The 143,554-nt window shown below is 45.6% G+C and overlaps 5 protein-coding genes across 13 annotated transcripts; 4 read left to right on the top strand and 1 right to left on the bottom strand.

The window, feature by feature from the left end:
• Nucleotides 1-9,285: 9,285 nt before the first annotated feature.
• LOC121233049 (zinc transporter 5-like) lies at nucleotides 9,286-10,472 on the top strand. Its single transcript, XM_041121640.1, has 3 exons — nucleotides 9,286-9,464; nucleotides 9,698-9,820; nucleotides 9,926-10,472. Exons 1-3 carry the CDS (start codon nucleotides 9,361-9,363, stop codon nucleotides 9,951-9,953), a joined length of 255 nt encoding a protein of 84 aa, XP_040977574.1. The 5' UTR covers nucleotides 9,286-9,360; the 3' UTR covers nucleotides 9,954-10,472.
• A 30,831-nt stretch (nucleotides 10,473-41,303) lies between these two features.
• On the top strand, nucleotides 41,304-80,628 carry LOC121233038 (G2/mitotic-specific cyclin-B1-like). Its single transcript, XM_041121623.1, is given in 6 exon segments — nucleotides 41,304-41,340; nucleotides 41,739-41,917; nucleotides 42,362-42,502; nucleotides 80,136-80,155; nucleotides 80,157-80,241; nucleotides 80,518-80,628. Coding segments are annotated over 6 exon segments (573 nt in total).
• Nucleotides 80,629-81,531: 903 nt separating this feature from the next.
• On the top strand, nucleotides 81,532-97,713 carry LOC121233048. Of its 9 annotated transcripts, none has more exons than XR_005931838.1 (5): nucleotides 81,532-81,672; nucleotides 83,227-83,275; nucleotides 85,566-85,622; nucleotides 86,557-86,620; nucleotides 88,120-88,489. XR_005931838.1 is itself a non-coding variant. In XM_041121639.1 (5 exons), exons 1-5 carry the CDS (start codon nucleotides 81,890-81,892, stop codon nucleotides 96,812-96,814), a joined length of 270 nt encoding a protein of 89 aa, XP_040977573.1. In that variant the 5' UTR covers nucleotides 81,681-81,889; the 3' UTR covers nucleotides 96,815-97,713. The 9 variants fall into 9 exon arrangements, 2 of the variants coding, with proteins under 2 accessions (XP_040977573.1, XP_040977571.1); XM_041121639.1 differs by lacking the exons at nucleotides 81,532-81,672; nucleotides 88,120-88,489 and adding exons at nucleotides 81,681-81,932; nucleotides 96,758-97,713; XR_005931835.1 differs by lacking the exons at nucleotides 85,566-85,622; nucleotides 88,120-88,489 and adding an exon at nucleotides 96,758-97,713.
• Nucleotides 97,714-98,854: 1,141 nt separating this feature from the next.
• LOC121233047 (28S ribosomal protein S36, mitochondrial-like) lies at nucleotides 98,855-103,566 on the top strand. Its single transcript, XM_041121636.1, has 4 exons — nucleotides 98,855-98,975; nucleotides 99,737-99,800; nucleotides 102,006-102,208; nucleotides 103,475-103,566. The coding sequence occupies exons 1-4, from the start codon at nucleotides 98,937-98,939 to the stop codon at nucleotides 103,490-103,492; spliced, it is 324 nt and encodes a 107-aa protein (XP_040977570.1). The 5' UTR covers nucleotides 98,855-98,936; the 3' UTR covers nucleotides 103,493-103,566.
• Nucleotides 103,567-115,471: 11,905 nt separating this feature from the next.
• On the bottom strand, nucleotides 115,472-120,048 carry LOC121233045 (endogenous retrovirus group K member 8 Gag polyprotein-like). Its single transcript, XM_041121634.1, has 2 exons — nucleotides 119,504-120,048; nucleotides 115,472-115,832 (listed from the first exon to the last, which is right to left on the bottom strand). The coding sequence occupies exons 1-2, from the start codon at nucleotides 119,974-119,976 to the stop codon at nucleotides 115,694-115,696; spliced, it is 612 nt and encodes a 203-aa protein (XP_040977568.1). The 5' UTR covers nucleotides 119,977-120,048; the 3' UTR covers nucleotides 115,472-115,693.
• Between the last annotated feature and the right edge of the window lie 23,506 nt (nucleotides 120,049-143,554).

The following is a 143,554-nucleotide window of genomic DNA, read 5'->3' as shown; positions in this document are numbered from 1 at the left end:
TTGCCAGGGCTGGAGGGGTCGCGGTGCCTATCACCAAGGTCTGGGTGACCGCAGTGCTCATCATTTTGTTGTTAGATCCAGAGACCTTCTCTTCCCCTTGAGGGTGCTGAGTTGTATCGAACAGGGCTCGATAGGCATGGGCCAGGCCCCAGCACGTTGCAGTGATTTGTATCTCTCTGGAGCTGCCGGGGTGACAGCATACCTTTTCCAAATATTTTACTAGTTCTTCTGGATTCTGCACTTGTTCAGGGGTGAATTTCCAAAACACTGGAGGTGCCCACTTTTCTAGGTACTTGCCCATACTACCCCACACACCCTGCCACTCATAATTATCCAGCCTCGGGGCAGACCTCTGGGTGATCTTCTTAAATAGTTGTTTAACCTTAAACAAGAGCTGAACCACATTCAGGAGCATGCTAATTCCCAGCAGTAGGGCTAGGACCGTGCTGGTCTCAACATCCCAAGAGTATTCAAATTTTTCAAAATTCTCAAACACCATTGTAACTGGACTGAAGGAGAAAGGAGAGGGGAAGAAAGGTACCCCACCCATAGACTGGTTTTCCAAGGAGGAAAGGTAAATGGTATAATTATTAATAGTTTCCCACATGTAGGGAACACCGTTCGGAAGATCTCGCGATGTCACGGAAAGGTAGAAGGCTAGTCGTCGCCTCCCTATGACATATCAGTAATCCCACCTACCGTTGTTAGTATAAAAGGAATTAACTGCGCAATAAAAGACGAGTTGGCACTCACACCATGTGTGTTATCTGTCTCTTCCCTGGTCCGGGGCCGACCAGTGATCTAATCGTGGCACCTTGATATGTAGCACTGCTACATAGTGGTGACCCCGACGTGATCGGTCGCACAGGCGACGATGAGGCTTGCGCAAGCGATTAAGGTGTTAGCTGATGAGGTGGGTGCCCGCGGTTCGATTAGGAGGGGCCCCACGGGCGAATGCATCCAATGGATGCTGCGCCGGGGGGCATTGGGTCTCCTAGATAAGTTTTGAGCCCCCCAAATTGGGGAGAGATTCGGGAGTCCTTGCTCCGATCCGAGCGCGGAGCTGCTGAACGATCGCAGAGTTGGGGAAGGTGTAGAAGGTGGTCGCGGCGGGACGGGAGGCTGAGGCGTGCTGGCTGGCGGCGCGAGCTGCTGCGTCTGCAGGTGCAGCGCCGCCTCGGGAGCAGCGGGGACAGTGCCCTCGGGGACAGCGGGGACAGTGCCCTCGGGGACTGCAGGTCGGACTCAGACGGAGCGGGCGGCCGTGGAGCGGGGCTCGCAGAGTGGTCCGTCTTTGATCGCGGACATGGGCACGGAGGGTGCGGCGGAGACGGAGGTTTTTTCTGCAGAGGCGGCACCAGCAGGACCTGATGCGCCCCCCCCCAGTATCCACGAGAGGAGTTGCGGCGGGTGGTTCGGCAGCTCATGGGGAGGGACGGTTTGCAACGCCTCAGGCACAGGCACAGGGCATACGCGGGCCTGACTTTACGGCACTTGCAACAACTGCCTTGGCCGCTCTTAGGCGTGTCGCGGCCATGGATAGAGCGGACCCCCCTTGCGTGAAAGTTCGGCAGGGGATTGCCGAGAGGTTTGCTGCCTTTTTAGATCGGCTTCAGCTTGCTGTGTAGGCGGCAAACCTCCCGGAGGCGGCTAAAGAGGCGATTGTGCTTGAATGTGCTAGGGCTCAAGCTAACGCACAGAGCGCAGCGCTTGTCTCTCATTTGCCAGCGGGTTCGTCCCTAGGCAACATGATACGCCATGTACTGGAGAGAGAGCAACACCGGGAAGCGCGTCCGATAGTGGCGGCCTTGCAACAACTTTTGCGGGCGGGTACAGCCTGATACTGCTTTTGAGGAGGCAGTCTGTAAGCAGGCCGCTAATGAGCAGGATTCTGATTCTGATAATAATTCTTTTGTATCAGGCAGGGTGGACTCTGAAAAAGAGCCGGATTTATATCCCTCATTACCTCCACCGCTGCCTGCCGCGGCCGTCCCGCCGCTGCCTCCCACGGCCTCTGCGCGGCCGGGACCGCTGCCGTGCCGCCGCCGTCCCCCACCCCCCCACCCCAATCGCCTGGTACTCCCTCTCCAGGGTCTGCAGAACTTACAACGGAACCTGGCTTTGCTGCACTGCCTCTACCTCCTTCTCCTGCTAATCCCTCTAACTCTGTGCCTCTGTCTAATCCATGACGATTCACTTAATGATTTGGGAAAAAATACACATAGTTTGATGCAATGCTGTCGAGAAAAAGCTCTACAGCAAGGAGATACCATGTTTACTTTTCCTGTTATATGCACACCTGCCTCAAGAAATGCAAGAACCTCAAGAGTTAGAGTTGTTAGGATCAGTCATCATGAATCCCTGTGTGATGTTTAATTACACCCATAACACCACTGGAAAGGGTCAGAATGTAAACGCTATTTTGCCTGTATATAGAAATGCTACAGCTTGGTGTAACTATATCTATTCCAGAATATCACACTCCTTTTTCTATTCCAGCTGCTTTACCTACGAGGATGTTTTTAATTTGTGGGAATAGAGCGTGGGAGAGGAATTCCATCGAAACTTAACAGGAGGCCATGTAGCCTCGGACAACTTACGTTACTAACACCCGATATTAATATGATTCACAGTAAAAGGCTCACGATAACTGACACAGGTTTAACTGGATGGCTAACAAGTTTGGGAATTACGGGATGGTTGAAAGATTTGCTTATGCATGGCTTAGTTATTTTAATTGTAATATTAGCAGTTGTAATGATTGTACCACGTATCATAAAATAGTTGAACATATGATTGCAAAAGCATTTCATGTAACTTGGCTTGCATAAAAATAATTTAAAAAAAAAAAAAAAGAGAGAGAGGAAGAGACAGGGAAAAAAAAAAGATTAAATTAATGAAAACAAACGGCTGGAGAGGGGGAAGAGAGATGCGGCTGCGGAACACACAGACATGGCAGCTGAAGAGTGAGAACATGTAAGACAAATAACCCTGCAGACACCAAGGTCAGTGAAGAAGGAGGGGGAGGAGATGCTCCAGGCACCGGAGCAGAGATTCCCCTGCAGCCCGTGGTGAAGACCATGGTGAGACGGGTCGTTCCCCTGCGGTCTATGGAGGTCCACGGTGGAGCAGTGTGCTCCTGAAGGACTGCACGCCGTGGAGGGGACCCATGCTGAAGATCTTCATGGAGGACTGTCTCCCGTGGGAGAGATCCCACGCTGGAACAGGGGAAGAGTGTGATGAGTGCTGCCACTGAGGAGGATGAAGTGACAGAGATAATGTGTGATGAACTAATCGCAAAACCTCATTTCCCGTTCCCCTGTCCAGCTGTGGAGGAGAGAGTGATAGGATAGCTATGGTAGGTAACTGGTGTCCAGCCAGGGTCAACCCATCACATAGACAAAATGCATTATAACATAGAATGAAATTACATTGCAATTGGGAATTTCAAAATTCAAAAAAAAGGGCTCTGTGTAACACCTTTACAAGGGAATGAAAGTGTATATACGAAATTAGCAGAATAAGGTGTTTTTCAAAGAATTGTCTAATACTGTTGAATGCTTAAATCCAAAAACATGATTTGAAGGTTTAAATTTGTGTATCTGAATTTATATTGCTATTGGAGAATTATTAATCATTTGTGTGTTTGCAGCAATCAGAATCACCTGAGGAGCAGTACGAGGATTGCGTCAGTTCGAAGCCAGAGTCCTCGCTGCCTTCCTCGTGAATCTGATGTTCCTAAACAAAAAAGGGGGCAATGTGGGAGCAGCTCCGAACACCTGGCATTTGTTTTCAAGAGTGACCGTTAGAATTTGTCGTGCTGCATGTTTGCCAAGCCTTGAAGAACTAGTTTTACAAGGTCAGGTTGGAGGATGGCCTTGTGTAGGCCTGGGAAGATGTGGCTGAAGACAGTCACGAGTATGTCTATGGAATGTTTTTATCTTTAACTGTTCTGAGGACTGGCAAACATCCCAGCTGGGTCAGATATGCCCTCCTGTGCTAGTAGTATTGGCTGTGAGTCGTTAGTACTTTCTGGATCTTTGTTGAAACATATATAAGTTGGATTCTTTTGTGAAATAAAGGGAATCTTGCATGGAAAAAAAAAAAAAAAAAAGAAAAAGGCAAATTGTGGGAGATTTCATAGAAAATGGGGGAACATTTCTTTGAGCCTGATTATTTAGAGTTAGCATAAGTAGCCCGCAGTCAACATGAGTGGACCGGAGTACGCTCCCTTTAAGCCACTACAGTATTTGCATGTTACCGTAGACACCTATAGTAAATATATTCTCACTACAGCGCACAGGAAGCAGAATAGCTTGGCGGTTGTACAACACTGGCGTGCTTGCATAGCCCAACTGGGGATTCCACGACAGATCCAGACGGATAATGGTACAGCTTATACTGCGGAAAAGGTGAAATGATTTTGTGCAATCTGGGGTATAGCCCTTGTACATGGCATTCCTTATAACAGCACCAGGCAGGCCATTGTAGAACGCCCTGCTAGATCGTCTTAGGGAGGGGGACCACGCGGAGCCCTCCTGCTTACGGGATAATTCACCTGTTCTCTGTGCACAGCGTCTCCTGTTAACTGCGTTAACTTCATTAAATCAGACAATTCGGGGGGACCTGGACCAGATGACGGCGCAACGACATTTTACGGCTACGGAAGAGAAAGGCCCCTACCCGTTGGTCCGTGTGCGTGATCCCCAGACACGCCAATGGGACGGACCGTTTGAGCTGCGTTGCCTCAGGCGGGGGTACACCTGTGTACAGACACCTGAAGGGCTACTGAAATGGGTCCCTAGTCGCATGGTTCGTCCTGTCCTAACCTCATAGTGTTTTGAGTGTTTTTTCTTTACAGATTGCTGTTATCCTTTCCTGGCTTGTGATGTCTTGGGTATCTGCTACGAATTTCTGACGCTGGAGCAATTAATAAACAAGATAACAGAACTGCAGAAGCAAGAAGGCGCTGCAAGACCTTTATAGCAATTAAGAAAAATGTCATTTTGGCTTGGAGCATTTAGCTGCGGGATGGGGACTTAGGAGTTGGTTTGTATCTTTGTTAAAAATCGGGGTTTCTTTTATTCTTGTGTATTTTATTAGGTATAATGTTGCTTTTACTGTGTTTAATTAATTGTGTTCATAGATCTTGTAGGTCACCTTAGCCAACATAACAGGTCAAGATTCTCTGTGCACTGCAACCACATCACAAAGCCCGTGAACCAATAGACAGGATGGCTATGACTCGTGCGGCACGTCTGGCCAGCGACCGCATGTGCCATAGGCTCCCTATGTTTCAACTGAGGTGAATTTTAGCACCCGCTGGCCACGTGTGCTGAAATCTGTTCCTCTGCAAATGTACAAATACCGGGATTTTCCGAAGAGCATCGGGCTGGTGTACGGCAAGGCCATCGTTGCCTCTGTGGGGACGCCCACGTAGAGCTGGCACCTACCGATTGCTGGGCTGAGTTCGCGGATGGTGGTGACTAAATCTGTTAATGCTCTTTTAATAGGAAAAGGGAGGGGGAATTGTTGTGGGAACATATTTAGCTAACGGTCACAAGAGCATTCCAGACGCCTTTAGAAGGCCTTGAACAGAATAAACAAAAAGACAAAAATAAGAAAGATACCAATTAGAAAAACACAGGTGCATATTCCACGATAAAGAGAACTTTGCACAAACAACCTCAATTCAGCAGTTTATCTTGACCAATTAGACTGAGATAAGTCTCGTATGTTTAGTTAGTATGACCAATTATATTTTATGTTTATGCGCGTGTGCAGTGTTGATGCAGCCAATCATTGAGTGCAACTGGACGCGTGGACAGTGCATGAATAATGTGTGTAACCAATGGGAGCTAGTTGGACATGAAGAGGGGGAGATGTAGGGAACACCGTTCGGAAGATCTCGCGATGTCACGGAAAGGTAGAAGGCTAGTCGTCGCCTCCCTATGACATATCAGTAATCCCACCTACCGTTGTTAGTATAAAAGGAATTAACTGCGCAATAAAGGACGGAGTTGGCACTCACACCATGTGTGTTATCTGTCTCTTCCCTGGTCCAGGCCGACCAGTGATCTAATCGCGGCACCTTGATATGTAGCACTGCTACACCACAGATGGCTCCCACAGTATAAAGGTGACAATGCTGAGTGCAAATACCAGATTAATCCCACAGCCGATGACTTTATCATACCATAAACCAGAGTTATGCAATACATCAAAGCGAAAACCTTAATCCACCTCCTACGGATGATAAGCAGCAGAAGAGGGACTACATACAGCAAGCGAGGTGATGCATAACAGAACTTTAAAAACCAGAGCAACAACTCTAAGAACACATAAATCAACATAATGACCAGCGACTATTAGACCAATATAATGAATACTTATAACAAATTTCTTTTAACAAGCTCTGGTCAGGTTTGTCGTTATCTCAACCCTTCGTGCCCCACGTTGGGTGCCAAAATGGACTGTCGTGGTTTAACCCCAGCCAGCAACTAAGCACCACGCAGCCGCTCACTCACTCCCCCCACACCCAGTGGGATGGGGGAGAAAATCAGGAAAAGAAGTAAAACCCGTGGGTTGAGATAAGAACAGTTTAATAGAACAGAAGTAACTAATAATGAGAATGATAACACTAATAAAATGACAACAGCAATAATAAAAGGATTGGAATGTACAAATGATGCGCAGTGCAATTGCTCACCACCCGCCGACCGGCACCCAGCTAGTCCCCGAGCGGCGATTCCCCGCCCCCCTTCCCAGTTCCTATACTAAATGGGACATCACATGGTATGGAATACCCTGTTGGCCAGTTTGGGTCAGCTGCCCTGGCTGTGTCCCCTCCCAACTTCTTGTGTTCCTCCAGCTTTCTCTCTGGCTGGGCATGAGAAGCTGAAAAATCCTTGACATGAGTCTAAACACTACTTAGCAACAACTGAAAACATCAGTGTTATCAACATTCTTCGCATACTGAACTCAAAACATAGCACTGTACCAGCTACTATGAAGACACTTAACTCTATCCCTGCTGAAACCAGGACATATGACAAGGTGACCCGCTTAGTGGATGAGGGGGAGGCTGTGGATGTTGTCTACCTAGACTTTAGTAAAGCCTTTGACACTGTTTCCCACAATATTCTCCTTGAGAAACTGGCTGCTCATGGCTTGGACGGGCATACTGTTTGCTGGGTAAAAAACTGGCTGGATGGCTGGGCCCAAAGAGTTGTGGTGAATGGAGTTAAATCCAGTTGGCAGCCGGTCACAAGTGGTGTTCCCCAGGGCTCAGTATAGGGGCCAGTTCTGTTTAATATCTTTATCAATGATCTGGATGAGGGGATTGAGTGCACCCTCAGCAAGTTTGCAGACGACGCCCAGCTGGGCGGGAGTGTTGATCTGCTTGAGGGTAGGAAGGCTCTACAGAGGGATCTGGACAGGCTGGATCGATGGGCTGAGGCCAATTGTATGAGGTTCAACAAGGCCAAGTGTCGGGTCCTGCACTTGGGTCACAGCAACCCCATGCAGTGCTACGGGCTTGGGGAAGAGTGGCTGGAAAGCTGCCTGGCGGAAAAGGACCTGGAGTATTGGTTGACAGCTGGCTGAATATGAGCCAGCAGTGTGCCCAGGTGGCCAAGAAGGCCAATGGCATCCTAGCCTGTATCAGAAATAGTGTGGCCAGCAGGAGCAGGAAGGTGATTGTTCCTCTGTACTCGGCACTGGTGAGGCCGCACCTCGAGTACTGTGTTCAGTTTTAGGCCCCTCACTACAGGAAAGACATTGAGGTGCTGGAACGTGTCCAGAGAAGGGCAACCAAGTTGGTGAGGGGCCTGGAGCATAAGTCTTATGAGGAGTGGCTGAGGGAACTGGGGCTTTTGAGTCTGGAGAAAAGGAGGCTGAGGGGAGACCTTATCGCTCTCTACAACTACCTGAAAGGGGGTTGTAGTGAGGTGGGTGCTGGTCTCTTCTGTCAGGTGGCTGGAGATAGGACGAGAGGAAATGGCCTCAAGTTGAGCCAGGGGAGGTTTAAATTAGATATTAGGAAAAATGTCTTTACTGAGAGGGTTGTCAGACATTGGAATAGGCTGCCCAGGGAAGTGGTTGAGTCACCATCCCTTAGTGGTGGACTTGGCAGTGTTAGGTTTACAGTTGGTCTTGATTATCTTAAAGGTCTTTTCCAACCTAAACGATTTTATGATTCTATAGTTTTTAAATCTCAGTTTCACTCATCGTCTGTATGTCTGTGCACAAGGAATCCATTACTTCACTCTTCAGTGTAATATTGTCAGGTATAAAGCGTCACATACAAAAAACCTGCATTTCACTATAGAGGGAAAAAAAGGTCTCTATAAAACAATACAGTGCAAAATCACAAAGCTTCTTTTTGCATCAGACACCCAAGGCAGACACAAGAGAGGACCCACATGCTTTCCTGCACCCACAGTTGAAGACCAACCAAGATGCTTTGGGGACAGCAGACTGCAAGTGGCAGATGCCTCAGTGAGGGCAGCTGAATCCCACCCTGAAAGACTGTGGTGGGTTGACCCTGGCTGGGTGCCAGGTGCCCACCAAAGCCGCTCTATCACTCCCCCTTCTTAGCTGGACAGGGGGGAGAAAATATAACAAAAGGCTCGTGGGTCAAGATAAGGACAGTTTAATAAAGTGAAAGCAAAGGGCGCGCGCACGAAAGCAAAGAAAAACAAATGATGTTATTCTCTACTTCCCATCAGCAGGCGATGTCTGGCCACTTCCTGGGAAGCAGGGCTTCAGTTCTCATAGTGGTTGCTCCGGAAGACAAAAATGCCCCCCTTCCGTCTCCCTTTACTTAGCTTTTATATCTGAGCTGACGTCATATGGTATGGAATATCTGTTTGGTTAGTTTGGGTCAGCTGTCCTGGTTATGTCCCCTCCCAAGATCTTGCCCTGCCCCAGCCTGCCATTGAGGGGGGGGGCAAAAATGTTGGGGAGACAGCCTTGATGCTGTGCCAGCACTGCTCAGCAGTAGCCAAAACACTGGGGTGTTATCAACACCTTTCTAGCTACTAATGCAGAGCACAGTTCTATGAGGGCTGCTATGGGGACTATTAACTCCATCTCAGCCAGACCCAATACAAAGACTATGGCCAAAGCCTAACCCCTCAGGGCTCCTCCATCTGTAGGGACCACCCCTGCCGCTTCCTGCCCCCGCGCCCCAGCAGCGGTTCCGGCGCCCGCGGACGTGGCCGGCCCCACCTCCTGTCAGCCTCCTGTCCATCTCCTGCAGCGCTGGCTGGCTGCTGAGGATGAGGCGCCTCCGCGGCAGGGGAGGCGGATCGCACCGCGTCCGACTGCCCACGCTTACACCCCTTCCCTCGCACGAGTATGGGGCTGTGCCTGTTCCCCCGCTCCAGCATGGGGGAGAAGTACAGCAGGCAGGCCTTGGCCGTCGATGGAGTACTGGGGCCCATGGACGTGCCCAGCGCCCGGTAACAGCCACAGGGGTGAGGGGTGCCTCAGGCGAGCCTCGGCCTCGGTGGGCTGCCCCTCCCGCTGGGGAGCAACGAGCATCGCCCTTGAGCCTTCCAGGGACGGCTGCCTCCTCCGCATGAGGCGCAGGGTCACTGGGGAGGGGGGCCGCCTCCCCGCATTGGGTCCTGGGCCCAGAGAGCGATGGCATGTGCGTGGTCGCAGATGCAGACTGCCCTCTCCTCTTTTGCAGGCTGACTCGGTATATCGTCCTGCTGTGCTTTGCCAAGGTTTTGAAAGCTGTGGGGCTGCTTGAATCCTACGATCTTCTGAAAGTGGTCCACCTTGTGCATTTTTTCTTTATAGTGCAGCTGGGGTGAGTGCGCTGAGGGTGAAGCCTTGTCCACCACCGTTACGGCATGCTTTGTCTACGGTGTTCTTTGTCAGCATCAAGCTTATACATTTCATTGTGTTATTATAGATTAATCAAGGAGCAGAAGGCAGCATAGCGGTGGATCCAGGAAATATTCTGATCATAGCAGTGTTTTTCCTTCATATCTATGCTCACTATAATTTCAGAAACTTCAATGTATTTGCTACTTTAAAATAGATCATACTACAATGGTACTGATCATAGGAAACTCAGGAGTGTCCAAATTTTCTTAAGAAAGGTGTAGAAGACAAGCTTTCTTCCTTATAATTTGTATTCCTGTAGTTCTTGTGAGCTTCAACTGCTATTGTTCCCTGATTGAGAATGAAAGTGTAGAAACTGATAGCAAGTATACAGAAACAATCTTTGCAGACACAATCCTGCTTGATGTTTAGCTGATATGATGTGGAAGAGCATTTCTATAATAAACTTGGCAGAGTTGGAACATTTGGAACCTCATTTTTTCCTTTTATTTCCAAATTGTTTACGTTTCTGGGCTTCTCACTTGCGTGTTGCCAAGCACCATAGTCTTTTTCCCCATCGCTTGTAATCACAGTTTAGAAAGATGCATGCTGTTTCTTACCATTTCTAACAAGACTGTGTATTCAGCATTCCATATGTGAAGAAGCCTTTGGGTGTATGTATCTTGTTAATAAAAAACATAGTATTATTTCTCCTCAAAACTTCTAAGATCGTTTTTTTTTTTTGGTAAATCACAGATAGACTTCTCATTAGCTATTCTTGAAAACTTTGTATGTAAAATTGACCAGAACTGAAGTTTACTTGTGTCCTGGTTTCAGCTGGGATAGAGATAATTGTCTTCCTAGTAGCTGGTACAGTGTTATGTTTTGAGTTCAGTATGAGAAGAATGTTGATAACACTGATGTTTTCAGTTGTTGCTAAGTAGTGTTTAGACTAAGTCAAGGATTTCTCAGCTTCTCATGCCCAGCCAGCAAGAAGGCTGGAGGGGCACAAGAAGTTGGGAGGGGACACAGCCAGGACAGCTGACCCAAAGTGGCCAACAGGGTATTCCATACCATGTGGCGTCACGTCTAGTATATAAACTGGGGGGAGTGGGGGCAGGGGGATTGCTGCTTGGGGACTAACTGGGCATCAGTCGGTGGGTGGTGAGCAATTGCATTGTGCATCACTTGTATATTCCAATCCTTTTATTGTTACTATTGTCATTGTGTTAGTGTTACCATTATCATTATTAGTTTCTTCTTTTCTGTTCTATTAAACCGTTCTTACCTCAACCCACGAGTTTTACTTCTTTTCCTGATTTTCTCCCCCATCCCACTGGGTGTGGGGGAAGTGAGTGAGCGGCTGTGTGGTGCTTAGTTGCTGGCTGGGGTTAAACCACGACAACTTGTCATCAACTCTGTACTGGTATCTGACATACATAATGCAGTAGGGAAAATACAACCAGTGAGTGTGGTCAGTGTGACCTTTTAGTGAAAAATGTAGAGGAAGCAGTTTTGTTATCTGAGCCTGATATGAGGAAAGACCTAGTTGTTTATAGCTGGTTTGAATAAAAAGCTGACTGCTAATACACTAACAGAGAAAACGTTCTGCTTTTAACAGGTCTGCATTTTTTACGGTTTTGTTTCAAAAACCATTTTCTTCTGGAAGTGATAACCAAGCATCAGGTGAGTTGACATGTAATAGTGATTCACATCTTTGTAGATATTCTTGACAACATAGCTCTTGCAAAAAAAAAAAGAAAGCGGAACAAAGGTTACTCCACTTGGAAGATGTGGTTGCAAATTCCAGAAGTGTGTAACTAATTTTGTATCTAGTGCGCTGTAAAAAATGATCAGCATTTTTAGCTTTTGTCAACTCCTTTTGAGAGTCTTGTGAAAAGATCGGTCTTTGGCTCCATGCAAGCATCTCTTTTGAGGACTGGATTTTCAAAAAGAGCTTAGTCTACTTAGCTGACTTTGACATTTTCAAAGGGCAATTTCTGGACTGCCAGAATGTCAAAGTGCTCCAGTCATGCCCCCTCACGACTGGTGCATTGTGATGGGCTAGTCTAACTGCTCTTCAGACCTGTGTTGAGTTCCCATTCTCCCGAGAAGTCAGGGTAGGGCTCAGGATGAAACCTGCTGCTTTGTAAGAAATAAATTTTCTTCACCTTTTTCATATTCATCTTGTTTTTATGTAACTGTGTGTGCAAAAACTTGATCCATGCACAATGTTATCAGTGTATGTGCTAAGTAGGGAGAATCTGAAGGATAGCCTCAGATATATTCCAAATGTTAACTGCTTTCATGATGTCCTGGGTTCAGCTGGGATAGAGTTAATTTTTACAGGAACCTGGGAGGTGGGGGGGCATAGCCGGGGCAGCTGACCTGAACTAGCCAAGGAGCTATTCCATACCATGTGACATCATGCTCAGTATATACATGGGGAGTGGGCCGGGGGGAGGGGGCTCCTGCTCTCGACTTTCGGTGGGGGAAGTGGCGGAGCGTCGGGTCCCGGGTGGTGAGCAGTTGCACTGTGCATCACTCTTTTCTGTATACTCTTTCATTAGTACCGTCGTTGTTGTTGTAACTTTTTTTGCGTTGTCCCAGTAAACTGCTCTTATCCCAACCCTCGAGGTTCCAGGTTTTTTTTTCTTTTCTCTCCTCCGTCTCCCCCCTATCCCACCGGAGGGGGCGGGAGGAGTGAGCGAGCGGCTGCGTGGTCCTTTGTTACCGGCTGGGCTGAAACCACGACAGTCCTTTTTGGCGCCCAACGTGGGGCACGAAGGGTTGAGATAACGACAGATCTGGCTAGAGCGTGTTGAAACAAATTTGTCATACGCATTCCTTATATTAGATAAATAGATGTTAGTCACAATGTTGATTAATTTGTTTACATGGTGGCGTTTTGTAAGTCCTTATATGCTCTATGTATTGCCTGTAGTTACGTTTCTCACCTCTGGGAGAGTGATTGGGATTATCATTTTGCTGTACTGGGCAATGTCGACTTGTGAAATGATTACATCACTGGTCATGAGATTAAGCTGGTATCTGTATGAGGCAGTGATATCATTTCCATACTTTGGGCACCTTCTATCGGATTTTATTGGTAATTACACCCAATCCATGGGGGAGTTAGGGGGGGATACTTCCCCCCGTCCGTTTGCCTCCCTTTTCTCCTTCCGACTAATTGCAACAGCTTTTGAGAACTTTGAATATCCTTGGGATGCACAAGCCAGTGTGCTGTTAGTGCTATGCCTCCTGAATATGTTTCAGGTCTTGTTTAGGGCTACAAAAAGGCTCTTTAAGAGTATCACCCAGAGATCTGCCCCAAAGCTGGATATTCATGGGTGGCATGGCATGTGGGAGGATATGGGCAGGTATCTAGAGAACTTCTCACCCCCAGTGGCTTGGAAGTTCACTCCCGAACAACTACAGAACCCTCATGAAGTGGTAGAATATTTGAAAGAAAAATGCTGTGGCTATTCCAAAGACGTACAACTCGCTGCACTGTGCTGGGCCCTGGCCAGTATCTACCAAACACTGCTTGATATTAGGCAGCACCCTCAGGGAGAAAAGGGGGAAAAGATGGAAAACAGGACAGCAGGCACCGTGGCTACCCCTACCCCTACAGCAGGCACCGTGGCTACCCCTACCCCGGCAACAGGCAGCGCGGCTACCCCAACCGCAGTGACAGATACTGCAGCTAAACCAGAGAACCAACCTGTGCCAGTATCAGTCGCCCCTGTACAGAAAAAGAAACACACAAAGAAATCAGTTCGCTCAGTGAGAGATGAAGATGAACCAGGGTCATCGCGAGAACAGGAGGAAGAGGCAGAACCTGAAATAATCACCCGATCTCTATCCCTGAGTGAGTTGCGTGACATGCGAAAAGATTTTAGCCGCCACCCAGGTGAGCACATTGTTACCTGGCTGCTCCGATGCTGGGATAATGGGGCTAGTAGTGTGGAATTAGAGGGTAAGGAAGCCAAGCAGTTGGGATCTCTGTCTAGGGAAGGGGGCATCGACAAGGCGATTGGGAGAAAAACACAAGTCCTCAGCCTCTGGAGGCGACTTCTGTTAGGTGTAAAGGAAAGATACCCCTTCAAGGATGAAGTTACGTGTCACCAAGGCAAGTGGACCACCATGGAGAGAGGTATCCAGTACCTGAGGGAATTAGCCGTGCTGGAGGTGATTTATAATGATCCAGAAAATGCGCAGTCACCCACAGATCCAGATGAAGTCCAATGCACACAACCCATGTGGCGGAAGTTTCTACGAAGTGCACCACCAACCTATGCCAACTCATTGGCAGTAATGTCCTGGAAAGAAGGCCATGGACAAACGGTGGATGAATTGGCTGTCCAACTCCGGCAATACGAAGGAAGTCTCTCTTCCTCCCTACGGGCCTGTGTCTCGGCTGTAGAGGAATTGTCCCGAGAGTTCCAGCAATTCAAAGTGGATATGTCTTCCTCCCCACCTGTACGGGCCCGCATCGCAGCTATTGGGAGTAAGCATTCCTCTGCCCAAGAGAGAGGAGAGAGAAAGTACACACGACGGGCTAACCTGTGGTTTTACCTGCGCGACCATGGAGAGGACATGAGGAAGTGGGATGGAAAACCTACCTCAGTCCTGGATGCATGGGTACGGGAGTTGCGAGAAAAAGCAACCAGGAAAGAGGATTCTTCTTGGAAAACTGCTGCTCCAGTTTCCTGTGAGGAGTCCCCCAGATGCAGTAGATGGGCTGATCACATTTCTGATCCTCTCGAAGGGACTTCTGATTCACGTGTGCGAAAAGTGAGTAACGAATATTCTAACCAGGATTAGAGGGGCCCTGCCTCCAGCCAGGTGGAGGAGAGGGACAACCGAGTCTACTGGACAGTGTGGATTCGATGGCCTGGCACATCAGACCCACAGGAATATAAGGCTCTAGTAGACACTGGTGCACAATGCACCCTAATGCCATCAAGTTATAAAGGGGCAGAAGCCATCTGTATTTCTGGTGTGACAGGGGGATCCCAAGAGCTAACTGTATTGGAAGCTGAAATGAGTCTAACTGGGAATGACTGGCATAAACACCCCATTGCAACTGGCCCAGAGGCCCCATGCATCCTTGGTATAGATTATCTCAGGAGGGGATATTTCAAGGACCCAAAAGGGTACCGTTGGGCCTTTGGTATAGCTGCATTGGAGACGGAGGAGATTGAACAGCTGTCTACCCTGCCTGGTCTCTCTCAAGACCCTTCGGTTGTGGGGTTGCTGAAGGTTGAAGAACAACAGGTGCCAATTGCTACCACGACGGTGCACCGGTGGCAATATCGCACCAACCGAGATTCCCTGATCCCCATCCATAAGCTGATTTGCCAATTGGAGAGTCAAGGAGTGATCAGCAAGACTCACTCACCCTTTAATAGTCCCATATGGCCCGTGCGGAAATCTAATGGGGAATGGAGACTAACAGTAGATTATCGTGGGCTGAATGAAGTCACGCCACCACTGAGTGCTGCTGTGCCAGATATGTTAGAGCTTCAATATGAACTGGAATCAAAGGCAGCTAAGTGGTATGCCACAACTGACATTGCTAATGCATTTTTTTCCATCCCTTTGGCAGCGGAGTGCAGGCCACAGTTTGCCTTTACTTGGAGGGGCGTCCAGTACACCTGGAATCGACTGCCCCAGGGGTGGAAACACAGCCCCACTATTTGCCATGGACTGATCCAGGCTGCACTGGAAAAAGGTGAAGCTCCAGAGCACCTGCAATACATTGATGACATCATCGTATGGGGCAACACGGCAGAAGAAGTTTTTGAGAAAGGGAAGAAAATAATCCAAATCCTTTTGAAGGCTGGTTTTGCCATAAAAGAAAGTAAGGTCAAGGGACCTGCACAGGAGATCCAGTTCTTAGGAGTAAAATGGCAAGACGGGCGTCGTCAGATCCCTATGGATGTGATCAACAAAATAGCAGCTATGTCCCCACCAACTAATAAAAAGGAAACACAAGCTTTCTTAGGTGTTGTGGGGTTTTGGAGAATGCATATTCCAAATTACAGTCTGATTGTAAGCCCTCTCTATGAAGTGACCCGGAAGAAGAATGATTTTAAATGGGGGCCTGAGCAACGACAAGCTTTTGAACAAATTAAGCAGGAGATTGTTCATGCAGTAGCTCTTGGGCCAGTCCGGGCAGGACAAGATGTTATAAATGTGCTCTACACTGCAGCTGGGGAGAATGGCCCTACCTGGAGCCTCTGGCAGAAAGCACCTGGGGAGACCCGAGGTCGACCCCTGGGGTTTTGGAGTCGGGGATACAGAGGATCCGAGGCTCGCTATACTCCAACTGAAAAAGAGATATTGGCAGCATATGAAGGAGTTCGAGCCGCCTCAGAAGTGGTTGGTACTGAAACACAGCTCCTCTTAGCACCCCTACTGCCAGTGCTGGGCTGGATGTTCAAAGGGAGGGTCTCCTCTACACATCATGCAACTGATGCCACGTGGAGTAAGTGGGCCGCACTGATCACACAACGGGCTCGCATAGGAAACCCCAGTCGCCCAGGAATTGTGGAAGTGATCATGGACTGGCCAAAAGGCAAAGATTTTGGAATGTCGCCAGAGGAGGAGGTGACACGGGCTGAAGAGGCCCCGCTGTATAATAAACTGCCAGAAAATGAGAGGCAATATGCTCTGTTCACTGATGGGTCCTGTCGCATTGTGGGAAAGCATCGGAGGTGGAAGGCTGCTGTATGGAGTCCTACACGACTAGTCGCAGAAGCCGCTGAAGGAGAAGGTGAATCAAGGCAATTTGCAGAAGTGGAAGCCATCCAGCTAGCCTTAGACATTGCTGAAAGAGAAAAGTGGCCAGTGCTCTATCTCTATACCGACTCATGGATGGTGGCAAATGCCCTATGGGGGTGGCTACAGCAATGGAGGAAGAGCAATTGGCAGCGCAGAGGTAAACTCATCTGGGCTGCCGCACTGTGGCAAGATATTGCTGTTCGGATAGAGAAGCTAGTGGTAAAAGTACGCCACGTAGATGCTCATGTACCCAAGAGTCGGGCCACTGAAGAACATCAAAACAACCAGCAGGCAGATCAGGCTGCCAAGATTGAAGTGTCTCAGGTGGACCTGGACTGGCAACGTAGGGGTGAGCTATTTATGGCTCAGTGGGCCCATGACACCTCAGGCCATCAGGGAAGAGATGCAACATATAGATGGGCTCGCGATCGAGGGGTGGACTTAACCATGGACACTATCGCACAGGTTATCCATGAATGTGAAACATGTGCTGCAATTAAGCAAGCCAAGCGACTGAAACCCCTGTCGTATGGAGGGCGATGGCTGAAATATAAACAGTGGGAGGCCTGGCAGATTGACTATATCACACTCCCACGAACCCGCCAAGGCAAGTGCCATGTTCTTACAATGGTGGAAGCAACCACTGGATGGCTGGAAACATATCCTGTGTCCCACGCCACTGCCCAGAACACTATCCTGGGCCTTGAAGAGAAAGTCTTATGGCAACACGGTACCCCAGAAAGAATCGAGTCAGACAACGGGACTCACTTCCGAAACAACCTCATAGACACCTGGGCCAAAGAACATGGCATTGAGTGGGTGTATCACATCCCTTATCACGCACCAGCCTCCGGAAAAATGGAACGATACAATGGACTGCTGAAAACTACATTGAGAGCAATGCGGGGTGGAACTTTCAAACATTGGGATACACATTTAGCAAAAGCCACCTGGTTAGTTAATACTAGAGGATCCTCCAATCGGGCGGGCCCCGCCCAACCAAGACTTCCACATACTGTAGAAGGGTATAAAGTTCCTGTAGTGCACATGAGGAGTATGTTAGGAAAGACAGTCTGGGTTAGTCCTCCCTCAAGCAGAGACAAACCCATCCAAGGGGTGGTTTTTGCTCAGGGACCTGGGTACACCTGGTGGGTGATGCAGAAGGATGGGGAAGTTCGATGTGTACCTCAGGGAGATTTGATTTTGGGAGAGAATAGCCAGTGAATTAGGCTGTATGATATTTAACTGCTAAATAACCTGCCAATGTATGTCATTGTATCTATAGTGTCTATATGCCATATCAAGGGTATTACTGTAAGAATTACCCAAATGACTGAAGAATGGACTTTGAAACTGAGCCAAGAACAACAGTGATAGAACTTGAACTGGCGCCCAGCAATTTCCTCAAGATCAACATCTTCGACCTGCAGACCAAGGGTGTGGGTTGCATCAAATGTACCAGCCAGAAGTTCCAGAGACAGCATACAACAACCCAACAGCTCACACCATCTCTCTTATCCTGAAGAAGTGTTACAACAGATGGAGCCCCAAAGTCATGGAATAAATAAAATTGATGGACACATTGGAGGGATAACCCATTGACTAAGGGAATACTATTTGTATGTGTGTGTGTGTGTGGGGGGGGTCCATATAGATATATATATATATATAAGACAAGGAAAGTGGTAGTGGTTGATTGGAAAATGTAAGATCTGGGCATGATGTAAATGGTATAGAATAAGGGGTGGATAATGTCCTGGGTTCAGCTGGGATAGAGTTAATTTTTACAGGAACCTGGGAGGTGGGGGGGCATAGCCGGGGCAGCTGACCTGAACTAGCCAAGGAGCTATTCCATACCATGTGACATCATGCTCAGTATATAAATGGGGAGTGGGCCGGGGGAAGGGGCTCCTGCTCTCGACTTTCGGTGGGGGAAGTGACGGAGCGTCGGGTCCCGGGTGGTGAGCAGTTGCACTGTGCATCACTCTTTTCTGTATACTCTTTCATTAGTACCGTCGTTGTTGTTGTAACTTTTGTTGCGTTGTCCCAGTAAACTGCCCTTATCCCAACCCTCGAGGTTCCAGGTTTTTTTTTCTTTTCTCTCCTCCGTCTCCCCCCTATCCCACCGGAGGGGGCGGGAGGAGTGAGCGAGCGGCTGCGTGGTCCTTTGTTACCGGCTGGGCTGAAACCACGACAGATGATTAGACATATATGGAATAAATAGCATCTTTGATTTGTATTTGGAAAAATCTGTCCATTTATGGTTTCACTTTTGCTAAAAAATTTAAAATTCTGGATTTTGAAGATGTGATGTTTGTCATAGGCACTTTGTCTTGTTTAATGTATTTCCAAAATGAATTACTTTTCTTCAAAAACTTGCATTTGAAGTTAATAATTTATCGAATAGCTGAATTAGAACCTACTTCCTGAAGAAAGAATTTAACACAAGCTTAAATATTTGTAGACTTAAGGTCTTAGTCTCTTTATCTTGGATGTTTTATCTAGTTCTATATATGTTCATCAGATACATACAATAGATTATAAAATAAACAGCATTTTTGACAGGTAAATGGACTTGAATTTTTTTCAGTGTATTTTTTCAGGCTTTTTTTTAAAGAGATCTCAGACCGTACCACAGAATCTATTACTGTGGTAGAAAAGAAATAAAAAATTCTGGTTAATAATATGTCCAAACAAACCTAAGCTGCCTGGCAAAGTAGGTAAAAAGATAATCATACTCTAAATTTTGCAAAACTTGCAGAGCATATGTTTTTTCTTATATTTCTACAGCTAGTGTGCTAAAAGAATGCTAATAATGGGGTGTTTATTTTGAAACTGTGGAGAAAATGATAATGAAATGCCTTTCTTTTGTAGTGGATCAACATTTTTAAGCATGCTGTTGTGGGATGTATCATTTCACTCTTGTGGTTTTTTGGCCTTACTCTTTGTGGACCACTGAGGTAAATATATATTTACTGTAAAGAATGTTTCATCTTTTTAAGCTAATATTTTTTGTGATCGTTCCCAGTCTTGTCCCTTTGTTTTTTCTTTTGTGTCCGTCAGCCCATGATGCCAGCCTCTTGCTTTATTTTTTTAAATTTTAAATGAACCTTTATTCTTTTTCCTGTGAACTCTGTTGTGCTTGGGAAAAGCTACATGTAATTTTCTGTAGAACTTGTAATTTTCCTCCTTCATTCTTTAACAAGACACCAGTGAAATTCTTGATAGTGCTTAAACTATTGATGTGAGTGATACAAGAAGATCACTGACTATTGTACTGACTGCGGTTTTCATCGTTTCCCTAGTCTCATTTATATAACCCAAATTGTTTATTTAACTGTTTGAAATCCATGGCTTGACACCTAGTGATAGCAGCTTGTATTCCTGTGCCGAGTGACTAGAATTAATTTCTGCATTTGTTGCAGGGCACTGCTTTATCTGGTCATTTGTCTGTGCTGTGTTGGAATTGGGTAGCGTTAGTGCATATACTCAGAGTAAAATCACTTGTGCTGTTTGTTAGCCGTACTGACTGAATAACTATAAAAGAATAACATTAGACTTCCAAAAATGAAGGTTAACGTATTAGAAAAGCATCTTCATTAGAGAGAGGAAGGTAAAGCCTTAAATGATACATTTTTGTGAAATTAAAAGCTTTATCCTCTACATAGGAGAAAAGGCATACCTAAGAATAATAGGAAATATTGTAGTGCCTCTGTGGATGCTGGCAGTCTTCCCAAACAGAACTAGTAATGTGGGCCCTAGTAGGTTGTATTGCTATGTGGAGAATGGCAGAAGCATTTGGTAAACTTGACAGCAATTATTAATTTTGTGTCCTGCTCTGGAAAGTTGTCAATATAGCTTGTTTGTCAGCCTTTGCTATTGTTATGGGTTTGTGTGGTGTGGTTTTTTGGTAGCAGGGGAGGGGCCGCGTGGTTTAAACCCAGCCAGTAACAAAGCACCACGCAGCCACTTGCTCACTCACTCCTCCCCCCCGGCCCCAGTGGGATGAGGAGAAAATATAAAGAAAAGCTCGTGGGTCGAGACAAGGACCAGGAGGGATCACTCACCACTTATGGTCATGGGGAAAAGACAGACTCAACTTGGGGAAAAAACAAAATCAATTTAATTTACTACCAACCAAATCAAAACAAGGATACTGAGAAGTAAACCCAAACCTTAGAACACCTTCCCCCCACCCCTCCCTCCTTCCCGGCTCAACTCCACTCCCGAATTCTCTACCTCCTCCCCCCATGTGGCACAGGGGGACAGGGGTTGGGGTCAGTTTGTCTCTGCCACTCCTTCCTCCTCAGGGGGTGTGAGAGACTGAATTGTTACCTTGAGCTGTTTGTCTCAAAGATTGTTAGGTGTGAGAGACTGGACTGTCATCTCAAGCCATTCATATCAAGAATTGTGAACTGCTTATCTCGAGCCCTTTGTCTCTGAGATGGCCTGTCTAAGCAGGACATTCCTCCGTCCATAAGGACAATTACTAGGCCACTGAGGCATCCAGGAGAGGAAACAGGCTGAAGCTGACAAGCATGCAAGAATGTGGAGGCTACCATTCTCATGGAAAATGTAGTCTTTGAGATAAGGTACTGGTTTCTGGTGTTGATCACGCGAAGGTTGTGTGATAGACAAAACCTGCAGCGTGTGAACGGTACGTATGTGCATGTATCATCGAACTATGCCCTATAAAAAACCATGGAGACAAGCCGTGGTGTACACCCACCACCGAAGAATTGAAGACTGAGGACCAACGGGACGCCACTGGATCCATGGTGGTGACTATTCTTGCAACTCTATCCCAACTGCTTGCTTGATTTCTGCCTTTTTCTTCCATTCTATCCTATTGCTACTATTTTCTACTTTTGATACTTTTGATAATAAAAGCTGTTTTGGGTATACGGCATTTGACCTCGTTTGTGTCTTAATATCGCTCTTGGGATCATATCGAAACCTTCCCCGACATTGGATTGGGACAGGGGGAGGACTCCTCACTCATGCTCCACCGTGGGGTCCCTCCCACAGGAGACAGTCCTTCATGAACTTCTCCAATGTGAGTCCTTCCTATGAGCTGCAGTTCTTCATGAACTTCCCTGGCATGGGTCCTTTCCATGGGCCAATCTTCAGTCACAGACTGCTCCAGTGCGGGCTTTCCCATGGAGTGACTGCCATCTTCGGGGGCATCCAACTGCTTTGGCATGGGGTCCTCCACGGCCTGCAAGTGGGCATCTGCTCCACTGTTCACCTCCATGGGCTGCAGGGGGACAGCCTGCCATCTCACCATGGGCTGCAGGGGCATCAACCTCCTCCGGCACACCTCCTCCCCCTCCTTCTTCACTGACCTTGGTATCTGCATAGGTGTTTCTCTCACATTCCAATCTCCTCCCCCACAGTAGGTTCCCCTTCTTAAATATGTTATCCCGGAGGTGCTACCACTGTCACTGATTGGCTCGGCCTTGGCCAGAGGCGGGTCTGACTTGGAGCCAGGGAAGCTTCTAGCAGCTTCTCACAGGAGCCACCCCTGTAGCCTCCTCCTCGCTACCAAAAAACCCCACCACACAAACCTATAACCAAACAATAAAATTAAACTCTTCCTTAATTTTTTTATTTAGCTGAGTGGCATCATAACAGTGCTCTTACCCGTGTTCTCTATACAATCATTGATTTCCTGGGCATTGCACATCACAAGGTAAATAACTTGTATTTTAGTAGGTTAATAGTTATCTAAGTTTTGTAGGTAAGAATTTTGCCAGCTCAAAGTTAATCTAAGACTAATTAAAAACAAAAAAGTTCAATGCCCCCACCCCAAATTAGAACTGAACTAGCACTGTAATTTTTACATCTTGATTAAGAGCAGCTTCAGTTTCAGTTGAACCCAAACTGGGACTGAACCAAACCACACAGCAAGCCATACCATACAATATTCAACTTGTATTGTTAATAAAGACTTTGCTGTAATGCATAACCTGAAAAGTCCCATTAAAATTATCATAAAGTACTCCATCAGTGTTCTGGATGTTTATAATGCATTGCATACAAGCTATTTCTTGATCACTTTTAGAGTCTGTCTTTTGTTATTGCTGCTTTCTTTCCCCAGTCTTTCCTTTACATTAGACACTTGTATTTGAAGACACAGATTCTGATACTTCTGATACTTTCAGTAGTATAGTCCCATTATAATTGGTGGGATGAATAACCGAGTATCAAAATCTTACTGTATGGGATTCACCTGGCTGGTTGAGTTGTTCTGTTAGCTTAGTCTTGTTGCTAAAGTGGCTGCATTAGGGGAGGGGGAGGAGATATCTGGAGCAGCTGAGAAAGTATTAATATCAAAATAAATCAAATGTTTGAGAGAATAGTTAACTGTGCGCAAAGTGTGATCTAAGGGAGATGGGATGCTGTGTGTGGAGTATCTTGTGATTCATTTATAGAACAATTTTGAAAGAAAATATTGTGAAGAACTGTGGTACGGTGCGATTAAAGGTAAGTGAATGAAAAGGTCGTGAAAGTATTAGAGGCCAAGGTGACATGACACTTTGGGGTTTACGTATGCTTTCAACACTGTTGGTTTTTTTATAATGGGAGATGGGAAACCAAGTTTTGTGTGATTTTTCTTTTTCCCCATATGCTGTTTGTTACCAATTTGCTGCTGTTGTATGCCAATTAACGTTATTGAGAGTTTTAAATTTCAAGTCATATTAGGCTATTGTGGATAGTGCTGAGGTATAGCCATGTATGCTGTATTACTGTTTTGAACTAGAGTAACAATTAGAGGAAATATCCTGTCTTTTTTTGTTGTTGATAAGTTAAGGAAAGCATATTAATTTTTTTTCATGTAAGCGTCACTTCATTTGGAGTGAGGTATTTGGCTCTTAAGAAATGCTAACAGGATCCCTCTGTTTCCAGGGAAGAGTACTGCTTCTGGTACTGGCATTGTGCTGTAAGGTTGGTTTTCACATGGTTTCCTGAAAGCTATCTGTAGATGTAGGTGGAGCCAAGCGTCTTCAAGCTTTGACTCATCTTGTTTCCATCCTTCTGTTGTGCCCATGGGTCATCGTCCTCTCTCTGACAACAGAGGTAAGATAGCAAGTACACGTTAGCAAAAATAAATCATTTTTTGTAATGCTTCTGCTTGTGAAGTGCAACTTAAATCTTTCCTTTAAAATATCTTTAAAACTACCAAAGTTGTCATCTTTATTTTTCTAGTAAGCTCTGTTTGAAATTTTTCTCTATATTTTGATGTGTATCTTTGTGTGATGCCTTAATTTCCTCTTTTATGTGATAACTTTGTTTCATCTTTCTAGCTTCAGATATTATATCCTGGATTCATATACTAACATTGCACAAGTATTAATGACTGTATAAATGCAAGGATCTTTTTTTTCCTGAGGAGTAGATTATTGTAATTTAAAGACGTGTTCATTATGCCTTCCTGCTTAGGGAGAGTAGACCACTGCAAACATGGCATTGTACATGGCATTGCTTTTAAGTACATGAAAGTATTTAAAATAAGCTACAGTAATGTATATTAGCTATATGTGTCTTTCTATAGCTGGAACGTTGGTTTTATATGACAAATTGAAAGTATAAAAGTATTTATATTTTGATGGATTGCTGAAAACATTTGTAATGAAAGTGAACTAGATTTAATGCTGCATATACAAGCATCTAATAGTGAGCAATCCTGTTTGAAATGTATTTTTTGTTGCATAGTAGAGTCGAGTCTTGGTCTTCTCTCATCATGCCTTTTATAACAGTCATCTTTTTTGTTGTGATCCTGGATTTCTATGTGGAGTCCATATGCTCTGTCAAGATGGATGCTTCAAAGCATGCTCGATATGGATCCTTTCATATTTTCATTAGTGCACTGCTTTTTAGTAACTTTTGGACACATCCAAAACAGACCAGCTTCGAGCTATGAACAAGCCACCACACCATGAAAGCACAGAGCATGTTCTTTCTGGAGGAGTGGTACTGAGTGCTGTCTTCCTCATTTTATGTACGTATTCTTATTTATCTTTTAATAAATCCATTGTCCATGTGACTGGGAAGCCAATCAGAAAATGGATGTGTGCAAAATTCTTTTGGATGAGCTTTTATGGATTCATATGAATAAAAAGGGCCTTTAACTTTGCTCTTTTACTGTATACAAAAAAAGAATGCAATAGATCTGTTCTCTTGTGGAAGTGATGATCTAATCTTACATAGCAATGAAATCTAATGATAAAACCTCAAGATGAAATTGACAATTACTTTGCTGCCTGCAAATTTCATGTAAGCTTTGATTGCTGATAAAACACATTATAAAATAGCTGTGAAGCTTAGAAACAGTAACAAAAACTTTAATACTTTCCTTGTAGCTGCCAGTATTCTGTCTTCCCCCTCCAGGAAAGGGCAGAAAGGCACCCTGTGGCGGGTTGACCCTGGCTGAATGCCAGGTGCCCACCAAAGCTGTTCTATCACTCCCCCTCCTCAGCTGGACAAGGGAGAGAAAATATAACAAAGGGCTCGTGGGTTGAGATAAGGACAGGAGAGATCACTCACCAATTACCATCACGGGCAAAACAGACTCAACTTGGGGAAAATTAACTCAATTTATTACCAATCAACCAGAGCAGGGTAATGAGAAATAAAACCAATTCTCAAAACACCTTCCCTCCACCCCTCCCTTCTTCCCGGGCACAACTTCACTCCTGGATTCTCTACCTACCCCCCCAGCAGTGCAGGGGGACGGGGAATGGGGTTTACGGTCAGTTCATCACATGTTGTCTCTGCTGCTTCATCCTCCTCAGGGGCAGGACTCCTCACGCTCTTCCCCTGCTCTAGCGTGGGGTCCCTCCCACAGGAGACAGTCCTCCACGAACTTCTCCAATGTGGGTCCTTCTCATGGGCTGCAGTTCTTCATGAACTGCTCCAGCATGGGTCCCTTCCACAGCGTGCAGTCCTTCAGAGCACACTGCTCCAGCGTGGGTCCCCCACGGGGTCACAAGTCCTGCCAGAAAACCTGCTCTAACGTGGGCTTCTTTCTCCACAGATCCACAGGTCCTGCCAGGAACCTGCTCCAGCATGGGCTTCCCACAGGGTCACAGCCTCCTTCGGGCACCCACCTGCTCCGGCGTGGGGTCCTCCACGGGCTACAGGTGGATATCTGCTCCACCGTGGACCTCCATGGACTGCAGGGGGACAGCCTGCCTCACCATGGTCTTCACCACGGGCTGCAGGGGAATCTCTGCTCCGGCGCCTGGAGCATCTCCTCCCCCTCCTTCTTCACTGACCTTGGTGTCTGCAGGGCTGTTTCTCTTACATGTTCTCACTCCTCTCTCCAGCTGCCGTTTCTGTCTGTCCCAGCAACTTTTTTCCTTCTTAAATATGTTATCAGAGAGGTGCTACCACTATTGCTGATTGGCTCGGCCTTAGCCGGGCGAGGGGGGTGGGTGACGTCCCTCGCGGACGGTGGGTCCGTCTTAGAGCCGGCTGATATTGGCTCTGTCGGACACAGGGGAAGCTTCTAGCAGCTTCTCACAGAAGCCACCCCTGTAACCCCCCCCCCCCCCCCCACTACCAAAACCTTGCCACACAAAGCCAATACACACCCTTATTGGCTATTCCCCTGAAGGCACTCCTCTTTATAACTTCATGGGTGGTGCATTACAGCAGAGCTCTCAGTTGTTACCCCAGTTTATTAAGGAATCACTAAAACAAATCCCTGAGAAGTATGATTCAAACCCATTCACAGTAGTACATACATAGTGCAGTAAAAAGAGTTATTCTTTAAAAGGTTCCCATGATCGATTGTTTTTAAAGTGACCCTCGATACAGTAGTTTCATTAAATGGAATGTTAAAATAGAAGATTCTTATGCTAATTTTACAGTAAGTGGCAGGTCAGTTTGATTTGTTGTCACAGTGTGGCACTGGTTCTATGTATAACTATTATACCAGTAAGTAAATACTTGTATAATGATTGGAACAGTAGGGTCCCATTCAAGATTGAGGTATCTCAACATTACCAGCAGATAAGCCTAATAAGGCCTTCAAGGATGAGGACAACAAAATAGTAAGAGTGGGATTGAGTAATGTCATTTTAGAGTAGGCTGGTTTTATTTCTAGATTCTATCTCAAATAGGAAAAGATCATGCAGTAAACAAGTTTGATAGAATATCATTTGTGAAGATCTCTCCGTTCTTTGGCAATTATCCAAGAAACTAGGGGGAGAAACTTGAAGTATCCATGATAACTTTAAGGAATTCCATTATGGAATCTGAAAAAAGGGAAAGAAAGTTTATAGGCAGACCAATTAATAAAGAACAGTAAATCATACAGGGAAAATGTATGTATTAAAAATGTTTCCTTGTATACCCTTCTCAAAAGTAATTCCTAAGATTTAAACAGTCAACTAGGTTAAGTCGGCCTACACCCCGCATCAAAACTGCTTCCATAAACAAAAAAAGACGGGTTATTGTCATAGGAGACTCTCTTCTGAGGGGAACAGAAAGCCCAATATGCAGACCAGACCCACTTTGTAGGGAAGTCTGCTGCCTCCCTGGGGCTGGGGTTAAAGATGTTACAAGAAAACTTCCTACACTGTTATGGCCCTCAGATTATTATCCATTATTGATTTTTCACATAGGCAGTGATAAAGTTGCAATAAGAAGTCCAAGGGTAATCAAAAGAGACTTCAGGGCCTTGGGACAACTGGTTAAGGGATCAGGAGCACAGGTAATGTTCTCCTCTATCCTTCCAGTTGCAGGGAATGATGAGGGAAGAAACAGGAAGACCCAGCTGATCAATACCTGGCTCTGAGCCTGGTGTCACTGGCAGAATTTTGGTTCTTTTGATCATGGGTCAGTCTACATGACATCAGGCCTCCTAGCGACAGATGGGGTACACCCGTCACAAAGGGGGAAGAGGATCTTTGCACAAGAGTTAGCAGGGCTCATTGAAAAAGCTTTAAACTAGATTCAAAGGGAGAAAGGGATAAAACCAGGCTCGCTAGAGATAAGCCATGGGATGGCACACCAGTGTTTGAGGGACAGTGTGCTAGCAAGGTCCTTCAGTCTGCTCCATGATGTGCTGAGTGCACTGGAGCACATTTGAAATGTCTCTATACTAACACACACAGCATGAGGAATAAACAAGAGGAGCTAGAAGCTTTGGCCCAGTCCCAGAGCTACGATATCATTGGCGTAAGTGAAACCTGGTGGGATGAGTCCTGTGACTGGTGTGCCGTGATGGGATGGTTATAGGCTCTTCAGGAGGGATAGGCAGGGCAGGCAAAGCAGGGGTGGCGCTGTATGGGAGGGGTTGGATTGTATGGTGCTTGCAGTTGGCGACGACATGGTTGAGAACCTCTGGGTAATGATGAAGTTGAAAGCAAATAAAGCGGATGTTGTTGTGGGAGTCTACTATCGACCACCCAGCCAGGATGACGACACCAATGAATTATTGTATAAGGAATTAAGGGATATCTCTAGATCAGCTGCCCTTGTCCTTATGGGTGATTTTTAACTTCCCAGACATCAACTGGGAATATCATACAGCGGACACAAACAGGTCCAGGAAATTCCTGAAGTACATTGAAGATAACTTCTTGGTGCAGGTACTAAGGGAGATGACTAGGAAAGGTGCCCTCCTAGATTTGTTGCTTGTAAACAGAGAGGGACTTGTGGGTGAAATGGTGATTGGTGGCTGTCTTGGTCACAGTGACCACAAAGTAGTTGAGTTTCAAATCATTGGCGATAGGAGAAAAACTGCCAGCAAAACTTCGATCCTGGATATGGGGAGAGCAGACTTCGGGCTGCTGAAGGAGCTAGTTAGTAAGGCCCCCTGGGAATCTGCTTTTGAAGGTATTGGGGTCCATGAATGCTGGTCACTTTTTAAGAGCCATCTCTTAAGAGCACAGGAGCAGGCCATTCCAAAGTGTCAGAAGTCAAACAAGCGGGGCAGAAGGCCAGCTTGGATGAGCAGGGATCTCCTTCTAGAACTTAGGCGGAAAAGGAAAGTGTATGGACATTGGAAACAAGGACAGGCGACATGGGAGGACTACAGAGGTGCTGTTCGCCACTGTAGGGAGAAAATTTGTGTGGCCAAAGGTCAATTAGAGTTCAAGCTGGCCAGTACTGTGAAGGACAACAAAAAGGGTTTTTTTAAATATGTTAACAGCAAAAGGCAGATCAGAGATAACATTGGTCTGTTACTTGATGAGGTCAGTCACCTCACAAATAGGGATGTAGACAAATCAGAAATGTTTAATGACTTCTTCACCTTTGTCTTCAACACCGATGATGGGCCCGGGGACCCCTGGAGCCCTGTGTTGGAAGACTGTGACTGGGGGGATGATAAACTCCCAGCCGACCCTGAACTTGTTTGAGACTTGCTGCTCCAGCTGGATGCGCATAAGTCTATGGGGCCTGATGGGATTCATCCCAGGGTACTGAAAGAGCTGGCCGATGTCATTGTGGGAACTCTCTCCATTATTTTTCAATGGTCTTGGGAATCTGGAGAGGTCCCAGTCAACTGGAAGCTGGCAAATGTTGTCCCAATTTTCAAGAAGGGTAAGAAGGAAGACCCTGGAAATTACAGGCCTGTCAGTCTCACTTCAGTGCCTCGTAAAATTATGGAGAGGGTTATTCTGGGAGATACTGAAGAACACTTGAGAGACAATGCAGTCATTGGTCATAGACAACAGGGGTTCACAAGGGGAAAGTCCTGCTTGACTAACTTAATTTCCTTTTATGACAAGGTTACCCATCTAGTTGACCAAGGGAAGCCGGTAGATGTGGTGGGTTTGGATTTTAGCAAAGCTTTTGATGCTCTCACAGTATCCTTCTGGACAAAATGTCCATGTCATGGTTTAAGCCCAGTCGGCAACAAAGCACCACGCAGCCGCTCACTCACTCCTCCCCCCCAGGTGGGATGGGAAGGAGAATCAGAAGAAAAAAGGTAGAACCTCGTGGGTTGAGATAAGGACAGTTTACTGGGCCAACACAAGGAGAGAAGAAACAACAATAATACTGATAAAAGAATATATAAAGTGAGTGATGCACAATGCAATTGCTCACCACCCAGAACCTGATGCTCAGCCCATTCCCAAGCTGTGATTCCTCCTTCCCCCGGCCAGCTCCCCCAGTTATATACTGAGCATGATGTCATACGGTATCAAATATCCCCTTGGCTAGTTCAGGTCAGCTGTCCTGGCTGTGCCCCCTCCCAGCTTCTTGTGAAAATTAACTGTCCCAGCCAAACCCAGGACAGTCCAGCATACACCTAGACAAGTCCATAATAGATTGGGGGAACAATTGGCTGATGGGTTGGACTCAAAGGGTTATAGTAAATGGGGTTACATCAGGCTGACAGTCAGTCACCAGTGGGGTTCCCCAGGGCTCAATTTTAGGGCCAATGCTCTTTTTGTTTTTATAAATGATGCAGGATGCAGAAGTCGAATGTACATTAAGTATGTTTGCCAATGATACTAAATTAGGAGGAGCTGTGGATTTCCTCGAGGGTAGAGAGGCCTTACAGAGAGACCTGGATAGACTAGAGAGCTGGGCAATCACCAACCATATGAAATTTAACAAGAGCAAGTGCTGGATTCTGCAACTGGGACAGTGTAATCCTGGTTATACGTACAAATTGGGGGACGAGAGGCTGGAAAGCAGCCCCGCAGAAAGAGATCTGGGGTTTGGGTTGATGGCAAGTTGAATATGAGTCAACAGTGTGCCCTGGCAGCCACAAAGGCCAACCGTGTCCTGGGGTGCATCAAGCACAGCATAGCTAGCCAGTTGGTGGAGGTGATTGTCCCACTCTACACTGCACTGGTGCGGCCCCACCTCAAGTACTGTGTGCAGTTTTGGGTGCCTCAATATAAGAAGGACATCAAACTATTAGAGTGTGTCCAGAGAAGAGCAACCAAGATGGTGAAAGGTCTTGAGGGCAAGACTTATGAAAAGCGGCTGAGGTCACTTGGCTTGTTCAGCTTGGAGAAGAGAAGGCTGAGGGGTGACCTCATCGCAGTCTACAATTTCCTCAAGGGGGGCAGCAGACGGGGAGCTGCTGATCTCCTCTCTCTGGTGACCAGGGATAGGACACATGGAAATGGAATGGAGCTGCATCAGGAGAAGTTCAGATTGGACATTAGAAAAAGGTTCTTCACTGAGAGGTGTTTGGTCACTGGAACAGGCTCCCCAGGAAAGCGGTCATGGCACCAAGCCTGTCAGAGTTCAAGGAGCATCTGGACGGCGCTCTTAGCCATATGGTTTAGTTTTAGGTAGTCCTGCGAGGAGCAGGGAGTTGGACTCAATGATCCTTATTGGGTCCCTTCCAACTTGAGATATTCTATGATTCTAAATAGCTTCATTAGCAATTTTTTTTCAGCTTGCCTATTGACCAATGATTTCTTATGTATTCCTAGAGAATGGTGTTTCGGGCAGTGGCATGGTTTACAGGATATGTTTCTAGCCAACCAGTAGTTGCTTCCACCATCGTGAGCATGTAGCGCTTGCCTTGGCGTGTTCGTGGCAGTGGTCCAATGTAGTCAATTTGCCAGGCCTCGCCATATCAAAAACCCAGCCACCGCCCTCTGTTCCAGGGAGACTTTACTCTGGTGGCTCGCTTGATTGCGGCACATGTTTCACATTCATGACTGACCAGTGTGATGGCCTCCATGGTCAGGTCCACCCCTCGATCACAAGTCCATCTATATGTTGCATCTCTCCCTAGATTTCCCGATGTCTCATGGGCCCATTGAGCTACAAATAGCTCACCCTTATGCTCCCAGTCCAGGTCCACCTGAGCTACTTCTGTTTTGGCAGCCTTGTCTACCTGTTCATTATTTCAATGTTCTTCAGTGGCACGGCTTTGGGGCACGTGAGCATCTACATGATGTACCTTTAGAGCCATGTGTTCTACACGGGCAGCAATGTCCTGCCACAATGCTGCTGCCCAGATGGGTTTACCCCTGCGTTGCCAATTGGTCTTCTTCCACTGCTGTAGCCACCCCTATAGGGCATTAGCCACCATCCAGGAGTCGGTATAGAGATAGAGTACTGGCCACTTTTCTCGTTCAGCAATGTCTAGGGCTAGTTGGATGGCTTTCACTTCTGCAAACTGACTTGACTCGCTTTCTCCTTCAGTGGCCTCAACGACTTGTGGTGTGGGACTCCACACAGCAGCTTTCCACTTCCGATGGTTCCCTACCACACAACAGGATCCATCAGTAAACAAAGCATAACGCCTTTCATCTTCTGATAACTCATTATATGGTGGTGCCTCTTGGGCACGAGCCACCTCCTCAGGCGATGCTCCAAAATCTCTGCCTTCTGGCCAGTCCATGATCTCTTCCAGAATTCCTGGGCTGTTGGATTTCCCCAGTCGAGCCCGTTGCGTGATCAACGCTATCCACTTACTCCATGTAGCGCTGGTTGCATGATGTGTAGAAGGGATGTTTCCTTTGAACATCCAGTGTAGCACGGGCAATCGTGGTGCCAAGAGGAGATATGCTTCTGTACCAACAACTTCTGAAGCGGCTCGAACCCCCTCATATGCTGCCAGTATCTCTTTTTCAGTCGGGGTGTAGTGGGCTTCTGATCCTCGGTACCCCCGGCTCCAAAACCCTAATGGTCGACCTCGGGTTTCTCCTGGTGTTTTCTGCCAGAGGCTCCAGGTGAGACCATGCTCCCCAGCTGCAGTGTAGAGTACATTTTGCACATCTGGTCCTGTCCAGACAGGCCCAAGAGCTACTGCACGAGCTATTTCTTGTCTGATATGCTCAAAGGCTTGTTGTTGCTCAAGGCTGTTACAGAGGCATGCACAATCAAATCCAACAGGTGCTAAAGCTCAGATTTATTCTTCAGTAAAAGTTAGTTGGAACTCTGGTAACATTTGTAAACCACACGCTCAATGATGTAAGGGGAATTAGTACTACACAGCCGACTTAATAATCCTTAAGATTTAAAATGATGACTCAAAATGTGCATATCACTCACCTAAAACATGAGGGCTCTCAACCTCGAGGAGTTACCTAGGGCGGTGTCCCAACCCAAGGGGGAGTCCCCGACTGCAGACCTGCTGCTCCGAGGAGGACTGATTCCAAAATGTCCTCTGGCGGGACCCCGTTTATACCTTTGTCGAATCTGATCTGTGGCCATTTTAATCCCTATTGGCCAAAAGGCCACTTCAGTGTACCTGGCACATCTCAATTGGTCAGTTCAATTTTCAACCTGTGGCCTCTAGGGTTTGGGTTTTTTTCTCTCCTCCCTGCCTGGAGAAGTTTCGTTTCCTGGGGGGGGGGGGGGGGATGGGGGGGTACTGCCACAAAGGCCCCATTCAAAATAGTTCTTCTTTTGGGTTACTCGATAGAGAGGGCTCACAAGCTGACTATAACCTGGAATATGCATTCTCCAGAACCCCACAAGGCCTAGGAAAGCTTGTGTTTCTTTCTTGTTAGCTGGTGGAGACATAGTTGCTATCTTATTAACCACATCCATAGGCACATGACGGCGTCCATCCTGCCATTTTATTCCCAAGAACTGAATCTCCTGTGCAGGTCCCTTGACCTTGCTTTTCTTTATGGCGAAACCAGCTTTCAGAAGAATCTGAATTACTCTTTTTCCCTTCTCAAACACTTCTTCTGCCTCGTTGCCCCACACGATGATGTCATCTATGTATTGTAAATGTTCAGGGGCATCGCCCTGTTCCAGTGCCGTTTGGATTAGTCCGTGACAATTGGTAGGGCTGTGCTTCCACCCCTGGGGCAGTTGATTCCAGGTGTATTGGACACCTCTCCATGTGAAAGCAAACTGTGGCCTGCACTCTGCTGCCAAAGGAATGGAGAAAAACATATTGGCAATATCAATTGTAGCATACCACATGGCTGCCTTTGATGCCAGTTCATATTGGAGCTCTAACATGTCTGGTACAGCAGCACTCAGTGGTGGTGTCACTTCATTCAGGCCGCGATAATCCACTGTTAACCTCCACCCTCCGTCAGACTTTTGCACTGGCCATATAGGACTATTAAAAGGTGAATGAGTCTTGCTGATGACTCCTTGGCTCTCTAGTTGATGAATCAGCTCATGGATGGGAGCCAGGGAGTCTCGGTTTGTGCGATATTGCTGCTGGTGCACTGTCCTGGTAGCAATTGGCACCTGCTGTTCTTCAACTCGCAGCAATCCCACAATGAAGGGATCTTCCGAGAGGCCAGGCAGGGTAGATAGCTGTTTGATCTTCTCTGTGTTCATGGTGGCTACACCAAAAGCCCGTTGGTACCCCTTTGGGTCTCTGAAGCACCCTTTCTTGAGGTAGTCTATGCCAAGGATCCAAGGGGCCTCTGGGCCAGTCACAATGGGGTGCTTTTCCCACTTGTCCCCTGTCAAGCTCACCTCAGCCTCCAATATAGACAATTCTTGGCATCCCCCTGTCACTCCAGAGATCCAGATGGGTTCTGTGCCCCTGTACCCTGATGGCACCAGCGTACACTGTGCACCAGTGTCTACCAAAGCCTTATACTTCTGTGGGTCTGATGTGCCAGGCCATCGAATCCACACAGTCCAGTATATCCGGTCATCCCTTTCCTTCTCCTGGCCGAAGGCAGGGACCCTCTATTGCTGTTCCTTGTCAGAGTATTCACTGTCTGACCCTTGTGGTGCCAGACCAGAAGTCCCCTCACCAGAATCAAGGGAGGTGGTTTCAGTTCTTCTATGCCTGGAGGATTGCTGATTGCTTTCTTGGGCCTCTACAGCAACTACGCTGACAGCCGCCTTCTTGGGTGACCCCTTCTTAACAGCTGTCTTCCCTCTCAGTTCACGTACACGGGCTTCCAGCTTAAAGGTGGGTTCACCACCCCACTTCCTCATGTCCTCCCCTTGGTCACGCAGGAAGAACCAGAGTGCACCACGCGGCATACGCCTCGGGCTCCCTTTCCCTCTGACCGGGGTGGGAGAGGACTGATTTCTTGGAGCGTCCCTAACAGCCAAGGCACTGTCCTGTAGGGATGAGGAGATTCAAAGATTTTCTTCAAAGTTTTGGAGCCAAGACGACACTTTCTTCACAGTTGGTGTTTCCATATCTGGGCAATACATTGCTGCCAAGCTGTTAGAATACGACGCTGGGGCACCTTGAATCACCTTCCTCCACATGGCCCGTGTGCACAGGACATCCTCTGGATCTTTGGAGACCTCTTCATCATCTAGATCACTGCAGATGGCTTCCACCACTGCTAACCCTCTCCGGTACTGGATGCCTTCATCTGCAGTAGTCCACTTTCCTGGGGAGTTCACAAGATCTTCCTTGAATGGATATCTTGCCCTCACACTTGAGAGGAGCCGGCTCCAGAGACTGCAAATTGCTGCCTCTTTTCCAGTTCCTCTCTCAATTCCCCGGTTTCTAGTGAGGGATCCCAGCTGTTGGGCTTCCTTGCCTTCCAATTGCTGACTGTCGGCCCCATTATCCCAGCATCAGAGCAGCCAGGCAGCAATCCACTCACCTGGCTGGCGGCTGTAATCTTTCCGCATGTCTCGAAGTTCTGAGGACGTCAGGGACCGGGTAGTTTCTGCTTCCTGTCTGAGTTCTCTCACTCCTTCCTCCAATTTCTTTGCCGAAGCACCGGCTTCTAGATCAAACCTTTCCTCTTCTTCTTCCCTTACTAATCAATGATATGGACCCATTGATCTCCTTGTCCACTGTTTCTTTTTCACTACTGGGGCAATCACTGTAGTTGTTGTTGTTTGGGTCCCTATCTCAAGCATGGTGTCCTCAGATGCAGTCTGGGTCCCTGCCTCAACCATAGTCCTCTGAGAGTGTTGAACTATGGCTCGATAGGCATAGGCCAGGCCCCAGTACAGTGCGAGAAGCTGCTGGTTTTCATTGGGATAGGCAAGGCACCCTTCTATCAGGTGGTGCAACAGTTTGCCAGGGTTGCTTGCCTGTTCGGGTGTAAAGTCCCAGGTTATGGGAGGTGATAACTGCCCTAGGAATCTGCCCAAATCCTTCCATACACCCTGCCACCCAGGGACCAGCTGCTTGAGGGCACATTTCAGTATTGCCTCACCCAAAACTTGTCTTCTCTTATACCAGGACGAGACCAGATTCCACAATACCCATAATATACCACCAGTATTAATTATTAGTATTGAACAGCTCACATAAGGGTGAACAAGGACCTCAGGAGCCTGCATAATAAAACCATTCACATCAATGCCATGTAGGCAGAGGGAGATGTGTTCCCTCATCTCCTCCACAAGATAGCTCCCCCAGCACAGCAAAGCCATCAGTGCCTGGGCAAAGCACATAGCCATTGTTTGCATTAGCATGTTCCCAAGTTCCTTCATTCTCCCCACAAAATAGCTCCCCCAGCACAGTAAGGCCATCAGTGCCTGGGCAAAGCACATAGCCATTATTTGTATTACCATGTTCCCTAGATCAGTAAAACAGCAATAAGCAAGCAGCCAACAAGCTCCATGACCTGCACAGGAGCTTGCCACGTACTAACTAGCTATAGCATGCTTAATGCAAAACTGCCATTGTCAAGCCCCACGTTGGGCGCCAAAAAGGACTGTGGTGGGTTGACCCTGGCTGGGTGCCAGGTGCCCACCAAAGCCGCTCTATCGCTCCCCCTCCTCAGCTGGACTGGGGAGATAAAATATAATAAAAGGCCCGTGGGTCAAGATAAGGACAGTTTATTAAAGTGAAAGCAAAGGGCGCGCGCACGAAAGCAAAGGAAAACAAATGATGTTATTCTCTACTTCCCATCAGCAGGTGATGCCTGGCCACTTCCCGGGAAGCAGGGCTTCAGTTCTCATAGTGGTTGCTCCGGAAGACAAAAATGCCCCCCTTTCCATCTCCCTTTACTTTAGGTTTTATAGCTGAGTTGACATCCTATGGTATGGAATATCTGTTTGGTTAGTTTGGGTCAGCTGTCCTGGCTATATCCCCTCCCAAGATCTTGCCCAGCTCCAGCCTGCCATTGAGGGGGGAAAAAATGTTGGAGAGACAGCCTTGATGCTGTGCCAGCACTGCTCAGCAGTAGCCAAAACACTGGTGTGTTATCAACACCTTTCTAGCTACCAGTGCAGAGCACAGCACTTTGAGGGCTCTATGGGGAGAATTAACTCCATCTCAGCCAGACCCAATACAACAGTCCAATCACAAGAGAAGCAGAATTGCTCAAGGACATTTCAAACTGGATTGCTGGTGAATCTGATCTGATAAGGTAATTCCTATATCACTCTATCCTCAAATTCCACTAACATTAATTCAGGTCTTTATTATGATAATCAGGTACTGATCCTAAATACCAGAACAAGAAAACAACATGACAAAATAAGACTGCCATGATACATGGAATGATGAAAGATATACTCATTCCTGCTAACCACTGAATTGATTGCTGAATTTCAATGAAAATATCTAAGGGCTTCAGACAAGAAGAAAAGGGGGCACAGGAGGACCGTAACAGATATAAGGATAACTACCTCTGAAGACACATGTTTTACCCTGTTAACAGTTTTTCCCTTAAGACAGAGGTTTTTCTTTGCAATATTAAGACCCCAACATGCATAATTCTTTCTTAAACACACTCTTTCTCTTTTCAGTCAAGAAGTCTCAATTTACAGTTTGTTTCAATAACTTGCCAAGTCCCAAACTACTTGCACAGGTTAGCATTCTAAACCTGGACTGCTTCCTTGGGTTATACACAATGGTATAGTTAGCTACAGTACACATACAGCTGCATTATGGTACAGTTTGAATTTTTTTTTTAAATCCAATAGATCAAGCATGCTCCCCCTATTACCTATCCAGAATGGCAAGTCTCTCTTCCTTTTGACTAGCTAGATATTCAGTCACTACAGCTTATCTTGAACAAAATTCAAGGAAGTAAAAACAACTGAACAGCACTTTAGGAATGAGCAAGCCACAAAGAGTAAAGATTTCACCTGCCAGGTCACTCACCTGCTATCCATGTAAAATAGATTAAAAAAACCCTTTCCAATGTAAAATTGATTTTGGCACAATTGAAAACTATGGAATACTGGTATGAAGCTGTGTCAGGGGAAGTTCAGACTGGACATTAGAAAAAGGTTCTTCACTGAGAGGGTGGTCAGTCACTGGAACAGGCTCCTCGGGGAAGTGGTCACAGCACCAAACCTGTCAAGAATTCAAGGAGTGTCTGGATGATGCTCTTAGCCATATGGTTTAGTTTTAGGTAGCCCTGTGAGGAGCAGAGAGTTGGACTCGATGATCCTTATGGGTCTCTTCCAACTTGAGATATTCTATGATTCTATGACAATACTAATTATCACAAAGCATATATAAAGTCCATCCAACTAATTATTCTGTAAGAAAAAAATCAAGTAAATGACAGAATAATCTATCTTGAAGAGGTAAAGTTTAATTGAATGCTAGGATGCTCAAACCATTTGTCCTAGTTTCAGCTGGGATAGAGTTAACTGTCTTCCTAGTAGCTGGTACGGTGCTATGTTTTGAGTTCAGTATGTGAAGAATGTTGATAACACTGATGTTTTCAGTTGTTGCTAAGTAGTGTTTAGACTAATGTCAAGGATTTTTCAGCTTCTCATGCCCAGCCAGCGAGAAAGCTGGAGGGGCACAAGAAGTTGGCACAGGACACAGCCAGGGCAGCTGACCCAAAGTGGCCAACAGGGTATTCCATACCATGGGACGTCCCATCTAGTATAGGAACTGGGAAGTGGGGGCGGGGAATCGCCGCTCGGGGACTAGCTGGGTGTCGGTCGGCGGGTGGTGAGCAATTGCACTGCGCATCATTTGTACATTCCAATCCTTTCATTATTGCTGTTGTCATTTTATTAGTGTTATCATTATCATTATTCGTTTCTTCTTTTCTGTTCTATTAAACTGTTCTTATGTCAACCCGTGGGTTTTGCTTCTTTTTTCCCCGATTTTCTCCCCCATCCCACTGGGTGTGGGGGGAGTGAGTGAGCGTCTGCGTGGTGCTTAGTTGCTGGCTGGGGTTAAACCACGACACCATTGCATGTGCAGTTATTCATAGAAAAAGTACCAAAAAATTATTTTACAGAGTGTTTTTTTGATCCTGAATCTTCCAAGGAAACAGAGAAGTGTCTGCAATTTTTTCCCCTCCCAATTTCTCACTGTTAACCTGTGGATTTCTCTCCTTAAAAAAATAATTTGATATAAATTTTAAATGGTAACATCTATTTGCTCTGATGCAGTAAAATTAAGTTTAGAAATCAGTTTTGTGAGCAGAGACATAATATTAAAACTGTATATTTTTATTATCTAACAAAGTCTGCAAATCCTTTGTATTCAGTTTTTTACTCCCCATAATAAACATGTATTTTTTTATTCAGAGTCTTCAAGCTATGTTTGAAAGAAAGAAAAATATTTTAAAGTTGATTTTATATTTTTCAATAGAAACTATTTCCATTTGCCACTGCTAACATGAAATTATAATCATGATGTTCCATACTTAAGAGAAAGTATGGAATATATACATGCTTATCTACAAGTTCCAAGACTTCTGTTTAATAAACACCAAATACAGTATTTAAGATTTCCATTATTTTCACATATATAGCAAATATTCAAGTCTATCTTATTTCCTTTTGTCGTGGTTTAACCCCAGCCAGCAACTAAGCACCACACAGCCGCTCACTCACTCCCCCCACACCCAGTGGGATGGGGGAGAAAATCGGGAAAAAAAAGAAGCAAAACCCATGGGTTGAGATAAGAACAGTTTAATAGAACAGAAAAGAAGAAACGAATAATGATAATGATAACACTAATAAAATGACAACAGCAATAATGAAAGGATTGGAATGTACAAATGATGCGCAGTGCAATTGCTCACCACCCGCCGACCGACACCCAGCTAGTCCCCGAGCGGCGATTCCCCGCCCCCACTTCCCAGTTCCTATACTAGATGGGACGTCCCATGGTATGGAATACCCTGTTGGCCAGTTTGGGTCAGGTGCCCTGGCTGTGTCCTGTGCCAACTTCTTGTGCCCCTCCAGCTTTCTCGCTGGCTGGGCATGAGAAGCTGAAAAATCCTTGACATTAGTCTAAACACTACTTAGCAACAACTGAAAACATCAGTGTTATCAACATTCTTCACATACTGAACTCAAAACATAGCACCGTACCAGCTACTAGGAAGACAGTTAACTCTATCCCAGCTGAAACCAGGACACCTTTATAAAAGCATCTTGATCCAATCTTAAAGATATTATGCTTAAAAATAATTCAAATATATAGAACATTTGTTTCTGTACATGCATGTGCAAGGTCTCCTGACAAAAAATAATACAAATATGGAATCCTACAGCTTCACCATTTACACCCCCTTTGGCAAACTCAACTTTGTATCATATGATATAAGTATCATCTTTGTAGTATTTAATGGATTCCAGTTGCCAAGTCATTGCAAGGACATCCTGAAATCCTGTACTGAGGCTAGATGTGTTGAAAATAAGATTCCTTCTCCACTTGGACAGTTAGGTTGTTTACGCCAGCATCTTTCAGAATCACTGTAACCTGAATATAACAGTATGGTTACCATTAGTATTACACTTTATATGCATCTAACAATAACTTACAGTATTCTAGCTCTGAAATATTGTAGATTAAAAAATATCATCATAAAGAATTCAGTTTTCTGGAAAGTGAATGCTATCTTCAGAGGGTATGGCTTTGCAACTTCTGCATAACTGGTAATTCTCAGTGCCTTGCATAAGGAAATAAATATCTTCTTAAGGAAGAGAAAAACCTAAAAGACAGATATTAGCAAGCCAGTTATAAACTCACGATTAGCATCCAGATATCCCTACTTCCCATTTACTGCCTGGTTTGCAGCATTAAATCCATCACCTCCTCCTTTTCTCAGAGCAGATGTAGTGCCACTTTCAACAGAGTGAGGAAAAAACCCACACACTTTTTTTTTTTGCTTTGGCAGACAGTTTAGCAAACAAACCTTTATACAAGTAATTGGAAGCTAGTAGGCAAGGGGAAGTACAGCATTAGAGACCAGCTCTGAGACATTAAATAATAGCTACAAAAATGATCAGAAACAGCAGCTTCAAACTTCAGTCTGTGACTGAAATAGGGCTACAGAGTAGGAAATGAAGACACTAGGGTCTAAAAACCTTGCACCTTACCTGCTGTACAATTCTTTTTTCCATCACATCTGATACCACTTGCACATGTATCATACATGTTACTACACTCACAGAGTGACACCAAAAATGAGGATCTCTGTAGAATATGACTCCCTCTATTTTTTGAATCTGTAAAGAAATTAAATTAGCAACAATTAATTTAACAACACATTTAAACTTATGCATGTACATGAATATTGGTGGCAAATATTTCACAGGAAAATGAAGCTGTATAGCAAAGCAGCTTTCCAGCTAAACTGTATACAGAAATACGTAGTATTGAGAGGTCACCTTTCTACTGTCAAAGACTAGAAGCTAAAAGTCAAACTAAATGAAAAATCCAGCAGAGTGCAATGCTAAATAGGACGAGAAAAAAACTGGTTTAGTATACAGGTCACACTAATATCTGGACAGATCAACCAAAAAGTTGGTTGGGCATTTAACCATTTCTAGGGCATCTGTTACCTCACTATCCAGGATAGTGATAGATATCCCCAGGTTAAAGATGTGAAGAGAAAACTTCTTACCCTAGTATGGCCCTCAGATTATTATCCATTATTGATTTTTCAGGTAAGTAGTAATGAAGTTGCAACAAGAAGTCCGAGGGCAATCAAGAGAGACTTCAGGGCCTTGGGATGACTAGTTAAGGGATCAGGAGCACAAGTAGTGTTCTCTATCCTTCCAGATGCAGGAAATGATGAGGGAAGATACAGGAAGAGCCAGCAGATCAATACCTGGCTCTGAGTCTGGTGTCACCGGCAGAATTTTGGGTTTTTTTGGTCATAGGTCAGTCTATACAACACCAGGCCCGTAGGTCAAGATAAGGACAGTTTAATAAAGTGAAAGCAAAGGGCGCATGCGCGAAAGCAAAGGAAAACAAATGATGTTATTCTCTACTTCCCATCAGCAGGTGATGTCTGGCCACTTCCCAGGAAGCAGGGCTTCAGTACACATAGCGGTTGCTCCAGACTGCAAATATGAAGAGATGTATCCCCCAGAAACTGGAGACTTTGCCTTTGTAACTGATCACACTTACACAAAGTCCCAGATCTGCCAGATGGCGATGAAGATCCTGTGAGCACTACACTTTGATCTGGGTCGCCCTCTCCCTCTACACTCCCTAAGGAGGGCTTCAAAGATTGCAGAGGTAATGCTGAAAATGGATGTTACTGTAAGCAGTATCTGGAAGATGCAACACTTGACTGTGGCAGCTTGTTAAAATGGTTCAAAACTTTTAAGTATTGCTACCATTTAGTAACTGAGTGGTTCAGCTTGGTAGGAACTGTCCCATATAGAAACAGGTCGTCTTTGTCTGTTTTCAGTCACATGAGCTTAACCCAGCCAAAACCAGAGTTAAAATGCCTGCCTAGTACTGCAGGTGACTGCTAGACTGCCATTGAAAGGAGCAGTCCTACACTATGAGCAGCCTAATACAGGTCAGAACTGCTCTGTGATTAAATCACTTGAATGTCAAGCCTATAGCTCTGAAAATGTTTGCTAAGGATGCATTTCTTCCTGCTTGACTAAACAAAGGCTTGACAGGATGCTCTTGCCTTGGAGATAGCCAATACTCAACTCTGACTTACTAGAGGTAGACTTGGAACAGCACACTCTGGTCAAGTACCTGATGGAGTTTTCCATTGTCGACTATAAAATGGTTCACTTCCCTCCATCCAAGACAACAGTTGCTGCTTCCTGTTTTGCTCTGAAAGTCCTCCATGGAGGGGAGTGGGTAAGTCATGCTTGTCAGACTACCTCCTAGTTTCGGACTTAGTGTGCCTGTGCACCAGCTTAAAAGGCTGCTCTGGGCCAAGTGCATGCCTTCTCTTCCCTTGTGGTATCTGTATTGGGTTTGTGTGGCGGGGTTTTGGTAGCGAGGAGGGGGCTACAGGGGTGGCTCCTGTGAGAAGCTGCTAGAAGCTTCCCTGGCTCCAAGTCAGACCCGCCTCTGGCCAAGGCCGAGCCAATCAGTGACAGTGGTAGCACCTCCGGGATAACATATTTAAGAAGGGGAACCTACTGTGGGGGAGGAGATTGGAATGTGAGAGAAATGCCTATGCAGATACCAAGGTCAGTGAAGAAGGAGGGGGAGGAGGTGTGCCGGAGGAGGTTGATGCCCCTACAGCCCGTGGTGAGATGGCAGGCTGTCCCCCTGCAGCCCATGGAGGTGAACAGTGGAGCAGATGCCCACTTGCAGGCTGTGGAGGACCCCACGCCAAAGCAGTTGGATGCCCCCGAAGATGGCAGTCACTCCATGGGAAAGCCCGCACTGGAGCAGTCTGTGAAAGGACCCATGCCAGGGAAGTTTGTGAGGAACTCCAGTCCACAGAAAGGACTCACGTTGGAGAAGTTCATGAAGGACTGTCTCCTGTGGGAGGGACCCTACAGTGGAGCAGGGGACAAGTGAGGAGTCCTCCCCCTGAGGAGGAAGGAGCGGCAGAGACAAGGTGTAGTGAGCTGACCCCAACCCCCATCCCCTGTCCCCCTGCGCCACCAGCGGGAGGAGGTAGAGAAAATCAGGATTGGAGTTGAGCCTGGGAAGGAGGGAGGGGTGGGGGGAAGGTGTTTTAAGATTTGGTTTTTACTTCTCATTATCTTACTCTGATTGGTTGTCCTGGTTTCGGCTGGGATAGATTTAATTTTCTTTCTAGTAGCTGGTACAGTGCTATGTTTTGGGTTCAGTATGAGAAGAATGTTGATAACGCTGATGTTTTCAGTTGTTGCTAAGTAGTGTTTAGACTAATGTCAAGGATTTCTCAGCTTCTCATGCCCAGCCAGCGAGAAAGCTGGAGGGGCACAAGAAGTTGGCACAGGACACAGCCAGGGCACCTGACCCAAACTGGCCAAAGGGGTATTCCATACCATGTGATGCCACATCTAGTGTATAAACTGGGGGGACATTGGCCTGGGGGGGGCGGATTGCTGCTCAGGAACTAACTGGGCATCGGTTGGCAAGTGGTGAGCAACTGCATTGTGCATCACTTGTTTTGTATATTCCAATCCTTTTATTATTATTGTCATTTTTATTATTATTATTATCATTATTAGTTTCTTTCTTTCTGTTTTATCAAACTGTTCTCATCTCAACCCACGAGTTTTACCTTTTTTTTTTTCAGATTCTCTCCCCCATTCCACTGGGTGGGGGGAGTGAGTGAGCAGCTGCGTGGTGCTTAGTTGCTGGCTGGGGTTAAACCACGACAGTCCTTTTTGGCACCCAATGTGGCCATGAAGGGCTGAGGTAATGACAGATCTGATCAGAGCATGTTAAAACGAATTTGTTACAAGCATTCATTATATTAGTTTTGTAGTCGCTGGTCACAATGTCGATTTATGGGCTCTTAGAGTTGTGGTGCTCGTTTTTATAGTTCTGTTATGTATCACCTCACTTGCTGTATGTAGTCCCTGTGCTGCTTCTTATCATCCATGGGAGGTGGATTAAGGTTTTTGCTTTGATGTATTGTGTAATACTGGCTTATGGTATGATAAAATTATTGGTCATGGGACTAATCTGGTATTTGCACTCAGCATTGTCATCACCTCTACACTTTGGGAGCCATCTGTGGGAAACTATTAATAATTACACCCTTTACCTTTCCTCCTCAGAGAGTCAATCTATGGGCGAGACACCTTTCCTCCCCTTTCCCTTCTCCTCCAGTCTAGTTACAATGGCGTTTGAGAATTTTGAAAAGTTTGAATACCCTTGGGATGTTGTGAGGGCCCGAGAGACTGTGAGAGACTGGCAACCATTTTGTCTCAAACAACCAAGCAGGTAGCCGCAAGCAGCCAAAACAGGACGTGCCCTGTGGAGGTGGGGTAGTGAACTGTTTCTGGAAGGCTTTCCATCAGTTGTGCCTCGAAGAGGCTTTCTGGCGATTGTCTTTCTGGGAAGCTTTCTAGCGGTTGTGCTTTGGACGTTTTGTCACAGGTTTGGAGTTTTTCCACGGGCCCTTACCATGGCAGTTGTGTAAACAAGTTAAATGGGATAAGGGGGCATCAGCGACCCCCCCACTCCCTCCTCAAGAACTTTTGAGAAACCCCACAACGCATGCACGGAGGGCTCTCAGACGAGGCGTCATGGACAGGATAGTCCGAAGCAGCAAGGAGGGTTTGTAATAAGAAAAAAAAAAAAAAAAAGGGGGGGGATACCAGCCAGAGTGCTGAGGAAAGGAGAACTGACATTCAGTTGAAACCGAATTCTCCGGCAGAAGATCATGGCGGCCCGGGATAAGCCTGATCTTGACTGCTCCTGCTGTTGGATTTTTTAAAAATTTTTTTTTAATAAAGCGTGTCCCACTCCACCAGGACACAGTTGCATGGAGAAAAATTGGCAATATCTGACCGTCGTAGCAGAACGAATAAAAAGTTTGGCAAAAGAAAAACATCTTAAGGCTGGTAAAGGCAAGGTGATTGTCTGTGGTGTTCTGGGGGCTGCACTAATACCCGCCCAGAGGGACAAACATGAAGCGAATGAATCAAACTAAGCAAACAGAACATGAAGCAAATGAATCCCTGCAAGAATTAGTTAATAAACTGCAGGTAGAATTAGAGGTAGACCGAGCTAAACGACAACAGGCTGAGGAAACAGTAAAAGAAGGAAAGAGGGTTATGGAAAACCTTTGAGACAGCCTGTGGGAAGCTTATATTAGGGAACTTTTCCCCTGGGTCCCATTAAAACCCCGGTTACCTTTCTCATAGACACAGGGGCTCAGATGTCAGCATTAAACAGTGACATGGGCAAGCCGAAGCAGAATAGCACCTGACAAAAAGCATATTTGGGTTACTGATGTTTTCAGAAATTCCAAATCTCAACCCGCAGCCCGAGTGCAATGCTGGTTGCCCGGGGACACCACTCCCACTGTAACCACAATGATAATAGGCGTCCTTCCCACCAATATCCTGGGATTAGACCTATTAAAGGGGAAAGCCTGGACAGATTCTAAAGGGAGAGAGTGGAAATTTGGCTCCCCAGTTGTTCTGATTAGGCTTCTGCAAACTGCACCGCCGCTTCCCCCTTCTAAAATTGTAAACATGAAACCTTATCCCCTACCCCGGGAGCAAAGGAGGGTATCACCCCAGTGATAAAGGAGTTACAAGAACAAGGGGTGATCATCCAGACCCACTCCCCATACAATTCCCCTGTGTGGCCTGTAAGGAAGCCAAATGGAAAGTGGCGACTAACCATAGATTACAGGCGCCTAAACACTAACACTGGCCCTTTAACAGCAGCAGTGCCAAATATAGCTGAGCTAATCTCCACCATACAAGAACAGGCCCATCCAATTTTAGCTACTATTGATGTGAAGGATATGTTCTTTATGGTGCCCTTGCAGGAGAATGATCAGAACAGATTTGCCTTCACATGGGAAGGGATCCAGTACACCTTTACCTGGCTACCACAAGGGTACCAGCACTCACCTACTTTGGTACATCATGCCCTAGCCCAGGCTTTAACTGAAATTACTCCCGAAGAAGGAGTTAAGATATATCAGTATATAGATGATGTATTGATCGGCAGGTCAGATGCCACAGCTGTAGAGAAGACTCAGACTGAAATTATCACCCATTTAGAAGACTTGGGTCTCCAAATTCCAATTGAAAAAATACGACTCCCTTCTCATGAAGTAAAATTCCTAGGAATATGGTGGAAAGGAGGGATGATATGTATCCCACCCGAGGTCTTAACTACCCTGGAACAGGTAAAAATTCCTGAGAATCAAAAGGAGTTACAGCATGCTTTAGGCCTGCTGGTGTTCTGGAGAAAGCACGTCCCAGACTTTTCTATTATAGCCTGCCCGCTATACGATCTATCCCAGAAAAGGGCTATCTGGGACTGGACTCCCGCTCATGAGGAAGCCTTGAAGCTACTGATCTTTGAAGCAGGGGCATATCAGGCCCTAGGCCCTATCCACCCAAAGGATCCACTCCAAATTGAGTGGGGATTTGCTACACGTGGGGCATCCATACATATGTGGCAACGCAGGCCGGAGGGTCCCCCTCGCCCCATAGGGTTCCATTCATGAAGCTTTAAGGATGCAGAAAAGTGGTACTCCACCTGGGAAAAGGGGCTCTTTGTAGTAAGCCTTGCTCTTCAAGAAGCAGAAAAAATTGTGCGGAATCAATCAATTCTTTTAAGGGGACCTTTTAAAGTTCTCCGACCAGTATTGGCAGGTACCCCTCCTCCCCCGGGGGTTGCCCAATGGGAAACAGTTAGAAAATGGTATGCTCAGCTAGAACACTATTCTCACATTTACCAGATACAGGAAGGAGCTCCAAAGATGCTCCAGACACAGGAAAACCCTAACACCCTGAGTGAGGAACCCACTCCCTCTAGTATTGAGAAAGCACCCCCCATACAAACCCCATCTGCAGAACATGTGGTTTACAGATGCCTCTTCAAAAAGGGAGGGGAAGGTGTGCAAATATCGGGCTGTAGCGTTGCATGTAGATTCTGGGGACCAAATCATAACTGAAGGGGAGGGAAGTGCCCAGGTGGGAGAGTTAGTAGCCGTTTGGAGTGTAATCAAAAAAGAAAACAAAAGTTCCAAACCCACATATATCTACACAGACTCTTATGCCATATTCAAAGGCTGTACAGAATGGCTTCCTTTCTGGGAAAAGAATCAATGGGAAGTAAACCAAGTGCCTGTGTGGCAAAAGGATAAATGGGAAGAAATATTAAAAGAGTCCAGACAGCAACCTATATTCATGGGATGGGTGGCTGCCCACCAGGAAGGAAATCACCCAGCACACATCCTTAATAATCAAGTAGATTCCCTCACCTGGTTGGCAGCTATGACCAGAGGAGAGGAGGAAAAGGAATGGGAACATCTGCTAGAGTGGCTGCATCTCAAACAAGGGCACTCAGGAGTTAAAGATCCCTTTAGAGAAGCAGGAAGCCAGGGGTAGCCTGTAACCCCAGAGTTGTGCACAGTAATTTCCGCTTGTGGCATGTGCCGCACCAGACTAGGAAAACACCCTTTGCAGACACCCCCACACCACACCACACACACACACACACACCCTGCTCCATTTGCGAGATGGGAAGGGTTTGTGGGAGACCTGGCAAATTGACTATATAGGGCCTTTTAGATGATCAGAGGGAAAACAGTATGTACTCATAGGAGTAGAAATAGTGTCAGGTTTGGTACAAGTAAAAGCTGTAGCACGAGCCACGGGAGAAAATACATTGAAGGGCTTATGGATCTGGTTTAGCTCCTTCCCCAAACCAAAAACTATACAATCAGATAATGGGACCTATTTTACTGCAATAACAGTACAGGAGTGGGCCAAAGAAGAAGGGATACAGTGGGTATTCCACACGCCCTATTATCCCCAGGCTAATAGGATAGTTGAAAGGACAAATGGGCTCCTGAAACGCTTCCTCAAATCCCACGAACCAGGATGGCCAAATCGTCTCTGGGAGGCGGTAACGAAGATAAATGACCGATGGGGAGTAAATGGGTGTCCTAAACTTACAGCTTTCTGTCCAAAACCCCCTTCCATTATTTCTGGGAGAAGGGAAGAGGACACCAAAAACCCTCTCCATTATCCAGGTCAGCCTGTTCTTGTTAACGTGCCCACTGTAGGGGAAGTACCTTTGGTTTTGAAAACCCCCATTAATATTTATGCGTGGGTTGCCACAGATGCCCACAGCAAAGAGCACCGGATAAATACCCAATGGATTATGCCTTCTTTCTAACCGGTTCAATAGAACCGAGTTTTCTTTTCCTTTTCTCTTTTCTGTTTTCTTATAGGTACAAAAAAAAGGATAAGGAAGAATAGAAAAGGACTCTTTCTTATCCTCACTCACAGACAGAAGCCGTGTAAAGAAAATACATGGAATTTTTAATATTTATCATAGTTCTTTGCCTTGTTGCCTTAATAGCTTTGGTTGCAGACCAAACCGCCGAACTCTTCCAATCCTTGCAGCCGAAGGACTGGTTCAACGGACTCTCCCCTGACTCCTGATTTACCTCACTTCTATGATCCTTGGGACTCACGGGATGGGGGGCATGGCTGATGAAAATAGGTTTGATGTTATTAGGTGGTTTTATATTCCTGATGATTGCTGTAGCTATAATGCAAGATATGGGATAAGGGGATAAATGGGATAAGGGAGCATCAGCAACCCACCCCCCCCACTCCCTCCTCAAGAACTTTTCAGAAACCCCATAACGCATGCTGGAGGGTATAAAAGGTGGGGGGAGACCAACCCCCAGGCAGGCGCCTGCCGCCTGAGGAATCCAGACAGTTACTACTGAGATTCTTTCCTCGCTGGATCCAAGGGTGGTGATATTCACCTCTCCTTTTTTCTCTTTCTTCTCTCTCTCTCTCTTATCTCCTTTCTTCCTCCTACCTTGTTGTTAGGAATATTTTGCTACGGCTGTTAGGTGTCAAGTTTTTTATTCAAAATATCTGCTATGCCAAATTTAGCAACACTTGTGTTTATAAGTCAATGTTAAATAAAACATATTTCAAGCATTTAAGAGCCATTGTCATGACTCCTACCCTGGGATTTGCCGAGCGAAATGTGGTGTTGAAATTTTCTCTGTCCCTCCTGAGTCATTGTCGTAACTCCTGTGTGCAGCAATGGACTATCTAAAAGATCACCGCCCCTGAGCCCACCGAGTGGGACGGGACAGATGTTGAAACCAGCATGGTCCTCTTACTAGGAACTAGCATGTTCCTGAATGTGGTTCAGGTCTTCTTTAGGGTTAAACAACTATTTAAGAAGATCACCCAGAGATCTCCCCAGAGGCTGGATAATTATGAGTGGCAGGGTGCGTGGGATAGTATGGGCAAATGCCTAGGGCGGTGGGCACCTCCAGTGTTTTGGAACTTCACCCTTGAACAAGTGCAGAATCCTGAAGAACTAGTAGAACATTTGGAAAAAGTATGCTGTCACTCAAACAATTCCAGGGAGACACAACTCACTGCAATGTGCTGGGGCCTGGCCCATGCCTATCAAGCCCTGTTCAAAACTATTCAGTATCCTCAAGGGAAAGGTCTCTGGATCTAACAACAAGGCAACAGGCACTGCGGCCACTCCAACCCCTGCGACAGGCACTGCAGCTGAACCAGAGAACCAAACTGCACCAGTATCAGTTGCCCCAATACACAAGAAGAAATATACAAAAAAATCAGTTCGCTTAGCGAAGGATGAAGGTGAACCAGGGTCATCATGAGAACAGGAGGAAGAGGAAGAACCAGAGGTAATCACCTGATCCCTATCCCTGAGTGAGCTGCGGGATATGCGAAAAGATTTCAGCCGTCGTCCAGGGGAGCACATTATCACCTGGCTGCTCTGATGCTGGGACAATGGGAGTAGTAGCCTGGAATTAGAGGGTAGGGAAGCCAAGCAGATGGGATCGGTTGCCAGGGAAGGTGGCATTGACAAGGCAATTGGAAAAGGGACACAAGCCCTCAACCTCTGGAGGAAATTCCTGTCAAGTGTGAAGGAAAGGTACCCCTTTAAGGAAGATGTTATACATCAACCAGGCAAGTGGAACACCATGGAGAGAGGTATCCAATATCTGAGGGAATAAACCATGCTAAAGACGATTTATTCTGACCTAGACAATGCACAATTACCCAGAAATGCAGACAAAGTCCAATGCACGTGACCCATGTGGCGGAAGTTTGTATGGAGCACACCATCATCGTATGCCAACCCACTGGCAATACTGACCTGGAAGGATGAAGAGGCACTGACGGTGGATTAAATGGCTTGCCAACTCCAGCAATATGAAGAAAATCTCTCTTCCTCCCCACAAGCCTGCATCTTGGCTGTGGAGAAGCTATCCCAGGATTTCCAGCAATTCAAGGAGGATATGTCCTACTCCCCACCTGTACGGAACAATGTCTCAGCTATTAGGAGTGAGCGCTCCTCTGCCCAAGAGAGAGAACACAGAAGGTACACACCACGAGATGCCCTGTGGTTTTACCTATGTGACCACGGAGACGACATGAGGAAATGGGATGGAAAACCTACCTCAGTCCTAGATGCTGATCTTACTTCTGATCCTCTTGAAGGGACTTCTGAGCCAATTTTATGAGAAGTGAATACCGGATACTCTGGCCAGAATTAGAGGGGCCCTGCCTCCAGCCAGGTGGAGGAAAGGGATAACCGGGTTTATTGCACTGTGTGGATTCGATGGCCTGGCACGTTAGACCCACAGGAGTATAAGGCTCTAGTAGACACCGGCGCACAGTGCACTCTAATGCCATCAAGCTATAAAGGGGCAGAACCCATCTGTATTTCTGGTGTGACAGGGGGATCCCAAGAGTTAACTGTATTGGAAGCTGAAATAAGCCTAACTGGGAATGAATGGCAGAAAATACCCCATTGTGACTGGCCCAGAGGCTCCATGCATCCTTGGCATAGACTATCTCAGGAGAGGGTATTTTAAGGACTGTATTGGTTTTGTTGGCAAGGTTTTGGTAGCGGGGGGGGGTTACAGGGGTGGCTTCTGTAAGAAGTTGCTGGAAGCTTCCCCTGTGTTCGAGAGAGAGAGCCAATACCAGCCGGCTCTAAGACGGACCCGCCGCCGGCCAAGGCCGAGCCAATCAGTGATAGTGGTAACGCCTCTGTGATAACATTTTTAAGAAGGAAAAAAGTTGGGACAGGCAGATTCGGCAGCCGGAGAGAGGAGTGAGAACATGTAAGAGAAACAACTCTGCGGACACCAAGGTCAGTGAAGAAGGAGGGGGAGGAGATGCTCCAGGCGCCGGAGCAGAGATTCCCCTGCAGCCCGTGGGGAAGACCATGGTGAGGCAGGCTGTCCCCCTGCAGTCCATGGAGGTCCACGGTGGAGCAGATATCCACCTGTACCCGTGGAGGACCCCACGCCGGAGCAGGTGGGTGCCCGAAGAAGGCTGTGACCCCGTGGGAACCCTGCGCTGGAGCAGGTTCCTGGCAGGACCTGCGGATCTGTGGAGAGAGGAGCCCACGGAGCAGGTTTTCTGGCAGGACTCGTGACCCCGTGGGGGACCCACGCTGGAGCAGTGTGCTCCTGAAGGACTGCACACCGTGGAAAGGACCCATGCTGGAGCAGTTCGTGAAGAACTGCAGCCCGTGGGAAGGGCCCACGTTGGAGAAGTTCGTGGAGGACTGTCTCCCGTGGGTGGGACCCCACGTTGGAGCAGGGAAGAGTGTGATGAGTCCTCCCCCTGAGGAGGATGAAGCGGCAGAAAACAAGTGTGATGAACTGACCGTAAACCCCATCCCCGTCCCCCTGTGCCGCTGGGGGGGGTTGGTGGAGAAGCCGGGAGTGAAGTTGTGCCCGGGAAGAAGGGAGGGGTGGAGGGAAGGTGTTCTGAGATTCGGGTTTTTTTTCTCATTACCCTACTCTGGTTGATTTGTAATAAAGCGAGTTAATTTTCCCCAAGTTGAGTCTGTTTTGCCCGTGACAGTAAGTGGTGAGTGATCTCTCCTGTCCTTATCTCGACCCACAAGCTCTTTGTTATATTTTCTCTCCCCTGTCCAGCTGAGGAGGGGGAGTGATAGAACGGCTTTGGTGGGCACCTGGCAACCAGCCAGGGTCAACCCATCACACATGCTCAGTATATAAATGGGGAGCGGGCTGGGGGGAGCTCTCTCGACTTTTGGTGGGGGAAGTGGCAGAGGGTCGGGTTCCGGGTAGTGAGCAGTTGCACTGTGCATCACTCGTTTTGTATACTCTTTCATTAGTACCGTTTTTGTTGTTGTAACTTCTCTTTTTGTGTTGTCCCAGTAAATTGTCCTTATCTCAACCCTCGAGGTTCCGGTTTTTTTTTTTTCTTTTCTCTTTTCTGATTCTCCTCCCCATCCCACCGGAGGGGGGCGGGAGGAGTGAGCGAGCAGCTGCGTGGTCCTTTGTTACTGGCTGGGCTGAAACCACGACACCACTCTTCCAGCCTATCCAGGTCTTCCTGCAGGGTGGCTCTCCCTTCCTAAATGTCCACTTCCCCACTCAGTTTGGTATCATCGGCAAACTTCATTAGGGTACACTTGATCCCATCATCCAGATCACTTATGAAGATATGTTGTGGTTTAAGCCCAGCCCGTAACAAAGCACCATGAAGCTGCTCGCTCACTCCTCCCCCACCCCGGTGGGATGAGGAGAAAATAGAAAGAAAAGCTCATGGGTCGAGACAAGGACCGGGAGGGATCACTCACCACTTATGGTCACGGGCAAAAGACAGGCTCAACTTGGGGAAGAAACAAAATCAATTTAATTTACTACAAATCAAATCAAAACAAGGATACTGAGAAGTAAAACCAAACCTTAGAACACCTTCCCTGCACCCCTCCCTCCTTCTTCCCGGCTCAACTCCACTCCCGGTTTTCTCTACCTCCTCCCCCCACCCCCCCGCCCCCCCCCCCCGGTAGCGCAGGGGGACAGGGGATGGGGGTTGCAGTCAGTTGGCCACACACTGTCTCTGCTGCTCCTTCCCCATGCTCCTTCCTCCTCATGGGGAGGACCCCTCACTCTTCCCCTGCTCCACCGTGGGGTCCCTCCCACAGGAGACAGTCCTTCACAAACTTCACCAACGTGAATCCTTTCTGCGGGATACAGTCCTTCATGAACTTCCCTGGCGTGGGTCCTTTCCGCGGGCCAATCTTCAGTCACAGGCTGCTCCAGCACGGGCTTTCCCATGGAGTCACGGCCATCTTTGGGGGCATCCGACTGCTCCAGTGTGGGGTCCTCCACGGGCTGCAGGTGGGCATCTGCTCCACTGTTCACCTCCATGGGCTGCAGGGGGACAGCCTGCCGTCTCACCACGGGCTGCAGGGGCATCACCTCCTCCGGTGCATCTCCTCCCCCTCCTTCTTCACTGACCTTGGTATCTGCATAGGTGTTTCTCTCACATTCCAATCTCCTCCCCCACTGTAGGTTCCCCTCCTTAAATATGTTATCCCAGTGGTGCTACCACCGTCACTGATTGGGTTGGCCTTGGCCAGAGGCGGGTCCGACTTGGAGCCGGGGGAGCTTCTAAGCAGCTTCTCACAGGAGCCACCCCTGCAGCCCCTCCCCTGCTACCAAAAACCCCACCACACAAACCCAAAACAAGATATTAAACAGCATTGGGCTCAATATTGATCCCTGGGGGACCCCACTTGTGCCAGGTTGCCAGTTTGAAAAGGAGCTATTTACCACCACCCTCTGGGTGTGGCCTGTCAGCCAGTTCCCCACCCACCGCACGGACCACTTGTCTAGACTGTAACACATCAGTTTCTCTAGGAGGAGGCTGTGGGAAACCATATCGAAAGCCTTGGAGAAATCCAGGTAGACAATGTCTGCAGCTCGCCCCACATCAACCGAGCAGGTTACTTTGTCATAGAAGGTGATCAGGTCTGTCAAGCACGATTTGCCCTTGGTGAATCCGTGCTGGCTTTTCCCAATCACGTGCTTCATTTGACTTGATAGCCCCCAGGAGGATTCATTCACATAACTTTCCCAGGGACTGAAGTAAGACTGATGGGCCTATAATTTCCTGGATCCTCCTTTAAGCCTTTCTTGTAGATGGGGGTGACATTAGCCTTCTTCCAGTCTTCTGGGATGTCCCCCAATCTCCATGACTTCTCAAAGATTATGGAGAGCGGCCTCGCAACAACGTCAGCCAGCTCTCTTATCACCCTCGGGTGGATATTGTCAGGGCCCATTGATTTGTAGGGGTCAAGCTCCTGTAATAGTTCACATACCAACTCTTCCTTCACTGATGGTGGGTCTGTGTTTGCATCAACCTGGATTTTGTTCCCAAGGCCTGGGGCCTAACAGTGCTGGTAAAGACAGAGGGGGAAAAAAGTGTTGAGAACCTCTGCCTTTTCAGCGTTGTTGGTGACTAATTCACCTCTCCTGTTTAACAATGGGACAACATTTTCCTTCTGTTTCTGCTTGTTGTTTATGTACCTGAAGAACCCTTTCTTGTAGTTTTTGACATCTCTGGCCAATTTCAACTTGAGCTGAGCTTTTGCTTTTCTAACTACATCTCTGCACGCCCTGGCAATGCCCTTGTAGTTCTCAACGGGTATTTGTTCACTTTTCCATCTCTGGTACGCTTCTCTTTTGGTTTTGAGCAGACTCAGAAAGAAGCTCACAGTTAAGCCAAGGGTGTCTCTTGCTCCGCCTACTTCCCTTACCTTTAAAGGGGATGAACTGCTTTTGTGCTTCCAGGAGAGCATTCTTGGAAAACTCCCAGCACTTGCTAGCTCCTTTATCCTCCATGGAAGCTTCCCACAGAATCCCTCCCAACTGAGCTCTGAGCAAGCTGAAGTTTGCTCTTCTAAAATCTAAAGCCTTTGTCTTAGTACTAACCTTCAGCGTGCTCAGCAGGATCCCAAATTCCACAATATTGTGATCACTGCAGCCAAGGCTATCGCTAACTGAGATATTACAAAGCAGGTTTTCTTGGTTTGTGAGTAGCAAGTCCAGCAGTGCCTCATTCCTGGTTGACACATCTAACATTTGTATGAGGAAGCAGTCCTCTACGCATTCCAGGAACTTGATGGATGACATCTGAGCTGCCGTATTGTTCTTCCAACAAATGTCTGGGTAGTTGAAGTCACCCATAAGAATCAGGTTCTGTTGACCCGAAGCTTGCTTAAGTGACCCAAATATTGCTTCGTTGGCCTTATCGTCTTGGTTTGGAGGTCAGTAGCAGATGCCTACTGTAAGATCCCCCTTGGAGACAACCCCTCTGATCTTGGCCCAGAGGCATTCGATAGGGCTTCCACAATCGCCATAGTTGATTTCTATACATTCAAGGTTCTCCTTAACATAGAGCACGACTCCTCCTCTTCTTCTTCCCTGCCTGTCTTTACGAAACGGCCTATAGCCATCCATCACAATCCTCCAGTCATGTGAGTTGTCCCACCATGTTTCAGATATTCCTATGATGATATAACTTTCTGATTGGGCACAGAGCTCCAGTTTCTCCTGTTTGTTCCCCAGGCTGTGTGCATTGGTATACATACACTTGAGGTGGTTGGTCTTCTGGTTCTCATCTTGGGAGGCAGCTAAGGAACATTTGTCACTGCTCTGGGTGGCCTGGCTTATTCCTCAGTTGGTTGCAATGGCATGAGCGTTGCCACTTTGGACCCCGCCCCCCAAACCCTTTAGTTTAAAGCCCACCTCACCAAGTTTGCCAGCCTGCTGCCAAAGATTCCCTTGCCTCTTCTAGACAGGTGGATCCCATCCCTCCCTAACAGGCTAGAGTCATCAAAGAATGTCCCATTGTCATAAAAGCAAAAAACCCTCACAATGGCACTAGCCATGAAGCCAGAAGTTGATTTGCATTTGTCATGGTTTCAGCCCAGCCGGTAACAAAGGACCACGCAGCCGCTCGCTCACTCCTCCCGCCCCCCTCCGGTGGGATAGGGGGGAGACAGAGGAGAGAAAAGAAAAAAAACTGGAACCTCGAGGGTTGAGATAAGGGCAGTTTACTGGGACAACGCAACAAAAGTTACAACAACAACGACGGTACTAATGAAAGAGTATACAGAAAAGAGTGATGCACAGTGCAACTGCTCACCACCCGGGACCCGACGCTCTGCCACTTCCCCCACCGAAAGTCGAGAGAGAGCAGAAGCGCCCTCCCCCTGGCCCACTCCCCATTTATATACTGAGCATGATGTCACATGGTATGGAATAGCTCCTTGGCTAGTTCAGGTCAGCTGCCCCAGCTATGCCCCCCCACCTCCCAGGTTCCTGTAAAAATTAACTCTATCCCAGCTGAACCCAGGACATTATCCACCCCTTATTCTATACCATTTACATCATGCCCAGATCTTACATTTTCCAATCAACCACTACCACTTTCCTTGTCTTATACATATATATATGTATATGGACCACCCCCCCACACACACACACATACAAATAGTATTCCCTTAGTCAATGGGTTATCCCTCCAATGTGTCCATCAATTTTATTTATTCCATGACTTTGGGGCTCCATCTGTTGTAACACTTCTTCAGGATAAGAGAGATGGTGTGAGGTGTTGGGTTGTTGTATGCCATCTCTGGAACTTCTGGCTGGTACATTTGATGCAACCCACACCCTTGGTCTGCAGGTCGAAGATGTTGATCTTGGGGAAATTGCTGGGCGCCAGTTCAAGTTCTATCACTGTTGTTCTTGGCTCAGTTTCAAAGTCCATTCTTCAGTCATTTGGGTAATTCTTACAGTAATACCCTTGATATGGCATATAGACACTATAGATACAATGACATACATTGGCAGGTTATTTAGCAGTTAAATATCATACAGCCTAGTTCACTGGCTATTCTCTCCCAAAATCAAATCTCCCTGAGGTACACATCGAACTTCCCCATCCTTCTGCATCACCCACCAGGTATACCCAGGTCCCTGAGCAAAAACAACCCCTTGGATGGGTTTGTCTCTGCTTGAGGCAGGACTAACCCAGACTGTCTTTCCTAACATACTCCTCATGTGCACTACAGGAACTTTATCCCCTTCTACAGTATGTGGAAGTCTTGGTTGGGCGGGGCCCGCCCGATTGGTGGATCCTCTAGTATTAACTAACCAGGTGGCTTTTGTTAAATGTGTATCCCAATGTTTGAAAGTTCCACCCCCCATTGCTCTCAATGTAGTTTTCAGCAGTCCATTGTATCGTTCCATTTTTCCGGAGGCTGGTGCGTGATAGGGGATGTGATACACCCACTCAATGCCATGTTCTTTGGCCCAGGTGTCTATGAGGTTGTTTCGGAAGTGAGTCCCGTTGTCTGACTCGATTCTTTCTGGGGTACCGTGTTGCCATAAGACTTTCTCTTCAAGGCCCAGGATAGTGTTCTGGGCAGTGGCGTGGGACACAGGATATGTTTCCAGCCATCCAGTGGTTGCTTCCACCATTGTAAGCACATGGCACTTGCCTTGGCAAGTTTGTGGGAGTGTGATATAGTCAATCTGCCAGGCCTCCCACTGTTTATATTTCAGCCATCGCCCTCCATACGACAGGGGTTTCAGTCGCTTGGCTTGCTTAATTGCAGCACATGTTTCACATTCATGGATAACCTGTGCGATAGTGTCCATTGTTAAGTCCACCCCTCGATCACGAGCCCATCTATATGTTGCATCTCTTCCCTGATGGCCCGAGGTATCATGGGCCCACTGAGCCATAAATAGCTCACCCCTACGTTGCCAGTCCAGGTCCACCTGAGACACTTCAATCTTGGCAGCCTCATCTGCCTGCTGGTTGTTTTGATGTTCTTCAGTGGCCCGACTCTTGGGTACATGAGCATCTACGTGGCGTACTTTTACCACTAGCTTCTCTATCCGAACAGCAATATCTTGCCACAGTGCGGCAGCCCAGATGAGTTTACCTCTGCGCTGCCAATTGCTCTTCTTCCATTGCTGTAGCCACCCCCATAGGGCATTTGCCACCATCCATGAGTCAGTATAGAGATAGAGCACTGGCCACTTTTCTCTTTCAGCAATGTCTAACGCTAGCTGGATGGCTTTCACCTCTGCAAACTGGCTCGATTCACCTTCTCCTTCAGCAGTTTCTGCGACTAGTCGTGTAGGACTCCATACAGCAGCCTTCCACCTCCGATGCTTTCCCACAATGCAACAGGTCCCATCAGTGAACAGAGCATATTGCCTCTCATTTTCTGGCAGTTTATTATACAGCGGGGCCTCTTTAGCACGTGTCACCTCCTCCTCTGGCGACATTCCAAAATCTTTGCCTTCTGGCCAGTCCATGATCACTTCCACAATTCCTGGGCGACTGGGGTTTCCTATGCGAGCCCGTTGTGTGATCACTGCGGCCCACTTACTCCACGTGGCATCAGTTGCATGATGTGTAGAGGAGACCCTCCCTTTGAACATCCAGCCCAGCACTGGCAGTCGGGGTGCTAAGAGGAGCTGTGTTTCAGTACCAACCACTTCTGAGGCGGCTCGAACTCCTTCATATGCTGCCAATATCTCTTTTTCAGTTGGAGTATAGCGAGCCTCGGATCCTCTGTATCCCCGACTCCAAAACCGCAGGGGTCGGCCTCGGGTCTCCCCAGGTGCTTTCTGCCAGAGGCTCCAGGTAGGGCCATTCTCCCCAGCTGCAGTGTAGAGCACATTTTCAACATCTTGTCCTGCCCGGACTGGCCCAAGAGCTACTGCATGAACAATCTCCTGCTTAATTTGTTCAAAAGCTTGTCGTTGCTCAGGCCCCCATTTAAAATCATTCTTCTTCCGGGTAACTTGGTAGAGAGGGCTTACAATTTGACTGTAATTTGGAATATGCATTCTCCAAAAGCCCACAACACCTAAGAAAGCCTGTGTTTCCTTTTTATTAGTCAGTGGGGACATAGCTGCTATTTTGTTGATCACATCCATAGGGATCTGACGACGCCCGTCTTGCCATTTTACTCCTAAGAACTGGATCTCCTGTGCAGGTCCCTTGACCTTACTTTCTTTTATGGCAAAACCAGCCTTCAAAAGGATTTGGATTATTTTCTTCCCTTTCTCAAAAACTTCTTCTGCTGTGTTGCCCCATACGATGATGTCATCAATGTATTGCAGGTGCTCTGGAGCTTCACCTTTTTCCAGTGCAGCCTGGATCAGTCCATGGCAAATGGTGGGGCTGTGTTTCCACCCCTGGGGCAGTCGATTCCAGGTGTACTGGACACCCCTCCAAGTAAAGGCAAACTGTGGCCTGCACTCAGCTGCCAAAGGAATGGAGAAAAATGCATTAGCAATGTCAATTGTGGCATACCACTTAGCTGCCTTTGATTCCAGTTCATATTGAAGCTCTAACATATCTGGCACAGCAGCGCTCAGTGGTGGCGTGACTTCATTCAGGCCACGATAATCTACTGTTAGTCTCCATTCCCCATTAGATTTCCGTACGGGCCATATGGGACTATTAAAGGGTGAGTGAGTCTTGCTGATCACTCCTTGACTCTCCAATTGGCAAATCAGCTTATGGATGGGGATCAGGGAATCTCGGTTGGTGCGATATTGCCGCCGGTGCACCGTCGTGGTAGCAATTGGCACCTGTTGTTCTTCAACCTTCAGCAACCCCACAACCGAAGGGTCTTGAGAGAGACCAGGCAGGGTAGACAGCTGTTCAATCTCCTCCGTCTCCAATGCAGCTATACCAAAGGCCCAACGGTACCCTTTTGGGTCCTTGAAATATCCCCTCCTGAGATAATCTATACCAAGGATGCACGGGGCCTCTGGGCCAGTCACAATGGGGTGTTTATGCCACTCATTCCCGGTTAGACTCATTTCAGCTTCTAATACGGTTAGCTCTTGGGATCCCCCTGTCACACCAGAGATACAGATGGGTTCTGCCCCTTTATAACTTGATGGCATTAGGGTGCATTGTGCACCAGTGTCTACTAGAGCCTTATATTCCTGTGGGTATGATGTGCCAGGCCATCGAATCCACACTGTCCAGTAGACTCGGTTGTCCCTCTCCTCCACCTGGCTGGAGGCAGGGCCCCTCTAATCCTGGTTAGAATATTCGTTACTCACTTTTTGCACACGTGAATCAGAAGTCCCTTCGAGAGGATCAGAAATGAGATCAGCCCATCTACTGCGTCTGGGGGACTGCTCACAGGAAACTGGAGCAGCAGTTTTCCAAGAAGAATCCTCTTTTCTGGTTGCTTTTTCTCGCAACTCCCGTACCCATGCATCCAGGACTGAGGTAGGTTTTCCATCCCACTTCCTCATGTCCTCTCCATGGTCACGCAGGTAAAACCACAGGTTAGCCCGTCGTGTGTACTTTCTCTCTCCTCTCTCTTGGGCAGAGGAATGCTTACTCCCAATAGCTGCGATGTGGGCCTGTACAGGTGGGGAGGAAGACATATCCACTTTGAATTGCTGGAACTCTCGGGACAATTCCTCTACAGCCGAGACACAGGCTCGTAGGGAGGAAGAGAGACTTCCTTCGTATTGCCGGAGTTGGACAGCCAATTCATCCACCGTTTGTCCAAGGCCTTCTTTCCAGGACATTACTGCCAATGAGTTGGCATAGGTTGGTGGTGCACTTCGTAGAAACTTCCGCCACATGGGTTGTGTGCATTGGACTTCATCTGGATCTGTGGGTGACTGCGCATTTTCTGGATCATTATAAATCACCTCCAGCACGGCTAATTCCCTCAGGTACTGGATACCTCTCTCCATGGTGGTCCACTTGCCTTGGTGACATGTAACTTCATCCTTGAAGGGGTATCTTTCCTTTACACCTAACAGAAGTCGCCTCCAGAGGCTGAGGACTTGTGTTTTTCTCCCAATCGCCTTGTCGATGCCCCCTTCCCTAGACAGAGATCCCAACTGCTTGGCTTCCTTACCCTCTAATTCCACACTACTAGCCCCATTATCCCAGCATCGGAGCAGCCAGGTAACAATGTGCTCACCTGGGTGGCGGCTAAAATCTTTTCGCATGTCACGCAACTCACTCAGGGATAGAGATCAGGTGATTATTTCAGGTTCTGCCTCTTCCTCCTGTTCTCGTGATGACCCTGGTTCATCTTCATCTCTCACTGAGCAAACTGATTTCTTTGTGTGTTTCTTTTTCTGTACAGGGGCGACTGATACTGGCACAGGTTGGTTCTCTGGTTTAGCTGCAGTATCTGTCACTGCGGTTGGGGTAGCCGCGCTGCCTGTTGCCCGGGTAGGGGTAGCCACGGTGCCTGCTGTCCTGTTTTCCATCTTTTCCCCCTTTTCTCCCTGAGGGTGCTGCCTAATATCAAGCAGTGTTTGGTAGATACTGGCCAGGGCCCAGCACAGTGCAGCGAGTTGTACGTCTTTGGAATAGCCACAGTATTTTTCTTTCAAATATTCTACCACTTCATGAGGGTTCTGTAGTTGTTCGGGAGTGAACTTCCAAGCCACTGGGGGTGAGAAGTTCTCTAGATACCTGCCCATATCCTCCCACATGCCATGCCACCCATGAATATCCAGCTTTGGGGCAGATCTCTGGGTGATACTCTTAAAGAGCCTTTTTGTAGCCCTAAACAAGACCTGAAACATATTCAGGAGGCATAGCACTAACAGCACACTGGCTTGTGCATCCCAAGGATATTCAAAGTTCTCAAAAGCTGTTGTAATTAGTCGGAAGGAGAAAAGGGAGGCGAAGGTATGGGGGGAAGTATCCCCCCCTGACTTCCCCATGTATTGGCTGTAATTACCAATAAAATCCGATAGAAGGTGCCCAAAGTATGGAAATGAAATCACTGCCTCATACAGATACCAGCTTAACCTCATGACCAGTGATGTAATCATTTCACAAGTCGACATTGCCCAGTACAGCAAAATGATAATCCCAATCACTCTCCCAGAGGTGAGAAACGTAACTACAGGCAATACATAGAGCATATAAGGACTTACAAAACGCCACCATGTAAACAAATTAATCAACATTGTGACTAACATCTATTTATCTAATATAAGGAATGCGTATGACAAATTTGTTTCAACACGCTCTAGCCAGATCTGTCGTTATCTCAACCCTTCGTGCCCCACGTTGGGCGCCAAAAAGGACTGTCGTGGTTTCAGCCCAGCCGGTAACAAAGGACCACGCAGCCGCTCGCTCACTCCTCCCGCCCCCCTCCGGTGGGATAGGGGGGAGACGGAGGAGAGAAAAGAAAAAAACTGGAACCTCGAGGGTTGAGATAAGGGCAGTTTACTGGGACAACGCAACAAAAGTTACAACAACAACGACGGTACTAATGAAAGAGTATACAGAAAAGAGTGATGCACAGTGCAACTGCTCACCACCCGGGACCCGACGCTCCGCCACTTCCCCCACCGAAATTCGAGAGAGAGCAGAAGCGCCCTCCCCCCGGCCCACTCCCCATGTATATACTGAGCATGATGGCACATGGTATGGAATAGCTCCTTGGCTAGTTCAGGTCAGCTGCCCCGGCTATGCCCCCCCACCTCCCAGGTTCCTGTAAAAATTAACTCTATCCTAGCTGAACCCAGGACAGCATTATACATCTATTTCTGGCTGCACCCTTTCCTCTAACTGGTAAAATGGAAGAAAAGATAACTTGGACACCAATACTTTTCACTTGTACCCCCAATGGCTTTGTAGTCTTCCTTGATTCTGACCAGGTTCCAGCTTGCGGTGTCATTCGTGCCCACATGAAAGAGTAGCAATGTATAGTAGTCTGTGCTCTTGACAAGTTGTGGCACCCTCTTGGCAACATCTTGGACCTTAGCTCCCAGAAGGCAGCATACCTCTCGTGACTCCCTGTCAGGCTGGCAGATGGGCGCCTCAGTGTTCCTTAACAGAGAGTCACCCGCTATGAGCACTTGTAATTTCTTTTTGCAGTATCCACTGTGTGCTGCTGGTACAGTTTCTCCTTGCAGACCTTGCTCATGGGTGTCTACAGCTGTTAAAGCTTCATATCTGGTTTTGGTTGTAATGGTGGAGGGTGGGGGCTGAAGCAGAGTCCTGCTTCTGTGGGTCACCAGGATCCAAGGTGCCTCATTCTCTGTGGTGTCTGCCACAGGAGCATAGTTCTAAAACCACTTATCTCCATCTCGGCCCCTCTAATACTGCACAGCCTTTTAACTCTTTCCTGCAACTCGGCCACCTGACACAACAGATCAACCTGTGCACATCTTTTGCAGGTACTTACCTTTTCTCCAGGAGAAGGGTCTGGGCACTCATTGCAACCTACCATCTGTACTGAAGTCTCCTTCCTTACCAGTTCCATCTGGGTGGAAGCATCAGACATCTCAGGGGCTTTCTCTGTAGAAACACTGGTTTTAACTCTGAGGCAAGTACCCACCATTATGGAAGAGACCTAGAGCACTTCCCTGGGCTGTGGGCCTACAAGCAGGGCGCACAGCCCTTCTCACGCACCCTTCTGCGTGAACTGCTGTGCCCTCTCGATCCCTGTTTGCACACCCTGTTCGAGGCGCTCCTAGTCAATGGCGCTCCTCAGGGCCGTTTAAATCTCACGCGGTTGCTCCTGGCAACGCCCACGCCGCGTCAGCCTCTCTCGCGAGAGCTGCCGGCTCCTGGCGGGATTCTCTGCTCTTCCTCGGGTTTCCCTGGCTCCGGGAACCCCCCTGTATACCTCGATCTAGCGCTCAGCCGCAGAGCTCAGCCACAGAACTTACCGTTGCCGCAGCTGCGTGCCTCGCCAGCTATTAACCCCATATCGGCAGCAGAGTCCGACCTGCCGGGAAGCTTGTGGCTGTATCATTCAGGGATGCACCAGCAGCATGGAGAGACCCGCACCAGCAGCATGGAGACCCCCCCCACCAGCTCACGCCCACTGGACTGCTCTGAGCAGGCTTATTTCTGGTAACCATGCTGATTTGGGGGTCTCTGCACTGCTTCCCCCCAGCTCCTGAGGCCCGGAGGGTTTTTTAGCTCATCTCAGCATGAAGGTGGCTGCACAGACTCTGCTGGCTTGTGCCTGTACAAAGTGCTGCTGCAAAGCTGGTGTGCTGGTTTTGCCTGCGATAGAGTTAAATTTCTTCACAGTAGCTAGTATGGGGCTATGTTTTGGATTTGTGCTGGAAACAGTGTTGATAACACAGGGATGTTTTAGTTATTGCTGAGCAGTGCTTACACAGAGTCAAGGCCTTTTCTGCTTCTCGCACCGTCCCACCCGCGAGTAGGCTGGGGGTGCACAAGAAGTTGGGAGGAGACACAGCCGGGACAGCTGACCCCAACGGACCAAAGGGATATTCCAGACCATACGACATCATGCTCAGCATATAAAGCTGAGGGAAGAAGAAGGAAGTGAGGGATGTTCAGAGTTATGGCATTTGTCTTCCCAAGTAACCGTTATGCATGATGGAGCCCTGCTTTCCTGGAGAAAGCTGAACACCTGCCTGCCGATGGGAAGTAGTGAATGAATTCCTTGTTTTGCTTTGCTTGTGCGCACAGCTTTTGCTTTACTTATTAAACTGTCTTTATCTCAACCCATGAGTTTTCTCACTTTTACCCTTCTGATTCTCTCCCCCATCTCACCGGGGGGGGAGTGAGCGAGCGGCTGCGTGGTGCTTAGTTTCTGGCTGGGGTTAAACCACGACAGCTGGTAACACTGCGCAGGCTTGACCGTGCTATAAGCCCCCTGGAGCCGTGCAAGTCCAGCTCAGGTCTGGAGCAGAAATATTACCTGGGGTTTTTCCTTGTCCAGAGGATCCTAGCCCCTCACTACTGGGAATAAAGCAGAGTTTACTGCACAGGTCTTTTAGTCCTAATTGCTATAGGAGCTGGGAGTGGAAAGTCCCGCTCCCGTCCTCTTAAATGAAAAAACTCCTCCTTCCCAAGCCAGAAGGAAAAAACCCTACAAAATCAACTATTTCCCCATTTCGGGGCTCTCTCTGAATCCTGAGCCTGCACACAACGTCTGTGTGCTGTTCCAAGCTGCAAGTAGCAGCTGCAGCAGCGTTTTGGCACAGCATCCCGCTGCATGCCAAGAGCTGCTCTGCCTGCACCCTTGGGAAGGAGCTCCATCTGCTGAGCCAGTGACCCGGGGAGTGCTTCCAGGCTGGTCCCAGGGCTGTGGGGTGACCAGTCATTAGGTGTCCCCTGGGCAGCACTGAGCCCGTCAGACCCTGTCGGGTCAGGATCGGTGCTTGCGAGGAGCTCCAGAGAGCTTTGGAGGTGCCTTCCCCGATGAAGAAGCAAACCAGAGAGCAATAAGCAAAGCACAGGCAACGGAAAAAAAGGTCGTCGTGTGCCACAGCTGCAATCATGCTGGGACAGTGGAAATACAGGAAAAGGGTGGGGGAAAAAAAGATGCTCTCATCTCAGGCTGCTCTGAATGAAGTTAGTGAGCTGGGCTCCTGCCAGGTGAAGGATTAAGCCAGGGAGGGACCTGGGTCTGAGCTGGGCTTTGCCCCACTTAGTCCCAGGCTCAGTTGGAGGCCCTGCTTGGAGAGGGAGCCCTTGGGAGCTGCCTGCAACAGCAGTGAGATAAAAAGGCTCAGTAGCTTGAAGACCTTCACCTAGGAGGGGAAACCACTCTTGGTTGCTATTTGCTTGTGAGAATAAGCCAGAGACCTACTGTGAGCATCAAACACTGCAGGTAGGTCCTTGAGGGATGCTTCAGGCTCTGCATGGGTTAAGCCAACTGCCCTGTCAGGGCAAGGGGTCCTGGGCAGGTCATCTCATACCTGTCCCCATGGGACTTCTTGCAGCATCGATGCACCCATAGCGGGAGATGAGCCTCTCAGGCAGGCTGAGGGCATCTGCTCTGGGCTCTCCACAGTCTCAGCCTGCTGCTCACATGGGAGCAGGGCTGTGAGGACCACATCTAACCCAGGCATCTCTGGAGATGCTGCTTTATCCAAAACTGGCTCCACTTCCCAGCCACAGGAGAGTTTTGGTATGTAAAAATCCCTTCTGCCTTCTGCATCCCTTCTTGAAGATACAGGATCTTTGCTGTGGTTATTTTCCTATACATTTGATGCCAAGGGCTTCTCTGCAATCAAAGGTTTCACTGCAGAGACAACCCCACGACGGCCAGACCCCTCAGCTTGTCTTGGCACTTATCCACCTTCAACCAGGGCAATGAAAGCCCATCTTCAATACGGATGTGGATGGAGGAACGAATCATGATTAGTGCCAGCCAGCAGACAGAGGGACGTGCTAGGGGTCTTACCACTGAAACTCAGCCCAGTCATAAGCAAGACTTCCCTGAGTTTTTCAGAAATTACCCAGGATGGCAGAAGATGATCCTTTCACAAGCACTTTGAACCAGGCACCCAGACAGAAAAACCTGCAAAAGGCCAGACAGCTGAAATGAAAGCTAATGAGCATTTGCACTTATGCCCGAAGGAGGCTGCCCAAGGAGAGAGGAAGATTTCATCCCTAAAATACCGAACAATCAGAGACCCCTGCCAGAGCCCCAGCCCTCCTCACCCCAGGGACCTGGTGTGAGTTCTCCTGGGATGACACTGAGGGTACAGGATTGAGCTCAGATTTTAAGCTGCTCACTGATGTCCCCAGTCTCATAAAGAGTCTTGCTGGCTCCAAGGCTGGGGTGAAAGCCTAATGGATGGCTGTGCTGTTCCTCAGAATCCCTCGGGTTTTAGGCTAGCGAAATATTCGGCTTTGCTTGCTCTCCCAGCTGCTGCATGCCAGAAAGCAGCACCAGTCCCACACCAGACAGGGCTGCATTTGAGTGGCTGGCGAGTGATCCCTGTGTTTGAAGATGTGGTGGGTAATACCATGTCCCCATGAGGAGATGAAGTTTCACTTGCTCATCACTTCACTCCAATTAAATTCACCGTGAACTGCAAAATGAAGAGGAAAAAGCAATGCACCCATCAAACTGACAATGGAGCCAAGAACAAGGATGCTTCACAGGACTTGGGTTGGCAAGGACTAATCGGACATGGAAATTATGTGACTGAGAGCCAGCAATTATGGGACTATGTCCTGGTTTTGGCTGGGATAGAGTTAATTTTCTTCTTAGTAGCTGGTACAGTGTGTTTTGGATTTAGTGTGCAAATAACGTTGATAACACACTGATGTTTTAGTTGTTGCTAAGTAGCGCTTATCCTAAGTTAAGGATTTTTCAGTTTCCCATGCTCTGCCAGCAAGCAGGTGTACAAGAAGCTGGGAAGGAGCATAGTGAGGACAGCTGACCTGAACTAGCCAAAGGGATATTCCATACCATAGAACATCATGCTCAGTATATAAACTGGGGGGAGTTGGCTGGGAGGGGTGGATCGCTGCTCAGGCATCGTTCAGTGGGTGGTGAGCAATCGCATTGTGCATCACTTATTTTTTCTTGGGGTTTATTTTTTTTTATTATATTCCTTTTCATTACAATAATAATAATGAGGAGTAGTAGTAGTATATTATTATTGTTAGTATTACGTTTTATTTTACTTTAGTTATTAAACCGTTCTTATCTCAACCCACGAGTTTTACTTTTTTTCCGATTCTCCTCCCCATCGCACTGGGAGGTGGGGGGAGTGAGTGAGCAGCTGCGTGGTGCCTGGTTGCTGGCTGGGCTTAAACCATGACAGTCCTTTTTTTGGCGCCCAACGTGGGGCACGAAAGGTTGTGATAACGACAGATCTGACCGGAGTGTGTTAAAAGGAATTTGTTACAAGCATTCATTATATTAGTTTAATAGTCGCTGGTCACAATGTTGATTTATCGGCTCTTAGAGTTGTGGCGCTCGTTCTTAGAGTTGTGTTATGTATCACCTCACTTGCCATATATAGTCCCTATGCTGCTGCTTATCGCCCATAAGGTGAGGTGGATTAAGGTTTTCGCTTTGCTGTACTATGTAACACTGGTTTATGGTACGATAAAATTATCGGTCGTGGGACTAATCCGGTATTTGTACTCAGTATTGCCGTCACCTCTGTACTTCGGGAGCCATCTAGTGGGAACTATTAATAATTACACTTTTACCTTTTCTCCTCGGGGAGCCAACCTCTGGGGGAGACGTCTTCCCACATCTTCCCCTTCTCCGCCAAGCTAATTACAATGGCGTTTGAGAATTTTGCAATTATTGAATATCCTTGGGATGTTGAAACCAGCATGTACCTATTGCTAGGAACCAGCATGTTCCTGAATGTGGTTCAGGTCTTGTTTAGGGTTAAACAACTATTTAGAAATACCACCCAGAGATCAACCCCCGCGACAGGTACTGCCGCTACTCAGACCCTGGTGGCAGACACCGTGGCCACTCAAACCCCGGCAACAAGCACTGCGGCTACTCAAACCCCAGCGATGGGTGATGCAGCTGAACCAGAGAACCAACCAGTGCCAGTATCAGTCTCCCCTATACAGAAGAAGAAATATAAAAAATCAGTTTGCGTAGTGAGGGATGAAGATGAACGAGGATCATCACGAGAACAGGAGGAAGAGACAGAACCAGGGGTAATCACCCGATCCCTATCCCTGAGTGAGCTGTGAGATATGCGAAAATATTTCAGCCATCATCCAGGCGAGCACATTATCACCTGGCTGCTCTGATGCTGGGATAACAGAGCCAGTAGCTTGGAATTAGAGGGTAGGGAAGCCAAGCAGCTGGGATCCCTGTCTAGGGAAGGGGGCATTGACAAGGCGATTGGAAAAAAGACACAAGCCCTCAGCCTCTGGATGTGACTTCTGTCACGCATAAGGGAAAGGTACCCCTTCAAGGAAGATGTTGTATGTCATCCAAGCAAGTGGACTACCATGGAGAAAGGTATGCAGTACCTGAGTGAATGAGCCATGTGGGAGATGGTTTATTATGACCCAGACAATGTGCAGTTACCCACAGATCCAGATGAAGTCCACTGCACACGACCCATGTGGCGGAAGTTTACACGGAGCGCACCATCGTCGTATGCCAAATCATTGGCAGTAATGGACTGGAAAGACGAAGCGGGACCAACAATGGATGAAGTGGCTGGCCGACTCCAGCAATACGAAGAAAGTCTCTCTTCCTCCCTTGTCTCAGCTGTGGAGAAGCTGCCAGATGTACTAGCCGAGAAACTGTCCCGAGAGTTCCAGCAATTTGAGGATAAGTTCTGCCTCCCACCTGTATGGACCCATATCTCAGCTATTAGGAATAAGCGTCCCTCTGCTCAAGAGAGAGAATATAGAAGGTACACACCACGGGGTACCCTGTGGTCTTACCTGTGTGAACACAGAGAGGATATGATGAAGTGGGATGGAAAATCTACCTCGACTCTTGATGCATGGGTACGTGCATTGCAAGGAAAACCAATCACAGATGAGGGTTCTTCCAGGAAAATTGCTGCTCCAGTCTCTGGAGGGCAGTGTGAGCAGTGTGCCAGACAGAGTGAAAGGGCTGATCTTACTCCTGATCCTATGAGAAGGAATTCTAATCTATTTTTACAAAAACTGAGTGGAGAATCCTATGACCAAGGCTAGAGGGGCCCTGCCTCCACTCAGGTGGAGGAGAGGGACAACCGGCTTTACTGGACGGTGTGGATTTGATGGCCTGGCACATCAGACCCACAGGAATATAAGGCTCTAGTAGACACCGGTGCACAATGTACCCTAATGCCATCAAGCTATAAAGGGGTAGAACCCATTTGTATTTCTGGTGTGACAGGGGGATCCCAGCAGCTAACGGTATTGGAGGCTGAAGTAAGCCTAACTGGGAATAAATGGCAGAAACACCCCATTGTGACTGGCCCAGAGGCTCCGTGCATCCTTGTGAGAGACTGAAAGAGTTAATGTCTCAAACATTGTGGTGGGGCAAGTTCTGCTTAAAGACAAACCCTGCACAGCAAGGAACCAAGGTGAAAAGCCCATCAGCTCAGACATCAGGCTGTTCTGATACAAAGATCAAACAAGCCCAAAGGCTCACAAAATGCTTATTACCCTGACGAGTTTGGGTGCCCGCCCAAAGGAGGGGCAAGGCTGATAAAAGGACACAAACTGAAGCCCTGGGTGCGCAAGCCCACCAGAACTGGACCCCTTGGCTGACTGGACCCCTCGGCTGACCGAACCAACACTGGACCCAGGACCGGTGAAATCTTTCTCTCTTCCTTTTTCTCTCTCTCTCTTCTTCTCTCTTTCCTTTTCCTTTTCCACAATCCCTACACCTCATCCGTTTCAAGACATAAACCGTTGACCAAGTCTGAGACCAGGAGTGGATCCAGCCACCCCTGGGCCCTTCTCTGAGGAGGAGTCTAGAAAGCAAAGGGGTCTGCTCTGAACCTCGTGACTCAACGGGAGGGATCTCCTTATTCCCTGAATCGATGTATATGGTTACCCTGGGTTACATGGTTTACAGAAGTAGTCTTATGCCAATTCCTGTTGTGAGAAACCCTGCCACCTACTATCATGCCTCCCCAGTTCAGTTTGCTTCTGTCATGAATAAAATCTTTAACTGATCGTTTGGTGTTGTTTCACCTTAATTTAGCCCAAGGGAATTTCGAATTAAACACGACTCCCTGGTCTGTCCAGTCTGGGTCGTGACAATCCTTGGCATAGATTATCTCAGGAGAGCGTATTTCAGGGACCCAAAAGGGTACTGGTGGGATTTTGGTATAGCTGCCTTGGAGATGGAGGAAATTGAACAGCTGTCCACCTTGCCCAGTCTCTCGGAGGACCCTTCTGTTGTGGGGTTGCTGAGGACTGAAGAACAACAGGTGCCAATCGCTACCACAGCGGTGCACCGGCAGCAATATCGCACCGAGACGCCCTGATTCCCATCCATACGCTGATTCGTTGACTGGAGAGCCAAGGGGTGATCAGTAGGACTCGCTCTGCTTTTAACAGCCCCGTATGGCCAGTGCAAAAGTCTGACGGAGAGCGGAGACTAACAGTTGACTATCGTGGCCTGAATGAAGTCACGCCACCGCTGAGTGCTGACGTGCCAGACATGCTAGAACTTCAATACGAACTGGAGTCAAAGGCAGCCAAGCGGCACGCCACAACTGATATCGCTAATGCATTTTTCTCAATCCCTCTGGCAGCAGAGAGCCGGCCACAGTTTGCTTTCACTTGAAGGGGCGTCCAGTACACCTGGAATTGACTAACCCAGGGGTGGAAACACAGCCCCACTGTTTGCCATGGACTAATCCAGACTGCGCTGGAGAAGGGTGAAGCTCCGGAACACCTGCAATACATTGCTGACATCATCGTATGGGGTGACACAGCAGAAGAACTTTTTGAGAAAGGGAAGAAAATAATCCAAATCCTACTGAAAGCCAGTTTTGCCATAAAAGAAAGTAACGTCAAGGGACCTGCACAGGAGATCCAGTTTTTAGGAATAAAATGGCAAGACGAGCATCGTCAGATCCCAATGGACGTGATCAACAAAATAGCAGCTATGTCCCCACCAACTAGTAAAAAGGAAACACAAGCTTTCTTAGGTATTGTGGGCTTTTGGAGGATGCATATTCCAAATTAGAGTCTGATTATAAGCTCTCTCTATCAAGTGACCCGGAAGAAGAACAATTTTAAATGGGGCCCTGAGCAACAACAAGCCTTTAAGCAAATTAAACGGGAGATTGTTCATGCAGTAGCCCTTGGACCAGTCCGGGCAGGACAAGATGTTAAAAATGTGCTCTATACCGCAGCCGGGGAGAATGGCCCTACCTGGAGCCTCTGGCAGAAAGCACCTGAGGAGACCCAAGGCCGACCCCTGGGGTTTTGGAGTCGAGGATACAGAGGATCTGAGGCCCGCTATACTCCAACTGAAAAAGAGATATTGGCAGCATATGAAGGAGTTCGGGCTGCCTCGGAAGTAGTTGGTACTGAAACACAGCTCCTCTTAGCACCCCGACTGCCAGTGCTGGGCTGGATGTTCAAAGGGAAAATCTCCTCTACACATCATGCAACTGATGCCACGTAGAGTAAGTTGGTCACACTGATCACACAACGAGCTCGCATAGGAAACCGCAGTCGCCCAGGAATTTTGGAAGTGATCATGGACTGGCCAGAAGGCAAAAATTTTGGAATGTCGCCAGAGGAGGAGGTGACGCGTGCTGAAGAGGCCCCGCTGTATAATAAACTGACAGAAAATGAGAGGCAATATGCCCTGTACACTGACAGATCCTGTTGCATTGTGGGAAAGCATCAGAGGTGGAAGGCTGCTGTATGGAGTCCTATACGACAAGTCGCAGAAACTGCTGAAGGAGAAGGTGGATCAAGTCTGCAGAGGTGAAAGCCATCCAGCTAGCGTTAGACATTGCTGAAAGAGAGAAGTGGCCAGTGCTCTATCTCTGTACTGACTCATGGATGGTGGCAAATGCCCTGTGGGGGTGGTTACAGCAATGGAAGCAGAGCAGTGTAGTGGTAAACCCATTTGGGCTGCCACACTGTGGCAAGATATTGCATCCCGGCTAGAGAATCTGGTTGTCAAAGTACGTCACATAGATGCTCATGTACCCAAGAGTCGGGTCACTGAAGAACATCAAAACAACCAGCAGGTGGACCAGGCTGCTAAGACGGAAGTGGCTCAGGTGGACCTGGACTGGCAACATAAGGGTGAGCTATTTATGGCTCAGTGGGCCCATGACACCTCAGGCCATCAGGGAAGAGATGCAACATATAGATGGGCTCGTGACCGAGGGGTGGACTTGACCATGGATACTATTGCACAAGTGATCCATGAATGTGAAACATGTGCTGCAATTAAGCAAGCCAAGCAGTTAAAGCCCCTTGTGGTATGGAGGGCGATGGCTGAAATATAAATATGGGGAGGCCTGGCAGATTGACTATAACACACTCCCACAAACTCGCCAAGGCAAGCGCCATGTGCTTACAATGGTGGAAGCAACCACCGGGTGGCTGGAAACATCCTGTGCCCCATGCCACCGCCCGGAACACTATCCTCGGCCTTGAAAAGCAGGTCTTGTGGTAACACGGCACCCCAGAAAGAATTGAGTCAGACAATGGGACTCATTTCCGAAACAACCTCGTAGACACCTGGGCCAAAGAGCATGGCATTGAGTGGGTGTATCACATCCACTATCATACACTAGCCTCTGGGAAAATGATACAATGGACTGTTAAAGACTACATTGAGAGCAATGGGGGGGTGGAACCTTCAAACATTGGGATACACATTTAGCAAATGCCACCTGGTGTGGCAGTACATCCCGCCCCCCCCATCCTGCCAGCAGGAAACAAAACTTCTCCAGGAAGGGAGAAGGGGAAGGAAACCCTGGAGGCTGCAGGTTGAAATTTGAACTGGCCAATCGAGATGCGCCAGGTACACCGAGGTGACCCTCCTAGCCAATAGAATTAAATGACCACAGGTCAGATTCGACAGGGGTATAAATGGGGTCCCGCCGGAGGACACGTTGGCAGTCCTCCTCGGAGCAGCGGGTCTGCAGTCGGGGACTCCCCCTCGGGTCGGGGCACCGCCCGAGGTAACTCCTCGAGGGAGAGAGCCCTCAGCTTTTAGGTGAGAGATACGCGCGTTTTGAGCCATCACTTTAAATCTTGGGGATTCTTAAGTTGGCTGTGTAGTATTAATTCTCTTTACATCATTGAGCCTGTGGTTTTATAAAATGTTACCGGACGTCTAACTAACTTTTGCTGAAGAATAAATCTGAGTTTTAACACCTGTTGGATTTGGTTAGTCGTGCATCTGTAACATTTTAAATTGGCGTAGTCGGCAGGATGGTGTTAATGGAGGAATTATTACGGAGGCACGGCTGCAGCCCTTCTCCCCCAGGTCTGGACTGGGCGAAGGAGAAGTGGTCCGACCCGGCAGCGGTCGTGGGGAGAGTAGAACTATGCAGCGGAAGTAGTCCGTGATACAGCAAAGGCAGTGTGTGTGCCCTCCTGGGCGCCTGCTTGATTCAAGCACAGAACTGAAAGAGTGATTCTGCTAAAAGGCAAGGGGAAATAGATTGTCCGAAGGTGGAATTGGAGGAAAGGGACGTGCGGCCCCTTATTGAAACAGAAGGGCACGCGGGTCCACACGGTGGGAGCCCCCAGAGCGCTGCTTGCATGGCCCCTCGGTCGGGACCCGAACTCGGCGAGTTGCAAGCTAAGTTTTCGTGCAAGCCGGGCGAAACCGAAAATGAGTATTTGTGGAGAGTTTCTCTAACGGGGAGGATCGGATACTGTTGAGTGATGATGAAGCGAGAAGTTACTGGGCACCGGGAGTGTTTCTGAGTGCTGCACCGGCGGGTGATCAGTCCATAACGTCCCGAGTAGCTTACTGGGCTGGGGGTGTGGACCCCAAGGAGAGAGGAGAATCTGTTACTATCCGGGCAAAGGGACTGTCGGAGTTAACGGAGGGCAGCAGGAAGGTCCGCCCAGCCGGTTGTAAACCCCGCCCCGAGCGGTCTCGAACTCGCGGTCGGTCGGGTCGGAACTGCGATCCCGGAAGGGACGCTCTCTGGCGGAAGGCACCGGCACTGGGGGCAGCCCGAGCCGTGCTGCCCGGGCAGTCCGCCGGCGGCGTCCGGGAGTGGGATTGCTGGAGGGGAAGGCTAGAGACCAAAGGGAAGCGCCAGCAACCCCGCCCCCTCGGGAAGAGAAACGGGGCCCTTTCGCGGCACTGCGAGAGGAACTGGAAGGGCTAAAAACTAGGAGCTGCGGTTTGGGGTTCAGGCCGCCCAATCTGCATAGTGAATACCTGCTAATGGTCTGCTGATAAGGAGCCTTATATACACATTCCTGTGGGCCCAAAACAGATAAGTTTGGAATTCTTAATCGATACAGGAACCCAAGTTAGTGTTTGAAATGATCTACAAGCTAGTGAGCTGGGAATTAGGCCATCAAGAAAGGCTATAAACATTAGGGGAGTGACAGGGGCGACAGAAAAATGCCCCATAGCTCAAACCCAACTTTGGCTGCCTGGGGAAAAAAGAATGACAGCTGTGGAGGTGGCTTTAAGCCCCTATGAGGGAAATATACTGGGATTTGATGTGCTGGCAGGCAGACAATGGGACCTACCCAATAGTAGGGTGTGGAGCTTTGGGGGCAGGGAGGCAGAGGCTATTCATGTGAGAACATTGCAGGTTGCTCCTGCACTACCGCAATCTAAGGTAACCCGTGTCCCTCAATACCCACTTCCAGCCGCGGCCAAACGGGGCATTTTGGAAGTAATTAATGATCTGGAGAAAAGAGAGATCATCAGTTGCGCACGTTCTCCTTACAATTCCCCTGTTTGGCCAGTCCGTAAATCAGATGGAAGGTGGCGACTAACAATTGATTATAGAAGATTGAATAGTAATACCCCACCGTTAACTTCTGCCATCCCAAGTATCACCTCAGTGATAACAGCAATACAGGCTGCAGCCCACCCATGGATGGCTGCTTTAGATGTCAAAGATATGTTTTTTATGATTCCCCTAAGGGAAGAGGACAAACCCCAGTTTGCCTTCACTTGGGAAGGGACCCAATACACCTTTAATCGACTTCCCCAGGGATATAAGCACTCCCCTAATATTGCTCACAATGCTTTAGCCAAGCTCCTTGATGCTGTGGAGGTACCACCAGGTGTCCACATATATCAATATATAGATGATATCCTAGTCAGTGGGGATAACAAGGAACAGGTAGGGCAAGTGGCTGAGGCCATCTGGAATCTGTTAGTCAAGAATGGGCTAGACATTCCATCTTCTAAATGCCAAGGTCCTGGACAAGAAGTTAAATTCCTAGGGGCATGGTGGATAGCTGGAGCAGTTGTGGTACCTGATGACACTCTATCAGCTATTGAAAAGGGACAGACTCCAAGTAATAAAATGGAATTACAACAGCTGTTAGGTACCTTGGGCTATTGGAGAAAACATATACCAGGGTTTTCGGTGATTTGCCGCCCTCTTTATGACTTGCTCCGAAAAAACAGAAAATGGGATTGGACTTTGCAACATACGGAAGCCCTTAACACTCTGAAAGTTGAGCTTAAGGCTTATCAGAGACTAAGTCCATTGCACCCACGAGATCCTTTAAGAGTGGAATGGGGATTTGCTGAACATGCTTATGCTGTGGCGTGTTTCAAAAGGGGCCACAGGGACCAGCCAGGCCTTTATTATTCTCTTCCACTGCATTCAAAGAAACGGAGCGATGATATTCAGATTGGGAGAAGGGGACTCTTTCCCTCACTAGAGCAGTTAAAGAGGCTGAAAAGCTGCATACTTCACAGGATGTTATAGTACAGGGTCCTTTCCCTCTCTTAAATTCAATCTTCAGTGGGTCACCTCCTCCAGAGGGAGTAGCCCAAAAGGCCACAGTTAGGAAATGGTATGCATACCTAGAAGGGATAAGCCAATTGCTCCCACTAAAAGAGGGTCCGACTACGGTTTTCAAACTACAGCAACCTGTAAACCCTGACCCAGCCTTGCTGGGTCAACTGTATAAACCTTCTCCGATTGAGGAGGCACCTGAATTTGTGGCAGGCTCAGATGTGCAGGGAGTGTGGTTCACAGATTCATCTGCCCATCGAGTGGGATCAAAATGGCAATATAAAGCAGTGGCATTGGAGATTGGTACTGGGAAGACAGTCGAAGAGGAGGGTGAAGGTAGTGCACAAGTAGGAGAACTACGGGCTTTATTACTGGCCGTAGAGAATGGTGCTACCATTGTCTATACTGACTCTTACGCAACCTTTAAGGGTGCTACAGAGTGGCTATGTCAGTGGGAATCTAGTAAGTGGGAAGCAGGTCATGTGAAAGTGTGGAGGACAGAGGACTGGCAATGTCTCCTGGCAATGGGGAGGTCCCGACCTTTAAAGGTGGGATGGGTGAAGGGACATGCTTGGGATGGAACCCCAGCTGTGAAATGGAATCAACAGGTGGACCACCTGGCCCAAATCAGGATGGTCACCAGTGAGAAGGAAGATTGGGATAGACTAGCAGAATGGTTGCATATCAAGCGAGGCCACTCAGGGAAAGCAGATCTCTATTATGAATGCCAATCTTGGGGTTGGCCGGTGTCTATGAAAAACCTGTGGAGCAATTCTTACAGCTTGCCCGCAGTGCCGATTAAGGCTTAAAGCTAATCACCCAAACCAAGCTCCGGCCCAGCATATCAGACAAGGCAAGGCTCTTTGGAGCACGTGGCAGGTTGATTACATTGGTCTTCTGACACCATCTCATGGGAGTGGAAAGACTCACCGCATCAGTGCCCGGTGGATAATACCGGACTTCTAACCCTGTGACCTGGTTTTAAAACCGAGGCCTAGTTGTGCTTTTTTACAGGACCATGAAGGAACGAGTCATTCCAGTCCTTTTGCTGACAGTGATGACTGACAGACGTGGATGATGAAGATCTGGATGATAATGTCGTGGCAAAATGACGGACATTAATATCGTGAGTCCTTGACCTCGCATGAGAGCAATGTAACAATTATAGTTGGTCACCAGATGTGACTATATCCTCCAACTAACCCATGGGATCACGGGGTGGGAGACCAACCTTCTCTAATATTTAATAATGCTTGTAGTTATGATTACTGTAATCTATATTGCAATAAGTTCTATCAAACACTTGGTAGTAAAGCCTGTACTAACGGTTAAGTATACTCCTTTAAACTGTCCATACACTGAATATTCCTGTGTTCGACATTCCACTTCAGTTCTAGACCAGAAGGGAACGATGACCCACAATGAGAGTCAAACTCGCCAAACTGCACCCCCTTTTAACTTTGGAGGCAAGAGGTGACTGTACCACTGCTCCAAAGAAACCAGTCGAATCATGACTGTGATCACGGGGTGGATTGTGGCAGTACATCCCGCCCCCCCCCCCCCCCCCCCCATCCTGCCAGCAGGAAACAAAACTTCTCCAGGAAGGGAGAAGGGGAAGGAAACCCTGGAGGCGCAGGTTGAAATTTGAACTGGCCAATCGAGATGCGCCAGGTACACCGAGGTGACCCTCCTAGCCAATAGAATTAAATGACCACAGGTCAGATTCGACAGGGGTATAAACGGGGTCCCGCCGGAGGACACGTTGGCAGTCCTCCTCAGAGCAGCGGGTCTGCAGTCGGGGACTCCCCCTCGGGTCGGGACGCTGCCCGAGGTAACTCCTCGAGGGAGAGAGCCCTCAGCTTTTAGGTGAGTGATACGCGCGTTTTGAGCCATCACTTTAAATCTTGGGGATTCTTAAGTTGGCCGTGTAGTATTAATTCTCTTTACATCATTGAGCCTGTGGTTTTATAAAATGTTACCGGACTTCTAACTAACTTTTGCTGAAGAATAAATCTGAGTTTTAACACCTGTTGGATTTGGTTAGTCGTGCATCCGTAACACCTGGTTAGTCAACACCAGAGGATCTGCCAATCCGGGTGGCCCTGCCCAGTCAGAATTTTTACGTACTGTAGAAGGGGATAAAGTCCCTGTGGTGAACATGAAAAATATGTTTAGGGAAGACAGTCTGGGTTACTCCTGCCTCAGGCAAAGCTAAACCCATTCATGGGATTGCTTTTGCTCAAGGACCTGGGTGCACTTGGTGGGTGATGCGCAAGGATGGGGAAGTCCGATGCGTGCCTCGAGGGGATTTGATTTTAGGTGAGAATAGCCAATGAATTAAATTGTATGATGTTAGTTGCTATATAACCCTGCCACTGTATGTTATCGTTACTATAATTGTTATATGCTATATCCATGGTATTACAGTAAGAATCACTTAGATCAAGCAAGAATGAACTGTGATAAAACTGAGCAAAGTGCAGTAGTGTTGGAACCAGAACTGACTTCAGCATGCAACACTCCAACATTGCATACCATCCTCCTGCTGCGTCCAGTGTCACCGGCTCGCCACACCGCACAGAAGCCCTATCATGCTCTGCCAACTGAGAGGGCTTCTCACCATCACTCCTGCCCAGAAAGACTGGTATGACAGATGGAGCCCAAAGTAGGGGACTAAATGAACTCAACGGACACTTTACAGAGATGGCCCATAAACTAAGGGAATGATATCTGTGTGTGTATATATATATATATGAAAGGACGGAAAAGGTCATTATGATTGATTAGGATGTCATGGAAAGTATGGGACCTGAGCATGACATAAATGGTATAAAATAAGGGGTGGATACTGTCCTGGTTTCGGCTGGGATAGAGTTAATTGTCTTCCTAGTAGCTGGGATAGTGCTATGTTTTGGGTTCAGTATGAGAAGAATGTTGATAACACACTGATGTTTTCAGTTGTTGCTAAGCAGTGTTTATACTAAGTCAAGGATTGTTCAGCTTCTCATGCCCAGCCAGCAAGAAGGCTGGAGGGGCACAAGAAGTTGGCACAGGACACAGCCAGGACAGCTGACCCAAACTGGCCAACAGGGTATTCCATGCAATGTGATGTCATGCCAAGTATATAAACTGGGGGGAGTCGGCCTGGGAGGGATCACTGCTCAGGAACTAACTGGGCATCAGTCAGCAGGTGGTGAGCAATTGCATTGTGCATCACTTGTTTTGTATATTGCAATCCTTTTATTATTATTGTCATTTTTATTATTGTTATTATCATTATTAGGTTTTCCCTTTCTGTTGTATTAGACTGTTCTTATCTCAATCCACAAGTTCTACTTTTTTAACTGATTTTCTTTCCCATCCCACTGGGTCAGGGGGGAGTGAGTGAGGAGCTGTGTGGTGCTTAGTTACCGGCTGGGGTTAAACCACGACATTGGTAACAAATTAAATTAATTTTGTTTTTTCCCCAAGTTGAGTCTTTTTTTTGCCCATGACCATAATTGGTGAGTGATCCCTCCGTGTCCTTGTGTCAACCCACAAGCTTTTCATTATATTTTCTCCTCCCCATCCCACTGCATTGGAGGAATGATCGAGCAGCCTCATGGTGCTTTGTTTCCGGCTGGACTTAAACCACAACAGTATCTCAGTGTGTTCTTGTCTCCCCTTGGCCCATTAAAAGGGGACAGAAGTAGGGCAGTAACTGTTAACCCTCCCTTGTTAGAAAGGAGACTGCAACTGCCTGAGCCCAATAGAAGACAAAGAATCCAATGAACTTGGATCATTCTAGTAGGCTTGTCTAATAACTTCCCTTCCTTTCAGACACCAACTCTGCAATGCTACGTCTTGCACTGAGAGTGACCTTCTAGTTATGCAGCTCATGGCAAAGAACATAACTCTTGTGAATCAGGGCCTTACCAAGCACATAGTAAGAAGTTCATGGTGCAGGTGGGGAGTATATGTGGTCACTTGTCAATGCGTGGCTTTCTGAAGTTAGCTTAGCTGTGACTTGAATCACTGGTATCAGATTTGTATCAGACCTGCTCGCTTCAGCTGAAGAACTCTATCTTGCCAGTGGCGTGAGACAGCCATAATCTGGTCTTGGGCGCTAGAACTAGCGTGGCCTGCCCACTAAGCCTCAGATGAGCTGGTGTAATGTAAGTTTATGAACAGGGTGAAATTAATTGAGCTTATCTCTTCGCAGAGAATCAAGAACAAATATGCCAGCAGCAAAAATGCCAAGATAAGCGCCCTCACACAGCTGAACTCTGCTGTCATACAGAATGTAGCAAAACCTCTGGCCAAAGTGTTCTAACTTCTATGTGAACTTGAGCAGAATGTTGACATCATGTACAGTGGCACATAGTGCATCTTATTCATGTGTTTCAGGCTTTTAATAAAGCATTTTTTTGCCTTTTACTCCAGTGCTGTCTTATCTGTGTTCCTTGTGATAGTACTGTTGACTTTTCCCCTATGGCTGAGGCATCTCCATATAGAGACTGTGAATAGTGTTGAGAGGTGTTATGTGAGCTCTGGGGTTAGCTCTTCAGAGTTGCTGAGCCTCCAGGTAGGTGTACAGGCAGGAGTGTTGTCATAGGCTCCACTAAACGTGGTGGCAGATCTAGCTGCTGCCAGATTAGTCAAATTCTAAATTCCACAGTTAGAGTGCAGCTCTATTAACTTAATATTTATTTATTGTAGTATATTTTTGTTAATAGCTTATCTAATAAATATCAGCTCTACCTCTAGTAAAATACTGGTCAGAGCTGTATTTGCCTTCACTTAGAAGTGATAATTGTTCTTTGCCTACCCCCTCCCCATTTTTTTGCCCTTGTTACAAATATTTAACTTTACTCCAGCTTCCCTTTTGTTCTTTATCTGAAAAATACCTGAGAGAAGGGGCTGCCTTGTTCCTTTCTTGTGCCTACTACAAGTCAAGGGTTTTTCACTGGGAGGGCTTGGTGGGGAATAAGCTCAGCAACTAACGAATGTCCTTTTGATGACCTTTGACGCAAGGTAACTAACACAGGGCTTTGATTTAGGGGCTGCCCCTCCTCACTGCCACTTTGGGGGCCATTCCGTAAGGAGACGGTTATTACTGTCATCGCCTCCCACCTAGCGGCCGAGCGCCGAAAGGCCAATACAGAGGAAGAGGCCCGGGATTGGCTGGAAGCTTGTGGGCTGCGGGGGAGCCCTGTCCTTTCAGGCGGAAGCAATCGCCGGCTGCACTGTTGAGGAGCGCGCGGGGGATGTTTGAAGGCACAGTCATAGAGCCGCTGCAGCGGGAATTGGGCGCAGTGGCCGAGGCCGAGCTGCCGGCCGAGCCAGAGGCGAAACTGGACGTCTTCATGCTGTTCCGGTCAGCGCTGAGGAGAGCGGGGAGCCGCTGGAGCGTCGGCGGCTCTGAGGAGACCGGAGCGAGGGGGAGCCGCTGGGGTGATGGCGGCTCTGAGCAGGCTGGGGTGGGTGTGAGGGGCGGTGGCTACGGCAGGGCCCACTCAAGTGCCTGCTTTCCTGGGCTGCGGCGCTGAGTCTGACCGTTTTCACTTTGCCTCTGCTCCTGCCTGAGGGAACAGATGAAGCAGCAGCTCATGGAGTGCAGCGCCGCAGTTCATGCTAGTAAGCTTCTCCCTACTCTAGCTCCCTCCAACAACCCCCTGTGCTTTCTCTTAATGGGATGCGATATTACAGTAATAAAGAATGTGGCATGACTAATGTATATATTTAAAATAACTTTTTTTTATTTACCAAAAAGTGGTTGTTATAACAAGGAAATGTTTTTCTTGGCTGAGCATCTTATTGCATTTTCTAGACAGCTCTTGTAGACATGTTTGAGAGCTTACAAAACTGCCATATGAGTATTGCCCACTGCTCTTTCTCCTCTTGGATTTTCACTTTAGCTCCCTCTAACGTTCTGACAAAGCTTAAGTTGTGATGATGGCTTTCAGGAATCTGATCACTGGGGCTGAAGCCTTACAATGCAAAGTGTTTGGCAGCAATACTGATTTAAGGTGTTTCTTGTTCTCATTGTGTTTCTGTTATCGATGTCCTCTTCTACTGGACCAGTGTCCTAGTTTCAGCTGGGATAGAGTTAACTGTCTTCCTAGTAGCTGGTACGGTGCTATGTTTTGAGTTCAGTATGCGAAGAATGTTGATAACACTGATGTTTTCAGTTGTTGCTAGTAGTGTTTAGACTAATGTCAAGGATTTTTCAGCTTCTCATGCCCAGCCAGCGAGAAAGCTGGAGGGGCACAAGAAGTTGGCACAGGACACAGCCAGGGCAGCTGACCCAAAGTGGCCAACAGGGTATTCCATACCATGGGACGTCCCATCTAGTATAGGAACTGGGAAGTGGGGGCGGGGAATCGCCGCTGGGGGACTAGCTGGGTGTCGGTCGGCGGGTGGTGAGCAATTGCACTGCGCATCATTTGTACATTCCAATCCTTTCATTAGTGCTGTTGTCATTTTATTAGTGTTATCATTATCATTATTAGTTTCTTCTTTTCTGTTCTATTAAACTGTTCTTATCTCACCCCGTGGGTTTTGCTTCTTTTTCCCCGATTTTCTCCCCCATCCCACTGGGTGTGGGGGGAGTGAGTGAGCAGCTGCGTGGTGCTTAGTTGCTGGCTGGGGTTAAACCACGACAACCAGCCAGTTGCATATATAGAGCAATGCTGTGAGTCAGCTCTGGCGTGTCTAAAAAGTACTAAATGGAAATATTTTAGAGCCTAATTATTTCTTTGATACAGTTGATTGATAGTCTCACTAACAGTGGAAGAGATGATGAGGTGTGGAGGTAGGAATAAGAATTACCTTGTTAGTATAGCCATTAAGCTGCTTATCCTTTATGCTCTATAGATTGTATTTAAAAGTCTTTCTGTTGTGCTATTTTAGTGACGTTCTTGCTTTGCAGGTCAAGAAAGCTACCCTGATCATGCCATTGAAGAAAAGTTTATCAAGAAGTATGTTGTGATAATTTCAAACTTTTGACGTATATTTAAAAAAAAAAAAAAAGAGGAGAAGGTTTGGGAACTGAGCTTGGAGGTTCTCTTCTAGTTACTCCTTTTTAGTAAAAACTCTGGATTAATGGTCAGCACTTTGCAGGACTGGTGAAAATAAAGGAAATTAAGAGAAAACATGGGGAAGAAATATTCTACTCAGTCTCCTAATGTAGTTCAGTATCTGATGTGGTTTCTAAATTTGAAAACCTAGTGATGGCTAGAATTCACTAACATAGTTTCATATGCTAAAATATTCCTGGCCTGAATAATCTGTGATTTGCAGGAAAAATTCTTACTTCAGGCATGCAGAGAGCAAGTTAAAAATGTGGCATTACTTTTACACTTCTTGTTCTTTTCACACTGTTTTGTTTTGGTTGGTTGGTGGGTTTTTTTGGTTGTTTGGGTTTTTTTGGTTGTTTGGGGTTTTTTTGTTTTGGTTTGGTTTGGTTTTGTACCGCAGAAGATTTGGAAAGAGAAATGGAGAAAGTAAAAGTCTCTTTCCAAAAAAAGACATTAGTCTTACAAAGGTAGATTCCTGTTTATTTGGAGGTTTTCTGTTTGTTTATGTGTGCACACATGCATGCATGTACATATGCATAATTCTGATTAAAATAGGATTTCAAAGTGATATAGTGTGTGTTACAAATATGAGAGTTATTACTACCATCGAACCAGTAGGAATGAAGATGGAGATACCATAGCAACAAAACAAATCACATGTTGAAATGTGTAAACCCCAAAGGTCCTGCAAAAATGTGAAAGTCTGACTGTAAAAATTGGTAAGCGTAGTTCTTGGCAGTATTTTATAAATGCCTGTGAAAAGGTGGAAGTTGGTAGGTGTTATATGTCTCCTGTGTTACATGGCTGTTCATCTGAATTCCCACCTTCCCTTCTGTAGACTCTGGGATTTAATGGTGTCTGAGTATGTTTGGCAAGAGAGAAAAGCATTGTTATTCTTACAAATAATCATTGATATGCCTGTGGTGGGTTGACCTTGGCTGGCTGCCAGGTACCTAACAAGCTGCTCTATCACTCCCCCTCCTCAGCTGGACAGGGGGAGAAAAAAATACAACGAAAGGTTCGTGGGTCGAGATAAGGACAGGGAGAGATCACTCAACCAATTACCATCACGGGCAAAACAGACTCAACTCAGGGAAATTAATTTAATTTATTGCCAATCAACCAGAGTAGGGTAATGAGAAATAAAACCAAATCTTAAAACACCTTCCCTCCACCCCTCCCTTCTTCCCAGGCTCAACTTCACCCCTGAATTCTCTACCTCCTCCCCACAAGCAGTGCAGGGGGATGGGGAAAGGGGGTTGCAGTCAATTCATCACACATTCTCTCTGCTGCTCCTTCATCCTTGTGCTCTTCCCCTGTTCCAGCATGGGGTCCCACCTAGAGGAGAGAGTCTTCCACGGACTTCTGCAATGTGGGCCCTTTCCATGGGCTGCAGTTCTTCATGAACTGCTCCAGCATGGGTCCCCCACAAGGTCACAAGTCCTGCCAGCAAACCTGCTGCAGTGTGGGCTCCTCTCTCCACAGGGCCACAGGTCCTGCCAGGAGCCTGCTTTAACGTGGGCTTCCCACGGGGTCACAGCCTCCTTCACGCACCCACCTGCTCCAGTGTGGGGTCCTCCACAGGCTGCAGGTGGATATCTGCTCCACCGTGGACCTCCATGGACTGCAGGGGGACAGCCTGCCTCACCATGGTCTTCACCACGGGCTGCAGGGGAATCTCTGCTTTGGTGCCTGGAGCACCTCCTCCCCTTCCTTCTTCACTGACCTTGGTGTCTGCAGAGTTGTCTGTCTCTCATATTCTCACTCCTCTCTCTTCCGGCTGCTGTTGTGCAGCAGTTCCCTCCCCCTTCTTAAATATGTTATCACAGAGGTGCTACCACTGTCACTGATTGGCTCAGCTTTGGCCAGTAGCAGGTCCATCTTGGAGCTGGCTGGCACTGGTTCTATTGGACATGGGAGAAGCTTCTGGCATCTTCTCACAGAAGCCACACCTGTAGCCCCTCCGCTACCAAAACCTGGCCACGCAACCCCAATACAATGCCTTTCTTGTCTTGAGAGTTAAGCCCTGTTATTTAAGAAGTGTGATATTTAAAAAGTACTGAGTATTTTATATGTATAATTCCAATGTGAAAGCGAACATAAATGGAACCTTGGAAATCTCTTTCGATATTTATCTAAATTAACTTCTCAGTTTCTTATCAGTTATATGTTTCTTCCCCACACTATGCAGGTTCCAGCTTATGGATGCTCTGAGAAACAAAGTGAAACAAAATGATAATGACTCATGGTAAGGTGTTTTTGGGGAAAGGATGGCTAGAAAGGAAATGACTTGACACAGTTTAATGCAACACATTTCTACATTACTTCATTGTACCTTTTTTAAGAGCAAGCTTTCTTCTTCTAGTTTTTACTGGATTATATACAGTCTACCTTCTGGCTAGAATCAGCATGATCAGACTACTTATACCCAGGGTGGATTTACATTTGGGCTCTGAATTAACCAACCTTTGATTACAGAGATTATAATTTTTGATTCACTAGTGAGAACTGTTTGTAGTTAAGAGGTTTTTTTGTCTTTAATGCACGAATTACCTGCATTTGTAATAGCTGAGCACATATTACAGGCTTCTAACAGAGCCTTGCCTCTATTTTGCTGCCTTTGTTAATTAATTGTGTAGGAGCTTAATGTCTTTGAAAAAGAATCGAAGGTTTCAAACATGTTTAAAATGAACTTTTAATATCCTGTCCGATATTAATGGATGTATGTATTTGAAGTGTAATATGAGGAATTTAATTTCTGACATAAATACAGCTGAAAACAGTGCATCTCCATGATGTTCCTGCCACAGGCCAGAATTCAGGAGCTCCAATTGCTAGCTGTTCTCAGGTGTCTTGGCTTCCTTGATGCCTCCCAAGCTCTATGATTTGAAATGTTAGGGAAATGTAACTGAAACATTAGGGAAACTGAGAGGGGAAGTAAGGAGACTATTTGGCCCCTACAACAATATTTAGTATGATAACTGTAAAAAAGAAAGGGTGTAGGTTTTAAAAAAAATAAAATAAATAAAATATGCTTTATTTTGGTGTTAGGGGAAATGGTGTGGGGTTTTTTCTTTGGTTGTTTTTTTTGTTTGTTTAATCCAAATAACTTTGGTTAAAACATTTATGCTGTTGACGCTTATTAATGGTCTTAAGGTATGCAACTGTGTTTCCTTCCTTAGTCTGATCTTGGAAACTATGAAACACATAATACTGCTCAGCACTGCAATACTTGAATCTCAGCAGGTAAATGTCAGTTGTAGCTTGTTGTGCAGGTCTGCCAACCTCAATACGGGCAGGGGCATGGTTTGAAAGTAACAGGAATGTGCAAGTCATTTGAAGCTGAATATGTGGCCAAAGGGTGTGTTTTCTACTGGTGTTAAAATTATTGAAATGATTACTTAAACTGAATATGTAAGAAAGTCTGGTTCTAGAGCTGCCCTTAACTGATTTTGTGGATTGAATTAGCATCTGTCAATATTTATTGGAGACAGGAGTCTAGGAAAGTACTTTTTTTTTTTCTTTCAGCAAGCACATGAGATGGAACAGAAATTGAATGACATTAAAAGGAAAATACTCTGTGTGTTAGTTATATATTTGTTTTATATTTGAATGTACAGTTCCTATTTTAAAGTGCTTCTTGTAGTAATATTAATTTACATCTGAAGTAACTACGAAACTCTCAATACAGGTATAAAACTTCTGAAAAGAGTATGAAGTACTGTAAAAATGAGCTGGTGTGTTGTCTACATGAGCATGAGACTGACACGTTAGAACAAGAGATGCAAGAAGATACTCAAAAGGAATGTGGTGATGTTTTATTATTCAGTGTAAGCTCCCCAGCAAATTACACCTCATTTAGTAATTTAAATCAGTCCTACAACACCTAAAGGATTTTTTTGTCAGATTGCACCTTTGTGAAATGTTTATAGAATAGAGGAGGGGATTTAATTACAAAGAACTTGTGTAATAATATATATGTTGGTATCCAGTACGCTTATTAGAGTGGGTCAAATTTAGATTTGAAGTCACTCTTCAGAATTTAAGGTAAATATGTTTTTTGAATGCTCCTACTGCCATATGGCTAGGTTTGCCAACAGTTTTAACAACTGTTAAATGTTTGTTTCATGCATAGGAAGTGGTGTATATGTTGACAGTAATGAACAAGCACAATGAAATATTTGTCTTCACAGGAAAAATGAGCACCCTAACATCTTCAGAAATAAGGGAAGGAATGCTGTGTCAGCATTCTTTCAATGTATGAACTGTCCCTAAATGTTTTTATTCAGTCTAGTTTTTAGCCTGTTTTCCTGTTAAAACTAGTAATATTCACTGGCATTGTCCATATGTCCCTTGTATGACTTTGGAACTTGCTTTCAATCAAATTTTAAAAAGGGGAAAAAGGTCTTAAACATCTCTGACTATAATAGTTGTGACAACCAAAGATGGGATGTAGGAGAGATGTTCAAATCACTGTCCATGTCTGTTGGAAATGCAGACAAAATACTTTGTTTTGCTAGCAGCCAGGGAACTAGTTGATGTGCTGTGGCTACCTGGTATCAATGTATGTGTTGTCTCTTGTGTGAAAGGAATATCTTGAGGTATATCGGAGGAAAGGGATGGAGTGAGAAGTTAGGGTTATTGCAATGGAAGTGCTTTAGATATCTGTGAAGAAAAAGCATGTCTTTGGTTCTACTGTTCACTGAACTACTTCTTAATGCTTTGTTTTCCTGATAATGGAACAGTACTAAAACAAGCTGGATGACAGAAACTACTGCAAATTCATACCATGATAAAAAAAAAAAAAGGAACTAGTGAGTATGGAAGTGGATGAAATGCTAGAGAAGATACGTAATAACTTACAAAGAGAGATGACTACATGAATTAAAAATGTATTTTAGGTAATGTGTCCATAGCTTTCAGAAGCAAGTTTGCAGTTTTGCATTACAGTCAAGATAACATACTGTGTAGTAAAAGTAACTTCAAACAAAATTTTGTTTTCAAAAACTTTAAGTGATGATGGTAATGAAAAAACTGCTGTATGAAAACTTTATTGTTTTAAAGGCTAAAAGTATGAAATCATCACAGACTTCTTTTGGAATAATTATTTATGGAGTTTAGTGTCGCACTTTCTCCGCTGCGACAATCGAGGGAAAACGACACATCGCCAGGGACTCGCCCTGGGGAGAAAACGGACCAACACAGATACTGTGGATCAAACGATTTCTCCGTTTATTAACTGCGCAACACTCAGTTATATATGTTTCTAGTATCTACTCACACATAAGCCATTTGTTGATTGGTTAACATGTGCCATTCACGCGCTTAAACAATAGTCTAATTGGATAAAGTCCTCTAATCACGCAAATAGTTTCCTCCACCTGCATGCTGTCTTGCACTCTGTCTTCAGTCACATCGCCCTCCTGTTATCAGTCACGTACGCCTGACCTTGTTCTACTTTTTGTGCATTCTTCAGCAAGCTCATAATAATTGTGCCTTTGTGCAGTTAGTAAACTTAAAACAACAGATGTGCCTTGTGCAGTTTCCTTCGTCCTCCCACAATTTCTCCCACAAATTCTCCCACAATTCCCCCTCCCTAAGCTCATCTAAACAGTCTCGCTCACAATAGGTGAGTATAATACATAAGTGTACATAGTTTGTTTAACTATTCTATCTAACATACTGTTCAAAAGCACCAAAGCACAAGGAATGATCATACAGACAACGGCCAAAATACACAGACTTCCAATGATGGAGAAACCCCATTTTTTCAACCAGCCAAACCAATTCTCAGGAATACCTGAAATCCCTATCACTTTTTACAGCATCTTGGAGTTGTTGAATGATCTCAGCTTGTTGTCTGATGGTTTTCAGTGTCTCGGTGTTGTTTGTAAAGCCTAAACAACAAAATTCTGGGAAAAGGGTGTTGTTTTGTTTGCATCGTACCTCAAATTGAGCCAGTAGAAAATCTATGGGTGGAAGTAGTGCTTGTAATTGATTTGTTGTCGTTTCCTGAAGCGCTGTTAATGCGTCGATGGCTCGAGCAGTGGCGTTTCCTTGTTTTAAAACCAAACAGGCTAAAGCTTGAATATTCATTCTGTTTATCCAAGGTCCTACTTGGAGTAACTGATGAGAGTGTCAAGTATAGAAAATCAGTGGGTAAACGGACGTTGGGGTCACAAGAGCTGTCCAATTTCGTTACCTGTACAGTTCCTTTTTCTCGACGTGTCACGTTGATTAATTGTGCTTCTGTAGGTGCCCAGGCTTTCAATTGTCCTTTGGAACAGAGTCCTCCTCGCAGTTTTGGGGGTATCACTTTGTAGGCTGTTAATCCTTATTGGTTCCTTGTACATCTGGTTGGATCCATTTGGCCGGTACCCATCTGGGTCCCGAGTCTGTTTGGACACAGGCGTATCCTCGCCCCCATTGTAAAATGGGTACCGGCCCTTGCCATTCCATCGTGATTGGATCTCGATACCGAACTGGTGCTCCCAGCGTACGGTCAGATAGCAATGCGGTAGAAAAATGTCGCTGTGCCGCGGTGTGATGCTGAGATGGATCTGAGTCGCCTCGTGGCATATGATTTATTACCACGCAGGCCTTGGCTAACAGTTCATTTTGATAGCTTACAGGTACCTTCTCCCCCTCCCTAAGACGGTCTAACTGTGTCTTTAGGGTTTGATGGGCTCGTTCAACGATTGCTTGTCCTGTAGAATTGTAGGGTATTCCGGTTATATGTGAGGTGCCCCACTTATTCAGAAATTCGCGAACTCGAGAACTAACAGAATTGGGGCCATTATCTGTTTTTATCTCTTGGGGAATCCCTAAGACACTGATGGCGTGACAAAGATGTCGTATGGTGGCTGTGGCGTTACTTTTAGTTTCGGCAGTAGGGCAAATATAGCCGCTGCAAGTATCTATAGTAACGTGTAAATACTTCCGGGGTTTAAAAGGTTCATAGACTGTGATGTCTGTTTGCCAAATTTGATTTGGTAGTAGACCGCGGGGGTTAATTCCCCATGTCCAAGAGTTAGTTTGACGACAGTGTGGACAAGAAGCAACCACTGCTCGAGCATCAGACAGGGGTAGTCGGAATTGTTTTGCTAGAGCTTTAGCTCCTTGATGAAAAAATTCATGAGAAAGTTTGGCTTGTTGTAAAATGGGGATACCTACTGTCTGAATGAGGGTTCCTGCTGCTTTGTCTGCATGAGCATTTCCCCCCGTCAAAGCACCCGGTATTTGTGTGTGACTGTTAATATGTGCAAAAAATACAAGTTCTTGTCTTTTCTCTAATACTGACAAAAGTTCCCGAGCAGGTCCAGTCCCCCCCGGCAAACTTTGTTTACATCGTTGTGTTAAGTTATACACATATTCGCTATCTGTTACAATATTTAGAGGGATGGTAGGCCAAGTCGTTAAAGCAGTTAACACAGCATGTAATTCTAAAATTTGTACAGATCCTTGGCTTTTCCAAGCTCTGGTATGCCATTGATTGTCCAAAAAACAGGCTATAGCTGCCTGTTGAGTCGTTCCAGAGGCATCTGTAAACACAGTGAGGCCTTGGAGGGGTTTCTCTGAAATGGGTGTTTGTGGTTTGAAGGTTGATGATAATAGACTCTTAATGAGAGGGTCACCCCTGGCCGGGATAATTTGCCCCATAAAATCTGCTAAGGCCGCTTGTAAACACATATCAAACATTAGTAACTGTTCAAAATTACGGGGACTAACAGATGTTGAAATAAATTTAGGATCTCTTCCTGATAACTGCTGCATTTGTCATCGTCCTCGAGAGATTGCATCTGCCAATGCTACTAAAAATTGTGGTGCAGCTTGTTTGGGATAACTGGTATACAGCCATAACAAAGGACATACCCGTGAATCAATGAATTGATATATTAGTCCGTTTGCTCCTTCTCATTGCATAGTTATATGCAATTCTAATGGGATTTCTGGGGTATAACGGCTGAGACTCTTGTGAGCTAGTTTAGTAGTTATCTGTTGTAACACAGCCTTTTGTGAGTCTGTCAATGTGCGAGGAGCTGCGGCATCTGGGGTTCCTGCTAAATCTGCTAACAAGGGTTGTAACTCCTTGTGTGTTATGGGAATGAATTGTCTTAACCACTGTAGGTTACCAACCAACACCTGTAGGTTGTGTAAGGTTGACACTTGGTGTTCAATTTGTAGTTTTTGAGGCTGGACTGCTCGTTTCTGAATGAGTGTTCCCAAATATTTCACTGGAACAGTTGTTTGTACTTTTTCAGGTGCTACTTCTAGACCATGCTCCTTAAGAGTTTGAACCAAGTGTTTTAAGGTTGTGTTAATGTCTCCCTCCCCGCATAGCAAAATATCATCCATATAATGATAGAGAACCCAATTTTGATGTGTATCTCGAAACTGACGCAACGCGCGAGAAAGAAACCACTGACACAGAGTTGGGGAATTTTTCATCCCCTGTGGTAACACCGTCCAATGATAGCGCTGTACTGGTTCTTGATTGTTGATCGTCGGGATCGTCATCGCAAATCTGGGTTGATCGTCCGGATGGAGTGGAATAGAAAAGAAACAATCTTTTATGTCAATTACAGCAACTGGCCGGTCTTGGGGGTAACATGGACGGCCAGGGCAGGCCTGGTTGCAATGGTCCCATGTCTTCAAGAACAGCATTGACTGCCCTAAGATCATGCAAAAGACGCCAGGCACCTGACTTCTTTTGGATGACAAACACAGGGCAATTCCATGGACTGGTGGTTGGGACTAAATGTCCTTTTTCTACTTCTCGTTGTACTAATATCTGTAATTGAGACAATTTTTCCTGAGGAAGGGGCCACTGGTCAACCCACACCGGCTGTTGGGTCTTCCAATTCATGGCTATGGCTGGCGGGAATTGGCCAGCGGCCCCTACGAAAAATGGGGATCAGTGTTCAATTGTGGATCAGAAACTATGCGAAGCGATAGACCTTGCATAGCATCTCGTCCCAACAGAGGTAAAGGAAGCCCTTTTAACACAAATGGTCTGATCACAGTTGACGGGTGATGATCTCTATCTCCCAATATTTGAATTTGGATGGGTAAAATACTTTTTTGGGTACCTTGACTGCCACCAACCCCAGTCACGGAGACACTAATCTCTTCCAAGGGCCATATTTTGGGCCAAATTTCTTGGGGAATCACAGTGACATCAGCCCCAGAGTCTAAAAGGGCTCGAATTTGAATGCTCTGTCCCCATTGTTCGCCCACTGGTTGTAAAAGACATCCAATCATAGGACGTGTTGACATATCCAATACTAAATGAGCCATAAAAGTATCTTCTGGAATATACATTGGTATTTCAGTGAGGGGAACTATAGTGGCTTGTATCGTGTCATTTGTTTCATTGTACATTCCCGGAATAATATCAACCCCCCATTTATGAGCCCCATTGCCCACTAGAATGCCACCCACATTCTCTCCTGATCCTCCTCCCGTCAAAGTTATCGTTGTGGGTTGGCCCACCCAAACCCCTGTGGTTGTTCTTAAAGGCCGTCGGTTGTGATCTTCCAGGGCAGGAGCTCGTCCTTTTGCTGTCCAATCGTCGGTGATTCTCGGCATTCGGCGGGATATGCTTGACAGGACGGATTGTTCTCCGGCAGCCCCGCCCGCCCCGTGCTGGGACCGCCCCTGTAGTTTCCCTGATGTTCCCCGGCCCGTGTCATGCGACATTGCCTTGCAAGATGCCCTAGGTTCCCACAGCAGAAACAACTCCTTTGTTGGTCTGAATTTGGCGTCCTGCCCAGATTGGCTCTAGACACTGAAGGACACTGGCTTCTAACGTGACCGCTTCCCCCACAACCAAAACAGATGTTTTTCCTCGGGTTGTTATTTGTGCGATTGCGAAGTACAGCTGTAACTGCTGCAACCACAGGTGCCGCTGCGGTTTGAGCTTCTGCTTCTAACACCCGTTTAATCATATCTGCTACTGAAGCTTTTGCTGGCAATTGCGATAAAATTTGCCTTGTCTGGTCATTTGCTTGTGTACGAGCTAATTCTTTCGCAAGAACTGGCTTAACCTCGTCCGGTATGTTTGCTACCTCCACCGCCTTTTGCAAACGCTCTAAGAAATCCTGATATGGTTCATTAAGTCTCTGAATAACCTTTGTATACGGGACTCTTTTCTTTTCAAACTTACTGACCTTCATAAATGCATTTCTAGCACACTTTGAAGAAGCTGTTATCACCCGACCTCGCAAATGGGCCTGATTTTGAGGGGATGCATGATCTCCGGTCCCCGTTAACTGCGCCATAGAGATCCCTGCTAAATCGTGTCCTGGAGTAAGAGCGTCCAAAACAACCGCTTCTGCTTCCTCTTTAAACGCCTGCTCCCAGAGGCACATCAAAGGTGCCGTAAGTGCTGCACGCGCCAGCTGTCTCGAATCAAAGGGCAGTAACGGCTGAGCATAAATCACATCTAACAGAGCTCGTGTCCTTGGTCCATTCAATCCATCATCTCTACAGCTCGTCTGCCATTCCTTTACTAATTTGTAATCTAATGGTTGCCATCTAGGTCCATCTTGAGTGATTAACAACGGACACGCTAATACTCCCCCTTCATCTGAAGGTTTGAAATCCACACCCTCTAGAACACAATTTTTTGCTATTAACTTCCAATCCATAAACACCGGAGGTTGTGCCGCACGATCTACAATGCTTTGAGCATGCTGTACTGTCTGTTCAATAGTCGCCACTAAATTTTTAAATTTCGTCAAAACCTCCGTTACCTCAGTGATCTGATTCTGTTTTGCATTCGGTGGACTCTCCTCATCCGAGTCCGGCAATGGAACTGCTTCTGCTTGCAATTTCTTTCTAATGCAACGTTCTTTTTCATCCGAATCTACCTCCCTCATAGACACCGGAGGTGCACTAGGACCCGTGGTCGTACTACTCGCTGGCGGGACATACTTAGAGGGCTCCTCTGCCTCATGTGAAAACAATCCTGGCGGGGGAAGGGGTGGATACCCAAAAAAAGAATCCTCTGGTTGCTCGCGAGAGACTGGAAACGCCAAGGCGTCCGGAGCATCCTCTGCTCTTTCCAGTCTCTCTACTTGTTTTCCCAACATCTCCTCACCTCCGACTCCAGTAACACCTTTACTCTCTTTGTCAGCCTGTACCTCTAACAAATCAAGCACCTCTCTACTCGCCTCTCCGCGCAACACTGCTGTAGCCGCCATCCAAACCGCCTTTACCTCTCTCCCCTTCCTCAATACGGTCAACACTGAACCAAGAGCTGCGAGCTTATCCGCAGCTCCTTTCTTTCCACTCAAACACTCCTCCACCAACTCCTCGCACGCAGCCCGCAGCCGCGACGCGTCAAATATCTCTCCCGGCTTTACTATGAAGCCCCGTTGTATCATCCACTGGATGAGACTCGTGACTGGAGCCGTATGCACTCCACAGTCCACATCCCTGCCTACCGCCTTTAATACCTTAATAATTGTTCCGATGGATGCCATCGTCACCGGCAGGATCGCCCCGAGGGCTCTCTTCCAATCGCCTGGCCAGACAAAACACTCGCACACTCCGCGTCGGGGTCACCACTTGTCGCACTTTCTCCGCTGCGACAATCTAGGGAAAACGACACATCGCCAGGGACTCGCCCTGGGGAGAAAACGGACCAACACAGATACTGTGGATCAAACGATTTCTCCATTTATTAACTGCGCAACACTCGCTTATATATGTTTCTAGTATCTACTCACGCATAAGCCATTTGTTGATTGGTTAACATGTGCCATTCACGCGCTTAAACAATAGTCTAATTGGATAAAGTCCTCTAATCACGCAAATAGTTTCCTCCACCTGCATGCTGTCTTGCACTCTGTCTTCAGTCACGTCGCCCTCCTGTTATCAGTCACGTACGCCCGATCTTGTTTTACTTTTTGTGCATTCTTCAGCAAGCTTATAATAATTGTGCCTTTGTGCAGTTAGTAAACTTACAACAACAGATGTGCCTTGTGCAGTTTCCTTCGTCCTCCCACAATTTTTCCCACAAATTCTCCCACAGTTTAGAAACAGTCTATCAATCTATTTATTTGTTGCCTTAAAGGTACAAAAATAATGCATCTTCTAGGAGAATGTCTGTCACAGCAGTGGCTATATTTCCTTACACTGAGAGTCACCCCTACATCCCTCAAATCAGTTTCCCAATCTCATGGTTAGGAAAAATAAGTAGGTCTTAATCCCATACCAGTGAGCCAGACTGCTCCGTCTGACCACATGCACTTCTCTCTGTCACCTACTGCAGTGTTGTGAGAGCCTTTGCCTGCGGCCAAGGCCAGTCTCCAAAAATGTTCAGCAGTGTAGCCTTCACCCTCTTGGTTACCCATGTATCAGATGCTGCTGACTAGTCTGTATCCATGCAGCTGGCTAGCAGGTCATCTGGAGTTTGGGGTCACACAAAGTGAGGAAGAAAACCTCATGATTTGGAATGGGGAGGAAGGGCCTCCTGCAGCATCCTGTGCTCAGAGGGGCTTTACTAAAGATCATGTACACTGTGCTGCAGTCTGGTACTCTGCCTCTCGCTGTGTGACTTGTCCTGGCTTTCTTCGCTTGACCCCACAGATCAGTGACTTAAGTACAAAGATGGGAGGCACAGTGAATTGCAATTGCAGTGCTTGTGAATGGGTTTATGAAATCCCAGTTAAATATACACAAAGTTTATTAAAAAAATTTAGGCTGGGGAAAAGAGAGAACATATTGGAGGGCTTCAGGTAGAAGACAGGATATTAACTGTTCTCTGAATTTGGATGATCAGAAGAATTTCAAGGACAGAAAGAGCCACATGATTGTGTTGCATACTTTATCTACTACTAGTTTGCATTGATAATAATGTTACATCTCAAATTGAGAAATTAAACATTTTAGGTTTTGGATTAGATTCCTGGAATTACCTTCTGTTTTGTATTCCTGAAGTCTTCTGAGCTGTAAGTAGAACAAATCTTCTTTGATTAAATTTAATAACTCCCATTTTCAGTCCAGAATGGCAAGGTGAGAATGTTAGAAACTGTGTTATCTTGTGTTTGAGGCAAACTTCATTTCATGTGCTTTAAAAAAATTATATATATATATTCTCTAAATTCTATGTTTAAAATAGGGATGGTGTGCCAGCACCTCTAGAAAAATCAAAGCACCATTTTTTTCCTATGTATTTTTTCCTATGTATTGACAATATGATCTAAACCAATACTTCCCTTTCTCTTCTCTCCCCCATCCCACCCATTTCAAATGCTGCTGTGAATTTAAAGGGCTTCCAAATTAAAAATTAAAAAACACAGCTTTTGAGAAATTTTAATAGGAATAATCCTTTTTAAAGGCTTTTTTTAACCAATAATCTTTCTTTCTTTCTCATAGAATATCATAATCGGAAGCAGAGTTAACTGGGCAGAAGGCAGTTGTTCTACAGCTTAAAAAAAAAGTCTCTTTTCTGTGAGTCAGGAGAAATTATGTTTAATTTTATACAGTGTATGTAATCAATATACTAAACTTGATATAGCTTAATATGCATCACTTAAGAATTTGAAAATTTAACCTTTCTGGAAGTTGTTCTCTCTAGAGACTCAGAATGTGACCATGCAACTCTTAGAAGTGAAATTTAATTCCTGGTTACACAACAAATGTTCAGACAGGTAGCATAGCTGATAAAACTAACTGAAGAGCCACTTCATAGCTGTCCTGTCCCAAGAGCTCGTTTCCCTCTGAAAGGCAGCAATAACACAAGAAAGAATAATAATCTATGTATTTTGAGCTTTTATGTAAAAGTGGGCTCAAACCAAGGCTCTACAATTTCTGTCCTACCTTCTGGGAGGGATAAGTACCCCAGCACAGCTCTTCCTCTAGGCACCAGCAAGCCCTGGGGAGGAGGCTGCAGAGCTCAGACAGGATCCATGACCCTGCTCTGCCCCTGTAGAAAGCCCAAACTGGAAAACTTAGTTAAGTTGGTATTTGGTTTTTGCCTTTTTTTTTTTTTTTTAATTAAAGCATGTATAATTTTAAACACCAAAAAGTTTATACTCTTAATTGTAACTATCACTTGTGCCTGTGCTATATGATGATTAGTTAAGCAAAACATCCAGGAGTAGATGCAACCTGTAGATGCTGTCCCACATGGCAAAATATGACAACCCTAGAGAAAATGTAGGTAAAATGGAAGAGGTGACTTCATCGTTAACTATGCAGCTAAGCAGTATTTTAAATGTATTTTTACATTGACAGTTGCATTGCACCTTCATGTTTGAAGAAAATTGAGTAAATCGTAGTGTGTAATTGTATTGGGTTTGTGTGGCAAGGTTTTGATAGCGGGGGGGCTACAGGGGTGGCTTCTGTGAGAAGATGCTAGAAGCTTCCCCCATGTCCAATAGAGCCAATGCCAGCCAGCTCCAAGATGGACCTGCTGCTGGCCAAAGCTGAGCCAATCAGCGATGGTGGTAGCGCCTCTGTGATAACATATTTATATTTAAGAAGGAGAAAAAGTTGCTGCGCAACAAGAAACTGCAGCCAGAGAGAGGAGTGAGAATATGAGAGACAACTCTGCAGACACTGAGGTCAGTGAAGAAGGGAGGAGATGCTCCAGGCACCAAAGCAGAGATTCCCCTGCAGCCCGTGGTGAAGACCATGGTGAGGCAGGCTGTCCCCCTGCAGTCCATGGAGGTCCACGGTGGAGCAGATATCCACCTGCAGCCCGTGGAGGACCCCACACTGGAGCAAGTGGATGTGCCCAAAGGAAGCTGTGACCCTGTGGAGAGGAGCCCGTGCTGGAGCAGGTTTGCTGGCAGGACTTGTGACCCTGTGAAAAGGACCCACGCTGGAGCAGTTCGTGAAGAACTGCAGCCTGTGGGAAGGACCCACGTTGGAGAAGTTCGTGGAGGACTATCTCCCATGGGTCAGACCCCATGCTGGAGCAGGGGAAGGGTGTGAGGAGGAAGGAGTGGTAGAGGTGTGGTGAACTGACCACAACCCCCCTATTCCCTGTCCCCCTGCGCTGCTGGGGGGGGAGAAGGTAGAGAAAATCGGGAGTAAAGTTGAGCCCAGGAATGAGGGAGGGGTGAGGGGAAGGTGTTTTTAGATTTGGTTTTATTTCTCATTACCCTACTCTGATTTGATTGATAATAAATTAAGTTAATTTTCCTTAAGTCAAGTCTGTTTTGCCCGTGACGGTAATTGCTGAGTGATCTCCCTGTCCTTATCTCGCCTTTTTCTCCTCCCCCCCCCCCGTCCTGCTGGGGAGGGAGAGGGATAGAGCAGCTTGGCGGGCACCTGGTGTCTAGCCAAGGTCGTCCAACCACAGTAATATGTTAAAAACATTGGCACTCTTTATAAGTGATTGTCACCTTTTAAAAGGTGGATTGGCCGTGTCTTGATCGAATTGAAATAAAACGCAGAACTACTTGAAGCGGTTTTTTACTTTTAATGCGTTGCCCCTGTATTTTAGCACTGCCTCCAACAGCCCTTCCTCCGGGCCCCGCCCATAGCGGGTGTGTCCTTGTGCTGCCCCTCAGGCGCAGGCGGTGGGGCTTGGTGCCTTGTCGTCACCATGGGCAGTAAGATGGCGGCTGCCACTAGAGTCGTTCAGGTAACAGCACTCGGCCTGCGGCCCGGGGGGTGGCTGGGGCCGGGAGCCCGGCGCAGGTGGCGGGCCTCGCCTCGCGCGCGGCCACCGGGGCCCGAGGTGGCTGAGGCCCGAGATGCCGCCGGAGAGGCCGGTGTTCTTGGCGCGGGGGAAGAAGTATGCGGTGGGGTCGGCCTGGTGGCGCGATTCCGGTGCCTGGTTCTCCTGGTACCAAAAGGTGCTACCAGGCAGCCTGCGGGCTGCCCCTTTTGTGCTCTGTTGAAGAGGGGAGGGCGCTAGCCAGCATCTCCTTTCTAAGCCATCTGTCTTCCCTTCAAGGTGAAGATGAAACATGGAGTCTTCTTGAAAAGACGTTTCAAAAATAAGCAGAGTGGCTTTGAATACCAGGCTTTATAATTTATAGGTTTTTTTCTTAATGGAACTAGTCAATCCCATCCAGCTAGCTGAACAAATATGTACAGGCAGAGCACAGCTAGCAATTCCATGTGCTAAAACTTTATCATTCCATTTATGCTACTGCGGTAGCTATTTCTGCATACGCACTGATTGCTGTGAAAAAAAGGAAGAGAATGCTTATTCCTGTTCTGAACACTAGGGTGATAGAACTTAAGTAGTAAGTTTATCAGAGTGGTGGTGCATGAAGCAGCAGTATAGAAGTGGTTGTTTAATATGTTGTATGTTCCATTTTATTATTGTAAAGTTAATGCTTGTCTAGAAATATATTTTATTTTTCCTGTTTCTCCTACTACCTTGTCTTGTTCTAGGTAGTCAAGCCACATACTCCATTAATTAAGTTCCCAGACAGAAAAAGTAGTCCTAGACCTAAAAGTAAGTATTTCATCTATAGATACAACTTGCACCACATTTCTTTGCATGAACTGTTTTATATAAGAACCAGCACACAATTTTTCTGCTTCAACTATGTGACTCAACTGATTTTGAGCAGGGTTTCTGAACCATAGTTGTGTTAGTTTGAAGGCAACTCTTTGACTCTTCCTTTTCAGACTCTATACAACTGTGGGAATATACATAATACACGCATGTCTTTATTTCTTGGTCAGGGCAGATTCACAAAGATTTCCAGTGTTGTTTTCCTACTTATATACTAAGTCCCGTTTTTGCAAATACTATTTGCCTGAAGTGATAGTGCCCAAGTCAATTTAAAGCAGCCTTAGGTATTTGGTGATATTTGCAGAAATGATGTTGCATTTTCCTCATCCTTTCTTTTCCTAATTGGAGTGTGCAGTGTCTGTGGTATTTAAAACCCTGATTATAGCTGAGAGCACCATCCCACTGTACATTTTAAGAAGTGTTTCCTTGTGCTATTAATTAATGCTAAGAAAAAATTAACTTCATTGCAATCTTTGACATTAATTTTTATACCTATAGCTATGTTTATAGGAACCCCAATACTGTTACATGTAGACATCAAAGTTAATGAGCTGTATGTTGTTTTAATATTCCTTTTGAGTCAATAAAGCATTTGAAACTAAAGTAGTAGATGTTTTAAGAAGCTCTGTTGTTATTCTCACTTGTTTAGAAATGATACCGTACCATGTATTTGCCACAGCATTATGACATTTGGGATTATCCATTAACATTGCAGAGTATCTACAGTGGACATCATTGCCACTTCTGACTCACCTGTGAATTCTTCAGGAACTATTTTCTGCGATAACTTCCAGTCAGAATTTTGTATCTTGTGCCCAGTTCAGCTAATTGCACCACCTCTCATGCCAGTGAATTGCTTTCTCAAAGGCTTAAAAACATGTTACTTAGCTCACGTTTATCTTTGCATCAGAAGATTTTTGTGACTATATATTTTAAGTATGTTAGACTTTTCTACCTTAATTGATTTCTGTTGCCTCACTAGTAAATTGCAATCTACCTCACTTTGCTTGAACACTGTAGCAATAACTGTTTCACCATACCAGACTGTTGCTTCTATATAGCTAAACAGAGCTCTGCAGATCAAGACTATACTTTTAGGGATGTGAGTGCTTAAAAGGCCAGTCAAATACTATTATCATATTACTACTGCAACATGATGGTCTCAAACAGGGAGGGGAAAACTGTAGTAGGGACTGTATCTGAGCTTAAGCAACAGCAGTATTAGGTCGGGTATTTTTGAGTCTTGACTTCAGGTTTTTAATTGGCTAATGCTTCTATTCCAACTACACTTCAGACTTTAAAACATACAATAGAGGAAAATCTTAGGCAAATCTCTAAACATTTATGTGGTATATAAAACAAATTTGGAGAAACTTTCTTTTTTTTTCATATATAAGGTGTGTTACTTCTTGAAACAAAAATACTTTGTAGTCATTACTAGCCAAAACTATTATCACCTCTGTGTTGTTTTCTTCTGTTTTCATCTTCTGTTCCCTTTGCCTCCTGCTCTTAAAATTTAAAATTTCAGCTTAATGGCATGCCCCCTGTTCAGATTGTGCTCCTTTTGATGGGTTCTCTTTCTCCTCGCTCTGTTTGGGACCTTCCTTTGTTGATGCCATTTTGTAATATTAAAAATGGGTACAGCATTGTATTGCATGTTGTGGTATGTCATAGTTGTGAGCTTTATCTTTCTGCAAGCCTTTACCTCTTTTTCACTTGTCTGTTTTTACAGTTGCAGTAAACAAAAAGCATCATCTTAGTGGATGTTAGTTATTTATCTTAGTTATGTTTCTACATAACCTTCTACACACACACATTTGATACTATATGCTTTTTCTGCAAGTACAGCTTCCCAGTGAAAAAGCCTTTGTTAGGATACATGCTGATTTATCTTCTGTTTCCACATCAGTATTTCTGCCACTTAAATATGCTTTCTTTTACTTTCAGAATTTTTTCACTGTGTTCTTGGTATATTTAACAACAATAAAAACAGCTTGTGAGAAGTAGAGTATCTTTTAATTCTTTTAATTATTTGTTATAATGAAGAAAATTGTCAATAACTGGTAACTTTTATTGGCTGCTCACTAATTCATTTTACAGTCTTGTTATATTTCTGTAATGGTTTTGCAGTCTGGGTTTCAGTACAGGAATCTCTACAAGCAAGTATGCCATCTCTCAATGCTTCAAAAGCACAGGAGTCTGTAGGAGGCAAATTGCCGGCATTTCAAAATATTTCATCTGTTATTAGAGTACAAGGTATACCAGACACTTCTGAATTAGCAAGAACCTTACCTCAGAAATACAGAAGGAAACTTATGTCAGATGAAGAGATTGAATATATTCAAGTAAGTTTAATTTATTGGTGTGTATTGTCTGTATTTACCTAGCATTTATCTACACCTTCTTCAAAGTTTAAAATATGGTATTACATTGTAATTCTTGGTAAGTGTATACTCAGAGTTTTCACAGCTTTGATGCACAGTACCAAAACTACAAAATCTTAATACACAAGGTACCCAACTCTCACTAATTAGTAGCTTGTGGTATCACTGATTAGAGATACAGACTTAAAACAGACATGCAGATAGCTAGCGATAGTCATAGCCTACATTAATCACAGTCACTACCTGTTTTGTAACAGCTGTTTAATGTGTAATTTGAATATGCTGGACAGGAGCACAAGAGTCTGTTCTTAAACTAGCAAAGGCTATTACCAGGTGACTGAAGCCCAAAATATTTCTCAAACTAGTTTTTGTAAGTTATGTATTAGTAAGTTAACTCTTGTATTTCTAGTAGTGGAAACGTTTTATTAAACTTGATATAAATATTTTCTGCAATATTTGCAAATATGGCATTGTACACGAAAGGCAAGAAAAACCTGCTTTTGTTCTGTAACAATTTTCAGTTGTAAACACTGATGCTTAAAAAGGGAGAATGCACAAAACTTGGAAGAACTGGAGAGATGGGTGTGAGTTTGAAATGAAAAGACACTTACATAGCTTTGTTAAATGATAAGGACACCTACAGTGTGATCATGTTAGTAGAGGAAATCAGTTTTCCTGCATGTATATCAGTAGGGTATTATAATTAGAAATAAAATTATTTATTTTCCATAGTAATACACTTCTTGACCTCTAGCATAAATTTTCTAATGGTGAGGTAAGTTGTAAAATAATTTTGTTGGCAAAATAATGAATTGAGTACCTTTCTGATTTCTCAAAGATTGTAATGGCTGACCTTGGCTTTGTTTTTACTTTGGAATTTGGGCAGTGAAAATAATTCTAAAACACAACAGTAGTAAACAGAAGTTTATCAGACCTTTCTAAAGTGAGTAAGAGTCAGTTTTCTTCAGAGTGGGAGAATTGGAAGCAGCTATAATTATAGGTTGCAGGTGTTGATCTTCTTGTATTCTCCCCTGAAAAAAATGGAGCTGTTATGGGTAGATGCTGATACTTTGACACTCCGTGCATGTTCTTATATAGATTAAAAATCAATGTCTAAATCAGAAATTAAAACTAGAACGCTGTTAATCTAGAACAGTGAAAAAGATTTGATCTCCATTTCCTGTTCTTTTAGCGGAATATATTTAACTGTCTGCTTTTATTTTACAGCGTGGAGGTCCAGAATAAGTATGGAAGATAGTTTGTTTGCCACTGTTGAAGAATGAAGTATTATATTCACAATAAAGACATTTCCTTAATATTATGATTATATACTAATAACTTTAATAAAAACCTATATGAAGGGTGAGAAGGTTGACACAACACAGTATATATTAGTGACTGAGAAAGCCATCAACAGAAAATCTAACTAGCATTTGATGTCCCTACCATTAAAATATTTTTCTAATTAGCCATTTGCGAACTTGCCAATAGAACTGAGTTGTTTTCTTTTTCTATTTAAAAAGATTCAGATGTCTCATCAGGAATTATTTTATGGGCAGGAAAGGGACACTGAAATATTCTCAAAGATTATTAAGACTGTGTGGTGGTTTTTAGTAGTTATACAACTGAATATCAGATCTGAGGTTGGGAAAAAATAAAAATAGGTTGTTCTGGGATTATTTAAATTATTAACTGTTTCAGAAGAGAGCCCTTTGGGTCCAATTACAGTTAGAAGTCCACAATATACCTGATCTCTAGGCTTAACTTGCATAGTCCTTAATATGCATAGTCCCTAACTACAGTCTTTCACGTGGCATGCAGAAGTGAGCCAGGCTGTGTCTGTGCATCTCGAGTTGGTACAGCCAACAGCCTTAACATCAGTCACTCTCCTTTCAGCCAAGGAGCCGTGTAGTGCTGTAACCTGTGGTATTGAAGAGCAGCTGCGCGTTCCCCTCCCGGGCTATGCCCCAGCCTCCTCTCCTCCGCCAATGGAGATAACGGCGCCGATTGCTTTATCAACTCTCTTCCCTTTCACGCCTCCTACGAGTTACCGGGAGCTGGGGACAGTGCCAGTGCTGCTCTTGCGAGGCGCCACCCGGACCTAGCGGGAAGCTGCGGGCGGGGCGGCGAGGGGTGTGGTGCCGCCGGCAGTTGCCAGGGGCGGGGCCTGGCAGGGTGGGGGGGTGTGCGCGCGCGCCTCTTCCCCCCCGTGTCTTCCCCATCCTCCCATCCCGGCAGCGATGGATGTGTGGGCGCGCGCCAAGCGCTACGAGAAACTTGACTTCTTGGGCGAGGGACAGGTTGGTGTATGCAGAGCTCCTCAGCTCCTCCCGGCCCGCTAGGTGCGGAGGTCCCCTCTGAGGGGTTAGCCGGCCCCGGCCGCTCTGTGACGCACGGTCAAGCGGCTCTGGTGATGGCCCTCTTGTGACTGGAGGGGCCGTGGTGGAGGGGAGCCCCCCGGCTGCCTGCAGCGGTGCTGGCTCTGGCGGCCTCTGCCCGGCCCGTAGGCTGGCCTGGCCCCGTCTCGCCTTCTGCACGCAGCGGTGGGGCCCTGCTGTAAGGCGGGGTGATGCTGCAGTTATAGGGTGAGAGGGCCGGCCTCGTGTGGGGGAGGCAGGTTGTCCCCCACCACCGTGCTGACACCAGGATTTCATGGCCTCCTCTTGAGGGAAGGCCCTGGTGCGGGCACCTCTCTAGCCCGAGGAGCTGGGTTCGGCGGCCGCGTCTGCCGTGGCAACGTCCGAGCCTCCTACGAGGCTGTGCTGGCACGCGACTCGCATGCCCCTGTAGTCACGCGAGCCTCTCAGTTTGCTGCTGCCTATAAAGCAAGGGATAAGAACACCAACCAAATTGTTGCTATTAAAAAGGTGAGTGTCAGAATATTTTCCTATTGTGTGGTCAAGTGTCTGGTTGCTCTTGCCCTGCCTAATGATTTTTTGGACTGACTTAATGGGTAATGGGGAAAGATTTTGTTTCTAGAGTGTTTTGTTTAAATGATCCAGTTAAGTCGTCTTTAATACTTTTTTTTTTTCCTCCAAGAAGACAGACTGGCTTTAGTCTTAGTACATTTCTGAGCTTCTGAAGGTTTACCTGGCCTGTAACTTGAAATTTTGGTTATTTGTTAAACAGGTGTATCTTTAAAACAAAACGTGCGTTTCCAAAATTCAGGCTTTATTAGTCTTTGCTAGTGGCTTGCCTTTTGAATCTTTCCTCCTGCTGTACCTTATTTCCTTCAGTCTGGGAATGTTACTCCTGATGAAGTTCTTCAGAACTGATGGTTATTTTTTGACACAATTTGACAAAAGTGATCTTAGATCTGCAACTTAACTGTTAGATGTTTTTAACATTTATATTCAATGTTTTCATAAAGTGTTTCACTTCATACTACCTGAATAGATTACAGAAAGTTCTTGTATTAAAAATAGGTGATTAGTTGTACTTTATGAAGGATGAAAAATGTATGTTATGGTACTTTGGTTAGTTAAAGGACCTGCTTTACTAGGTGAATTAAACCATATAAATAGTAATTTTGTTTGATATGCTAATCCATTTTAGCATTATAATACTGTTCCTCTATGGTTGCTACTAGTAGCAGCTGTTGTGAAATACATTCTTGTTTGTATCAGAATATTTTCTTTTATCATCTGGAAATATCAGTGATGGGATTCTGGACTTGAAAATTTCAGGGCAGTCGATGACTGAGATAGAAGGACTTTAAGTCAGCCCAAGTTTACAGAGTATGCTAATTTTACTAGAATCATTCTAAGACAACTGTCAATTACTTTGGCCTCATTTCTCCCTGGGGAGAAGCTCATTAGTGGTATAATAAAGCTTTGTGGCTACAAAGCATTTTATGCTGCTAGTTTGCATTATGTCTGTGTCCTGGTTTCAGCTGGGATAGAGTTAATTGACTTCCTAGTAGCTGGTACAGTGCTATGTTTTTGAGTTAGGTATGAGAAGAATGTTGATAACACTGATGTTTTCAGTTGTTGCTGAGCAGTGTTTAGACTAAGTCAAGGATTTTTCAGCTTCCTGTGCCCAGCCAGCAAGAAGGCTGGAGGGGCACAAGAAGTTGGGAGGGGACACAGCCAGGACAGCTGACCCGAAGTGGCCAACAGGGTATTCCATACCATGTGACGTCACATCTAGTATATAAACTGGGGGGGAGTGGGGTTGGGGGGATTGCCGCTCGGGGACTAACTGGGTGTCAGTCGGTGGGTGGTGAGCAATGCATTGTGCATCACTTGTATATTCCAATCCTTTTATTATTATTATTATTATTGTAATTTTATTAGTGTTATCATTATCATTATTAGTTTCTTCTGTTCTATTAAACGGTTCTTATCTCAACCCACAAGTTTTACTTCTTTTCCCGATTCCCTCCCCTATCCCACTGGGTGGGGGGGGAAGTGAGTGAGTGGCTGTGTGGTGCTTAGTTGCTGGCTGGGGTTAAACCACGACAGTCTGTTTTCAACCATCATGACTATTTTTAAGCTTTCATAAAAGCTAATGCTGTGGAGACAGTTCCCTCTTTCTCTCTATCTCCCTCTTTCCCTCCCCCTCCCCTCTTTACCCCCTCTCTTTCCCTCCCACTCCCTCAATGGTGGGGAGAATTGTGGAAATTTAGATTACCTGATTTTGCATCTGCTGATAGATTTGCAAATGAGTGCAGTGTTGAATTTACCTGATTGTCTGCTTCGCATGGAATTGGTGACAGCCAAAAGCAGGCTTTCATAAGCAATGGTAAAGTGCAATTCCTGTGGCTTATTAGGTTTTAGTGCTGATATCTAAAACCTCTGTTGGCGGGAGTAAAATCTATATCTTTTCAGCTGTGTTTAAATTAACTTCCAGCTACAGATACCTAGCTGGAGCTAAAGATATTTTAAAATTAATTAATGCCAATAATTTGAAGCTCTGCCATAAATATTAGACCAAATATGAATTTTCCAGATATTTTATTTAACTTTGCAGAGTGGAAATATAATTCTCTTTTGGATTGTGAACTTACTTTTAAAGTGGTTGCTTTAGTTATCAAAATTAGAGAATGTACAGAAAAGGACAAATAAAATGGTAAAGGGTTGGAGCATCTTTATGAAAAAGTCTGAGATTCCTCACTCTGGAGATGAAAAGGCTGGGTGGGCATGGTGAGGCCTGCAAAACTAAGGTGGTAGGTAAAGTGCATGCAGAACTGATATTTGCAAAACCCACCAGTACTAGAAATAGGAGATGTGTTTAAAACATTTTGGGAGGGGGGAAACAATCTGTACTACTTTACACAACACGTAGTGAATTTCTCAGAATTCAGGGGCCATTATCACTTTGGATAGTATGAGGAGTAAGTAGATTTGAGAACCAAAACGATAGCCCATTGGCTTTCTGATGCTTAGTTGCCACAAGCAAGCTGGAGGCTACTTCCACCCCTGTGAGGATGTATCGATATACCGTAGAGGATTTAAATGGTCTGATATAATCAATTTGCCATGTAGGCCATAAAGTTTTCCCTTTGTTGTCCCAAAAGGCTTCTTTTACCCCTGGTGTGTAGACGGCCAATAACACACTGAGTCGAGATATTTGCTTTTTATTTCTTTTCTGCGCAGGAGAGGGTGCCAGGCATCTAACACAGCTAGCACGCACTTGAAATGCAAACAGGGTCTTATATACACATCAGGATTAAGGAAAAAGTGGTAACAAAAAACATGATTGGTTACAAAATTTATATAACAAAAATGCTTCTATACATGTCTAAATGATTACCTAACTCATTATATTAAGGTGATCTTACATTTACATACTCATTATGCACAAGTGTGTGATTTTTTTAACATTAAAATCAAGCTAGGTTAGCTAAGGACACACTTTTTCTTGACACTACTCCAAAACTGGGCACCTGTGATATAAATCAGAAGTAAGGCAATAGCATTGACAGAACCTCATTGTTTCACATCCTTGCTTCAATGGATTCAATATAGGGGCTTTTCATTCTTATTCCTATGGTTTTAATAACAGATTGTTGGAGTCAACTATTGTCCTTCTGTTACTGAAAAAGCCGGTCAAAGAAACTCTCTAAGACTTGATTTTGGAGTTTTAGAAAGCAGGCATTCTTTATTGCAGCGCTGGGTGCGTGGGGGATCGCTCCACCTATTGTGCACACCGTTACCTACAGCAAGCAAAATTTATATTATTCCAGTCATACATATTCATATTATCATTTACATAGTGTCCACCCTTTGGTCACACGCAGTGTGGGTCATCTCTTTCTCCTAGTTAGCTGGCCTTGGCAATTTTTAATTACAAAAACTCAGCAGAACTCAAGGCTTATCAAGGCCCAAGGCTTCTTGTCTGTTGACGCACATCAGGCCCGAGGCCTCCTGTCTGTTGGCACCTCCAACACATACCATTGACAAAGCTCAAGTTTTTTTCTTATCTAATTAGTAGATACCAAAATTTCGAAGTTATTCAAGCAAGCAAAAGTTTGTTAATACAGCGATACAGTAAAATTTTCCTTCTCCTGTCTTTGTTCAAGGCATCAGTGTGCCTGATGCACAAGCTAAAAGTTGAACCAGGCAAATATCCTCTTTTGTCATCTGCCTAGTTTAAATGAGATGTGACACTGATTAGGCAGTTTGTATCCTAATGGGTCACTACCCTCCCTCATTCTGTGATCTCATTTCATCAGTCTAATTGCTGCTTGTGTAATCCAATTGCAATTCACTTTAAATGCTTTGAATATATATAAAGCCTAACTTCAGGGAGCAGATGTTGGAAAGATCACTGTGACTGGCAGTCTTTAAACTGGCAACTCAGATGTAAAATCTTTCCCATGTTTAGTTATTTTACAGTACTGTGGTGGTGGTTTAATCTTATGTTTAGCTCTATGCTATCAAGTCAGTGATATCAAGCCCACGTTGCAAGAAACCTTCAAAATCTATTTGGACATCACTAGAAAGCCTCAAATATTCAGTGTACCTCTTTGTGGGCAGCTGGTATAAAAAGATGTTTTGCCCTGCAATTACGAGGTGTAGCTCAAAGCTGCTCTCTGGAACTGAATTTTGGAAGTTAATTCAATCAAATGCTGTTTCCTTCTTCCAGGTTCCTTTTTTGCCAGTGTCACGACCCGGGCTGTACAGACCAGGGAGTCATGATGAGTTCGGAATTCCCTCGGGCTAAATTAAGGTGAAACGACACCAAACGATCAGTTAAACATTTTATTCATGGCAGAAGCAAACTGAACTTGGAAGGGGTAAACAGTAGGTGGTGGGGTTTCTCTCAACAGGAATTGGCATGAAACTACCTCAGTAAACCATGGTAACCATATACATCAGTTCAGGGAAGAAAATAAGGAGATCCCTCCCGTTGAGTCATGAGGTTCAGAGTGGACCTCCTTGCTTTCTAGACTCCTTCTCAGAGAAGAGCCTAGGGGTGGCTGGATCCACTCCTAGTCCCAGACTTGGTCAACGGTTTTATGTCAATTCAGGGATGAGGTGTAGGGATTATGAAAGAGGAAAGAGAGAAAAGGAAAAGAGAAAGATTTCACCGGTCCTGGGTCCAGAGTTGGTCCAGTCAGCCTAGGGGTCCAGTTCCGGTGGGCGTGCACATGTGGGGCTTCAGTTTGTGTCCTTTTATCATTTCCTTGCCCGTCCTTGGGGGGGGGGGGCACTCGAACTCATTAGGCTAATTAGGTGTCATGCTCGGTTTGTGAACCTTTGGGAAATGGGTCAGTGGGCTTGGGGGTCGTTTGGGGAGTAACTTCCCCTTCCCTGCAGACATGACCATTGTTTGATCTTTGGCCATGCATGGTGAGCTGCCCTGCTCAGCATATCAGAACACAGAGCTGAGCACCCTCTGGCATGCCCTTCCTGTCCTGTTGCTTGACGTCCTGTGCTGATGGGCTTCTTTTCACCTGTGGTTCCTTGCTAGGCAGGGTTCATTGTTATGTAGACTTCATTGTTATGCAGAACTTGCCCCACCACAATGTTGAGACATTAACTCTTTCAGTCTCTCACGGCCAGGAGACTCTGATCTTGACCAGCTGACAAGGATATTTGAAACACTGGGCACTCCGACAGAAGAACAGTGGCCTGTGAGTCCTTTTGTTTAACAGACTGACATTAGCTTTACTTGATAATCTCCTATTTTAGCTTTTTAAATTAAAGGGTATACCAGAATACTTGAGTAGATTTTTCAGAAGGCAGCTGCCTGATATCACAAAGCAGAGGATAAGCAGCTGAGATTTATTGTTTCTCTTGGCAAATCTCCGATTGATATAGCAGTGTTGTTAGCATTAAGCAACAGTAATGAAACTTCTTGGTTTCCTTTCTCTGTGTGTCCACAATTTCCCATGGCTATTGGTGTGAAATTATGGTTGTCGCTTAATGGTCTTGAGATGCTTGATTAATTCATCTGCTTTAATGTTAAAGGCTTTAATCACTTTCAGAAGTAGGAACAATTTGTAGGGGCTTAAGTTGGTCTGGCTAAGTTATTGTTTTGGGATACAGTAAGAAACACCAGACCAACAGCTTTAGGGATAAACAGTTTATCTCAGAGTAACTGTATAGTAACAAATACAAATCAGTAGTACAATTATCTGGGTCGAGACAACAGTAAATCCAGTAATTCACTAATACCAGGCCAAACTTAGTGTCAGGGCACACAATGACCTACATAACCATGGTTATCAGGTAGGCTGACAGGAAGTGAGACATTGTTTCTTCGGATGAGTGTCTTGGACCAGCTGATGGATGTAGGGAGTCCTGAATTCCATGATCAGACTGTCCTCTTTTATTGTTGAGTTGTGGAAGCTCTCTCTGGACTGGTTAACTGTTCATTACATCCCACCTCTGCTCCCCTTCCATGCTGGTTTTCCTTTGTGTGAATGGTGCTCAGTTGCTACCTTAAATGGTGCGCGGTCACCAAATGGAGCTATAGCCATATGGAGAAATACCGCATAAGACAGTACTAGCCCCACACAATTCTGTTGTTGTTCCAGGATTCAAAATGAAATGCATTAATATTTTTGCAATGACATTACCACTTTCTTGGAAAAGGAAGATTTAAGATATGGGTGGGGAAAAGGAGAGAACAGGAGATTTGCTAGCACAACAGAGATGATGCATTCTCAAATTAATTTGCAAACCCATGCGTTTCAAGAATTGAAGCCTTTACTGTCAAGATTATAACACTGAAGTGAAAAACGTGCTCAGTTAATATTTTATTTTGCTTGGATAAACTTAGTGAAGTGTGATGAGTAGAGTGTGATTAAAATACTAATGTTTGGATAATTGTCTGTAACAGGATAATTTTTATGATAGAATTTGAATACAATGAGATTAATTTCGTACCTAAGGGAGAAAAAAAAAAGTATGCAATTCATCTGTTGTTTAACTGCTTGGCTTCATCAGTTGTGCATTTCAAAAACAGCTCAAAACACTCATGATGATCAGCTAACTTTGAAGAGGACAGTGTATTATGAACTTAGAGAATGCAGATTGGCTCTTTTTTGAATCTTGTCTCTTCCATCATGTCAGTTTGCAAGATAAAAGCTAAAGTTACTTTTACTTCATTTGTCTGCACCCACTCTAAAGTTCTTTCATACTTCCTTTCTTTTTTAGCAGTTTTTCCTTTTGTACTGGTCACTACTAAAGCAAGGGAAGGACAGATCACTTTGAAAGGGAAAGTGTGAAACAACTGTAACAATTATTTAAAAAAAAAAAGTCTCTATGACCTACTATTCTTAGACTTATTTTATTTCAGTGACCAAGTATTAGCAGAGTGTTTTGAAAGATAATTTGCTTATGCTGTGAAGACAGCCATATGAAGTTCCCTTTCTGTGAAAAACTGAACTCTTTCTAACTTGAAAAATGTACATTCTATTTTTGTCTTTGTAGGGGATGACAAGTCTTCCAGATTATGTCACGTTTCAGTCTTTCCCTGGAATGGCACTTCAACATATCTTCAGTGCAGCTGGTGATGATTTGCTCAATATTCTGCAAGGCTTATTCATATTTAATCCTTGTACTAGGGTTACAGCTACTCAGGTATCGTTATCTCCTAATGTTCTTTATGTCCTAATGTTCATTAACCTACTGTTAATATCAGATAAATGTGCTTTGAAGCCAGTAAGCCAGGTTTGAAATGAAATGTCATATAGCTCTGTCTATGAAATACTAGAAACATATTTCTGGTGTTTTATAGAGAGAACTCTGAAAGGCATGAATAATGCTGACTGATCATCTCCATTCCCAATGTACAGCAAAGGTAGACAACTAAAAGGTGCATGAGTCATGGCCTTCAGACAGTCATTGCGGCGACTCAATCAAGCGCTCAAGCTCGCTGTGCAAGATTCCCTTTATTTCACAAAAGAATCCAACTTATATATGTTTCAACAAAGATCTAGAAAGAACTAACGGCATACAGCCTATACTACTAACACAGGAGGGCATATCTGGCCCAGCTGGGATGTTTGCCAGTCCTCAGAACAGTTAAAAACATTCCATAGACATACTCATGACTGTCTTCAGCCACATCTTCCCAGGCCTACACAAGGCCATCCTCCAACCTGACCTTGTGAAACTAGTTCTTCAAAGGCTTGGCAAACATGCAGCACAACAAATTCTAACGGTCACTCTTGAAAACAAATGCCAGGTGTTCCGAGCTGCTCCCACATCTCCCCCTTTTTTGTTTAGGAACATCAGATTCACGAGGAAGGCAGCAAGGACTCTAGCTTCGAACCGACGCAATCCTCGTACTGCTCCTCAGGTGATTCTGATTGCTGCAAACACACAAATGATTAATAACCCTCCAATAGCAATACAAATTCAGATACACAGATTTAAACCTTCAAACCATGTTTTTGGATTTAACCATTCAACACTATTAGACAATTCTTTGAAAAACACCTTATTCTGCTAATTTTGTATATTTCCCATTTGATCTTGTAATATCTGTGCAAGGTCTTATATCTCTCCTGCAATATTAGTAGCAAATGCACCTTGCAAATGTGCCTTCGCCTGATTCCAATCACGTACACTTTCATTCCCTTGTAAAGGAGTTACACAGAGCCCTTGTTTTTGAAATTCCCAATTGCAATGTAATTTCATTCTATTTTATAATGCACTTTGTCTGTCTCTATGTGATGGGTTGATCCTGGCTGGACACCAGGCACCCACCATAGCTATTCTATCACTCTCTCCTCCACAGCTGGACAGGGGAACGGGAAATGAGGCTTGCGGTCAGTTCATCACACGTTATCTCTGTCCTCCTCAGTAGCAGCACTCATCACACTCTTCCCCTGTTCCAGTGTGGGATCTCTCCCACGGGAGACAGTCCTCCATGAAGATCTTCAGCATGGGTCCTTTCTGTGGCGTGCAGTCCTTCAGGAGCACACTGCTCCAGCGTGGGCCCCCCACGGGGTCATAGGTCCTGCCAGAAAACCCCCTCCGTGGGCTTCTCTCTCCACAGTTCTGCAGGTCCTGCCAGGATCCTGCTCCAGCACGGGCTTCCCACAGGGTCACAGCCTCCTTCTGGCACCCACCTGCTCTGGTGTGGGGTCCTCCACGGGCTGCAGGTGGATATCTGCTCCACTGTGGACCTTCATGCACCACAGGGGAACAACTCATCTCACCATGGTCTTCCCCACGGGCTGCAGGGGAATCTCTGCTCCGGCGCCTGGAGCATTTCCTCCCCCTCCTTCTTCACTGACCTTGGTGTCTGCAGGGTTATTTCTCTTACATGTTCTCACTCTTCAACTGCCATTTCTGTGTGTTCCGCAACCGCGTTTCTCTTCCCCCTCTCCAGCCGTTTGTTTTTATTATTTTTTTCTGTCTCTTCCTCTCTCTCTCTTTTTTTTTTTTTTTTTTTTTTTTTTTTTCCTCTGTGCACAGAGGTGCTACCACTATCACTGATCGGCTCGGCTTTGGCCAGCAGCAGGTCCGTCTTAGAGCCAGACGGCATTGGCTCTGTGAGATACAGGGGAAAACATCCAGCAGCCCCCACAGAAGCCACCCCTGTAACCCCCCACTACTAAAACCTTTACACCCAAACCCAATACACTCCAAGCCAAATTACCACTTCTTTTAAAGCGTCCAATCATGCTAGTATTGTTGATCAATTTGTACCTGGGTATTCATTTCAGCCATAACATTTTTTTAATACATCAGCTACTGTGTGAGCAGTCTAAAGGGATTTCCCAAGCGCCGTGGTAGCAACGGTGGCAGTAGCTGCAATAATGATAGCTGATATTATAAAGGCAATGAGCCATCCTATAAATCGTTTTGGGTGACTAATTGTCCACTTTAAAAGCCTTGATAATTGACTTAATCCTTATTCCCTTTCCCACGATTTGGTCATATTTACAGGGATCCACAATTCAGCACGACGTCGCATTGGCATGATTACTGTAAGACTTAGTTCAGATATATTCTTATGAGTAAAACAGCTAAAATACCAAGGTTAATTCAGATTAGTTTCAAAAGCATGGTTACGTAAAGCGATATCTAGAAATTGAGCTCCTACAAAAACATAAGGATGTGAAGTACATATCATCACCGAATCTTTGTGATTCTGTGTCAGGTTCAAACTTATACAAGGAATGGTTTTTTATATAGTCACTGTGGCTTAGGTGCAACACCTCCAGTGGGCCCAATAAAAATGCTGCACCCGAGCCACAGTGACCCCGCAAAGAAAAAAGGATCAGAATTCTTACAATACTGTTGCTGGCCGCTGTTGCCAGGTATGCTAAAAAAGGTATTCTTTGGAGTAGGATACACGTTGCATCATCATGAGGAGATTGAAGTAGACAGATGCCTGTAAAGTTGAAAGCAGACGACCCTTTATTGCTAAAACACACACATACTTATAGTCACATATTCTGCAAAGTCACTGTACACGCACACAAGCATAAAATATGATTGGTTATATCAACACTGTACACGCGCATAAACATAAGATATAATTGGTTATACTAACTCTGTACACGCGCATAAACATAGGACACAATTGGTTATACCAACTAAAACATGCGAAACTTGTCTCAGTCTAATTGGTCAAGATAAACTGCCGAATTGAGGTTCTTTGTGCCAAGTTCCCTTTATCGTGGAATGCGCACCTGTGTTCTTCTAATTGGCATCTTTCTTTTTTAGTCTTCTTGTTTATTCTGTTCAAGGTCTTCTAAAGGTGTCTGGAATGCTCTTGTGACCATTAGCTAAATATGTGTCTACAATTCCCCCTTTTTTGTTTTTCGACAATTAACAACGTGCTGTATTGCCCTTTGCAAAAACCTATGAACACAGTTAATTAAACACGGCAAAAGCAACATTATACCTAATAAAATACATAAGAATAAAAGACTGTTCAGGTAATGCCAATGACACACAAAAAGAGGCTTGATTAATAGCTTTAGCCAGTGTCACCCAAACATTCTTACTGTCCCACAGTGTTAAACGACGTGGATCAATCACCGGTGTCGCTGTCATGCTGCTTACTACAGTCAGTGTGTTCCATATCAATCTCAGCATAAGGTTTCGTCCATTTAGTTGGAATCCACTTCGGCCCATTTTCTGTAATGACACAAGCATAACCTCGGCCCCACGTTATTACTTTAAAAGGTCCCTCCCATTGCTGATGCTCAATATTTTTAACCCAGACTTTCCACCCATTATCAATATTTTGAATCCCACTATTCATTGTTTGAAAATGCCGAACTACAGGGGGAACAACTGACTCTCCACGCAGGGTCAAAAAATTCATCACATATATTGCTTTCATGAGTCTATTTGAAGGAGATTCCCCTAATTCCCCCGTTTTTTGTTTTTCCAAAAAATCTTTTAATACTTTATGAGTACGTTCGATTATAGCTTGACCTGTGGGAGAATGAGGAATGCCGGTAATATGAGTAACTCCCCATTGCTGAAAAAATTCCTGAGTCCGTTGTGCTATAAAACATGGTCCGTTATCTGGTTTTATCTGGGCCGGGACACCCATTATTGCAAATGCTTGTCATAAGTGTGTTTGTAGATGTCGACTTGTTTCGCCCGCAAGTGCTGTGGCCCATATCATCAAGGAATATGTATCAACAGAAACATGAACATAACACAATTTTCCAAAAGCTGGTACACGAGTCACATCAGTCTGCCACAATTGCAAGGATTGCAGACCCCTAGGATTTACAGCGCCATCACCGTGCCCAGATAATTTCTGGCACTCAGCACAGGATTGAATGATGGCTTTGGCATCTGCTATAGAAATTTGAAACTCTTTGGCTAATACTTTTGCTGGTTGGTGGAAAAAACTATGAGCTCCACGTGCCTGTAGAAGTTTATTGGGGGGTGGCCCAGTCCATACAGGATTAGCTAGTAAATCAGCTCGTTTATTCCCTTCTGTGATCCATCCAGGCAAACTGGTGTGACTTCGCACATGCATTATATAATAACACTTTGTCCGTTGGTTTAACAGAAATAGCAACATCTTAAATTTTTCAAACAATGTGATGTTATCAATTTCTTTCAAATAAGCCCGTCTCAAGCGTTTTACTACACCTACCACATATAAAGAATCAGCAATAATATTGACCTCAACATCCTGCCACTTTTTAAATACTTCTATTACAGCTTGAAGTTCCACCACTTGGGGGGAGCCTTCACATGTGACAATGTGATTTTTCCATACCTGACCTTCTTTCCAAACTACTACTACTGCCTTTCCTGTTTTTTCCACTGCCATCCGTAAATACTGTAGGACCATCAGTAGGTAACTCTGCACACAATTCTTTTTCTTCTAGTTGTATATTTTGTAGCAAGGTAAACATTTTGTGTGCAGGAAGATGAATATCTATCTTTCCTTTGAAATCTGCAAAAGCAATTTGTAAAGTTAGACTATTCTCTAGACACCATTGTAAATATCCTTGAGTCAAAGGAACGACAATCGTGTGTGGTTCTTGTCCACAAATCTCAATAATCCGACGTCTCCCCTTTATAATTAATTCTGAAATCATTTCAATTCGAGAAAATATGGTTTTTCGGGCCTGATGAGCTAAAAAGATCCATTCTATTATTAACAAGTCTTTGTGACTCCCCTCCCATTGATATATGATCCCGAGGGGTTGTTTTTCTCGGTTTAAAATGCTAAGATTAATGTCAAGATTTTCTTTAATCCTAAAAACCTGACTCTGGGATATTATATCTGCTATCTGTTGTAATGCTTGTTTACCTTGAGGGGTCAATTGTCGAGGTGCCGTTAAGGTAGTGTCGCCTCGTAACATTTCAAATAAAGGGGTCAGAAGCTCATTATCTATTCCCAACAGTGTTCGAACCCAATTGATTGTCCCCAGTAATTTTTGCACATCATTCAATGTTTCAATCTTGTCTGTAATTTCCAGTTTTTGTGGAACTATAGTTTTTTCTAAAATCTTCCAGCCTAAATATTTCCATGGTTGCATTTTTTGTACCTTTTCTGGTGCTATTTTTAAACCAAAATCAGACAATTGTGTAGTCAATTCTTTGAGCTTTTCAGATAACTCTCTTTTCCCTGCAATCAAGATATCATCCATATAGTGATAAATAATCAAGTCTGGATTTTGTTGTCTAAACCCTTCTAGAGCTTGGGATACATAGGATTGGCATATGGTTGGAGAATTTTTCATTCCTTGTGGCAGAACTACCCAATGATAACGTTCCATGGGTTCCTGTTTGTTTATGGTGGGGATAGAAAAGGCAAATTTTTCCGCATCTTTTGGGTCTAAATATATTGTAAAAAAACAGTCCTTTAAATCAATAATCAAAATGTTCCATCCTTGTGGAATCATAGTAGGCGTGGGTAACCCTAATTGAAGGGCTCCCATGTTTTCCATTACTTCATTTATTTTTCTTAAATCATGCAACAGTCTCCATTTCCCAGATTTTTTTGGAATGACAAAAACTGGTGTATTCCAAGGGCTCGTGGTATTCACCAAGTGCCCCTGTTCCAATTGCTCCTGTACTAACTGTTTCAAGATGGCGACCTTAGATTCAGTCAGCGGCCATTGATCTACCCAAACCGGTTCCTCTGTTTTCCATTTCAGTTTTAGGCATGGTCGCCCATCAATGGCCGCGCCACAAAATTGTCTCCTGTACTAAGCACACATCCCATTTGATTTAATGCATCCCTGCCTATCAGGTTCATAGGGATATTGGTTACATAAGGTTTGATATAAGAAACTGAATTTTGACAAATCAATTGAATCATATATTTGCTTTGTCGAGTTTTTGACAATCCTCCCACACCGAACAGTTTCGAATCCATCTCAGAAAGCTCCCAAGTAACAGGCCAGTCCTCCCACGACAGAACTGTTACATCTGCTCCAGTATCCACTAATGCTTGTAATTTTATTTTTTCTGGCCTGTTTTTTGCATTTTGTAACTCTACTGATATACTAGGTTTTGTTTTATTGATCTCCATTGACCACATAATTTGAGCTTCTAATCCCGTAGATCCAAACCCTGCATTGCCACGCTGCTTATTAACCTTACATGGTACATTTGCTTTAAAAGGGACTAGCTGTGCAATTCTGCTTCCTTCCTGTATCGATACTGGTGGAGATGGCGTCCAAATCATAGCATAAATGCGACCTGTGTAGTCCGCATCAATCACCCCGGGAAGCACAAAAATTCCTTGTAATGTTATACTAGACCGTCCCAACAACAGGGCACTAAGCCCATTACCTAATGGTCCTTGTGCGTTTACTGGCACACGGTGTACCTGAGAGTTCCATAGTAGGATGGTTTCTATTGTTGAGACATCCACTCCGGCACTTCCAGCTGTTCGGGCTGGCAATTCTGCCAGACATCCTTCTTGGCGCCGTTCCGGGATCCTTTCGGAGCTGTTGGGGTCATCGCACCGCTCCTCGCACTCTTCTTGTAGTTTCCCGGTGATTGAGTACCTCGGGGTGGCAGAGCTACACCTTCACTTGTGAAACGAGATCTACGTTGGTTAGCATAATGTCTCCCTTTATGGCAACGAGGGCATATATTAGGCCCAACTTCCAGTTTGTTTTGCCCCTCTCTACACTGAAATTGCAAATGTCCCGGTTGTCCACATTTATAGCATTTCTTAACATTTTTTGTATCCATTTGCATGGCTACAGCAAAAGCATTGGCCATTAATGTAGTTTTATGCTCCAAAGACCCAACTTTGTTACAGGCCTCTATCATATCTACTAGCGTCACTCTTCCTGGCATTGATTGTAGTATTTTTTTACAGTCTGCATTTGCATTTTCCACGGCCAATGTTATTATCAATGCTTCTTTGGCATCAGCATTATCTATTTGCTTTTCAATAGCATCTCGCAGACGATCAATAAAGGACATATAAGGTTCCTTATTACCCTGCCTTATACTTGTAAATGATTGTTGTGGCTTTCCAGCTTCAGGCAAGGTTACCATTGCCTTCAGAGCTAAGGAAGCTGATTCTTGTAATACTTCCACCGGTAGCCTTGCTTGCCTATTAACATCTGCAAAGTCACCAGTCCCCATCATTTGTGCAGTAGTGATCATATACCGCGGATCTCCTTCTGGGCGGTCCAAATTTCTTAGTGCCGCTAAATCACATAATTCTGCCCATTTCACCTTCCATAATAGACGCTGAGTTGGGGTTAAAATCATTGTAGCCAATTGTGTACAGTCAAAGCCCGTTAAAATTTGACCAGAAAATATATTCTCCAATAACACCTGACTAAACGGAGCAGACAGTCTATTAGTCATTACTGTTTTCTGTACTTCTTTTATTAAATCCCAATTGAAAGGTTGCCACACGTTTGGGGCATTCTGCCTGACTGTAACTGGAAAAGCCACAGGATTTAGACCTTCGGTTAACGTTTTATCATTTATGTCCTTCCATCGCTTTTTTATAGCTTCTCCTGGGGATGTATCTGCCTCATAGGGAGGTGCAGAGGGGATAGGTCTCTGCTCGAGGGGCAGGTTACTTAAAGGTTGATCGTTGCCTCCATTAATGACATCTCCCTTGGTGTTTAATTGCTCATCACTGTCCGAATTATTTACCACCTCGCCACACACACTTTTCTCTTTTTCCGGGGTATTTTCAATTGAAATTTTTACAGCAGCAGCCACCTCCTTTTCTGCCTTAAGGGCTTTCAACGTTTCCAGCACCAATCTCCACGTAGCGGAGATTTTCTGAGCCTTCATGTCCCCATGCGATACAAAGTCCCAAATTACTTTTCCCATTTCTTCCCAATTTTTAACTTCACAGACTTCTACATTCGAAGTGGGGGCACCATGGTCCTTAAGCCACTTCAGCATCATACGTAAAGTATTTGAATCATATTTAACTCCTCTCACGGAGAGGATATGTGAAAGCATTTGTACAATTGCCCCTTCTTCCGCAGACATCTGGGCACCCATTTTAATCCTTCTAGCCGCTAACCTTACTTCCAAACGAGCAGGGTGATTGATCTCCTGGGAGAAAGTTGTCCGCTCAGTCCAGCTGGCTAAACGATTGTTCAGCTAGAGTCTCCTCCGGACGCACTTCCAGCAATTCCAGCGTTTTCTCGGCCCGCTATCACGTCGGGGTCACCATTTGAGGAGATTGAAGTAGAAGGACGCCTGTAATCTTGAGAGCAGACAACAGACGACACTTTATTGCTAAAACACGCACATACTTATAGTCGCATATTCTGCAAAGTCACTGTACACGCACACAAGCATAAAATATGATTGGTTATATCAACACTGTACACGAGCATAAACATAATATATAATTGGTTATATTAACTCTGTACACGCGCATAAACATAAGACATAATTGGTTATACCAATTAAAACACGTGAAACTTCTCTCAGTCTAATTGGTCAAGACAAACTGCCGAATTGAGGTTCTTTGTGCCAAGTTCCCTTTATCGTGGAATGCGCACCTGTGTTCTTCTAATTGGCATCTTTCTTTTTTAGTCTTCTTGTCTATTCTGTTCAAGGTCTTCTAAAGGCCTCTGGAATGCTCTTGAGACCGATGTTAGCTAAATATGTGTCCACAATAGCTGCTATTTTGTTGATCACATTCATGTGGATCTGACAACGACCATCTTGCCATTTTACTCCTAAGAACTGGATCTCCTGTGCAGGTCCCTTGACCTTACTTTCTTTTATGGCAAAACCAGCTTTCAGAAGGATTTGGATTATTTTCTTCCCTATCTCAAAGAATTCTTCTGCTGTGTTGCCCCATATGATGATGTCATCAATGTATTGCAGGTGTTCCGGAGCTTCACCTTTTTCCAGTGCAGCCTGGATCAGTCCATGGCAAATGGTGGGGCTGTGTTTCCACCCCTGGGGCAATCCATTCCAAGTGTACTGGACACCCCTCCAAGTGAAGGCAAATTGTGGATGACACCCTGCTGCCAGAGGGATTGAGAAAAACGCATTAGCAATGTCAATTGTAGCATACCACTTGGCTGCCTTTGACTCTAGTTCATATTGAAGTTCTAGCATATCTGGAACGGCAGCACTCAGCGGTGGCGTAACTTCATTCAGGCCACGATAGTCAACTGTTAGTCTCAACTCCCCATTAGACTTTCGCACTGGCCATATGGGACTATTAAAGGGTGAGCGAGTTTTGCTGATCACCCCTTGGTTCTCCAGTTGGCGAATCAACTTGTGGATGGGAATCAGAGAGTCTCGGTTGGTGCGATATTGCCGCCGGTGCACCGTCGTGGTAGCGATTGGCACCTGTTGTTCTTCAACCCTCAGCAACCCCACAGTCTAAGGGTCTTGAGAGAGACCAGGCAGGGTAGACAGCTGTTCAGTGCCCTCCGTCTCCAAGGCAGCTATACCAAAAGCCCATCGATACCCCTTCGGGTCCTTAAAATACCCTCTCCTGAGATAGTCTATGCCAAGGATACACGGAGCCTCTGGGCCAGTCACAATGGGGTGTTTCTGCCATTCATTCCCAGTTAGGCTTACTTCAGCTTCCAATACAGTTAACTCTTGGGATCCCCCTGTCACACCAGAAATACAAATGGGTTCTGCCCCTTTATAACTTGATGGCATTAGAGTGCACTGTGCGCCGGTGTCTACTAGAGCCTTGTACTCCTGTGGGTCTAACGTGCCAGGCCATTGAATCCACACAGTCCAATAGACCTGGTTATCCCTTTCCTCCACCTGGCTGGAGGCAGGGCCCCTCTAATTCTGGCCAGAGTATCCGGTATTCACTTCTCATAAAATTGGCTCAGAAGTCCCTTCAAGAGGATCAGAAATAAGATCACCCCTTCTACTCTGTTTGGAAACTGGAGCGGCATTTTTCCTGGTAGAATCCCCTTTTGTGGTGGTTTTTCCTCGCAGCTCACGTACCCGTGCGTTTAGGACCGAGGTAGGTTTTCCATCCCATTTCCTCATGTCCTCTCCATGATCACATAGGTAAAACCACAGGGCACCTCGCGGTGTGTACCTTCTATATTCTCTCTCTTGGGCAGAGGAGCGCTCACTCCTAATAGCTGAGACATTGGTCCTTACAGGTGGGCAATAGGACATATCCTCTTTGAATTGCTGGAAATCCTCGGACAGCTTCTCCACAGCCGAAATGCAGGCTTGTAGGGAGGAGGAGAGATTTTCTTCGTATTGACGGAGTTGGCGAGCCACTTCATCCACTGTCGGTGCCTCTTCGTCTTTCCAGGTCATTATTGCCAGTGAGTTGGCATAGGACGATGGTGCGCTCCGTACAAATTTCCGCCACATGGGTCGTGTGCATTGGACTTCGTCTGGATCTTTGGGTAATTGTGGGTTGTCCGGGTCATAATGAATCGTCTCTAGCACAGGTAATTCCCTCAGATATTGGATACCTTTTTCCATGGTGGTCCACTGGCTTGATTGACATATAACATCTTCCTTAAAGGGGTACCTTTCCTTCACACTTGACAGGAGTCACCTCCAGAGGCTGATGGCTTGTGTTCCTCTTCCAATTGCCTTGTCAATGCCACCTTCCCTGGCAAGCGATCCCAGCTGCTTGGCTTCCCTACCTTCTAATTCCAAGCTATTAGCCCCATTGTCCCAGCATCGGAGAAGCCAGGTGATAATATGCTCACCTATACGGCGGCCAAAATCTTTTCGCATATCCCGCAGCTCACTCAAGGATAGGGACCGGGTTATTACCTCTGGTTCTGCCTCTTCCTCCTGTTCCCGTGATGACCCTGGTCACCTTCATCCTTTGCTAAGCGAGCTGATTTTTTTGTATATTTCTTCTTGTGTATTGGGGCAACTGATACTGGTGCAGGTTGATCCGCTGGTTCAGTTGCAGTATCGCTCGCCGGGTTTTGGATAACCGCAGCGTCTGTCGCCAAGGTTTGGGTAGCAGCAGTGCTCGTCGCTGGGGCTGGAGGGACCGCAGTGCCCATTGCCAAGGTTTGGGTAGCTGCTGTGCTCGTTGCCGCGGCTGGAGGGGCTGCAGTGCCTGTTGCTGAGGTTTGGGTAGCCACAGTTCTCATTGCCAGGGCTGGAGTGGTCGCGGTGCCTGTCACCAAGGTCTGGGTGGCTGCAGTGCTTGTCGCCGGGGCTGGAGGGGCCGCAGCACCCATTGCCGGGGTTTGGGTGACCGCAGTGCTCATCGTTTTGTTGTTAGGTCCAGAGACCTTCTCTTCCCCTTGGGGGTGCTGAGTTGTGTCTAACAGGGCTCGATAGGCATGGGCCAGGCCCCAGCACGTTGCAGTGATTTGTATCTCTCTGGAGCTGCCGGGGTGACAGCATACCTTTTCCAAATATTTTACTAGTTCTTCTGGATTCTGCATTTGTTCAGGGGTGAATTTCCAAAACACTGGAGGTGCCCACTTTTCTAGGTACTTGCCCATACTACCCCACACACCCTGCCACTCATAATTATCCAGCCTCGGGGCAGACCTCTGGGTGATCTTCTTAAATAGTTGTTTAACCTTAAACAAGAGCTGAACCACATTCAGGAGCAAGCTAATTCCCAGCAGTAGGGCTAGGACCGTGCTGGTCTCAACATCCCAAGAGTATTCAAATTTTTCAAAATTCTCAAACACCATTGTAACTGGACTGAAGGAGAAAGGAGAGGGGAAGAAAGGTACCCCACCCATAGACTGCTTTTCCAAGGAGGAAAGGTAAATGGTATAATTATTAATAGTTTCCCACAGATGGCTCCCACAGTATAAAGGTGACAATGCTAAGTGCAAATACCGGATTAATCCCACAGCCGATGACTTTATCATACCATAAACCAGTGTTATACAATACATCAAAGCGAAAACCTTAATCCACCTCCCACAGATGATAAGCAGCAGAAGAGGGACTACATACAGCAAGCGAGGTGATACATAACAGAACTTTAAAAACCAGAGCAACAACTCTAAGAACACATAAATCAACATAATGACCAGCGACTATTAGACCAATATAATGAATGCTTATAACAAATTTGTTTTAACGAGCTCTGGTCAGGTTTGTCGTTATCTCAACCCTTCGGGCCCCACATTGGGCGCCAAAATGGACTGTCGTGGTTTAACCCCAGCCAGCAACTAAGCACCACGCAGCCGCTCACTCACTCCCCCCCCACCCAGTGGGATGGGGGAGAAAATCGGGAAAAAGAAGCAAAACCCACGGGTTGAGATAAGAACAGTTTAATAGAACAGAAAAGAAGAAACGAATAATGATAATGATAACACTAATAAAATGACAACAGCAATAATGAAAGGATTGGAATGTACAAATGATGCACAGTGCAATTGCTCACCACCCGCCAACTGGCACCCAGCTAGTCCCCCAGCGGCGATTCCCCGCCCCCACTTCCCAGTTCCTATACTAGATGGGACGTCCCATGGTATGGAATACCCTGTTGGCCACTTTGGGTCAGCTGCCCTGGCTGTGTCCTGTGCCAACTTCTTGTGCCCCTCCAGCTTTCTCGCTGGCTGGGCATGAGAAGCTGAAAAATCCTTGACTTTAGACTAAACACTACTTAGCAACAACTGAAAACATCAGTGTTATCAACATTCTTCACATACTGAACTCAAAACATAGCACCGTACCAGCTACTAGGAAGACAGTTAACTCTATCCCAGCTGAAACTAGGACACAAAGTCACATGAATATCCAGTTCCATGGGGAATACTGACATTGAATTTAACCAAAACTTGAGAAAAGATGTGGGACAATGAGAATCATTTTAGCAAATTAAATTGGATGGATTTAAAAGGCAATTATTTTTTTAAATTTGAAAGAAGGAATTATAGCATTTTGAATTATAACATTACCAAACCATCCACCTCATGGGCAAAAGCATTAATTTATCGCCCTTTGGGAGAAACTTGTACAAACACCCATTGGGGCTGCCAATTCCAAAGACTTTATCCAGTAGCTAAAGCTCTAAGATGGAGATGTACTTGTAGAAATTATAATAATATTTTAAATTATATTTGGTCCCTTTTTAATAATGGAAGAAAAATTTGGCCTGGAATTGACTGTATTAAAGGACAGGTGAAAAGTTTAGGGTTAACTGTTTGGGTGAGTAGTGATGGTACATGATCCACTCACCTTTCCCTGAAGGACAAAAGCAAATCATGGACTTTAGACTTAATAACTCTTTATTCTCTCTGGAAAAAAAAAAAAACAACAAAAAAACCCAAAACCAACCAAACAAAAAAAACCCCAAAACACCTCCCTTGTGGCCTTGATGGTGGAATTGGGTAAAGTGAGAAGATGATACTTGGCAATTACCAAGTACTGGAACTAAAATAGGATGGGTATTAAAGTCTATATTTTTACCACAGTTAACAACTCTTTAAAATAAGATGACTCCTCATAATCTTTCATTCTAAGTAGAAACATTAGCTAATGTTACTCAAAGTGGATTAAATAAACTCAATGTACAAATACAAGCTACTAGTAAAATGACATTGTAAAATCAATTAACTTTAGACTTATTATTATTAAGAAACATGGAGTATATAGGTACATTGGACTTTTAAATGATTTATGTTATATCTACATACCAAATGTGACAGATGATCTAAATCATCAGATAGACAAAATAAAACATGTAGCTCAAAACAGCAGAGAATTAAGATCAAACATAGAAAGTTTTTAGCTAAACAAAATATTTTAAAGCTTTAGATTTTCTCTGACTGGATGGTTGACTGAGCTTTTATAAAATATAATTTTGAAAGTTAACATCATTGTTATAATCTGTGTCACTTTTGGCTGTTTTAAATGAACTGTGACATAATCCCTGTTCAAGTGAGACTACTAAAAAATTAGTAGCCTCAAACAGAAAAGATGAAAGTATTGAAATTATTTTCAAAACTTTCAAAGGGGGGAAATGTTGCAAATATTCTAGTAAAGAAATCAAAATTTAATCATATAGAAGAGTTAGGTTTGATTAAGAAGTGTTATGGATGCATGACTAACCAAATCCAACAGGTGTTAAAACTCAGATTTATTCTTCAGCAAAAGTTAGTTAGAAGTCCGGTAACATTTTATAAAACCACAGGCTCAATGATGTAAAGAGAATTAATACTACACGGCCAACTTAACAATCCCCAAGATTTAAAGTGATGGCTCAAAACGCGCGTATCACTCACCGAAAAGCTGAGGGCTCTCTCCCTCGAGGAGTTACCTCGTGCGGTGCCCCGACCCGAGGGGGAGTCCCTGACTGCAGACCCGCTGCTCCGAGGAGGACTGCCAACATGTCCTCCAGTGGGACCCCATTTTTTACCACTGTCGAATCTGACCTGCGGTCATTTAATCCCTATTGGCTAGGAGGGTCACCTCAGTGTACCTGGCATGTCTCGATTGGCCAGTTCAAATTTCAACCTGTGGCTTCCAGGGTTTCCTTCCCCTTCTCCCTGCCTGGAGAAGTTTTGTTTCCTGCTGGCGGGATGCGGGGGGGGGGGGGGGGGATGGGATGTACTGCCACAAGGACTTACCTACATTGGTTCTAATTGTGTTTTACTATCTCCTCACTAATGCACTTGTACATTGAAGCAAGACAAAGAAGAGTCTTTAGTGCTTAGTTATGTCTATCTGAGCCACAGACCTGTAGGCTGGGCAATGTGACAAGATTTTCCAAAGGTTGACCTCTATCTCCCAGGCTGATGTGCAGCTGCGTCACCTCTGGAAACTGACCCCCAAGGTGCCCTTGGAAGGCCCAGCTACCGATGGGATCACTTTATCCATCCAACAATGATGAAAGCAAATAAGTTGTTTTACAGCTCACAGTATTACTCCACAGAAGTTACAAAACAAGAGTTAAAGGAGGCTGTCGTGGTTTAAGCCCAGCTGCCAACAAACCACAAGGCCGCTCACTCACTCCTCCCCCCCCGCCCACCCCCTCCGGTGAGATGGGGAGGAGAATCAGAAAGGAGAAAAAAAAAAGAAGGTAGAGCCTCGTGGGTTGAGATAAGAACAGTTTACTGGGACAACACAAGGAGAGAAACTACAATAATAACAATAGTACGAATAAAAGAATATACAAAATGAATGATGCACAATGCAATTGCTCACCAACTGGAACCTGACTCTCTGCCACTTCCCCTGCTGTGATACCACCTCGACCCCCCAGTCTGCTCCCCAGTTATATACTGAACATGACATCACATGGTATGGAATAGCTCCTTGGCTAGTTCGGATCAGCCATCCTGGTTGTGCCCCCTCCCAGCTTCCTGTGAAAATTAACTCTATCCCAGCCAAATCCAGAACATTATCCACCCCTTAATCTATACCATCTATGTCATGCCCAGATCCTACACTTTCCAGTTAATCACCACCACTTTCCCTGTCTTTGAGATATACACACACACACACATGGATATCATTCCCTTAGTCTATAGGCCATCCTTCTAACATGTCCGTCAATTTTATTTAATCCATGACTTCGGGGCTCCATCTTTTGTAACAGTCCTTCAGGGTAGGAGAGATGGTGTGTGGTGTTGGGGTGTTGGATTGTTGCATGCTGCCTCCGGAGCTTGTGGCTGGTGTATTTGGCGCAACCCATGCCCACGGTCTGCGGGTTGAAGACATGGATCTTGAGGAAGTTGCTGGGCGTCAGTTCGAGTTCCATCACTGTTGTACTTGGCTTGGTTTCAAAGTCCATCCTTCAGTCATTCGGGTGATTCTTACTGTAATACCCTTGATATGGCATATAGCCACTATAGATGTAATGACATACAGTTTATTTGGCTGTGCCCCCTCCCATCTTCCTGTGAAGATTAACTCTATCCCAGCCGAACCCAGGATAGAGGCTAATGTACTAGGAGCCTGACGTCAAAGAAAGACTTGGAGCAGCAAGCAATATGTCCACAAATATGAATAAAGGATCCTGCATGAGGACCTGACAGCATGTTCATCAGAGTCAGAGCAGTCTGTAATCCCATCGCCTGTCTTTTCCAAGGTGTGCTACAGCACCTTGGAAAGTGTGTTCAGACTAAAAGTGTGTTCTTTTTCAAATCCTTCAGCACAAGACACAGGTACTTGGAATACTGGAAAGGAGAGTTGAAATTTTGGTTGATTCCTCAAAAGAGCTGCCAGGTAGATATTCTAAACCATTTGTTTTGTTTGTTCAACTAATACAGTAATTTTTTTCCCCAGAACATTTGATGGTAAGAATTATCTGGGGCTTTTGACAAAATGATTAAGAGAAACAAAAGAATTATTTCTTTATAGAAGCATTTCTCTTGTTACTTCATAATGATTTAATACTCACCCTTTGAATTTCATCTAATAACATTAGTTGTGTTAGAGCTGTCGTGGTTTAACCCCAGCTGGCAACTAAGCACCACGCAGCTGCTCACTCACCTCCCTCACAGTGGGATGGAGGAGAGAATCAGAAGGGCAAAAGTGAGAAAACTCGTGGGCTGAGATAAAGACAGCCCAATAGGCAAAGCAAAAGCCGCGCATGCAAGCAAAGCAAAACAAGGAATTCATTCACTACTTCCCATCAGCAGGCAGGTGTTCAGCCATCTCCAGGAAAGCAGGGGTCCATCATGCATAACAGTTACTTGGGAAGACAAATGCCATAACTCTGAACGTCCCCCCTTCCTTCTTCTTCCCCCAGCTTTATATACTGAGCATGATGTCATTGTGAGAAACTGAAAGAGTTAACGTCTCAAACATTGTGGTGGGGCAAGTTCTGCCAAACGTAACAATGAACCATGTATAGCAAGGAACCACAGGTGAAAAGAAGCCGATCAGAACAGATCAGCACAGGACATCAGCAACAGGAGGGGGAGGGCATGCCAGAGGGCACGCAGCTCCATGTTCTGATATGCTGTTCTGATATGCTGAGCAGGGCAGCTCACCATGCATGGCCAAAGATCAAACAATGGTCACGTCTCCAGGGAAGGAGAAGTTACTCCCCAAACGACCCCCAAGCCCACTGACCCATTTCCCAAAGGTTCTGGAAGCACAAACCGTGCATGACACTTAATTAGCCTAATGAGTTCGAGTGCCCACCCGAAGGAGGGGCAAGGATGATAAAAGGACACAAACTGAAGCCCCAGGTGCGCAAGCCCACTGGAACTGGACCCCTCAGCTGACTGGACCCCTAGGCTGACTGAACCAACTCTGGACCCAGGACTGGTGAAATCTTTCTCTCTTCCTTTCTCTCTCTGTCTTGTTCTCTCTTTCCTTTTCTGTAATCCCTACACCTCATCCCTTTAGACATAAACCATTGACCAAGTCTGGGACTAGGAGTGGATCCAGCTGCCCCTAGGCTCCTCTCTGAGAGGGAGTCTAGAAAGCAAGGGGGTCTGCTCTGAACCTCGTGACTCAACAGGAGGGCTCTCCTTATTCTTTTCCCTGAACTGATTCCCAAATAAGCAAGGCCTGTAGTATATGTTTGGTGATGTATGGTTAGCAAGTTACACAGTTTACTGACATAGTTTCATGCCAATTTTTTGTTGTGAGCATACCAATTCTTGTGTTGAGCATGCCAATTCTTGTTGTGAGCGAATAAATGTTGAGTTTTGTGAGTTAAAGGAACCCTGGTGTTGTTTCACCTTAATCCTGATCTGGGAATCAGCAAACCTGAGTCGTTGTCCTGAGAAATTGGGACGTGACATTCATATGATCTGGAATATCCCTTTGGTCAGTTGGAGTCAAGTGTCCCAGCCATGTCCCCTCCCAACTTCTTGTGCATCCCCAGCCTACCTGCTGGTGGGGTGGTGTGAGAAGGAGAAAAGGCCTTGACTCTGTGTAAGCACTGTTCAGCAATAACTAAAACATCCCTGTGTTATCAACACTGTTTTCAGCACAAATCCAAAACATAGCCCCATACTAGCTACTATGAAGAAAATTAACTCTATCCCAGCCAAAACCAGCACAGAGCATAAGTGAATTTTATTCTCCTTCCTTTCCAAACCTCTTCCTTCAACCAAAACTGAGCATAGTTGTGACTTCTAATATTCTGTATTCCTGAGGAGTCAAGCGTATGAGGCAGAGCTGTGTTTTTTTCTAGAAGGTATTTAAAAGTATTTAAGGCTTTGGAAAGAAGAGCAGAACTTCAGTTGCTGTGGAAGTGCCAAACCTGACAATGTCTTGTCACAACAGCTAGTCTCAGTTCTTGGCAAGCCTTGAGCAGATCAGCTGCAGATTTTCCCAGGAAACAAAATGCTGGCTGTCATAAAGTAAATGCACTTCAATTCTGTTCAGATTCCAGAAGTCAAGTTCTCAGTCATATTGAAATTCAGTACTTATTAAACAAAGATCTATTTTATGTAAATGAGGTCAGCTGATCAGGCCCTGGGTTTTGTGTCCTAAAAGTAAAACAGAGTGTTGCATTGTTTCAGTACTGACTCAGAAAAAATACTTTTTTTTCTCCTGAATCACTAACCCTATAAACAACCTGTATACCACCCATAGGACATTTTATAGTAGCTAACACCTGTGGCTTAGTTTAAAAAACGCAATGTAAAGGTTGTGTAAAAAAGTCTGTTTGCAACCTAGAGCCCATTACACTATTTCTCTCCAAATTTCAACTTTATAACTCCATTTGTAGCATAGATGTTCTTAGCTAGTGGCATTTATTTAACATGAAATCTTTTCCTCCAGGTCAGTTTTCCTACAGACTAATGAAATAGAACCTATACCTTATATTTAATGAGTAGTAGTGATTTCAGAGCAGATCTGTTTGGGCTATTAAATGAGTCATTATGCTGATTTTAACAGACTGAAAATAAAGCTCTTTCACATTTTCAGATATTGAGAGGAAGCTATGGAAATATTTCACCTGCAAGGGAGAGTGTGCTACTCATTAGACCTTTCACTTTGGACAAGCAAGAAAAAAAACCTATTAGACTGCACATTCTACTAACTGTTGATCTCTGCTGATGTACAGCTCTTGTTGAACTTGAAAAATATACCTAGAAATCAAATATACATACAAGTCATAGAACAAAGACAGACCTTCTTGTTGGCTTGCACTTCAGATGTAGTTAAAGAAGATGAGGTCCTAGGTTTCCTTATCAATGGACAGACTTTGAGCTTTGTAAATCTTGAACAGCATCTCTCTCACACTGTCTTGCTCAAAGAAAGCAAGAGATGTATAAAGTTTAACTGGTGTTGGCCAAAAGAAAGAACACCAAAGATATCTTTTCAGTTGCCCCAAAGAACTACTATACAAATAAAACCTTCCCATTACTTCTCTCCCTGTACTAGGATCAACATTAACAAAAAAGCACTCCAAATAGAGTACCTCTCACCAGCAACTGTTGTAAGAGCCTTTCCCATCTGCAGGGTGAAATGAAACTGAAGATTTATTTTGCTAGTTGCCAGTATTGGTAAATGACCTAAAATGAAAATTGAAGTCTCTGCTCTAGACATGGGACTCTTTCATCTATGTCAGCTCTTTAGCTGTGATCTTAAATACCGTGTAAAATAATGTAATATGTTCATAAAACTGTATTTCCTTAGGCTTTTTCCCCATACTCACCACTAAATTAATGCAGTTGGCAGAGACTAGCAGAAGCCCAGGGAAAGGGAGGAAGGGGCTCTTGGGAGGAGTGGCTGCCTGCTCCATTGACTCCAGGTGGGGACCATTCTCTGCAGGGTCATTTCAAGGGAACTCAAGGCCTGGGCATGGCCTGCAGCTGGAGCAGGAGCACCATGGTACCACGCTGCCTGCTCTGGCCACTCCTGGGTCACTCTCTTTCCTTGTCTCCTTCCCCCAGGCTTGAGGCCATGGCCTGCAGCCTCCTAGACCGGGGTGGTCAGACTCCTCTGGCACACAGCATCACTGCAGTGTTGGCTGGAAGGGGCTGCTGGAGGTCTCATCCATCCCCACTTGGAGCAGGACTGTTGCAGACTAAGTTGGACAAGGCTGTGTCCAGCCAATGCCCCAAATAACCTTCAAGGAGGTGGCTCCACACCTTCTCTGGTGACCTGATCTAGTTCTGCACTGCCCCCCTCAAGGAGAGAAGGATCTCCTAGCATGCCATTTGAACCCCTATAGGAAGACCATTTTGTGTGTTAATCTCTTTCTGTTGAGTAACCTGTGGAAGGCTGAAATTCACTGCTGCATTTTCTTTCTACTCCACTTCCCAACCTGTCCTATGCACACACAAACCACATGGAAGCAAAAACCCCACCCAAAGTAGCACCTCAAGTGTTACAGGACAAGCAGGCATATACAAGCAAGCACAATTTCTTTCTTCAAAAGATCATCAGAGTAAGTTTTTCCCAGAATATATTTTCAGGGTTTGATAGGCAGAGCAGTATGCTGCACAGAAGAGAGGGTGAGCTGAGGATTTTATTTCAGTTGGTAGCACCAGATTTGGAAGCTCTACACAACAAGGAGAAAAATCCTGGTTTAAGCGGCACACAATCAGAGCACTGATATGTCTTTGCAATGCTGGGAGGACCTTAGAGATATATATATGGTACATTTCTCAGCACAAGGGCTTATTTGAGGGTGTAACATATGCCAAGTGAGATGACATCAGATCTCAAGGATCTACATTGTAAATTGCTGAGCTGATAACTGTGACGGAAAAGGACTTAACTGCAAGGTTCAAGCAAATGACTTGAACTTCACTTGCAGACTTAACTGCAAGGTTCAAGCAAACAACTTATTTGAACTTCACTTACAGACTTAACATGCCACTATTGCAGGTTTTACAGATACAATGGAGGAATGCACTATCGCAATTTTTTAAGGCAAGAGTAGTACATTATTACAAACACAAGCGATTCACAGACAACCACAAATGCATTTACAAACTTAAAGCATAAACAATATTCACTTACCCCTCCAGGTAAGGGCTCTCAATCCCAGGGAAGTTACCTCAACCGGCGTCCCGATCAAGGGGAGGGGGTGTGTGTGTGTGTGTTTCCTTCGCAAGCCAACTGTATAGTTGGAGAAGTGACTCCCCCCCCATTTCCAACCTGAATCTTAGAGTTTTTATCCCCTGACTTGTGGAATGGTGTGTATGACTATGTCCGAGTGGATTATGATATATGCCTAAATGGATTATGTATATCTGAGTGGAGTTTCCCCTTATCTTTCCTTTGTTGGTCTGTGATTGTTTGAATACACAAGGTTGTCATTTGAAACTGAAGCTGAAACCCTCCAGGTTTTGGGTTTGGTTTTGGTTTTTTTTTTTTTACCTTGCTTCCTCAGCAACTGAATAGTGGTTGGATTGAGACTCAGGGCATACTATTTGCTAAGGGATTTCAAGGCTCAGTTCAGGTTTTGGTTCTTTGAATGGTGCAGCCACTGCCCTGTTTACTTTAGGGTTTATCAGACAACCCAGGGCTAAGCTGTCTACACAGCTCCCCGTGAGTCGTCTCTGCAGAGAGACAGGGCCTCAAGGCAATCCAAGGCTGGGTCACTTTTGTAACCCCCCATGAGTCGCCTGTGTGCACTAGACATGGTGAAACTCGTTTGTGAAATATGAGCCAGACAATCCACACAATAACAATGACAGTTCTGAAAAGTGTGAGGAAAAGGATAAATAGAGTTTTGAACAGAGGGTGGCTGTCATGGTTTAACCCCAGCCAGCAACTAAGCACCACGCAGCCGCTCACTCACTCCCCGCCACCCAGTGGGATGGGGGAGAGAATCGGGAAAAGAAGTAAAACTCATGGGTTAAGATAAGAACAGCTTAGTAGAAAAGAAAGGAAGAAACTAATAATGATAATAACAACAATAATAAAATGACAATAATAAAAAGATTGGAATATACAAAACAAGTGATGCACAATGCAATTGTTCACCACTCGCCAAATGACTCCTAGTTAGTTCCTGAGAAGCAATCCCTCCCAGGCCAACTCCCCCCCAGTTTATATACTAGGCATGATGTCACATGGTATGGAATATCCTTTTGGCCAGTTTGGGTCAGCTGTCCTGGCTGTGTCCCCTCCCAACTTCTTGTGCCTGCCCCGCCCCAGCCTCCTCACTGGCAGGGCAGTATGAGAAGCTGAAGAGACCTTGACTTAGTGTAAACACTGCTTAGCAACAACTGAAAACATCAGTGTGTTATCAACATGATTCTCATACTAAATCCAAAACACAGCACTATACCAGCTACTAGGAAGACAATTAACTCTATCCCAGCCGAAACCAAGACAGTATCTACCCCTTATTCTATACCATTTACGTCATGCTCAGTTCCCATACTTTCAGTACATTCTAATCAATCATCATCACCTTTTCTGTCCTTTGAGAGAGAGAGAGAGAGAGAGAGAGCATTCCCTTAGTTTATGGGCCATCTCTATAAAATGTTCATTGAGTTCGTTTAGTCCCCGACTCTGGGCTCCATCTGTCATACCAGTCTTTCTGGGCAGGAGGGATGGTGCAAAGTCCTCTCAGTTGGCAGACCAGGATGGGAATTCAGTGCGGTATGGCGAGCGACTGACATTGGACGCAGCAAGAGGATGGTGTGCAATGTTGGATTGTTGCATGCTGAAGTCAGTTCTGGTTCCAACACTACTGCACTTTGCTCAGTTTTATCACAGTTCATTCTTGCTTGATCTAAGTGATTCTTACTGTAGTACCATGAATATAGCATATAACAATTATAGTAATGATAACATACAGTGGCAGGGTTATACAGAAACTTACATCATACAATTTAATTCATTGGCTATTCTCATCTAAAATCAAATTCCCCTGAGGCACACATCAGACTTCCCCATCCTTTTGCATCACCTACCAAGTGCACCCAGGTCCTTGAGCAAAAGAAATCCCACAAATGGGTTTGCCTTTGCCTGAGGCAGGACTAACCCAGACTGTCTTCCCTAACATATTTTTTATGTGCACTACAGGGTCTTTATCCCCTTCTATAGTACAGAAAAGTTCTGACTGGGCAGGGCCACCCCGATTGGCGGATCCTATGGTGTTGACTAACCAGGTGGCTTTTGCTAAATGTGTATCCCAATGTTTGAAAGTTCCACCCCCCATTGCTCTCAATGTAGTCTTTAACAGTCCATTGTATCGCTCAATTTTCCCAGAGGCTGGTGCGTGATAGGGGATGTGATACACCCACTCAATGCCATGCTCTTTGGCCCAGGTGTCTATGAGGTTGTTTCAGAAATGAGTCCCGTTGTCTGACTCAATTCTCTCTGGGGTGCCGTGTCGCCACAAGACCTGCTTTTCGAGGCCCAGGATAGTGTTCCAGGCGGTGGCATGGGGTACAGAATATGTTTCCAGCCACCCAGTGGTTGCTTCCACCATTGTAAGCACATGGCACTTGCCTTGGCGAGTTTGTGGGAGTGTGATATAGTCAATCTGCCAGGCTTCCCCAAATTTATATTTCAGCCATCGTCCTCCATACCACAAGGGCTTTAACTGCTTGGCTTGCTTAATTGCAGCACATGTTTCACATTCATGGATAACCTGTGCAATAGTGTCCATGGTCAAGTCCACCCCTCGGTCACGAGCCCATCTATATGTTGCATCTCTTCCCTGATGGCCTGAAGCATCATGGGCCCATCGAGCCATAAATAGCTCACCCTTATGTTGCCAGTCCAGGTCCACCTGAGCCACTTCAATCTTGGCAGCCTGATCCACCTGCTGGTTGTTTTGATGTTCTTCAGTGGCCTGACTCTTGGGTACATGAGCATCTACATGACGTACTTTTACAACCAGATTCTCTAGCCGGGACGCAATATCTTGCCACAGTGCGGCAGCCCAAATGGGTTTACCTCTGTGCTGCCAGTTGCTCTGCTTCCATTGCTGTAACTACCCCCACAGGGCATTTGCCACCATCCATGAGTCAGTATAGAGATAGAGCACTGGCCACTGTTCTCTTTCAGCAATGTCTAACGCTAGCTGGATGGCTTTCACCTCTGCAAACTGGCTCGATTCACCTTCTCCTTCAGCAGTTTCTGCAACTTGTCGTGTAGGACTCCATACAGCAGCCTTCCACCTCTGATGCTTTCCCACAATGCGACAGGACCCATCAGTGAACAGAGCATATTGCCTCTCATTTTCTGGCAGTTTATTATACAGTGGGGCCTCTTCAGCACGCGTCACCTCCTCCTCTGGTGACATTCCAAAATCTTTGCCTTCTGGCCAGTCCATGATCACTTCCACAATTCCTGGGCGACTGGGGTTTCCTATGCGAGCCTGTTGTGTGATCAGTGCAATCCACTTACTCCACGTGGCATCAGTCGCGTGATGTGTAGAGGAGACCCTCCCTTTGAACATCCAGCCCAGCACTGGCAGTCGGGGTGCTAAGAGGAGCTGTGTTTCAGTACCAACCACTTCTGAGGCAGCTCGAACTCCTTCATATGCTGCCAATATCTCTTTTCCAGTTGGAGTATAGCGAGCCTCGGATCCTCTGTATCCCCGACTCCAAAACCCCAGGGGTCGGCCTTGGGTCTCCCCAGGTGCTTTCTGCCAGAGGCTCCAGGTAGGGCCATTCTCTCCAGCTGCAGTACAGAGCACATTTTTAACATCTTGTCCTGCCCGCACTGCCCCAAGGGCTACTGCATGACCAATCTCCTGTTTAATTTGTTCAAAGGCTTGCTGTTGCTCAGGGGCCCCATCTAAATCGTTCTTCTTCCAGGTCACTTGGTAGAGAGGGCTTACAATCAGACTGTAATTTGGAATATGCATTCTCCAAAAGCCCACAACACCTATGAAGGCCTGTGTTTCCTTTTTGTTAGTTGGTGGAGACATAGCTGCTATTTTGTTGATCACATCCATTGGGATCTGATGACGTCCATCTTGCCATTTTATTCCTAAAAACTGGATCTCCTGTGCAGGTCCCTTGACCTTACATTCTTTTATGGCAAAACCAGCTTTCAGAAGGATTTGGATTATTTTCTTCCCTTTCTCAAAGACTTCTTCTGCTGTGTTGCCCCATACGATGATGTCATCGATGTACTGCAGGTGTTCTGAAGCTTCACCTTTTTCCAGTGCAGTCTGGATCAGTCCATGGCAAACGGTGTGGCTGTGTTTCCACCCCTGGGGCACTTGATTCCAGGTGTACTGGACGCCCCTGCAAGTAAAAGCAAACTGTGGCTGGCACTTGCTGCCAGAGGGATTGAGAAAAACGCATAACCAATATCAGTTGTGGCATACCACTTGGCTGCCTTTGACTCCAGTTCGTACTGAAGTTCTACCATATCCGGGACGGCAGCACTCAGCGGTGGTGTGACTTCATTCAGGCCATGATAGTTAACTGTTAGTCTCCACTCCCCATTAGACATTCACACTTTGATTTCAACAAATCAACTTCTGGATCGAATCAGGGCGTCTTGGGTGGTGCGATATTGCCGCCGGTGCACCGTCGTGGTAGCAGTTGGCACTTGTTGTTCTGCAACCTTCAGCAACCCCACAATCAAAGGGTCCTCAGAGAGACCAGGCAGGGTATACAGCTGTTCAATTCCCTCCGTCTCCAAGGCAGCTACACCAAAGGCCCACCGATACCCCTTCAGTTTCTTTAAAATACCGTCTCCTGAGGTAATCTATACCAAGGATGCACGGGGCCTCTGCGCCACTCACAATAGGGTGTTTCTGACAATCATTCCCAGTTAGACTCACTTCAGCTTCCAATACAGTTAACTCTTGGGATCCCCCTGTCACACCAGAAATACAGATGGGTTCTGCCCCTTTATAACTTGATGGCATTAGGGTGCATTGTGCACCAGTGTCTACTAGAGCCTTATACTCCTGTGGGTCTAACGTGCCAGGCCATTGAATCCACACAGTCCAATAAACCCGGTTATCCCTTTCCTCCACCTGCCTGGAGGCAGGGCCCCTCTCATTCTGGCCAGAGTATCCGGTATTCACTTCTCATAAAATTGGCTCAGAAGTCCCTTCAAGAGGATCAGAAATAAGATCAGCCCTTCTACTCTGTTTGGAAACTGGAGCGGCATTTTTCCTGGTAGAATCCCCTTTTGTGGTGGTTTTTCCTCGCAGCTCACGTACCCGTGCATTTAGGACCGAGGTAGTTTTTCCATCCCATTTCCTCATGTCCTCTTCATGGTTACACAGGTAAAACCACAGGGCATCTCATGGTGTGAACCTTCTATATTCTCTCTCTCGGGCAGAAGAACGCTCACTCCTAATAGCTGACATACTGGTCCGTACAGTTGGGGAGTAGGACATATCCTCTTTGAATTGCTGGAAATCCTGTGACAGCTCCTGCACAGCTGAAAGGCAGGCTTGTATGGAGGAGGAGAGATTTTCTTTGTATTACCGGATTTGGTGAGCCATTTGTTGCGTTAAAGAGTAAAGAAGTTTGGCAGAAAATAAACCCCCTTGCATTCCAGCTTATCCTCAGATGTCAGAGGGGATGGGGGCAGCTAGGTTTAATTTCTGAGTGATGTCCAATTCAATGCCATAATCTGGTCGCGCTCAATATGTTGAAGATACCACAATGACGGATGCACTTAATAGTGTACTGCACTCTCGGCTTAGCTGTGTTCAGTGCGCGAGAATTACCAGACTTCGGAGTTTGGTTGCGTTAACGAACTATCATGACTAGATTAATGAGCAGCGCAGTTCATTAAAGCAACAGTACAGATTCTTTTGGATTGCCAGTGATAAATACACTGTCTGCAAAGCACATGCAAATAATAATACAGTTGACTACAAGCACACTAAATTATGGAAAAAATCTACAGAGATTTCTAAGTTTCCCGGGGAAGCACTCGGTATAACGAAGGGTTCGAATCCTACCCAATAGGCGTCCCTATGGGGGGAAAGATAGTTTCAGCCTGTCGACTGATCCCAGAAGTCAGCGATGTCCTCCTGACTTGTCTATGATGATGTCTTCCCTAACATTCCTCCTCTCTTAAGCCCTTTTATATTTTCTTATTTTTTAGGTGGAGCTTGAGTGACTCTAGTCATACATGCTTTTACTTTGATTGGTATAAAGTTCTCTTGCTTTACTTTTAAAGGTATATGCTAGATAAAATTCAGTGAGGGGTGGTCACACCTCAGAGGTGGGAAGTTTTTAGGATGTGTGGTAGGTTGACCCTGACTGGGTGCCAGGTGCCCACCAAAGCCGCTCTATCACTCCCCCTCCTCAACTGGACAGGGGAGAGAAAATATAACAAAAGGCTCATGGGTCAAGATAAGGACAGTTTAATGAAGCGAAAGCAAAGGTCGCGCGCAAAATCAAAGGAAAACAAATGATGTTATTCTCTACTTCCCATCAGCAGGCAATGTCTGGCCACTTCCTGCGAAGCAGAGCTTCAGTACTTGTAGTGGTTGCTCCGGAAAACAAACGTAAAATAACGAATGCCCCCCCTTCCATCTCCCTTTACTTATCTTTTATAGCTGAGATGACATCATATGGTATTGTGGCAGTACACTCCCCAACCCCCCCAGCAGGAAACAAAACTTCTCCAGGCAGGGAGAAGAGGAAAAAAAAAAAACCCTAAACCCTGGAGGCTGCAGGCTGAAATTTGAATTGGCCAATCGAGACGTGCCAGGTACACTGAGGTGACCTTCTTGGCCAATAGGGATTAAAATGACCACAGATCAGATTTGACAAGGGTATAAACAGGGTCCCACCGGATGACATGTTGGAATCAGTCCTCCTCAGAGCAGTGGATCTGCAGTCGGGGACTCCCCCTTGGGTCGGGGCACCGCTCGAGGTAACTCCTCAAGGGAGAACCCTCATCTTTTAGGTGAGTGATATGTGCATTTTGAGTCATCACTTTTAAATCTCAAGGATTCTTAAGTCGCCTGTGTAGTACTAATTCCCCTTACACCATTGAGCCTGTAGTTCACTACTGTTACTGGACTTCTAACTAACTTTTACTGAAGAATAAATCTGAGCTTTAACACCTGTTGGATTTGAGTGTGCATGCCTCTGTAACAGGTATGGAATATGTTTTTGGTTAGTTTGGGTCAGCTGTCCTGGCTATGTCCCTTCCCAAGATCTTGCCCAGCCCTAGCCTGCCGGTGAGGGTTGGGGGGGAAATGTTGGAGAGACAGCCTTGATGCTGTGCCAGCACTGCTCAGTAGTAGCCAAAACACTGGTGTGTTATCAACACCTTTCTAGCTACCAATGCAGAGCACAGCTCTATGAGGGCTGCTATGGGGAGAATTAACTCCATCTCAGCCAGACCCAATACAGGATGGAGGTGTGTTTTGGTATTATAATGAGATTATAATGAGCAAAGTTCACCGAGAGAACATGATTTAGCGTGTCACTACTCTAGAACTGGGCACTTATGATATAAATCAGAAGTAAGGCAATAGCGTTGGCAGAACACCCATTGTTTCACCTCCTTGCTTCAGTGGATTCAGTGCAGGGACCTTCCATTCTTGTTCCAATTCCCCATCCCTGTGGTGATATCACAGAGCCTGGCCGTGGTGTCTCCACTCTGCTCTACCCTCCATGTTGTTTCTCTTAGAGTCAGCATACCAAGCTCCCCTGGTGTTGCTAACATCTAAGATTGCAGGTTATGTTCCTTAGGGAATTATTATGGAACAGATTTCGTGTATATCCACTTCATTCCACCCTGGAGGTTTACCTTCCCTTAAGAGGGGGGGGGGGTGTCATATTGATAAGTCACCTCCAGCAATCATTCCACATAATCCACCCCATGACTATAGTCACTCAAGCTTCACAATATTTAAAAGGAATTGGGTATGTTGATTATATATATATATCGTGGGGGTAACAGAGGAGTTAAGCATTTTTCCATAAACCAAAGCTTAACATGTAGGCTCATTATCAAAGCAAAACACAATACAGTGAATACTAATAAGATAATGACAGGATGAAGCATCTTCTTGAAGATTCCTGTGGCAGTTGTCAACTATCCGCAAAGAGAGTCCCACCATTCACGTTCTCCACCTTTCTTTACTCTTTCCAACACCTGATGTATCCTCTCTGCATCATGATGGACAGTAATCAGAGTTCTTTGTCCATTTTCTTGAACTCGCTTCAACAGCCACTTCAGGTCTTCATGTCATAGGAGTTTTCTCACCAAGGTGAGGTTCATTCCAATAGGGGTAGGCAGCAGGTGAATAATTACTGTGTAGTCAGATTGTAGCAATTGATAAGAGGTAACAGGAGTTGAATAATCAAAGTCACATCCCATCATTTTAGTAAGGTTACAAACAGAAATATTTGAGTGAGAACTTGTATCTACAGTACTGTTATCTATGAATATAAAATCACAAAGGGTCCTTATACAAACACATCCTTTTCCAATATATACAAGTACAGTTTCTGGGGTTTCGTTGGGATGTATTTCAAAATGGCAGACATTCAGTTCAGTGTCAAGACAAATGTCTTGGGCCTTGATGGTATTACTTTCACAAATGAATTCCTGTTGTTCCTGTACAATGCATGCATCAACATCAATAGTTTGCCATTTGTTTCCATTTTGTTGGGCCCATACTCTATGTTCCAATGGATAGAATATTGTTCCATCATGGTTTAATCCCAGCACAATGATTTGGTATATGGTGTATACCGAAGCATTGTGTATTGTGAGGATAAAGGCAATAATCTTATCACTTTCTGCGTAGTAGGTAAAGTTGACTAATTGCCACCATGATTGAAACTCCTTTTCAAATTCTGAGGCATTGTCCCAAATCAATTTTTGAATTTCAGTGGGTAAGATTCCTCCCTCTCCTTCTCTAATGATAGCTGCTGCTATAGACTGTATCCATAACTGTGCTTGGATGCAGCTCAAGGCAAGGGAAGTATCGCCTTGGGTTGCTCCGAGGGCTTTTACAATTAATTGATGATATGATTTTCTTTAATTCGTTCCCAATGGGGTAAAATGTCTGATAGGAGCCATTGACTTGCTCCTAAGGCCAATAGGGATGATTTTAATGGATATTCCAATTTCCTTAGGTCATCTGTAGTAGCAGTTATTTTGTTCATTAGGATCTCAGCATCTATGCTATTTACTATTCCTAATCCTGTTCCCAATAACCCAGTGGTATCTCATGGTATGCGTCGAGATTGTTTCAGAGATCATCCATGTAACCATGCCAACCAGCCGGTGTGAGCAGTTCCCAAAAAGGTGGAACAGTTTGGTTTAATTTCTGAGATATTAACGTGTAGTGCTAGCTCTACCCTTTTTAGAGACCAACTAGGGTTGAGGAGAACTGGTTGTTGACCCATGTTTTTAATTATGTAAGGGCCTGTGCTGAAGATGTGAGGAGTTGGCTCAATAGGAGGCCGAGTTGGTGCAAATAGGTGTTCGACTTCAATTTCAATTTGGAATGTCATGCTGGAATTGATCTGGAAATTGGCCCAGAAACCCATTATGAGAGCTGAGCGACATAAGGTAAAAGTATACCAACATTCGCATCCATGGGGACAGGCATGTATGTGATCAAAGTTGTGTTTGAGCTTATTTATTTCCAGCATATTCTATAACAATTCGTGAGACTGTTGCACATTCAGTGTTGTTTTCAATCCGGCATCCTATTGAGATGGTGTCTCCACCTCTCTCCATCAGTGAAAGAATTTGTTAATCTCTGTCTTCATCTTTTATAACCCATTTTTGCTTGGAAAAGGTAAAATTGTTTCGTAACACCACTACGGATAAATTTGGTGTGGATCCATTATAATCGGTGTAGGCAAGGATCCATGGCCACCCCATTGTATACATATGTCATGGTTTAACCCCAGCCAGCAACTAAGCACCACGCAGCTGCTCACTCACTCCCCCCCCCACCCAGTGGGATGGGGGAGAAAATCAGGAAAAGAGGTAAAACTCGTAGGTTGAGATAAGAATGGTTTAATAGAACAGAAAAGAAGAAACTAATAATGATAATGGTAACACTAATAAAAAGACAACAGTAATAATAAAAGGATTGGAATATACAAGTGATGCACAATGCAATTACTCACCACCTGCCGATCGACACCCAGTTAGTCCCCGAGCAGCGATCCCCCTGCCCCCACTC

Source organism: Aquila chrysaetos (assembly GCF_900496995.4).
Source record: "Aquila chrysaetos chrysaetos chromosome W unlocalized genomic scaffold, bAquChr1.4 W_unloc_4, whole genome shotgun sequence".
NCBI lineage: Eukaryota > Metazoa > Chordata > Aves > Accipitriformes > Accipitridae > Aquila > Aquila chrysaetos.
This window is presented reverse-complemented; position numbering and strand designations above follow the sequence as displayed.

Coding starts and splice junctions, on each gene's coding strand:
- LOC121233049 (XM_041121640.1), top strand. CDS start 9,361: ATGGGGCTGTGCCTGTTCCCCCGCTCCAGCATGGGGGAGAAGTACAGC. Junction 9,465..9,697: donor ATGGACGTGCCCAGCGCCCG/GTAACAGCCACA, acceptor CCTCTTTTGCAG/GCTGACTCGGTATATCGTCC. Junction 9,821..9,925: donor TTCTTTATAGTGCAGCTGGG/GTGAGTGCGCTG, acceptor GTGTTATTATAG/ATTAATCAAGGAGCAGAAGG.
- LOC121233048 (XM_041121637.1), top strand. CDS start 81,890: ATGAAGCAGCAGCTCATGGAGTGCAGCGCCGCAGTTCATGCTA. Junction 81,933..83,226: donor CAGCGCCGCAGTTCATGCTA/GTAAGCTTCTCC, acceptor CTTGCTTTGCAG/GTCAAGAAAGCTACCCTGAT. Junction 83,276..85,565: donor GAAGAAAAGTTTATCAAGAA/GTATGTTGTGAT, acceptor CACACTATGCAG/GTTCCAGCTTATGGATGCTC.
- LOC121233047 (XM_041121636.1), top strand. CDS start 98,937: ATGGGCAGTAAGATGGCGGCTGCCACTAGAGTCGTTCAG. Junction 98,976..99,736: donor CTGCCACTAGAGTCGTTCAG/GTAACAGCACTC, acceptor GTCTTGTTCTAG/GTAGTCAAGCCACATACTCC. Junction 99,801..102,005: donor AAGTAGTCCTAGACCTAAAA/GTAAGTATTTCA, acceptor TCTGGGTTTCAG/TACAGGAATCTCTACAAGCA.
- LOC121233045 (XM_041121634.1), bottom strand. CDS start 119,976: ATGACTAATAGACTGTCTGCTCCGTTTAGTCAGGTGTTATTGGAGAAT. Junction 115,833..119,503: donor AAAGAAGCATTGATAATAAC/ATTGGCCGTGGA, acceptor TAAAGTAATAAC/GTGGGGCCGAGGTTATGCTT.